General features: G+C 43.7%; 3 protein-coding genes and 1 long non-coding RNA gene across 5 annotated transcripts; 3 read left to right on the top strand and 1 right to left on the bottom strand.

The window, feature by feature from the left end:
- The first annotated feature begins 53,374 nt into the window (after positions 1–53,374).
- Positions 53,375–101,377, top strand: LOC130599557 (uncharacterized). Its single transcript, XR_008972257.1, has 4 exons — positions 53,375–53,484; positions 57,121–57,248; positions 87,952–88,015; positions 101,322–101,377. It is a non-coding gene; the product is annotated as an uncharacterized LOC130599557 (long non-coding RNA).
- A 4,834-nt stretch (positions 101,378–106,211) lies between these two features.
- Positions 106,212–107,815, top strand: KCNE2 (potassium voltage-gated channel subfamily E regulatory subunit 2). The gene has a single exon (XM_057410093.1). It carries the CDS (start codon positions 107,052–107,054, stop codon positions 107,427–107,429), a length of 378 nt encoding a protein of 125 aa, XP_057266076.1. The 5' UTR covers positions 106,212–107,051; the 3' UTR covers positions 107,430–107,815.
- Positions 107,816–114,859: 7,044 nt separating this feature from the next.
- Positions 114,860–118,707, top strand: SMIM11 (small integral membrane protein 11). 2 transcript variants are annotated; one of them, XR_008972255.1, is made up of 4 exons: positions 114,860–114,969; positions 116,607–116,786; positions 117,995–118,049; positions 118,517–118,707. XR_008972255.1 is itself a non-coding variant. In XM_057410094.1 (3 exons), exons 1-2 carry the CDS (start codon positions 114,949–114,951, stop codon positions 116,772–116,774), a joined length of 189 nt encoding a protein of 62 aa, XP_057266077.1. In that variant the 5' UTR covers positions 114,860–114,948; the 3' UTR covers positions 116,775–116,786; positions 118,517–118,707. The 2 variants fall into 2 exon arrangements, 1 of the variants encoding a protein (XP_057266077.1); XM_057410094.1 differs by lacking the exon at positions 117,995–118,049.
- Positions 118,708–126,078: 7,371 nt separating this feature from the next.
- On the bottom strand, positions 126,079–127,271 carry CUNH21orf140 (chromosome unknown C21orf140 homolog). Its single transcript, XM_057410049.1, is given in 2 exon segments — positions 126,079–126,432; positions 126,435–127,271. Coding segments are annotated over 2 exon segments (720 nt in total). The 5' UTR covers positions 126,949–127,271; the 3' UTR covers positions 126,079–126,226.
- Positions 127,272–144,179: the final 16,908 nt, after the last annotated feature.

Raw genomic sequence — 144,179 nt, 5'->3', positions numbered from 1 at the left:
ATGTAACTCCATCTGAATCTTGCTTTTCTTCTGACTGGGGTGTTTACTTACTTATTTCCACTATCCATTGTGACATTTAACAAGTATCAAAGCTGAATGCCAGCTTTCCTTGCAAATATCCATCTGCTGTTCCAACAGGTCTGCTAAAGAGAGGAATTCCCAGTCCAGATCTGTTGAGAACTACAATAGCAACTAAATACATGATGATTGTGGTGCAGGTGCAGCGGTAGTCTGAAACACATGGATGCATGGATTGCTCCAATGCCTCCTGCTGACAGCCTGCCCATTATCTCCTAAGGGTGATTGGCTAGTTAAATGGGATGCAGTTAGATACACAATCTGTTGGTATGCTGAAAAGGCTCAGTCTTCTCCATTCTTTTGACTCTGCAAGGTTTCACCTGAGTGGGAGAAGGAGGTATCTCCAGGAGTGCTGCAAAACTTGCACCTCTAAGTGTTAGGTCATCTTGTGTGTAGTGAGAGCAACACTTTATATGAAGAAAGGACAAATGTGAAATCCATGGGAGAAGAACAACGTGGAGAATCCCTCCCCTACCCAAAGTCTCTGTTTTAACCACTTGCAGTAGTCATTCCAATTATAAACCTTTCCTTATCCAGATTCCTTCATGGAAATGGAAGAGTGTAGTAGGGACGGCACAGGCTGTGATGGCTGCATATCTGGGGCTGTGGTCCATCATGTAGGTTCTGGATGTGAGTAAAAGAGGCTTTAGTTTAATTTTCACTTGTGCAAGTGTTTCACATTTGGGATGCAGATGGGTACAGCTAAGATAGCTTGTGAGAGGCCTGTTGTTCATTATAGTGCCTAGGAAATGTTTGGTATAAGGCAATGTGTTTCCCTCCCCCAGAAACTGTTACTGTCCTAGAGGAAAAATGATACATTTTGCCTGACTTTAAAGAAAGCTAACAGTGTGCTAAACCTGCCTGTATCTCCAAACAAGCCTTCCTACTGGATTTTGGGGAACTTCAGCTACTTTTAACTTGTTGGCATTGGTAGCATATCTTACCTCTGAGCGCACATCTTTGTGAGCATCCTGATGGCCAGTGGGGGTGCAACCTGGGTATGCTACAACCTCTCTTGCTCCCCAGGAGACTGTTTTGATGCCAGATAAACTAGTGAAGAACTCAAATGGTGGCAAAGCAGGATGATGCCTGTTTCCGAAAAATTATTATTCTGTTCCATGACATGCACAAGTATATGTATGCACATATATAACATAGGTTGGTCTCCTGCACTATCCAAAGTTTAGACCTACACATTTTTTACTTGGTTTTGCCAATCCTGAATCAATTTATTAGGTATTTCCTGGGTCAAGTAGCCACTTCAGATTTATGTTTTTGAGGAAGACTTGCCTAGATTAGTTCAATCATTTCCAAGAATAAGGATATTGAAAATTGTTGTTTTGTCCACATTGCATTAAAAAAAATTAAAATTCTGTCAGAGGTTTCACTGAGAAGCTTTGGTGTTTCCATGCTTGTGATTTCGCAATGGGATGCCATAGTGTCAGGGGCATGCCTTTTGCTATTTTTCCAAGATGAATTGCCTCTGTTTGGCCTGCTTAGCAACTCTTTTATTTGAAAGGCACATGTAGTCAGTAGAGAGATTTAGAAAACTTGACACTGAGGCATGCTTCAGAGCACGACTCCAGAAGCTAAGCAGAAGTTTATAGGTGTCTGCTTATAAATGCTAGGCACAGAAGCTGACAGCAGAAAGACTGTTTCATGTGCTTTTAGTGCCCCAGAAAGTGTGCCAGAAAGCAAGATGGAGGAGTTTTTCTAGATTACTACAAAAGGAGTATAAGTGGCTGAAAAGGAAGGGACAAAGATTTGATCAGTAGAAAACCCAGTAAGTAATGGAGATTTGTTTTCACAAAGTATGTACAGACTACAACTGGCTATGACTGTCAGACTCAGCATAGGAGATGGTGAGACTTAAAGATAAGGAGGCAACTTCAGTTCAATTGCTGTTGCTTTATGTAAGCATTGCTGCTACCACCTGTATTTACATGGGCTGCTTGAGCATCCAGGAGGACTCAGTCTCCTGGATGAACTGGAGTCGCTCACAGGGTGTTGGCTAAGCTTTGCTTGGAGAGTTGTTGGAATGGGAAGATGCTTTATTAGTGATGCAGAGGGTACAAAGCAGAAAAAAAGGGGGTCTGGGTCTGGGCAGATGAACATTGGCTTGGCAATATGGATTTTCTCTCCCTGCCTCCTGAAGGAAGTGGCCAAGGTTGTGAAAGTGACAGTTTTTGGCTGGAGAAAGGTAATACCAGAGGACTTCTGTGCTACCTGGGGACAAAGCCTCCTGGTGCTTATGCTTTTAGTGACACAAGCCAGCCCCTCTTTCCTGCTTCACAGTGTCATACTGGAGACCCATGCTATGCTCAGCTCTCCTCTCCAGACAAACAGCCAAAGTGTCTTGGGAGAGAAGTCTTGGCATATTGGGCAGACTTTACCAAAACACTCTCAGAGCAGAGTCTGTGGCTTAGTCATTCTACAGTTCCTCATTTGACACTCTAGGCCATGCTGGGCAAACTGGGTCTTACGGAAGCAGCAAGCAATAGGGACACCAGGTCCTATGTATGGATGAGTAAGCACAAATGTTTCTAGTGTTTGTTTCCTGCCTGTTTCCCTCTAGTATAAATGTCCATTCACTCCTGTTCACTTTCTAATGTGAACATGGATCTGGACTTTGTGAGTACATGGGAAGGTCACCCACTATTCATCCCTCAGTGACTGAATAGTGACCTGGAACCTATTCCCAAATCAGTCAAAAGCCTTCTTCCTCAATGGTGTTGACCAAATAAACCCTGTGGTTATCATCTTGAGTTTGGAGAAGACAAAAACTCATATGAATCTCTAGGGAAAGAGTAAAAAGCATCTTATTTGTTTAGACATTTATCCATATCCTAGTATCTTAGCAGTGTTTTGACTGCGAAGGTTCTGGAGCTCTCCACCTCAGAAGAGGACACAAAAAATGCTAATGCAGAGCAAATCAGTTAACTTAGAGAAGCTGACAAAATTGGTTTTATTTTCATTTTTGTAGTGGCCAAGAAGATTAAGCCTGAACAATGTTTTTGCTGTTATATCTCCGTGATAAACACTAGAAACTGCGCTTGCTGACAGAATACCTGGAAACTGCTTTGTTGTTGAAGTGCTTCAGAGCCTTCTTTTCATTATTTACAGCTTTGCAAGTGGTACGTGGGCAGCTGAGAAGCTGAGAAAGATCAGGGAGGCCTGCATGCCTCAAGGTTATTCTGATTTGTTTAGTCCCCTCTTTTATACACACTGGGACTGATAGCATTTCCCTTCCCTTTTTGGTTATTTTCTATTCCTTCATCAAACCTCAGGAGCCTCTAGCACTGTGTCCTAAGGGCAGCCTCCTGCCAAGAGCCTTTTTATTGTGCTTGTGTCATTATTTACAGGCCTAGTGTCTACTTAATGTGTCTAAGGCCTGATTTATACTTCCAACTAATGTAAATTTACACGCCAGTCTTGTTTAATCTCCTCCCGCCGGGCTTACACACTTGACTGCATAGTCACAGAACAGATTTTTTGTTATTTGACCACATTAGGCTCTCTGAATTCAGAGCTCTGCCCTATTTAACACCTCCTAATTGCAGACCCAGAGAGATGGCTGGATAGGTGGGTGCAAAACTACTCAGTACCATGATTTAGAAACTAATTTTGTTTATAATTCTGGGTTTGTGCAACAGCATGTTGTGTATAAGCTCTTATATGAAGTCTCTGCTAATCTGCAGAGGCAGCAATGTGATTTAGCGTACTTTGAGGAGCAATAGAGGTCATTATACGTGTGAAAAAAGCAATGGGCTGTGTCTTCATGGTCGATAATATAACTTGGGAGATGCATCTAAGTACTTCTTTCCTTACTATACTGTTCGGAGGCTGGCTGCTTTGCCCAACCAATACAGGCAGAGCTGCCATTACAGTATTTACATCTCATTTCTCAAGGTGAATGGGGAAGAACAGGCAATGATAATGCTTCTTTACTGTGAATTGCCTCTGCAGATCCTCACTCTTGGGAGCATGCCTGAGCACAGTCTATAGAACATCTCTGGCACATCACTAGGGATTGCTTCATGCATATTTATAAAGCACTTAGATATCTTTCAAGTTAAGGCACAAGGCATGTGTTGTGTTATTTTTAAAATATGGTGAATACACTGCTCCTAGCACTGAATATTGCCTATGCTAGGCCTTCAGAGTCCACACACTCAAAGCATCTAATAGCAGGTGGTAACAGGCAGTGTTCAAAAGGTTTGTAAACCAGTTAGGCAGAGCAGAGCAGTGACATGGGCCTCCACATGCGTGCCCATCAATAGAGTACTATGAGAGTCACTCACCTCTGCTATTTGCAGAGTTGGCACTGTGGCTATTTCTCTTCCTTCCTTTCTTCCTTCCGCTATTTGGAAAATGCTGTCTCAGTCATTGGGAAAGTACTGGTAATGAATGGCTTCCTCCGTGCACAAGCGGTGTCAGTATCTGGGGCAATGGCACCACTCATAAAGCCAGGTTGTGGAGCAGAGGTGGTTTCTCTAAGTGCTGGACTGTGGGAGATCCTATCTAAGCACTGCCTCTGCCTGGCTAATGAGCAGCTTAAAGTGGGTGCCCCACCTCTTTGCCTGTGTGATAACTCCACATGTCCTGACTGCTCTACACTCTGTTGAAATATCAAGCAGGTCTGTGGTCCTGCCTTAAAGATGAGGTCTCCCACCCACTTCTGTGCTACTGAGTCAGTGAATATGTTACACACAGTAGAACAGCTTTCAAGAGCAAGTAAGATGTTGCCCAACAGGAGTTTGAGCTGATCTCTTTCAAAGCTCCCTGTTTTTCTGGACTGCCTGACACCTTCCACCATAAGGGAGCCCTTACATACATGTGACCACTAGTGAGCTACTGAGAAAGGCTGATGTGACTGAAGAATCAATCCAGAGATGATATCACAGGCAGCTCTGAGTTCGGGCAGTTTTTGTTGTTAGTGCTGACAGAATACGTTGGGAAATTGAGACTCTGCAGGGAAAAGAGAAGGCTTTGTGCCGCCGGGATTTAGATCATATTGCTAAATGTCTTCTATTGAATTTCTAGTGGCACATGAGGCCAGGTTTTAGTTTGATAGTTCAAGTCTCATGCTCTAACTTTTCCCTCATGGAAGCTGAACATGAATGTCTAGATTGAGATAACTGATGCTTGGTACCCCCACATAGAGTAAGGTTTAAGAAAAAAAAGTGAATTCACAACCAAGCAGCCTCTGATATGACACTGAGCTGCTGCTTTTTGCAAAGAGCTCACTATGCCTTCTGTGATAGGGGTTTTTTTTAGAAATGTGGCACATAGTATAACAACATAGAAAATAAGGCTTTATATATATGTGTGTATATCAGTATATATAAATACATATGTAATATGTGTATGCATATATACTCATACATAAACTTAAAGTGGCTTGGTTATTACAGTTTTAAGTCACTTGTTAGCTAGAGTTGCCCTATATTTATAGTGATAGTGTTACATGTACTCTGAGGTTTTAGTGATGGTAGGAGACAAATTAAAGCCACAGTTGCTTAGAAAATAATTTCCAAGCATTTTGGGCACACATTGATGGCATGCTGCTCAATTTAACTTGCTTAGGCACCACAGATCTCAAGGTGTTTTCCTTGTCTTAACCTCTCTTTGCCACTGTAGAGCACTGCTGCAAAACCCAAGCTTAGCTTGGTTATTGGCAGCTGATGGGAGAGCTAAAACCTGAGCTACTCACTAGCATTTTGCCACTGACAAAGTGTTTTGGATCTGTTGGTCTCCACGTTCAGTGGTGATGCTCTCTGCTGTTTTTTTCGTTGCACTCTGTATTCTGTTCTAGGAGGTGGTTTTGCAGAATATTTATGTCCCAGGGGATGAGATTTAATTTTGAACTAAATTAGGAGTAAAAGGCTACTTCAGCACTGTCCTCAGTAAAATCTTGTTTGACTAACAGAAAGCTCTGCTTGCTCTGAGCCAAAGGGCTGAGGCAGGAGTTGCGTCAGTAGAGGACTGACAAGGCACAGCAGTAGATGAAGAGAGAAAAATTCAATCAGGCAATGCTGAGGAAGAAGGTTTTGAGCAGAATGAGGGAATGAGCACAGCCATTCATATGCATGGACATGCATTTGGCTCAGGTGACAAACTGAAAACTTTCTAGGACTTTTCTCCTCCTCCATGCAGAGTAGAAAATCCCTCTCCTTTTCAGGCTTTCCGATGGAAAGGGCTCCATGATGCAGGGCTGGCCAGCTCAGCGCAGGACCATGATGACATCTTGTCCTTTCACTACTGCATGTTAATGGAACAGATCAGCTCCAGTCACTGCTTGCCTTGCAGCATCTACACCAGACTTCCTGCCCCAGAGGAGAAATGCACTTCAAGAGGGAAATCTTTACACAGGTCCTTAGCCTTGTATAAGGCCTTTCCTGTCCCTTTGGCTGATCAGTGCCCACACATGCACAGGCACAGGGATCCTGAGCAACCTGATCTAGTTGAAGTTGTCTCTGCTCTTTGCAGGGGGGATTGGACTAGATGACCTTTAAAGATCCCTTCCAACCCAAACTATTCTATGATTCTATAGTTCCAGTGGGGCTGAGGTGCTGGCAATGCAAGGGATATGAGTGTTGGCATACAGAGCCTACCTACAAGAGGTGAAGAGGCATGTTCTGTGCTCCCATTTGGGCTTGCACTGGCAGAAGTGTGAGGCAAGGACTTTTATTTGACCATGTGCATGATGTGAAGCTGCTGTACCAAACGGGTGCTGAAGTGCCAAAGACAAAGCAACATCATACATTCCCTTCTGTGCAGGACTAAAAAGAAAGTCATGTGGGCGACCATACTTGTACTGTGAAATAGGCGTGTTAGGCCTTGATGAAGGCCAGTTGATTTGCCTTGTTAATGGGAAGCTAAGATGTTGATATCACAATTTTAGGTGTTTACCTTAGTAAAAAAAATGAACCCTGAAAACAGAGAGAACCCTATAGTTTAACCAGCAGAGCAGCAAATTCAGGCTAGAAATAAGATACTTGTTTCATCCAATGACACTAGTGCTTTAGTTTCAAGATCATTTTATACTAGCAGTAACCAGTGAATGAAACAGCCTTGACCTTTCAATGCTCACTTCAATTCCCATACTACCCCTCTCTTGGACACATTAACACAAGTGTTTTCAAGGCTAAAGAGAGAGTTGGTTTGGAAGCCAGTCCAGGTTAGTCACTCTTGCAAAAAGGAAAGGTTTGTTTTAACCCAGATCAGAATCCTGATTTGATCTTGAATGCTTAGGATAATGGGAAGGAGTGAACAGCATGGGATAAGACTGAGCAGCTAGGGGCTAAGGGCAAGATCCCTTTTTTTGAGTTCTATTTTGGCTGATGGTGATGGTGAAACAATCCCATCCCAACTCCATAATTTGTCTTGAAACCAAAATAAAATCTCTAAGAAGTATGTTCTAGCTCAACAGGTGGACCAGTTCTGTGAAAATCACTGTTTCTGTGGTAACTGATAACAAGCCTCATGCTGCTTTCAAAGTGGTGCCATTCCCAGTGGGTTCATACGTAATTCAGAAGTAGAAAATCAGCTGCTAACTGGTGATATATTTTACCTCATCCCATGGGAGAGGCCTGCAAAGGAGAGATTACTTCTCATGGTGGGTAGAGGAAGCCGCTCTTGTTCAAGACATTTAAAATGATCCAAGGTGGAGTGCTTGAGAATTTACCATCTTCTGCCAAGCAGGGTGCAACAGGACTGTAGCAGTCCATGTTTCTCCAGTAGTCTGGAGTGTTGACTTCCAATATATTAATTTGCAGATAAATGGAAATACTCATCTACTCTGGCTTTTGCCTTCTTTTTTTTTAGGTTACTTTTTTTAGGAACAGGGGTGAATGTTGCTTACAAAACAAAGTTAAGCCCTTTAAATAAAAAACCAAAAAAAGTAGTCTTCTATAAACTAAGAGTTTCTGAATAATACTTTTATGCTCAACAAAAATGAATGAGGAAGATTTTAAGAGGCTGGGAAATCAACATTTTCTATGCTTACTAGTTCTTTTAGATGAAGTCAGTTGTAAAAAAGAAGTGCTTGGGTAATGAATGGTAAGTTATTCATTACTTTTTTGAAGAAGAAATAACAATGTTCCTTCTGTGAATATTAAGTAAGAGTAACCTTAGGGGGATGGGTTGGGCAGCATGAGTCACACACAGGTTTTGAATTATTGATGTTCTACAACTGTCAGCCTTTGTGAGCTTGTACCCTTCAAGGCAGGTGGAATAAGTTTCTGCAGATCCATGTAAGTTTTCACAAAAAGGTATTATGGCAGCACAGGAGAAATCTGTATCTGGGCTGATTTTTGAACTACCTTTCTGCAGAGTGCAGCCTCTCTTGCATAACAGCACGTAGCTGTGCTTTTCCCAGGGGCTATTCAGGCACACTCTGTGTGCTCCAGTCCAGTACATTTCTATGAGCTACTTCTCATCTGCCTATTTTGAATAGTCCTTGATGGCTTCAGGATGTGTTTTCACTAGTTGTTTCTCAGAGCTGAGTTTGATGGAGGTAATAATGATGGTTAATAAGTCACTGTCCTACTGTGTGATGGTACCTTCAATCTAAGAAAAGAGAAAGTGTGAAGACTGGGACATAAAGTAATACAAGGAAGAATTAAACTGCTGATGTGTCCATCCCAACTGCTCGCATGTATGCAGTGTGATGTGGTTTCTGATTACATGCTCATGTACTCTATTTTCTGTGATATGATGGCCCCTTTAGTGTGCTGGCCAGATGGTGCTCATTGATGGTGTAGCAATTCGTTATTAGTGGTTCATTCTCAGCCTTCATGTGTGGCCCAGGCCTTATTTACTGCAAACCATCTAAATCCTGAAGAAACTCTACCATAATTGATTTCCTGAGCTCTACTTTGATTTAAATTTTACCACTATACAGTATGCAAGCACTACAGGTAAAATTCATCCTTTGACAGGGAATGGAAAAGCTTACGCTCTGTTGAAGGCTTTCCTGCAAGCTCTCTGAAGGGGGTTGAAGGGAATTACAGTGGTCAGTAACCCTTGGACTATTGGGAAGTCTCATCCTCTGTTTTATGGATAGTAGTAATGGGCAGACACTACTAGGCTTTGACTATCATTAGGACAATCAGCGGGATGACTGTACCAGAGTGACAGAGGATGTTGTGCTGAGGTCCTGGTCTGCGTTTTAGAGGAAGCTCAAGGAAACATTCCCAGGCTGGGGGATTTCCGGTCACATCAAAAGACCTCTGCATAGACGTGCTGTGCATGGTTGCATGTCTCCCTTTGCCTGTAATTACAACCACAACCAGTAAGTCATTGGCATGTGCAGAACCTGTGTCAATGGCTGTTCCTGATGGAAGGGTGTGACAGTGGTCTTAGCAGCTGTGGAAAATGGGATGTGTGTCACAACCTCAATACTGGCTGGGGTAGGACAGAAAACCTCTTGCATGTGTGCTCTCTTCTTTTAGAAGATGTACTGGATGCTTTCTTGCTGGTGCTGCTTCAGGCATGGTTGTAATAGAGGTCTCAGTGAATATTTTGGCCCCACGGTCAGTGGTGAGGGATTCCCCAGTTCCTTCCATTGCCCACTAAACCCTACAGCAGAGACAATCCTGGGCTGCAAGCCCATGTGCTGGACAGAAGCTTCAGGGCATGGAGGCAGGGAGGGGAAAAGCTGAGGGAATTGTCACCCTACTGTGCTTGTGCGCAGCAATATGTATACATGAACAGCTTTCTAATAGGTGTGGTATTATTTAGTTCTAACTCTCTTAGTAGGCCTACATTCAGGATTTAGCATGAGTTGATATAGGGAATAATGTGTAATTACTATTAGAGACGGATTACAATAAGAGTAATAATTTAGGATGGATGAATAGTTGTGACAGACAGTGTGTGTCAACATAAAATTAAGTATGTTAAACAGAGATTCAATAATCAGGAAATACTGGAGTTGCGAACAGGAGACAGATGAGCTAGATCAAAATGACAGAAGAAATTCCCTACTAGCCAGGTAGCTAGTCATGTTTTTACCTTATTTATAGTAGGACAAGATCATATGAGCATATCCAGTTAGCATACCTAGGCTGAAATATTTTATATTATTAATTACAATTATTGTTATCTGTTACTGCAAAAGATGAATCCTGTCAACTGTTGTGGCTTCCAAGGTTGTGCCTGGGAGCCAGCAGTCTGGGTAAAAGGGACTGGAAACCGCATGGATAGCAGCTCTGACCTTCCTGCTTGCCTGGGCAGGAGCCTGCTGGAACTGCACTGGGGCAGTGAGCAATCCCACCCTCTGTGCAATCCTCCTCATATGGCCCTTTTATTCCCCCTTGCAGCAAATGGTGCATCTGCCTGTGGAGCCTAGCCAGTATGGCTGGGGGCTGGCTGAGAGCAATGAAGAATGGGGCTGAGCCCTGAGAGCTGGTAACATTGCCCACTACAGTGAGCTTTGGTGTCCACTGCCAGGCTGGCTCCCTCTACTCTTTGCCCAGAAGGGCTGACAAATTTTGCCCAAAGGTCTTGGATCAGCCAGTAGGGTTACGGGGGGAAGACAGAGTCTTGGTCTGGATTGATCTCCCTGCTCCTCCATGCTCCTCCATGCTCCTTCACCATGAGCCATGGTGGTGCAGAGAGAGGCAGAGGTTCAGGGAAGGCAGTTCCATGCTCCTGTCCTGCCTCTGCACACCCCACTGAGGCTTGGCTGTGTCTGGCATGGCACCTCCGGACTTCCTCCGTGCCTGACACAAGTGGTAAATGAGATGCCAGACTGTTGTGTCTTGTGTGCAGACGTGCAGCAGGCAGAGAAGCTCTTCCCATCTCCTCTCCTCCTCACACAGGCTGCCAGCTATGGGGAAACAGAGTGAGGTCTTCCAAAGAAGGCCACTACTCAAAGCACCTTAGGAGGCAACCTAAGAGGGTACTGTGGTCAGTATTCCCTGGCTGCTAGCAAGGGTGGAGACAGCTCCTAAGAATTTGAATGCTCAAGTACATTGATAGTCTGCTTAAAATAGAGTGCCAGGGAGTTTGCGACAACCCTGCAGTCTCTTGGGAAACTCCAATGAAGCAAATGGTTCAATGCAAATAAAACCAGACAGGTCAGGAAGAAGCTTTTCAAGCACAAAATACCAGGGCCAGAAATATCAACTGAAAAATGTGCAAACTTTTTTTTTTCTTTTTTTAATGCGAAGTCTGTACCAAATGATCGTTGCTGGTTGTAACCATTGCCTCAGCCCTAAATACTAGTCTGTCTTCATTTGCTGCTACGTTTTGCTTAGACTCAGAGCTTTTATAGACTGAGATCTATCTGCTTTATGTGTCTTGGGAGTTGTTTGAACAATAACAGTAAGTAAGTAGCTGGTGATTTGGGCTGAAATGCTGCAAGATATATACTTCATAGTCCTGTAAATTGCTTGATTAAGTATATATTTGTTTTGGGAATGCAACTATGTGTGAAATCAGATGACAATGGTCCAGGTGAGCTCTCAAACTGGAAGTCAGCTGTGTTGCTAAGATGTTTCCATTCTTATTAATTCCATGCTTATTAATCCATTCTTATTAATCCTGTCTGAAGGGCCAGTCTTTCCCAGACATCTGTGGTACAAGTCTGGAGTTCTCAATAATAAAAAAGAAATAAAAGTATAGATGAAAGTGTCTGCATTTTGCTGCGATAAATGACGGTTGTTGATAAATTGGGTCAGCTGAAAAGTGTGTGGAGGTGGGATTCATGTTACTGAACCTGGAATATCTGGAGGTAGATGTCTACATTAGAGCTGCTTCCCTGAGGTCTTTTTTGCCCTAATTTAGATACCTGCTTGAGGTTGAGATGAATCATGCCTGCAAAGCACCTCATCTGGCTGACTACAAAGGAAGCCAAGCTCAGTGGTTGGTGACTGCACTGGGGGAAACCTACATTTGGGGTAGATTAATCCTGACTTGGAGGTTATTATGCACAACAAGTTGACTAATGTTGTGAAGGAAGAAAAGAAATGTTTGTTTTTACCTTTCAGAGGAAGGTGAAAGCAATTGCACCTCTGGAAAATGCAGTACCTTGTTTTTTCCTAGGATGCTTTTGCTTTTCTGGAGTCAGTGCTTCCAGAAATGACACTAGGGAGAACTGCGTGAGGAAAATTTTATTTTCCAGGCTTGTATTTGGGAGTACCAGAAAACCTGACAGAGGGTATATCGTCATGGGCAGGTAACAGCTAACTTCCATCCAGAAGTCAAATAGCTGCCTTAGCACACCCGGCCATGAAGACATCCTGGAGCATACAGAAGATGTCAGGTATGTCTGTACATGTCTACATAGGCATGACCTGAAGTAGCTGTCTGAAAAGGACAAAAAAACCCTAGTGTTGCGATTGAGAAAGGTGTGAATCCAGCCTCTTTGAGATACATATGCAGGTTATGCACGGAGGTGCTGGATAATAATAAGTGCCCTTGATGTAGCCCAAGAACCTGAATCACAGGAAATGTTTCAGAGATGGGGGAGTAAAAAATTAGTTAGGGATGGAAGGGTTGTGGAAATAGCAGAGAAGAAGTCTTGGAGGAGGTGTCATGATTCATAAAAGCTGTGGCATTACAGGATAGCAGAGTCAGAGCAGTCCAGAAGGTATAAAGCCAGCATCAAGCCCCCAGTCTCACTCTCTCTGCTGGCATTCTACCTTTCTTGGGAAAAATGAGTGGCAGCTGAGCATGAGGCACTCTGGGACACTGCTGGCAGTGTATCCGTGGCACAAAATCACTGCTGTGTGATCTAGCTAACAGCAGTGACCGTTCACAGTCTGCCCACATGACCATGCCTTCAATTGCTACGTGACCTGGCAGAGCTTTCACATGACTGAGGGATGAACTATGGCCTCAGAGGATGCAGAGTAGAATATAGCATGTGATATTGAGCTGTTTATAGCAAGGTGTTACTAGTTGCCTTGAAGCAAAATCTTTGCTTTATAGTAAGCTCATTGCACGGTGAAATGGGAATCAAAAATAGATGAAGCCTAGTCAGATGCTAAGAAATAAGGGCTGAGATACCCTCTAATTGCAACACGGAGGGTCTGCAGTTACTGGCAATCACTGTATATGAGAAAAAGCAAGTCAACATACAAAACCAGTAAAGTATGTCATTAAAAAAAAGAACTGACAGAAGGGGGAGACTTAGTAACTGTGAGCAAGAAAATGTTCTGCTATTTGTTTCTACTTTTTTCTTTTTTTCCTGGGAAACAGGACTTTGTGGGCGCGCTTTGTAAATAGGATTTCACCAAAGAATCTCTCTGATGTTGTCATTAATTTTTTCCTTCTTCCGTAAACAAACCTAATAGCAACTAGCTCTAATACTACAGCAGAATATGCTCCTCAGGAAAAACAAAACACACAAGTTACTTGAAATGAAAATATTGGAAATATGATTTGTGGCACAGTTTTTATTTAGAACCGGATGTAGGATAAGATATATCCATATTTGGCTCCAACTCTTGACATGAGACTTAGAAGAGGAAAAAAAAGGGGCCCCATCTGAACAGAGGACCTGAGAAAACTTAGGTTCCAGCCATATCCACATTAGTCTTTCCAAGATAAATTAACAGCAGATCAATTTGTAGATGTTCAGCTGGATGTAGATTTACAGACCAAGATGTGAAAGGAGGCTAAGAACACTTCACACAGCTGTGGAATTAGCCAGGGAAACCGAACCTTTGTTTGTAGCAGCTCACTGAGAAAGGAAGCAGACAAAAAGGTGGAATTCAATTGCTAGGAGCCTTATTAGTCAAGACTTGTTTCTGGTAGGCATCAAAGACAAAGAGCTGTTGTAGCCTGGTCTATGATATTTTTCAGCTCCTGGAAACATTATTAAATTTGATTTAGAAAACAAGAGGATAATGCAGAAATCCAGGGAGGCTGTTCAGCTAATTGCTAGAGTGGTGATCAAAAAAACCCAACTGGCTAGAAGAGGCTTGTTAAAACCTTAAAGTTGGCCAACAGAGAGAACCACAGTTGCCTAGTGAGAGTTCCTTGGAACCAAGTTACCGAAATGCAGCTTGCATGTCCAAAGCTGGCCTGCATGCCTTTGGTTTGGATCTGGGAGTGGTGCAAGAACAGTGGGGGTTTGTCTACCAAACGGGCAACAGAACTACAAAATGCACAGTGGCAATGGACAGCAGTTCAAATATAGCTTTTCTTGGAGCTTTTAACAGTTCAAGAGAGCTCTGTTCTTCAAGGCCTTGAGTACCTGCCTACATCTTGGACAGCAAGAGACAGCACAGTCTATGTGAAAGGAAGGGAAGGGTTTTTCAAGTTCCTAATGAAGCTTTAGGCTGGAAGAGCTTTTTATTAATCTGTTACTCACTGTGCCTTCTTTTGGTTAGCACACAGATGAAACACCTAAGATCTGAGGGATGAAGAAGTCCTGAAAGCTCTGGTTTCTCCCAGCGTATGCAGTTTATTTCTGCACGTAATTGAAAATTGGCCATGACATCCGCTCTATCTGTCAGACACTAGCACAGACACGGGCAATTAGCAAACTTTCTCATGCAGTAGCTGAACACACTGGTAGTCACCACAGCGAGATTAGAACCAGGAACCACATGCTCCAGAGAAGCAACCCCACCACTGCATGATGTATGAACCCAGGGAAAGTGTCTTTCTAACCTTGGCAATGCTCAACTCACAGAAGATGAACTTCAGCTATTTTCTCACATTCATAAATCCTGATGTAACTTGTTCTTGTAGGAAGTGGGAAGTCTAGACAAATGAAAGATTTTAGGCACTCCGATTTGGGGAGCACCCGAGGGAAAGACTGTTTGAGTAATTTGTTTGTACGTGCCTAAAATAAAGGGGCCCTGGTCCATATTGTTAAGGGAATAGAAATGCTAACAACAACAGTAGTCTTTCCCTTTTCAGAGGGGGCTCCTCACAGGATGGATGTAGAATCCAGTAGGCTGGGATTTGACCTGAGAGACTTGTAGAGCTTCTTTTAAGTTTTGAGTGGATGGACCCTTTTTGACATCTGAATATGACTCATGCTTTATCAATGTGACAAGTGAGGAGTAATGTCAGAGTTGGCTCTGGCTTTGAATATGCGCAGATAGGTTTCCATTGAAGATGGAGGGCTGGACATGTGCGCCCAAGTGTGGAATTTGAAGTACCAAAAATACATCTGTAAGTTCTGAGTACATAATGCCCACACTACAGGTCGTTGATATCCAAACCTGTTTTATACTTAGTGGTTTTCTCCATGTGACAAACAGGACCTATTCTTTTCGAAGGACTCTGGCAGCCCTGGCTTTGTGCAAATGCTACACCTTCAGAGGATGCCTGCATGCTGTGGGGCATTTACTGAGATTTGGGGGTGTTGACTTGAATAAGAGCAGAGCATTCAAGTGTTCCCAGCTCAGCCTGGCTCCCCGCTGGTGGATCTGAGGCATGCAGAGGGAGGGAATTCAGCTGTTGGGATCTTCCTTTTTGTTCAAATATAACTGCACAGAAAAGTATGCAAGTGCTTTCAGGCTGTGTCCTCTTCCTCTTCAGTAATAAAGGTGGCAGCTTGGGTGATGCAGTGTTTTCCTCCTTTAGCCTGTTAGCAGCTCAAGCTACTATGGAAGCTGCTCTATGCTGAGTGCCACTAGAAAGGCAGCTGCTTTTCACAGGATGGGGTGACCAGGAGTAGCAGCTCTCAAAGCAAACTCGACCATTGGGGTTAAAAATTGCTTTTGACGTGTCGTTCTGATCACCTCCCCTTGCATCAGAGCTACTGGGTAATGGCTGTATAAACACCTGGCCTCAGAACCCCTCTTCATCTGTTATGGTAGGTTGTCATTTTTTGGGTGGTACTATGGGCTAATGCAAAGATATGCTGTTTACCTAAGCTGCTGAAAAGGTCAGTGGTGCTTTCAGCAAAGTTGCTGTATCTCGATCCTTGCTGTTTTGTCCTGCAGTTTGTTCAGCTTTGACTCCACAGAAGACTTCTCTTGCCTTTTTTTATTTCCTTCTGATTCTTCTGTCACTGAATTGTGTAATTAATGCCTTTAATATAGCAATCATAACGTGGAGCAGTAACAGAGACACTCTGGCAACCAAAAAAAGTGAAAACCCCTGTAAGATTAATGCTCTTGTTCTTTCTCCCATGGTAAAATGTCAGTATTTTAGGAGAGAAAATATTTTCAGCTGTGCACAGAAGGGTTTTTATTTAAGTGACCACAATTTCAGAGTCTCCATTGTATTCTCATTCTCCCTCTCTCTTTCTTTATGAACAGGCTAGTATCATTTATTTAAAATTCTCCCTGTTTTCATTGGAATGTAGTTAATTGACTTGGAAGGAGTATAATCTCTTGAAGAAAAACATGCTTACCATGTAAATAGCTCCTTCTCAAAAGGTTTGCAAAAAAGCAGATTATGTACAAATTCTTAGAGTACTCCGTTGTGCCAAAGACTGTTGAATTTCCTTGCATTGGTCGAGTCCTAGCATGAAAGCATGACATTTATGCAATTATTTATGTTACTTATTAACTGATGTATAGCTGTGATAGTTTAATTACTACTGCTCTAAGTATGGCTATAGAAGCTGTTCACAGCAGTAGCACAAACCACACACAATTTGGCTGGTTTTGAGTTTAAGCAGGGAAGTAAAAATTACTGGTTTTCATGCAGAACTGTTTGGCCCATGAACCTCTCATCAAATCTGCAAGAATAACTTACTTGTTTTTGGCTCCCCCCTCCTCGTCTCCCTACACACACCACTATATTATGGAGAAGCTTAAATGAATGTTGTGTTTTTGTTATGTAACTTCAGGTCAGTGGCTGAACATCGGGCATATGATAGGTTTCCTAGTTACTGATTAAAAGCCATTGTTTTTCATTATATATAGGCATAGCAATGTATCTCTGCTGTGGCCCATCCTTCATGAAATGATGAAGTCCTTGACACCACATACTTCAGGCTGAGACCAGCTCTGCTGGGCAGCCCAGGTGGGATACAGCAACCTTAACTTCACTGTAAATGTTTGGATTCAATATTTAGTTCCACTGATAAATTGCCTCAGGAGCAGCTGAGGTCCATGTTCATCTGCCTCTCTGATGAGAAAGCAGCTAAAGGTCCTGTTTGTGAGTGTTATGGCAGTAGCACTATTTTGACCGGGTCAAAGAAAGAAGCCTCTCTCTCATACCCAACCTCACTGAAGATCATAAGCTTGATGTTCCCAGTCTGTGTTACCTGCTAGGCTCTTGCTCTGACCAAATGTGCCCAGAAAACACTCCCTGTACCAAATCAGCCATAAAAGGAAGGTGGATTGAGAGTACCTCTCTTATTTCCAGTCTCCTCCTATTCACCCCTGCTGTGGAATTTTGAAGTCCATTCCCTTTCATGCCTGACCAGATACAAATCTGTATCACAAGTGACTCAGGGGAGCACTCACTCTGCAACCCCTTTGGGGCCCTATCTGGGACGCACCATCAGCTAAATCAGTTGAACCTGCAGGAAAGGTGAGGGGACTTGTGGGTTTATATGGCTGTGAAAGCAGGTGAAAGTGTCATGTTAATTCCACACCTGAGCCCATCCTACAAGGTATTTCTATGTGTTGAATCAGAGTTGTATTGGCAGCAACGAAGTGTGCTTTGCTCTTAGATGTGCAAGGTAGGTGTAGTCCCATGCTCCATGGTGGCAAACAGCTGGAACTGACATCAATGTGCCCTTTCTTGGCTTGGGCAGAGCCAACATGCGGCTGCATGCTGTGTCTGATGGTATAGATGTACTCTGTAACTACCTAGCACAGCCCTTAAAGCAGTATGTAGAAAAGAGGAGCATGACTGCAAGTTGTGATTCTACTGTGCACTGACTAGGAAGGCCAGACACAGGCAGACTGCACAGTTACCTACAGCAGCAACCTGTGTAGGAGTGATGATAGGGCAGAACATCCCACTGTCTCTTTTGTCAGCCTTGGAAAGTCTAGGCAGCATGCTGCTGGTACCCAGGGAAGTGTCTGGGTGTCTGGGGTGGTGATGATCCTGCCAGCAAGAATCAATGCCCCTAACTGTCTTCCTTGGAAGCCAGCAGGACCAGCAAAGCCTGGATTTCCAGGCTCCATCCTCTGATTCTAGCACTACCCTTTCATTTGCCTCTTTACTCCCCATGCCCCTTAGTTTTGGAGCAACAAAGTTCAGGTTTACCTGCACTGCTGAGAAGCCTTTAGCTGGCTTTGAGACGGAGAGGACTTTTTTGAAAACTGCTGATGGCATTTGAGTCCTGGAGAGGGACAATATTGAGACATCCCCATGTTTTGGCATTTCCTTTGGCTGGCTCAGCAAACTGCACTTTGTGGCTCTTGCTTTAAGGCGTGCTGTTCTCATGCCTTATTGTGGGAACAGAGGCCCCCGTATCTTGGATGCTGTGAATTCCCCATGGCAACCCAGCATCTAAAAATTGGGCATGGCCTCATGAATTGTAGCAATGCCCTGGAAAGCCTCACTCAGTGTCAAAGCATAATGGACAAAGGCAGGTCAGGGAAAGAAATTCATGGTGTTGGAGTTGTTAGGCTTTGACAGATACATGGTTGTTCCAGGTTTTGTTCCCTGTTTCTTCAAAACAGGTTCACTCTACCATCTTTTGAACATTTCATTTCTTTTAAGCAGCAGCGTAGCCTCAGAGACATGAACGGATGGCTCGAAGGGTAACTTTGTTGAAAGAGGTGGCTGAAGGGGGGAAATGAGAGCACTTGTGCTTTGGTTCTCACAGATCAGGGATGTATTCAGCTGAATTCTGCAGTTCACTGTCCAAAATTACACAAACAGACATGTTTTATTCACACACAGAATTACTGGTTTTGTGCAGCTAGGGGAGGGAGGCAGGCAGGGAGTGGCCGGACAGAGAAGGGCTTTTTGTTCTCATTTTGCCTTTGGCAAATACTCCATCACCCAACTCCAGCAGCATATGCGGAAGAGTTGAGATTCTCTGTTGAAAGGTGCGGAGTGCTGGGGTACTGCAGCCTGTTCTGCAGGCATAAAGCTGATGTGTGTGCAGCACAGGCCTGCGTTACGGGCAGAATACCAGGGCTTTCTGCCTATAGTGATGGGTTTGAAAAAAAAAAGATGTAACTACAAAAAGACCTTTTCATTTTTTTCTTTTTCTTCCCCCCCCCTGAAGCAGCACATTTCTATACAAATCATTTTTAGCCAACCTGAGAAAAGACAAATTTATTCTACATGTACTCAGTCCATGATGCCCTCTGCCATCCCTCATTCAGGATAACTATAGATTTTCAGTCAGTGTTGGTTGACAAGTCACTCTAATTTGTTTGAAATACTTTCCAGACGTTTGGTTCTTTGTAATTGCTCAGCAGAGGGAAAAGGAGGGGCATGAGCAAGTTTTCAGATACCTGGTGGGATTTGGAGGCTTGGAAGAAATAGAAAGCTCTTGTAGATACATCAAGCAATCACACAACATGTTATTTCAGAAGCAGTCTCTCCCACCATTCAACTACCATGGGCACAAGCTGCCCTTGACCTCCTGTGCTGCAGTTATCAAGTCCTGCCAGTCTGTGGACCCTAACAGCTTCTCAGAAGAGGTGCTGACTTGCGTATTTGCAAGTATAATATGTCCTTTTGTAGGTCCCCTTAAAGGTAGGGAGGAATGCTTCTGTCCACAGACAAACCTCTCTATGGGGTATGTGAACCACAGTTTGAAAACCACTACCTGTAATAAACCTGCACCAAAAGTCATCAGAGCACAACGTGGGAATGAAGAGCATCAGGTGTGGCCATGTGGACCATCAGCATTCTTGATTTTGCAGTAGTAAGGGTTGGGTATGGTAAAAGCACCTGGATCATACTGAGAAGCCTTTGTTGGGACAGAGGAAAGTAAGAAAACCCAGATTCCTGTTTTCTGTGGAGCAAATTCCTTAGTTATCTCTTATGATTTGGAGCAGATGTGCTAGGTACCCCAGTCAGGCACCTCTGAAGTGCACTTCGCTTGTCATTGCAGTCCTGTGTGAACAGGTCACTGTGAGGATGGGCTGAAGGGACAAAGGGGAATGCTTGAGAGAGGAGGGTAAGCAGAAATGGCAGAAGAGAATTTAGGGCATAAGGCTGAGTGTTTTATTACAGAGCAGTGGGAAACAGGGCTGTGGAGAAAGACAGGGATAGCTGAGCTAGCCAGGTTGTTATGGGGACTGTAAGGTTGCTGTGGAGGGGGAGCCTGGGAGAGCTCCTGGGACCTGAATCTGAGTTCAGCAATATGCTCAAGATTATTTATTAGGAGTATTACAGGCATGCCCTGGAGCCCTAAGCTGGGACCAGGACTCCACTGTGCTAGTTGCTGTCTTTTCCTTCCAGGGCTAACAAATCATGCAGGCAGCCTTTTCTGCTGCTTACTAACTTCCCTCTAAAGCCCAGTGTCTGTGTGAATAATTTCTTATGTAGCTAATATTTTATTATTAGGTATTTGGAAGCAGACAAACTGGAAAAAACAAAAAAAAAAAAGAAACCCAATGGACAATGTCTTGATTTGTCTTTTCTTTTAATGAACTACTGAGAATGTGAATAATGTTTGCTATCCTCATGCAACAAGGCATTGGGAATCTGTGCTGACTGAATTCTTGTGTAGGTTCACAACGCTGGTTCTGGCACAAGGGAGGCTGTGCTGCTGTGGGAAGAAGAGGAGGTCAGACAGGAGGAAGAAGGGTGGTGCAGCCAGACAACCACCAGCAAGACCTGAAGTTTTAGGAGAAAAGGCATGTTCTAGCTCCATCTTTGGACTGCTACATCCTGGCTTTTTTATTAGGATCCTGTCAGTAGGCTGTGATAGAGCAGTTATGTTTTTTGTTTGCTGGGCAACTGGAGTGTGAAAGAACCTTCACAGCCATGGTTTATAGCTCATCGCATGATCTAGAGCTTTCTAACTGCTTCACCTGGTCTTGCCTCCACCCCTGGAGTCACTTTTGTACTGCTGCCCTGAGAGGGATGACCATCACCCTCTTGTGGGAAAGGGGTGAACTAAAGAAAGCGTAAAACAGGAAAGGCAGGGAGAATGCCTGATTTTCCACTGTCCAACAGTAAGGAAAGCAGGTCAGTGCTGCCAACATAACTCTCAGTTGCTTATCTTGGTCATATTCACAATCTTTTGTGTTTGCATTTTGTGGCAATCACAGGGAGACACTGATTTTTTGGCTGGCTTGTCCCTTTTTCATACTTAGATACATAGAATTGTTTGGGTTGGAAGGGACCTTCAAAAAGCTTCTAGTCCACCCTCCTGGCATAGACAGGAACATCTTTCACTAGGCCAGTTTGCTCAAAGCCCCATCCAACCTGATTCTGAGCACTTCTAATAATGGGGCATCCACGTCTTCTCTGAGCAAACTGTTCCAGTGTTTTCCTTATGTCTAATCTGTATCTACCTTCTTTCATTTTAAAACCATTGTCTCTTGTCCTGTCACTACAGACCCTGATAAAAAAGGCTCTCTCCATCTTTCTTATAAGCCCCGTTTGTTTATTGAAAGACTGCAATAAGGTCTTCCTGAAGCCTTCTCTTCTCCAGGCTGACCAACCCCAACTCTCTCAGCCTTTCTTCACAGGAGGGATGCTTCAGCCTTCCCAAATGGGAGGTCAGATTTTTTTTTGGCCCTCCTCTGAACTACTCTAACAGGTCCATGTCTGTCTTGTGCCAGAGCTGGATGCAGTACTCCAGGTGGGGTCTCACAGAATGGAGCAGAGGAGGGGAATCACATCCCTCCACTGGCTGGCCATGCTTCTTTTCATGCAGCACAAGATATGACTGGCTGGATACTTCCTGGGCTGCCGACTTATGTCCAACTTTTTGTCCACCAGTATCCACAAGTCCTTTTCCACAGGGCTGCTCTCAATCCATTCATCCCCCAGTCTATACTGATACTGGGGATTGCTGCAACCCAAGTGCAGGACCTTGCACTTTGCCTTTTTGAACTTCGTAAGGTTCACATTGGCTCACTCCTCAAGCCTCTTAGGGTAGTTGTGGATGGCAAACCTTCCCTATAAGGTAACAACTTCTTCGCTCAGCTCGCTGCCATCTGCAACCTTGCTGAGGGTGCACTCAATCCCATTATCTATGTCATCGATATTAAGTAGTATATTAAACAGTATATAAACAAGGGTATCTGTGCACAAATTATACATTGGATATTCACTCTCTGTCATTCCTTATTTACTCATCTGTATGTAAAGATGGGGGGATGAAGGCACATTTGTTTCCCTTCCTGAAATGTTCAGTCCTGCAATCAGAATAGTTAGGCCCCTGAAAATATTTTCAGTTATTAGGCGCCATGTGAACAAAGTTCCCTATGTTTGTTGGGTTGGGATGATGTGGCAAATTGGTGATAAACTGCTATGCTGCCTGTTCCTCAGTACAACTCTCCCTTGAACAGGAAGGATACTGGGCTAGCTAGTTTGCTCTGATTCATAGGACACACAGCTTTCTATGGAGTCCTAGCAAGAGGAAAGTGTCTACAGCTTAAAGCGGGAGCTCAAACCTGAGAACAGGCCGGATGGATGATATGGAGAAAAACTACCACTGCAGGACTTTTCAGCCTTGATGGGCATCAGGGTGTGATGAGAGAAATCAGTGAAATAAAAATTCACTGAGGTCCATAATAAATAAAACCCCCAAACAACCTAACCCTCTGTCTTTAGCTCAGGAGCTGTAGGCTGCTGGAGACTGGAAGAGCACATCAAGGACGTAAGATATATCTTTCTCTTGTTCTGGTAGGTATCTCTAGATGTTTGCTGTTGGACACTGTGCACTGCAGGCTGTTGGACTAGATGGTTCTCTAAGCTGGTGTGGGTTGCTCTTAGGTTCATCAATGTTCCAAATTTTCTACTGTACTTTTAAGTACAATACTACACCAAATCTTTGTTAATCATTAAAATATTATGAGTTGAAAAGCCCATGAAAGACATTTTTGTTAACAATTATCATCATCATCACAGTGGCAGAGCTCTGAGTCTTCAGTGACAGCCATTTCCTGGTTTTTATTGGTCTGTGTGCAAGCATATGGGTTGCACGTGGTTTGCAAATAAAAAGGAGAAACTCAACTGCATATTGTTGTTGGTGTGCAGCAGAGATGTCATTTGGTGCCAGCCTTCTGGCACGGGAAGTGGCTTCCCCTAAAGAGAGATAAATGCCCCTGAGGTCCAACAGGGAGAGAAAGATAAGATTGTCTTGCAAACTTGCATGGGTTCTTTGAGGACAACAAGATCACTGTCATCTCCTGATGCTTTCCTGAAGAGACTCTTGGCAGGACACTGGAGGGTGGCTTGCATCAGAGTGCACCACGCAGGGCTGCTGCAGGTGGCAATTGATGGTGAGCAGGCACTGGAGGGCTGCAGCAGTGCCAGTGCAGAGCTCCGTGCAGGTTAATTTAGTAAGCAGAGCAGGTAAACACCTGGGGTGCCCGACAGGTGGAGAAGCAGCAAAGTTTATGCAGTGAAGCAGTTTATGCCTGCGCCAGAGCCGTAGGGAGGTCAGGTAAGAGCTGGATTATGTGAAGGGGTGGTTCCTGCTGGAGGCAGAAGAGGAAGGCAGGGAGAGGACCCCTGGCAATGTCGAACCTCATCTCCTTGACAGCAGCAAGAGCTGGTGTGGGGATGCAGGATTCTCCTGTCTTTACCAGTCTGATTGATCAACCGCCATGCCCAGAGCCTAACGGCTTGTCCACCCTCTCCCATAGGAAACACACAGGTCCTTTTGACTCTCTTGAACAGGAATAAGTAAATCCCCATTCATGCTGATGCAACATTCATTTTCACCTCCCATGCTGCATTAGGGAGGCATTTAATGCCCAGCTGCTCAGCTCTGTAGTGCAGACAGACCACGAGGACAACTTGGGAAATTTGCAGGCTTTTTGTAGCAGAAATTTCCAGGCTTAGGTTAGCATGTCCCTGTTGTGAACTTCAGCACCTACCCCATGTCTGTGAGGGCTGAACAGACTTGAAGCTTATGAGGCTTGGCAGGACCTCAGCAAAACAAATCAGAGCTCCATAAAAGTTGGGAACCTGGTGCTGACACATAGAGACACATGTTCCCCCATGATGAAATCCCATTTCTGCTGCAGACTGGTGTTTGCTAGTTGGAGAGAAGATGCAGTGGTACAAGTGAGAAGTGAGTCCTTTGTGCCTGCCAGGGTCACAGGCAAGCCCGTCAAATTGAATGTGTGCTTTGCTGAACCTCTGCTTGGACTTACATATGCTGTATGCACAAGTACTTTTCTGAAGCAGAGCCCTAGATAACACAGACCTATTGGTCAGGAAGTGTCATGTTTTTCTTGCTAGGGATGTGCTTTGTCCCTCTCAGCATGAAGTTTTAAAGCTTCATAATTTCTCTAATAGGACTAATGCAGTAGGCCAGGCTCTGCACTTGAAGCATGTACATGATTCCCCTGAAAGCTAATGGAAAGTATATACAAGTTCAGTAACTGGGCTATCCTCTAAAGTCACCTTCCTCCTATCAAGCTAGGCGAGTATTTTATTCTGTCTTGCTGAGTGGTTTGCAAAATACAAGCTAACTTGGCTTCACTTGAAAAAAACTGTCCCCAAATTATGATTTATGATAATCTAGATCTATTTCATTTCATCTTTAAATTCATGTCAGATCAGGAGGGTTGTAGTAAAAAATAAACATTTTTCTGAAACAATACCAAGGACATCATTATGATAATTGCAACATAATTTGCTCCATTTACTGTGTGGGTTTTCTTCTTTTTTTCCTAAATAAAATAAAAAAATAAATAAAAATAAAGAAAAAAAGAGAGGGATAAATGGTTAGAAAACCATGCAAAACCAAAACAAACAAACAAACAAAAAACCCTCATGAATTTTTAGCCAAATGTTTGTCTGCTGTTAATTATAAGAATCTGAATTTGCTGGCTGACTTATGGCTATCTTTCCACAGAGAATAGCAAACCATATGCCCCTTAACTAGTACTAACCTGCCAAAGTTATGTTTTTTGCTGAAAGCAATCTGGAGTGGTTAGTGCACTCGCTGCATCTGTTTTGCAGATTAAGAGAGAGGAACACAAAGGAAACCATTGTACTGTTGCTTTTTTATTGGCATGTCATGTAACAGCTCAGAGGAACGTTACAATAGTTAAAAACTGAGATGAAAGTGCTGTGAACCTGGTAAGGTTGTTTTTTAAGTAATTGTGCTAATTATAAGCCTATTAAGCCAGGTACAAGTGTCTGGAAAATATGGGGCTCTTACATTTCTGATTTTGTACCTTGACAGGATTCTGACAAAATGGTATCTATACATGTACAATTAGATGTATGTTAAGTTTCAACCCTTGAATATGGAAATGCCTCCTTAAGGAGTCCTTAAAGGACAAAGGTATTTATTTTTTTCCAAGTTTTGTTACTTTACTAGTTCAACAGCTTTGAATAAGGCTATGGGATTGACTTTTCATCTGTAACAATTCTTGCCGGAAATTATACTGTCTCGCTAAGAAATATTTCTTTGTTAAATTTGTCCAAGGGGGAAATTGCAACATCTCTTAAAAAAAAATAAAAATAAATCTCTGTTAACTTCATTTTATAAAACTGCTGCCTAGCATCATCAGTTCATGACAACCCAAAGAGAATACCCCTGGAAACTAAGCCTGCAACATTATTCATGTGAATGATCCTCCCTCACATATCCATGCTCTGCTTATCTGAACTGCAAGATCTGCAGGACTGAGTGTAGGTCCCTGCTCTTACACTGGAGCAGTCTTATTTTACACAAGCAGCCTTATGAAAGCCTGCAATCTCTTCAGATAAAGGAGCTCTTCACAGAAATGAAGGGCTGTTCCTTTGTTTAGTCTAGGGATGTACCCTATATTTAGGTCACAGCAATTCTGCTTACCCAAATGTCATCCACTTGGTAACAATTTGCTAAAAACCGAATTCCATTCTTGACTAGTAGTCAGACTTGTTTTCTAGGCAACCAGCACTGTCCTGCTTTTAAGCTTTTATGAATCTATCCTCCCACTTAGGTAAGAGGGGCACTTACAGACTTGTGTACTTTAAGCACTCAGGCATGTTATACTTCAATTCCTGGTAATGTTCATGGCTGGATAAAGTTTTTAAGCTCCTGTCAGAGAAAGGAGAATGCAAGCTAAGTTTTCCCTGACGGGATTCAAACAAAAGGCCACCTCTTTGGCTGCAGGTGTTTATTTTAGTAACATCTTTCCAAAGTTTTTGTGGTCTTCCTTGTAATGATACTAAAGCACTGCATGATTTTATGTGATTGAGCACAAGGAAGCAGAAAAAGAAGAGTTTTTCCACTTCAGTACCTTCCTGTGAGGGGATTAGAGATACACTTTTGAGAAGGTCCTTTAGTTTTAGTGAAAAGCTTCCCTATTACTTTTCTCTGGATGGCAGATCCCAAGGGTGTCCTGCCTACAGCAAGTATATGAGTTTCTGTAGCAGCATCTCACAACTGCTAGTAAGTTGCAGAGGAGCACTTTTGTACACTGTTTTCTCTTGGACTGAGCAGGGTGACAAGAAATTCTTTTGATGCCTGTACATGAAGGGGCCAATGTCCTGTGAGTCCCAACTCCTGACAGCTTTCTGCTTGAAGTGGGGGAATACCTGTCCTCATCTGGTTTGCTACATCAACCTCACAGCCTTCTCCCATGGTCTCTCTTAACCACTCTCTTCTGGTCTTTCATGACATCTCACTTTTAATTCCCTTTTTCCTGTAAATACTGTGTTCTGTTTTCAAGAAGGATATATTGCAGAGCAAGGGTTATTTTTGCTGTTGCTAGCATTATTTGGTGAGCATCCTCTCTCCCAGTCTATATAAACACAGACATCTCAAGAAACACAGAATCACAAAATCATAGAATAGTTAGGGTTGGAAAGGACCTTAAGATCATTCAGTTCCAACCCCCCTTGACATGGGCACGGACACCTCATACTAAACCATGTCACCCAAGGCTCTGTCCAACCTGGCCTTGAACACCGCCAGGGATGGAATATTCACAGCTTCCCTGGGCAACCCATTCCAGTGCCTCACCACCCTAACAGGAAAGAATTTCTTCCTTAAATCCAATCTAAACTTCCCCTGCTTAAGTTTGAACCCATTACCCCTTGTCCTGTCACTACAGTCCCTAATGAAGAGTCCCTCCCCAGCATCCCTATAGGCCCCCTTCAGATACTGGAAGGCTGCTATGAGGTCTCCATGCAGCCTTCTCTTCTCCAGGCTGAACAGCCCCAACTTCCTCAGCCTATCTTCATACGGGAGGAGCTCCAGTCCCCTGATCATCCTCGTGGCCCTCCCCTGGACTTGTTCCAACAGTTCCATGCCCTTTTCATGTTGAGAACACCAGAACTGCACACAATACTCCAAGTGAGGTCTCACGAGAGCAGAGTAGAGGGGCAGGATCACCTCCTTGAACCTGCTGGTCACGCTCCTTTTGATGCAGCCCAGGACACAGTTGGCTTTTTACAGCTGGCAAGAAGCCTCTTGTCCAACAGAGTGATACCAGTGATACCAGAAACTCCAAGTGGCAACTGGTCAAAGGAGCTCAAGGTTCTGCTAAGGCAATATTAAACGATACTAAGTTTGGTGACCCTGAATCTGATGGTTGTTCTTAGCAGCCTAAATAAAGCAGAGGCACAACCCTCTCCTGTGCTCATAAGCTCACAAACTCCTATGTTAGTTTACGTGTTGTTAAGAGCTTATCACACTTACAAGCTCCCACTGGGTTAAACACCACTTGAGAAGATTCCTATTGCTACAGTAACCGTGACTTCAGCATGGCAGGCTCCTAACTCTGTCATGCCTTAAGTGAGGGCTTTTTAGGTCCAACAAAGGATGTTGGAATTAGGCCTGACTTTATTTATTTATTTATTTTAAAATTAGGATTTCATACACTAATCCATGCTGGACAATTACCCTCTCTGCCAGGGGTTTCAGCAAGCCCAAGGAAAGGAAGAGAGTGGGACTGTAAAGCAACGGGAAGGTAGTCCAGTGAGAAGAGTATCTTGTGCTATCCCAACATTTACTCAGCTCCCACAGTCTAATGGGAGTAATTTCTTTCCCTTCTCGCTCTAAGAGAAAGAATGAAAAACTTCAGTATGTTGTTGTTGGAGCACAGTAATGTACTTTTCAAAGGCAGGCACGTACAAGGACATTAGGGAATGTATCTTTGTTAAAAAGAAAAAACAAGAGAAAAGGAATTGTAGAAGACATAAACAAGTGGTTATTTGACCTACTAAACAGAGGGGGAATTGTTTTCCTTCCTCAGACATCTTTTTTTTTGTGCGGTTTCTCTGGTGTCTAATAATACCTTGTAGTAATTTGCACTAATTTAAGTGTGTCCTTCACTAGCCTGCTCATTCCTGTGAAATGCTGGGTGAATTTAGTATCTTTGAAACTTGTGTTAAGTATTGTAAACTGGTCAATGGCTTCAAAAGGCATCAGTGAGAATGGGTAGTTTGTGTGAATACATAACCCTAGTTTCCTTAGAAAACCAGGATAAAAACCTCATTAAAAAAATGAATTCACTACCTGCAGCAGAGCAATTTCAGACAAGGGGATTTACCAGTTTAGAATTGGGCCTGATACCAACACAATGGTTTATGTATTAACCACACTCCTCTGCAAGGTGTTTCTCTTCTCCTTAGTTCCTAGCATAGTTTTTCCTAGCATAAAATTGACAACTGTAATCATTTTAAGACATGTAATGATGCTTTATAACAAGGGTGACATTTACAGGAGGCTTTGTAAATTTAAGACACATCCTGAACTTCCTCCCTAAGGACAAAAAAAAGCGTAGTCCAAGAAATTTGCAAAATCATGAACTTGAATTTTGTTTGGTCTTTGCAAACTGCCTCAATTGTTTTGAGTATGAGCCAGATGACCTTAGCATCTGCTTGGAAATATTTTACATTAAAATCTTTACATTAAAAAAAATTATTACAAAGAAACATTTAAACCCGTGGGGGGGGGGGGAGGAAGAGCAGGTTTAAAACTGATTTTTTTTATTGAATCAACTGATTCAGCTTATTCTAATGAATGCTCATCACTGGTAAGAAATAACTGCTTTATTTGTCTTCTAGACTGCAAATAACCCTTCTGAAAACAGGTTCAGCAGGATGTGTACACGCATGTCTGGCTCTAAGCAGGGATAATTTTGAGAGAAGTCACTCGTGCTGAAAGGTCAGCTCATTTTTTTTTCATATGTATTTTTAAACTGGATCTTGATAATTACGGAACTGCCACAGTTAAACCATATGAAACTGATAGAACTGTGGTATTCTTCACAGCAGTCATGTTGGAAAGGGAGTTAGCCAACTAACAGGCAACTTAACCAATACACAATCTAGGCCAACCTGATCTTCATCATCTTCATTTTCTAACTGCTGTGTACAAGTTTACAAACTCTAGGATACAAGTGGGAACCGTCTTCTAAAATTGGACTTGTGCCACCACATGCCTTTCCTTGAAGGCTCTGTGTACAGCTCGTATCTTCAATTTCCCATGGGTTATTGTTTTAAATGAGGATTGTTTTTGTCTAGATTACTTTAGTTTCAGAAAAATATGCAGCAACTAATTCTCTTACAAGAACAGAAAGTTGTTAATTTTTATTTATTTTTTTGTCAGAGGTTAGGTTTTTGCAAGCTACACATTTTGCAACTTTTGTGACATCTTTATTTAAGCAATTTGCACCTTGCACCATGTATTGTCTGAATACCTACTGAATAACAGAACTGGCTGTGAACAGAAGTAAGTCTGCATGAGGGATGAGTATTAGTCTTGCCCTGTATGAACTTGCAGAAAGATTATCCTTGCTGCAGAACCTAAAGAGCTTTCAATGCTGCATTTACACTCTGGCTAGGCTACTGTTTGGAGACCAAAACCTAATTCAGCTCTTACACCATGAGTGCTTTTCATGAGCGTTATTTCTCCCAAGGCCAGTGCTACTGCATCCCAGGCTGCATCACTGGTACATTTTGTTCTTTGTCTATCCATGAGGGAGCAGATGCATTCCAGCAGCATCCTGAGCCTGTGCTGGCTGGTCACATAGGGTTGTAGCTAGCACTACTTGCTGCACACGGCTGCTCCACTCCCATTTCCCTCCAGTCAGTTTGATGTCAGGTTCACTGTCACAAGGTGCACTGGCTAAATTAACTGGAGTAACTCTCGATGCCTTATCCTACCTGAAAATTCGGTTTGTAAAACATAATATCTCTTACAGAAGGTCAGAGAAATCCTTAGAAGAAGAGAAAGATTTTTGTATGTGCCTAGGGGGAGAACTAGGAGGAAATATAAAAGGATCATTTGTTTTTACACAAAATAATGAACTCAATTTAACCTGTCACTTAGAAGTACAGTTCTAATTGTGTATTGAACTATGTAATGTGCAGTGCAAATGAAGCTTCGTAATGCCTGGCATGATAACCCCCAGAAAGGCTGTAAGCTGAGTGATTCCAGTTTCACTTTGAGAGACATGGATCCTGCAGACACCTCATTGCCTTGTATTACACAATTGTCCAGAGACAGATGCTCGAAGACAAACGTTGTGCCGCAGGGGGATAAGGAATACACTGTCACATGATATCTTCATCCGCTTAACCCTTGGGCTGTAGCTATGAGGTCAGAGCTTGCTAGCATGCTTTGCACAGACTTTCAGGCTGTACTTTTGTGGGGTTTTTTGGTTCTCACAAGTTTTATAGTAGAAACACTTTTCATAAAGAAAAAAAAAACAACAGAAAAACCTCAGAGAAACTGTAGCTAAGAGCTGTTAAAAAGACCAATAATAATCTGTTAAAATAGTGTTTCATCACCTCAAAGGTAGCTGAGTCCCCATAGAAGTAAGGCTCTAGAACACTGGTTGAAAGCGAAGTTGTATCTGCTTAGTGTGAGTTAGAGGAGACCTGATGATGGTTAAGCATCATATCATGCTCATGCATGTGTTTGTGTATGTATGTGTGCTTTTTTTAAATACAGAGGGTAAGCAATCTCCCAGCCTGCAGGAACCATAAAGGAGAGCAAAGATATCTTTCTATAATGTGAGTGGGAAGGATATAATGGTGTGAGGAGTATTACTTTACAAATAACACAGACACAAATGGACAGAATTCAAATTAAATCAAGAATAGGTTAACTTGTGTGTAATTATGTTTCTACAGCTGCAGCTTGAGAGTCATAGGAAATGTATCTTGTCCTGCTACAGAGGACAGAGGGCTTCAGTAGTTTAAGCCTAATTCCATTGCAGCATGAGTAGCCTAGTGCACACATTATTTCTGTTAGTGCAAAAGTATAGCTGCATTGTATTTATCCTACCTCTCCTGGCAACTAAAAGAGGCATCTCACACAGCAGAGAGAAAATCTGTATGAACCATATCTGAGAGAACAGAGGAAGACCACTAAAGGATGTACTGGTGCGTGGTTAACAACAGAGGAACCTCTGGTTGGCATGGTGTTAGCGGTAGGCTGCAGTTTCTCAGCAAGACTTCCAACTAGTTCAGAAAAAAAAGAAATTAGGTTCATGCAGTACAATTACAAATCCTAAGAAGATAAAAACATTGGTCTTATGATTTTTGGCTTCTTTCCCTTCCTTTTTCTGCCTCTTCTCCCAATTCTCAGATATGTTTCTGGTCATTGTCCAGCAATTCATTCTTTGCATCTGTTCATTGTTTATTTGCTTGCTTGGTGATTCTGCATTCAGTTACCTTTCCTTTTTCTCTTACACTCCTTTATCTTTTTATTTTGTTTCTCTATTTTCCCCTCAATTTGTGATTTTACTTCAGTTTGATGCCTTTCTGCTTCTGTAATTCTTCCTCCTTTTTTTCTAGGCTTTATTCTGGTTTCTCCAAGATTTCCTTGCATGTTAACTGAAGGCAGAGTTTCAGTTGGTATAAGTTGCCACAGTGGTCCTTCCTCTTACAGAATTCTCTGTTCACTCTTTCTGAGAAGTCAGCTTTTCAATTCCTTAGAAACATCAAGGAATTCTCACTTACTAAGATGTGTTCAGCCACCTTACAGGAAAATGTTACTGCTGTCACTGTTTGATCCACTGGAAACCCACCATCTCATGAGGAAAGCCTCATCATAAGATAACGAATCACTGTTTTGCAAAGAATAATTTAGGAGATTGCAATTATTTCACAAGTTGTTCTGATAAATCTGCAATTGTAGTGTGATTTCAGCTGCTTTCAAAATCCAAGGAGCAAGGCTATCTGCCCTTCTTGCCTATTTTCAGGCTATCTTCTGCTTGATCACCTGAATCCAAAAGGACATGGCTGAGAAGAAAATCGTATTTCTGCAGGGTATGTGCGTAGACATGAAAAATTCTTTACTGTTCAGTAGAGATCTCACTGTGATCTGAGAAGTAGTAGCTTCTTAACAGTATACAGCCAGCACGTACTCATTCTGCTCTGTATTTCAGAGAAAGAAAATCAAGCAGCGAGCAGTTTGCACTTTTTTCTTCTGTGTAAGATTAGCAGCATGAACTCTGATAAATTCATGGCAACATCTTACTTGCATATTTTATTTTGCCAAATTCCATAGTAGTTTCAAGTGAAAAAAAATTGCTCGGTACTTCAGGTAGTATTTACTTTGCCTCTGCATCACCATTAAAATGCTAGCTATGCAGCTTAAACTTGATGAGGAATTCTCTGGAGTCCATATGGAGAGGTAATTCTGTCCTTGGTTGTGTCCAGTTGCCTTTGGAATGGTCTCTCTTACCCTACGTATTGTACAGGCAACTTAAGTAACTCAGTCTATACCACAGAGGCTTTTTTCCCAAGCAAGGTAAGACAAGTCTCAATCTTCTCAAGTTGTCTGCAGAGCTACTTTGTTCTTGCCTGATACAGACTTGTAAGTGGAATAATTTCGATGGCGTGTGAAGTGATGCCTGTGCACAGACTGAATCAATTATACAAATGTTTGCAACAGGTTATGGTTATTATAGTAATATAAATGTAAGATTGTTCTTGAGAAATAATTTATTTCAGAACTTGGGAGCAGCTGATCTCTAGTACAATTGCGTACTAAAGAAAATTAGAGTAAAACTCTAATACAAAATAATTCAGTGTCATGTTAACCTTTAATTTGGCTTTCAGTCCTTACAGTTTCACTGTAAGTCACTTTGAATACTTTCCGGTCTCATAGTTACATTTTTCAAAATATAAGTAATAAACTTACTGCTGATATCAGATGAATTTTGGGCCCATTATTCTTCAGGATACTGGGTGCCCTTTTCTAGGCCATTTCCTTGAAGGAATTATTATGGGGCTAGGTGATACCTCTTCTGGCAGGTGAGTTTTTGGATGGTACAAAAACTATAGGAATACTTGGTCTCACAAATAGCTCCCAGAGGCATTGAATAGGTCTGAAAAACACATCAACCCAGATAAAAATTTTTCAGTGAAACCAAAGCCAACTTAGCAAGGTGTTATGTTAGAAAGTAATTGTTATGTGCAGTATGGACAATCGATTTCTTCCTATTTCTTTCACCAGAACTTGAAGTTAATGGCACATTGTACAATAGTGAAATCACATAATGGTATCACCAAGCCTCTGGCAATTAATCACACACTTCCAAACACATTTCAATATAACTGTAGGAAAAGTTTTGGAAGCTTTCTGGACATTATCTGGCAAGCCATTCTGCTGACACATACGCTAACTGCAAACCTGTCTGGGCTGGGGAGGCAGACTGGTGCCGAACCACTGAGTATCAGGGCTGTGCTGCACAGACAGCTTTAGGCATCTTCCTGGGATGATGAGGTTGTGCCACTTTCACCATACATTATCTCTTTTGGTTTTGCAAACTGGTGTTTGGCAAGCATGTAGGGCTAAATTGTATTCTGCTTTGATATTGGGGAGTTCTCTTTAAATGAGATGTGTTTAAGAAGTGTGATTTACAGTAGACCGTAATGCAATAGCCTTCATTCACTGGGTACCACATCAGTGCCCACAATCAACAACAGCAAGCAGTGCCTACTTGTTGAAGGCCTTCAAAACCTAAATCAGTTTTTCTGATCGTTCCCTCATACAAATCAAAGGACCCCAGACTCTAAGGTTAAATAGCTGGCACTCAAGTAGGTGGAACTATACTGGTATATACAAACTGACAAAGCCTTGATAGAGGAACACTGCTTGCCTGAAACATATATGCATATGTTTGGGGAAAAGCCTGGGCTTCAGTCTGTCCTCAAAAGAATTATCCAGAGGAGGGATGGTCTGGAAGAGCAGTCTGAACACAGACTTAGATTTTGTTTTCCCATCATCTGGTATGGGAGAGGATGTGCAGCCCGCAGTGCTTCTCTAGGAGGACATGTCACCTCCCTATAGGGAAGGTTTGTTGCTGTAATCCAAAACATTTTCATCTGATTCCTCACTCCATCTCCAGTGACTGCAGATTATACAGACCAGAAATGTTACCCCATGCAAACAAGCAAAAGATCATGTGCATGTCTTTACGTGCATAAGTTAAATCACCTCTGCTGTCACCAGGGAAGCAAAGTGCCCTGAATACAGATGCCATGCACATCCTCTTGCTTCAGGCTCTTTTGGCAGGGACTGGTTTATCAAGACTAAGGTTTATCATTATTTGCTTTGTGTAACAAGAGGTATTATCTGGCAATTGCAGATTTCCTTCCTTTCGATTTTATTATACTGGAAGTTAGACTTCCCATATACAGTTAATGAATATCTTCTTGTATCATTGCTGATAAAACTCCTTCCTTGGAAATGAAGATTTGTTGTTGTTGAACTCTGATTGTGTCAGTTAATGCTGTAAAGAGTTTCCATTTATTTCCCATTCAGAATGCCTAGGCTCTAAGGAAGTGTATGTAAGCTTAGTTATATTTCTAAAAGCTTTTTGATGCGTAGATCCTAGGGCTAGATTCTGCTCTTTCCTGTGCTTTATCCCTATTGTAGCATGGTTACTCTTGTGTAGCTCAGAGCAGAATTTGGCCTTGCAGATGGGTGTAACTGCTTTATAAATTAGAACATGATACAATATATAAGCATGACGAATGCTCTATTAGGAGACCAGACCAGACTTTGGTGCCAAACTGGTAAGAGTTTACCACCTGGGTAGTCACCTCAGGCTTCTTTGTGGCAAATAAAAAAAAATGGAAAACTGAGATTGTACATTTGATGCTAAGTATTGGACTGCTGTGTTTACATAGAAGTTCTTGTATGGGGCTAACTGCAAGCCGACTGACAGCTGGGGACTTGCTTTATAGACATCAAGACAACATTTTGGTGGTGCCTCTATTTCATGACAAATAAGGGAAAAGAATAGGCTGCCAGCTCAAGTTTGAACCTTTCCTTACCTGCTGACCAGTCCTTCTTCTGGGAAAGGGAGGATGCCATTAATGAAGGACACACTTCAGAAGAGAGAGGCTTGGTCATGTAACCACCAATTTCTGTTTGTTCACGCTTTGAATGATGTTCTGGAGGATCTTTCTGGGAAGCCCAGAGCATCAGTGAAAAATAGAGCTTCTGTCCATGGATAAACTTGGTAGGGAGTTATCCTGTCTACTATAAAGGTGATTTCTATAGTAGATAGAAATCTACCTTTCTATAGTAGATAGAAATCTACCTTTTTCTGCCATTGGTTTGTTCTTTACAGTCTGTTCAACTGGTCATAACAGTCCCTCTGGTATAAAGCTATGAAAATTTTGAAGTGGACTTGCATTCCCTGAAAAACTGAGAACTTTTGAGGGACATGAAAGGAATACAAAGAATTCTTCTGGCAAACAAACTATCAAAACAACCCCAGCATTGCAGATGGCCTAGCTGATGCTCTGTATGGACTCTCAGCAATACCCTGAAAGTCCAGAGGAACTGCTGATCTCCATCCCGGCCCTACGGCAGGAGCCAGGATACGTCCAAAGGTAAGAATCATTATTTTCTGTGAAAGCTTTACATGCTCTTCACATAAGAAATGAGGGTTCAGCAGTTTCAGCTCTGTGTTCCAGGTTCCAACTTCTAATATTAGCTGGAGTTAGGATAGTGTGAGCATACAGGAGAAAGGAAAAAGTGAAAGAAAGAAGTTAGAAGAGTTGTTATAAAGAATCCAGTGTAAGACTTTTCACTGGCCTTAAACAGTTCTGTGATTAAGAGAAGCCTTCTCTGGTGATGGCTGATCTGCCTAAGGAGACATTTCTTGCAATGAAACACAAAGTACCCTGGATGAAGGGTTTGTGTTTGGTGGCCTGCGGCTATGAGCAGCTGGCTGCTGCTGTGGCTCTGTGCAGGAACTGGCTGGACTTGATGTGTGCTGGAACAGGGCTTGAGTCTGGAGGGGAGTAAATCAGAAAACATATTTCAGGCTGATTCACATGCATTTGGGGGATATACAGAATTGTGTTTTCTGTCAGCCTGAATGGGCCGTTACCTCCAAACAACTACTTTTGTTTTTTGGACTTTAGGAGATCTTCCTGATGAGATCCACAGTGTAATGTCTCAGTCAGGCAGGTAACTCCCTCCAAGCATCCTCTTCAAAGTGGCAAGTAACAGTTTGTCCACAGTTAGCACTGTGCCCGAGTTGTCAATGGTAATGAGGTACTACGATTTCCTTTACATCAGCAGGGCATTACTCTGCTTTATGATGCTATACTGACCCTTGTTCTAGTTGTGCTGGGGGATTTTTATGTGTTTTCATTTAAAAAGTATTGAGACCAACTTGGCAAAATAATTTGGCTGAGCTAAGAGCTGCAATAGCTTAATCCAGATTTTATTATACTGAGACTTCATTATATGAGTGAGTCACTATGCAGTAAGAATTGAACGTCGAGGAGCTTGAGGTTTAGCAAATAACAAAGTAATTTGGGATTTGTGAGTAGTGAACCTTTTACCACTGTGGCATTCACCCATTTATTTCTGCAAGGGAGTGGTGAATTAAAAACATGGTGGCTAAAGTGAGCTTTATGTGAGAAAGAGAAAATTCTTCCCCAGAGCTATGCTGGCAGAAATGCACACCCTACACATGGCAGGTACACTGTGTTTTCAGATGAGAAGTTCTGTGTCTTGCCCCTTCATCTTTCCTTTCATGTTCAGTGTGTATTGATTTTGCAATACCTACATCTTGTTCCATTTTCATCATGTCTTTTTTTTTCCTCCCTGACTTTTTATTTTTTTCCCTCTTCCAGCAAAACATACACTTAATAACATTCAGGTTTATCACTTAATACCAGAGTGTTCACATGGGCTCCATGTGGAAGGACGGAGGAAGGACGTGATGTAGGAACCTGTTCAACAGAACAGTCAGGCATGTAGCTGCAGGAATAATCGTGTGCTAGAAAATGGGCAGATACTTAAACGTGTCCCCAGACCATGTGAATCACAGCCATGTCTAACTAGGCATATACCTAAAATACAAGCTGTTCCAACAGGTGCAGGGTTTCATCCTTTCTTCTGCAAGGGTCACACCAACACAGGGAAAACAATGCTGGTGAATTTGGGCAAGGGCCGGGGCAGAGCTAGCACCAGCATGCTGTGGGAAGGCAGGAGCTACCTTAGTCCTGGGGCTGAGAGACTCAATCTGTTGCAGGCCAAGCTTCATTTCAGGCTGTTCTCTTACATCTACTTTGGGCTCCTGGAGTCCTGGGGCTCCCTGGGATCTGCTGTGTGACTTGATTCTTCCTGAACCACCTCCTAGTTCCTGGATCCTTCTCTCTCCTTGGTGACAGGGATTGAAAGACTGGGTTATTTTCTATTGCCTATCAATCTTCCCTTCCTATGAGCTGAATAGCAGGAGGTCCTGAAGCCTGCCATCACAAGAGCTATTTGCCAACCACTGGATCATTCTCAGGCCCTCTTTTTACTTCTGTTTAGCGTTCCCACATCCTTCATGAAGTGTCATGTCAAATTCACCCAATTTCTTTAGCCAGAAACACAAACAAACCCCAAATAGGGAAAAAAAAAAGAAAAAAAGGAACATTTCGCTTTGACTGTCCTAAAGAGAAACACTCTTTATTTTTTTGAAATTTATAGCACCAAACAGTTCAGAGCGTGCCTGAATTAATGGAGTTGTTTCCTTTTTGATCAAATTAAGCATCTCATTTGGCCTACAATGTTTTCCATCCTCAGTATTTTGGTTTACTACAAATAAATGAAGGAAAACATTACTATTTCTGACTGGTTTGAAGTGATATGAGAATTTTATTATGACCTGCTAATTAACTGAAGTGTCACGAATATGTTGCCATTCATGCTTGGAGTCCCAGAGGATAAGGCACTTCATAGTCATAAGGAGCTAAGAAAAAAATCCCTTTTATTTCAGTCAACTGACAAAGCAGCCTAACATTCCTACCCATACAGACATTATCTCTTTACAGAGAATATATTTTGTATTGTATGTCACTACCACACCACCTTCCATTTTTGTTTTTCACCAGTTTACCCATCTTAGTTTAGTAACTATCCTGGCTGAGAACTGCTTACATTAGTGCCAATAGTCATATGAATTTCGCATATACAGAATAATTAAAGAAATACTTTCAAGTTTCCACATGAGGAAGAAAGCCATAGGGCACTGGTCAGTCATATGTTTTGGTACTTTCTTTATTTTTAGAGACTCCCATAAATCAACCTATTAATAAACAGAGGGAAGACAGACACAGCTTCTTTTTTATCCCCCTACCTCCTAACTTTTTGTTGCTGTGGGATTCACATACCACATTTTCCTCTCAGGGAGAGAGAATACTGAGGTTTGGTGCAGCCTTTTCTGGAAAGTTTTCTTCCTCAAGTCCACATTATGAAGGATAGCTCTGCCCTGCTCACGCCCTGTCTAGACCTTTGAGGATGCTCATTCAGGTCTGTGTGAGGATAGGCTGCTTTTTACAGTGCAATTACTAGAGTTTTCTCACCTGTTTTTAAGTGCTCCAATCAGTAGGAACTTGTGCTAATTCCTCTTGGAGGTTACTTGCAACATCCACAGCAGAATTTTCTTGCTCTTGCAGGTGATAGGCATCTTATGACCTTTTGCATCCTTGAGTAGAGGAAAGAGTTCTCAGTAGCTAATGCAACTTAATGATATAAAAAGGCCTCCAAGTGTAACTGCAGTTACTTAGGTTCAGTAACTACTGGCTGTGCCAATAGTTGAACACATGCTCAAGTATTTTGCTATGCTATGGGCTAACTCTGGATGGATTTATTGCTGGTAATGTGAGAAAGGCAATATAAGTGGGAGGTAAGGTTACCAGCTGGAGTTCTTCATTTGTGAATTTCTCCTTCCAGGTCATGATTAAAAAGTGTTAAGTATTATGCAAAATTTCAGAAGCTATTTGAATTTATAGGGTGAGAGAATAAATAGCTCCTTCATTCCCTTTCTCCCTCCCAAGCCTCAGCTCCAGACAATGATAATATCTACACAGAGCAATATATTTCTGGAAAATCTCACACGGTATTACAAGGACAGTAAATGAAATATATAAATGGCACAGAGTGAAATACACTAGAAAAAAAGCATATGGTCTACACTGACTTTTAAGGTATCACTAGCTCTGTATTTTAAATGACATAAGCTAGAATTTTTCTTTCCTACCCTTTAGTAGCTCTGACCTTCATATTGTTTATTGCGAAAAAAAAATTAGTTTTACTTTTTTTTTTTTAAATGAAAGATTTTATTTGTCTCTGGAACAAATTTTTTACTGAGTGGCTAATGTAGCTGTAATACACATACTGCTTTGAGTATACTGCAGTCATTTCTTCAAAGATATGGCTGCCATATCTTTCTGACCAGATTTATTGTGCTGATTATTGCTCAAAAATCTGTTGTTTTCCAGATGTAATTTGGAATGTATTCCAGTAATTTATTTTTCTTAGTATTTGTTCCATTGCTGTTAGATACAGTAGTCAGACTTATGAGGGGGTAATTTCTTGGATCACTGAATTTCTTATTAACTGCTACTCATTTTTGTTGTTATTATTATTAGAGCATTTAAAAGCCCCACCACGATCAGGGTCTATTGTGCAAAGCACAATGTGTACATTTAGGAGGAGACAAGATTAAACAGCCCAGTATAATAATATAAACTCCCATTTTATTGAAAATCAGTATATTGTTTTCCTCTAGCACAGTAGTTCCCCCAGTTCCTCACAATGAAGAAAGAATTTTTGGCATGACAAATTCATTGAGTAACTCCTTTGATACACTAGCATGAACACCACACAGCTAATAAAATGTATTTGTATCTCACATAATCCTTCTCACATTCTTTCACAATATTTTTTACTGATTGGTGAGCATATAAATGTTTTTTCTTAATGTTTCTAGTTAAATGCAAATGTTAGAAAGGGTATAAACACCTTTTTGGAGGGTTTATGAACACAGACCTACCCCCTCATCTGTTGGTAGGTGTATTTTCTGCAGTATGTCTTTACATTGCCTAAGTTTCAGTTTTTCTGTTTGCTAGCTTCAGTAGCATAGTGAGATGCTATTGTTTCTGACATCTCATTCAAGGCTATCTAAAAGCTTGAAATGGAGGGCACTGAATGAGAACGTAGTTGTCCTAGTTGTGAGCCACAGGATAATGGTAAATCTAAGGTCAATCTGCCAAATAAGTGGCAGTGAAACATCAAAGTTAGCTTTTGCTGAGCTTTGTTCTATCAAGCCCAAAGCATGGTCGTTTAGGGTTATTCAGGTACCACTGCACCTACTTGTGATCTGCAGGGCACATGCACCCTTTGTCTCTACCATTTCTCTTTAATTTTGCCTTTGTTTTTGCAACTTCCATAGGCTGCTTGTGTCACCAGCCTGAGGAACATCTCCAGGTGACCCCAGCTGAGACCTAAGCTGGAGTTCTGAGCTCTGAGTTGCTTCACTGTAACCTTCAATGCCTTAATTTAGTGCTAGAACCCTGGGATCCCATCCCAAGATGGAGCCCTTTGGAGTAAAGATGCTGCTGGCTCTTAAACTCATGCTTTGAAGCTATAACGAACTTCAATATGCAGAGGAAGGAGCCCTGGACTGACAATGGGAGATGCCAGTTTACCCACTCTTGGAATGAACACCAAGTGGACAACTTAGCTTTGCTGACAGCCCAGACAGCTTCACGCTCACTCCTTTTGATCGGTGCTGCTTTAGCTCTACCAGTGGTGCCCAACCTTTTCAGGTGGCAGGCCGCAATATCCTTAACCTACTCAATAAGCTGTAGTTTGCAATAACCAGAACAATTCTTAAAACTCATGGACAGCTCTTGGGTAGCTCATGCATTACTCAACCCATGATTCCAAGCAAGTCCATGAGTCTAAGCAGCACCTAGGAAAGTAAGAAGCTGTGAGCATGTGGCTGCCTGCAATAGCAGCTTTCAGTCTGTTGCTGCTGGAGCAGACCGCAGGAAGCACTTACATGACATAGCCCTGTGCTGGTTTCCTGCTTTCTCCTGAGAGCTTCCTGGGTTCAGCACCCTGGTACGTTGTAAGCCAGATAAATTTCTCTGGCAGTGCTGGTAACTCAGGATGTTTCTTAGCAGCTCTGTGCCCCTTGTCTCTAGAGGGATGTGCTGGGAATGGCTAGCAAATATCCCAGAGAGGAGCCATTTGAATGTCCCAGGAGCTGGCCGCAAATGTTCAGAACTGTTCTGGTGGGCTGTAGATCTTCATATTCCTGTACCAATACCCTTGGTTGCCATAGATTTCAAACCTGCAATGCCAACAATGTGAGCAAAAAGATCTCCTGGATAAATTTGGTATCTGCTGATTATTGCTTGGCTATGTAATTGCTAGTGGGACTATCACCAAAAGCTAATGGCTGTTTTGATCTTTCATTTCTGAGGCAATTTCCTTGGAGACAATGTAGTAAGCTCCTTCAGTAAAGTGTCTCCATCTCTGCTCATGCATTTTGACACAACATTAAACTCACTCTGGTACGGCAGCTAAAGAGTCTTTGAAAAATCTCTTGACTTGAAATCAAGCCTAATAACTGTATTAGCCATATTAAGAAACATGGCAGATGTATAGGTCTTCTCAGGGTTTTTTTTTTTGTGAAAGGAACCCAGTACTAAGAGCATCCTGTGGTCCAAAGAATGCAATTTCCACATTTGTGAGATTCACACAAGAGGTGGTGCCAACCTGTAGCAGCACAAATTTTGCTCCCCACAACTTCTCAGCAGTGGTTTTGTATCCATAGTTAAGATGCCTGCTCCTACCACATAACTTGCTGTGTTACCTGCTAGTGACCCAAGTGTTTTGTTTTTCTAACATGGAACCCAAGGATACCAGCATTATTTCTCACAAAAAAGTGCAAAACTGCATGTCAGGGCTCAGAAATATGTAGGATTTGCCTCTCAGTTAGGCCTGTATTAAAAAACTAAGGTGGGCCACTTCACTGTGTTGTTGTTAGGGCTGTCATCATCCTGGCTGAATCTTAGAGCTAAGAAAGGCTGCTGTGCTTTATTGAACCCAGGTGGGTGGTAGCCTGCTTGCATTTTTGGAGAGTCTGGATGAGATGCTCACTTTGGTGAAAGATACTTGAACAGAATCACAGTGCCCACGAGCAACAGAGTTAACACTCAGCTAGCAAAGGTCAAAACAACAGCAGGGAATATTAGAACTATAAGTAAGCAAAAGGGTGTTACTCTATTTTCTCCAGGATCTGGCAACATGGATCACAGGGGAATATCTTAACTTCAGAAAGGGGACTTTCTTTCTGCTGTTTTGCCCCCAACATGGTTTCTGAGCATTTAGGTAGCATCCCCGCTGTGCTATTGAAAGTGGGGTCTGTTCCCAGGGTTCTCTCTTGCATTTTCAAAGAGCTGTTGTTGGCTAATAGCTTTCTTTAGTAAATGGGCCTTACAGCTTGAGATCCTTTCAGGTGACCCTCTCTGGGCAGTGGGTATTTTTGCTTCTAGGAGATCTGGAAATGCGTTCAAGTGTCTGTTCCTTATTTTGTAGTACACTGCTCAGTGCCAAATGCTGCATGCTTTACTTGTCTCCAGCTGTTACATGTGCTCTCTAAGGGTTTGGACTAACATTAGTTTTTAATTCCCCCTCTTTTTTGCTTTTTCTCCTTTTTTAAAAACATGTTTTAACCTGGAAGCACAACAAAATGGCTGGAAGTACTCTAGACCTTTAAAAAATATTTACTCTGTCTCTACATGTAGTTCTTATGCAAAAGATTTTGAAATAATTGGTGATTAAGTCAAGAGCTTAGTTATACATTTACCCATCCTGGCTAGACATTGGCAGCAGCAGCCTGACAAATATTATAGAGAGGTCATCTTCCTACTAAAATAAACTCAAATTATTGTAGAATCAAATAATGCAACTGTAGCTTACTTTCTTGACATGAATCCCACACTGGCTTAGTATTCATCTACTATTTGACTGGCTTTGTGCTTTCATCAATGGTTTATAACCTTTCTTCTCCTTCCTCAGATTACCTGCCATTTTTCCAGGACTGTAAAAGACCCTGAAAACTGCAGTGATTTTTTCTGTTCTGTTGAGTTTGGTTTTGTTTTTTTGTTTGTTTGTTTGGGGGTTTTTTTGTGGGTTTTTTTTTTTTTTAATGTTTTTAGAGTTGCCTGACTGTAGCTGTAGAATCTAGAGTCCAGACTCCTTCTGTTTTCTCCAGGATGGTATAACCCTCTTTGACAAAAGTTTTTACAGGTAGCTCAACCCAAGATACAGAAACACAGAGAAGTTAATAGCTCAACGTGTGGAACAATTCCTCAAGCGCTGCCCATGTGCACTTTCTTACCCTGCGGTAAGTGGGGTTGGTTTCCCTGCCTCTCAGTAGAGATGGGGCAGCTAACCTGGGTTGGCTGTGGGAAAGGCTCAGCCTGTGTGCAAGCCCTAATCAGAGAGCAGCTGACTGGCTGGAATTGCACACTCTAGTTTACATTGTGGTAACTATTGCTGTTCATGACCCCCTAGGTATTTTTGGGACTGCTTTTCCCTGGTTCCCGCTCGTTGTCCCCATGCATTGCTCATTTGGCTGGGATTTGTTTCTTGGCCGGTTGTGGAGATCTGCTGCAGGGCTGAGCCTTCCCACCTCCTCCCCTCTTCACCAGCACCTCATCTGTGTTGACATCCTCAGACTCTTCTGTTTCTCCTGTGTCCCAGGCAGCTGACTTTCCTTGGTTTTCTTCCCACTCAGACCACTGGCTGCCTTCCTTGCCTTCCCTGCAGTGCAGTGCTGTAGTGTTTGCTCTCCCCTGCTCCTTGCCCTGGAGAGGTGGCGGTCTCTGAGGGAGCACTGTGGATGTCCTAGCACATCCTGGACCCTCTGCGGTTCCGCTCCATCTTAGTGCCTTACAGCTGTACTGCTGCAGACTCAGGAAAATCCATACATCACTCCATCTTCCTCCTTTGTTCAAGCTGTTTTCTAACAGAAAAGCAACAGCTTTCTCTGCACTGTAAACCCACTGAATTAGCAATAACCTTTATAGTTTTGCTGCTGTTGCTTTTAACGGAGAAGTGTTAAGTGTCTGTGTATTCCTACTGGGCTACTGGCCACCCTTTCAATTTCTAGTGCAATTTTTCTCTTGACGTTCAGAGCTGCTCATTATAAAAACAGACCAGGTATGTTGCAAACTTTGGGGTAGCCTTAAATCTTATTGTCACTTTTAGGATATTCCAGCCTTTGCTAATGGAGTTATTGTTTCTTTCCACTGCAGCTGATTCTTTCTAGTCTGACCCTGCCAGTTGCTAGTCAGCCCTGTGCAACTCTCAAGCAGGGATTTGTTAGGTGTCCTCTGCAAAGGACTGAGAGAGAAGCAGGAACGGGGGTGACAAGAGGGACAGGGTGAAAAGGACAGACAGGAAAACCTGAAGTAGGTGGGTGGCAAGGAAGCTGCCTCTGATGGCAGTTGTCTCGTGTGGGAGAGGAGGTATTTCCTTTGTTCATCTATGCTGCCTGCTGGCATTTCAGACATGTCAGTGGGTATCTTCTCATGGTGGCAACATGGTATGTGGGCCTACATGTGGCAGAGAGTGTGGGAAGGCAGCTGACCTTTGAAATCAAGATCAGCTACTGGAGGAAAAACAAGACCACTGTACTATCTGCTAATGTGGACATAGAACCATATTGGTCAACCCAGCCTTAGAGCTCCTTAAGACTGTCAGGTGGTTCTGGGGCCACCTGGGCCACCTTCTGCTGTCTTTGAGAGTATGGCTGGTATTATAGGATTGGAAGGTCCATAGGGAATGGCTAGAATAACCCTGTTTTGTGTAAGAAAAGCCTAGGCAGTTTAAGAACCTTTCAGCAAATGAGAAAGCCTGTTCAAAATCTTACAAGAAGGAAAGATGTTTTCAAAAGCCTTAAGGTAACTCTTGGCTGGGTGATCTATGGAGATCATGACATGCCCAGATGGCCATGATGCCCACCCCATTTAGCAACCTGTTGACCAGAGACATAGGTATAGGAAGGGTTTAACTAAAAGAGGGGCAGGTTGTGTCGGCAAAAGGGTAACTCCCTCTCCCACGTCCCAGATCAGTTTGAAGCTCTAAGGACTTCAAAAGTGGTATTGGCTGACTACCCTGCTGTAGAGCTTTCTTAAGACCATAGGTGGGATTGGGCATCTCTGGTGAGCCACCTTGCAAAATCAACAGAAGAAATGATCTACTAATGTACTGCTTATAGCACTGTCCACTTCCCACTGTCCTATCCATTGTACAGGGAGCTTGTGGCAAGCAAGTGGGCTCTGGCAGGTGCCTCATATCCCAGTGGGCTAAACCAAACTGCCCTCAAGACTGCTGTGGAGGGGCTGCTGAGATGATTCAGCTGCTCCCACTGGAAGGGTTTGGGTGATGCAGCACTATGTTTTCACTTGCCAGCTAGCTTGTGAATCATTTATAGTCAGGTTTCACTTGTGTATTAGCTGGTTGTTTGGCTGGGCTGGCAGATAAGCAAGAAATAACTGAGTAGCGACACCCTCTTATGCACAAAATACTTGTCCATCTTTCTCAGGCTGATATGGCACAGAGGATGACAAGTTCTGTCATACCTCACCTAATGCTGTTCATCCTTAGATGGCAAAGGGATATTTCTACTTATCCTGCTATGCAAAATCTCCCACAGGAGATCAATGTTGGCTCTTATTGTCAGGGTTTACTATGAAAAGCGGATATTGCTTGCAGTAAGCTAAGATTTTTATTCTTTTGCTTTAATTACTTGTACTTATTTTAGACTCATATGTGTTAAGGAGATGCATATTGAGAATTTCGGTGGTGTTGAATATGCTCAGTTGCCACTAGCTATGCATGAATGTGGGTATCTCATACTTTTAAAGTTCACGCCTTAAGGAGCATGTATGTAAACAAATGCATGCAATGATAAACAATGAAAAAGTAGGATGTGAAAAGTGGCTTAATTTCTGCTCTCAAGGTCTGTATGCAGTGGAAGTGTTGACCTATCTAAAATTATTGGTACCTGGAAATCTCATGCAAGAGACCAACTGGGTGACTTTCCTGATCTCTCCTATTCCAAGATTAGACGCATTGGACTGTTGCACTGCAGGTGGATGTAATAAATTTGTGCGTCACTCTGACTAATTCTTCAGCCAGAAGGACGAAGGGACTTAGCATTTTAAACATGAGTCACCCAGATACAGTGATGTGCAGAACCTACTTCCTACTAGAAAACAAATAGAAACCATAGATCTATAAGATGACATTTTTGCCAGTTCTAATGTCCGTACTTTTCCAGTACCAGGTGTTTTGATATTATTGCACTTATTCCAGTGGTTTTTGAATATTTGAAAAATGGTAGATTTCTAATATATTGAAACAGTTCTTGTATTACTGAAATTCAGTGAGTTGGGCTCCCAGCTTTAAAAAAAAAACGAACAACCCCCACCTTGGTTCCATCTAGTTCTTCCTAATCCAAGTTAATCTAATGGAAGTCACGCAGTGAACATGTTGTAAGATACAAATATCCCTTAATACTCCCCATGCGCCAGGACGAGGGAGGAGAAAGCATTCAACTGACCCAAGCTTTCACTGAGACTGCTCTTAAAGAACCAAGGTTGTATTCAGGTATCATGAAATCAGAGGTCAGTTTGCTTCCCATTGCAGCGTTTTAGGGCTGGACAGGAAGATTACTCCCACAGTTCCTTTCAGGGTTGTTTGGCCCATGGAGAAGACTTGTGTGATCCAAAGCCTGATGGTTGAGTTACTGGCACAGAGGAAATTTGGTTTCAAGTTCCTGCCTTGCCCAAAGCAGACTTAATGTTTTTCATTCAAACCTTTACTGTGTTTGAATCTGGGTGACTTGAATTTAGGATTCCACATGCCAAATGCAGTATCATGACCATCAGGGTATGGAGTATTTGTCTTGAAATGGAAATATTTCCATTAGAACCATAGCAAAGCAACCTACATGGATGAAATCATGTTCCTTGGCAAAAGTAATTTCTTAGATGAGATTACTTTTTTGAGAGTAGAGCCACCTGTAGAGGTGGTGCTAGCTGAAATACAAATGCACTTTGGTCATGCCCTTTGCCCTTCTGGAAGCTGAGAAAAGTCAGTAAAGACCCAGGTGTGAAGAGCTTGTGACACCTGAGATTGTCCACGGCCCAGAACAATTTCTAAAAGAAGTAGCACCAAGCAGGTGCAAGCCAAGTGATCATCTGTCCCTTGGCCCAGTGCTTTAACACAGTCCTTCCTTTGTGCAAAGGAACAGATCACCTCACCTTTTATGGTTGTGAAGACTGGCCAACGTACTATGGATGGCCGACTGACAGATCAATCTGAAGCCAAGCTATTTTGTGATGAAATTCATCAGTATGAGTTGTCTGTCCTAAGAATAAATTATCTCTGGACAGATCCTGAAGTCCTCTCAGTCTGTTTTTGTTCACCTTTTAGTGAGGCAAAAATGCTGTTGAAGCCAAGATTTTTTTTTGGTTTTCTCCCAGTGGAAAACAGCAATGATGTCAGGATTTGGCCTGGTAAAATAATAGTAATTCCCTGCATTTTATAAGCTCTGTTTATATGATGATCTCAATCTATTTAAAAGATGTTAATCAGGCTTCAGTACCTGTGTGTGAGCTGGATGGCAAGTGGATGTTTTGCAAGCTAAGGCAGAAGGAAGCTAAGGGCTGCGCCTGTGATCTTCTTGTATGCTGACAACCTTTCAGTCATTTTTGCAAATGGTCTATTGGCTTCAGTTGACTCTCCTCAATAGTGATGAGCCAAAGAAGAAAATACGAGGAGGTGTGTATATATATTACATTATATTTATGCATAAAATGGTGGCTCAGCACATCCTTGTGCAGGCGGGTTTTAGAGAAAAATGTAATGATTCAAATGGCTAATTTTAACTTTGCTAAAAGCAGCTAAATGATGCCCCTGCCCTACATTAAACTATGCTGCTATCAAAGAGGGCAAATGCCAAGTACTCGTGGTTTTACAGCTTTCAAATAAATATTGCTCAACCTCATAAAAAAGAGCATGAGAACAGTGAGTGGATTTTTCCTTTTCTTGTTTGTTTATTTCCAATATGCTTTACAGGTAAAGGGGGCATTGCTGTTGCTCCTTCTCAGGGTGTCTACAGAGCATTCAGCTGTGAATGCTGCTTGACCTCAAATCCAGTTAATTTAGTTTGGCACGCTCTATCTCAAAAGGTTTTATGGGCTGGCAGATAGAGCACCCTGGCAGATCTGCCTTGGAGCTGCAAAGTTCCATACCCAGCTGAAACCTTCTTTAATTCAACACTGTCATTTTTAAATAACAGTGCAATTGCAAAACAAATTGGCAGGTACTTGTGAACTGAACGCTGCCTGGGGCTCTGTCTTTTCATTTTGCTGACCAGTGCGCCTGGTCTTCAATTTAGAAAAGCACCCAGTAGTTAAAAAGCACTGGTGAAACCTTGTAATGCAGAGTTAACCTCACTGTTCATGCAGAGGCGGATGCTTGCTCTGACTTATTGATCCTTACAAACTACTCAGCTTCACGTTGGAGGGCAACTTTTAAAAATGAAAGTGCTCCAAACTGCCTGTTACAGCAACCACCTGGGCACGAACCTTCTTTCCAAGGTTTAAGCATTCTGCCCCATGTCCTGTGTGAAGCTTCAAGGGATTTTTGAATATTAAACTGGAAGTCCTTGTTGGGTCACCGAGTCCCAGTTCTCCGCTGTCTTGAGCAACCACCTCACGTGTTCTATTTCCTGGACAGTAGATTGCATCAGATACATGTGGGCCATCTCTTATAAATCAATATAGTTCTGCTGAAGCTGATCTGTGAAGCTCCAGCTTTTGCTGTGTGGCTTTTTAAAAGTCCTTGCTGCTACACCTATACATCTGCATTGCTGTCTCCCTGAGCATAGTAACCAGAGGCTGAACAGGTTCTTTAAAACAAGTAAAGGCATCCAGGTTATCTCACAAAGTCCTGCATTGGCATTACATGAAGCCCTTAGGTTGTCAGTCTTCTATCAGTCCGTCTAAGAATTAGTCAGTTTATCTGCCTGTAAGCCAAGGTGATTTGTAACGATATGGCCAAAAAGCCAAAAATTAAGTGCTGTGTTTGGAATGTTGCCTCACATGAGCTTTGATGACCCAATGGAAGATGGAGTTTTCACAGGCTGAAGTCTTCAGCTGGTTGTCTTGTAGGATAGAACTCAGAAATCCCAATTCTAGCATCTTTGCAGACGTTTCAGTTGCCATGGGCCAGGATGATCCAAGTGTGGATCTACAAGAAGGAGCATCTCAAAACAATGTAATTCTCCAACATGGTCATGTGTCATATAGCGTGGGCCTGAACTGTGCTGTGTTTAATGGGCATCCTGTTTCACACAATTTACTCTGCAATGCAGCTGCAGAACAGAGGGTGCCTTGCAAACTCTGCGAACATCTCCAGTCACAGGACTTTGGGAGTTACACCACCGAGGGGTGATGTTGAGCTGTGGGGACAAGGGGAGTATACCTATACATTGTGGGTTTCCACTTACCTGTGAGCTCTCCAGACCTTAGCAGTCACTGTGGCCATGATAAATCCTGTTGTGGGTGCTTGAGGATGGTGTATTTTACTGCTTAGGTGATGCCATCACTTCCTTAAGGGAGATCTGCACAGGACATTTATGAAGACCTTTACTAGCTAGTTAACTGAAGTAAAAGCTATTGTAGTCTTTGGGCTACAAGTGATCTATTTCTGAACATTGTTTGGAAATGAATCTGCCATTATTCTCAATGGAGATGGGAGCATAATGAAATCTTCCTCAGAAAGTTTCACATAAAGCACTAGGAACTCTAGCACTGGACAGAAAAGGCAAGGATAACACAAAGGACTCTCCTTGCCTCTTTTCTACCAGCTAAGGCCACCATTTGGAAAATGGCTTGAGAAGTCCCTTTTCCCAATTCGCAGCATATGTATAAGCAGCAAAGACTTCAGTCAGAATACTTCAGCTGGTTGTCTTGTAGGATAAACAGAACCCAGGAAGCCCAAAGGAGTCTCCACAGTGTTTGAAAGTCCCTAGTACTTGCTGCTGGTATCTATATTTATTCCTAGAACTATATGGGATAAGATACTTTCCCTGTTCCAAAATAACCTCACTGTGTATTCATCTTGAGTGAATGTATCTTCAAGAGTACTGATTTTTCAGAAGGCCTTTGTTCACTCTAAAGGACAATTGCATTTAAAAAATAAGAGAGAGACAGGCAGACTTGATAGTTCTTCCTCCAGAATAATGGCCTCTGTAGCTATGAGAAAAGGCACTCGGCTTGAAAGGAGACATAGAATTTCCTGACATAAAAATATATGTGAATAGGGGATATAACAAAAAAAGATTCTAGTTGTTGTCATTCAGCAGGACAGAAGTGTTTGTGAGAATATTTGTGCAAGAATTTTATGGCTAGGCATGTAGAATGTTGAGGTTTTGGTCACCTGGTGTGTACTTGTCGTTTTGCCAGCACTGAAAGAAATGTCTGGATATACTTCTTCATTAATTCAGTTAAGTTGGTCCTTGTAATCATGAAAGTTCATGCAGTGTGTTATGACTCTGAGAAAAGTTGAGGAACCCACTGCTTTTTAAGGCAAAATCTTTTGTTTCATGGCTTTCTCAGAAATGTGAATCATCTAGCATTGGGTGAGTGTTTTGGTCAGTTGTCTCTGCACATTGACCAATTCAGCTGATTTATGGCCACATGAAGTCTTCTTGAAATTTCTGGCTAAGTGCCATAAAAGTTCTAAAACAGTCTTCGAGGTTTTGAGTCCCTCTCTTTCTCCTCTAGGGAAGGGAAGCTTGTATAAATGTGGTTATTCTGGGAATGCCTATGGTTTTAATTTCTCTCTCAAGGGGGTATAGATGTCTTCCAAACCTAGTATTGAGAAAAAGAGCCATAGGAATATCTCATGAAAGAAGATACAGCCTGGGAGGCTAGTCTGCATTTTCTCTTTCTGAAGTTTTTTGAAGGAGAAGATATGAAGCTGTCTGGAAATCTGTCACCTGGACACTGTCTTTCATTTACAGGAACCTTTCTTGCAAATGAAATATTAGAAGATAGAGAATTCATTCCAGTGTACCCACACTGAGTGGGTGGAAGAGGTATGTGAAAATTAAATGTGTTGTTTGGAAGCTTCTCTGGATGCTCCTTGCTTTCCTGGGGGGAGGAAGGACCTAGAACTGTTTGGTCCTATCTTTTTTTTTTTCCCCTTAATTTGCCTCAGGAAGATCTATCGACCATTTCTGTCTAAGCAGCGTGCTAACATGTACCCAAAACCAGCTCTGTTCTGAGGGCAGGCTCGTACTTGCTGGCAGGTAGGATACAGAAACATTCCATAGCTCTCAGTTTTAGGCTCTATTCACGCTACTTCAGTATTCCCTTTTGTGCATCTTACATGTCAGGCATATCAGCACACATCAAAATGATTTATTTTTACAAGTATCTCCCTCAAAAACCTGCTACCACACACACATTGTTTTTCCCATCTGACAGGGTGAAGCTCTTCAGAAAGCCCAGCTTTGGAGCCAGGTGGTTCTCTTGCCTTGCCTTATCAGGCAGTGAAACTATTGCTTCCCTTTGCTTTGAGAAGAGCCAAAATGCCCCTGTGGTTGCTCCCCTGGTAGGCTCAAACCACCTCATACTGTGAGGAACTCTTTCCTTGTTGATGTTCTGAGTGTGACACCAACTGACATACTGAAGAAGAGTGAGACTACTTGTGCTTTTGGGAACATTTCTCCAAAGGTTAATCAGTTTGCTGTTCTGGGGCTGTGGAGACATGGGCTATCATGTAAACAAGGGATCAGATTGCTCTAATGGAATATCATTTATGAACTGGAGAGCTTGGCTGCAGATGAAGAAAGTGAGAAACATAAGAGTAACAAATACCCAGGTCTTAACAAAACGCTGTTGTTACTGAGGTTGGCATGCTTAGCTATAAATTGGGTCAGTGGTTCCCTCCTGGCCCAATCATGCAGAAGGAACTAAGGCGCTAGGTAGATGGAGGTATTAGTCTCCTGCAGTCTTAATGCTGAAAGAAAATTGTACAGCCTGTGTTCTGCAGGGTAAATGATCCTGATTTTCTCTTCCATTCTTAAAATCCAAGGCACTGACCTTCTCAAATGCATGACTCATCTATTGCCAGGAAGGTGAAAGTCCAACTATTAATGACTTGCTTCATTGTATACAGTCTTCAAAGCCAGACCTCTGCAATCAGCTCAGCTGAATGCTTTGGATGTCTTCCCATCACTTGATCCTAATCGTGGGTCTGCACCTGGTCCAGCTTTCTGTTTGGGACAATATGGTAAAAATTTATTGTTGGACTTTTTTTTTTTTTTCTTTTAATTGACTTCTTCTTCCCCTCTGAGTTAAATGAATGCTTTATAGGATGAGAACTGAACAATGTCAATGCAATGAATTGTGCAGGAGAGCCACAGGAATGGCTCATATTCAGGAGAAAGCAGGAGTATCCAGCTGTGTCCTGCTTGCTTACTTAGATGTCTTTGGCTGGAGGCGAGATGTGTGATTCAGACCACCCACTCTAGGCTCTGGCTCTGTAGGTCGTCAAAGGGGAGAAGAAATCATGAACCCAGCACATCCCACCTGTAGAGTGCCTTGCGCATCCTGCTTCACTGACTACACAGGCGATAGGCATTTGGCTGTCCTGGGCACTACCTGGTTTTATGTGTTTGTCACTTTCTTGATCTTAAACACTTAAAACACCTGAGGTATGACAGGATGAAGTTGGAGTGCACCTTGCCATGAGCACGCCCTATTGGTGTTTGCCTTGCCATTTCTCAATTTTGTCAAGGGCAAACTACCTGGCCTTGAGGGACCATTTCTGGAGGTAAATCTGCCTGAGGCAAATCCAGGCAGCACTTCAACTTCCTGCACACTTTTTTGTCTTGGTGGGTTGGTTTTTCCATGTTTTGTTTTAAACTCACCTTGTTTGGTTTTTCGTTTCTCTCTTTTCTTTTTTTTTCAATTGGGAAAGGCATCAGGAGGCATGGGGAGACTGAGAAAGCACTTTGGAAGTGATCCCCACTCTTTATTCTTTAGCCTGTGGAAGTAATGGGGACTTAGACCTCCATTGTAAGCATCTCTGTGCACTTGCAATTGAAGTGAGCAGCAGAGAAAACTGCTATAACAACTGTGGGCATGAAGGAAACCTGCAGTTAAAGGCAGCTTATCTGTTAGGGCTTGCCCAGCTGCTGGTTATCATCCATGTTGCATCTGGCTTTTCACAGTACATCTGTTTAGCATAAATAACAGGTTTTTTTTATTGGAGTCCTATGGTACATCCAAACAATGAACAGAAGAAAAAAGAGAAACTGTAAATAAATTTTACAATGTCAGTAAGAGCATTCACATTAAGAGAAACTATTTTGAGTGAATGCCAGTTCTTAATAGATTGCTATTATTCTGGTGTTTTTACAAAGACCACAAGGAAAAAAAGAAGAAAAAGCCCAGAAACGGTTGAAAAATGGAAACACTGAATGTCACTGCTCAATCACACCTTTTAATAATAAATACTTCTAGGATGTTCTCCTAGCAAATTGGTGCCAAGATTGTTTTTTATTTTTTCTTTGGGTGTCTATCTGAAAGCCAGTGGCATAAAAAATGACCATGAGTCAGCTGGCTGAGCTCCCTGTCCTGAGTGCTCCCTGGGCAACTGTGCTTCAACCCATATTACCAGAACTGGGTCTGAGCAAGCTTTCTGGCACTGTGAGGCTCACCTGCCCAGCCCAGCACTCAGCAGAGGTGCCCGCACCGACTCCAAACATACAGGCTCTGCCCTCAGAAGGAGGAGACCCCTGCTGCCATTGCTTACCTGATGTGCCACGCTAAGGACCAGCAACACTTCACAAGACAGCAGGTTTTGCTAAGGACTTTGCCCACGGTCTTAATTCCCAGTTATTGACACCTTGTTTGTTGTGATTTCTCAGAAATGAGATCTTACAGTCCAGTTTACCAAGAACTCTGCTCAACGATCCAAATCACCTTGGAGATAAAACTCACCCTTTCTCAAACATTATCTCCTGGCTACTCCTGGTTTACCTCCTTAGGGCCACATGGACTTTGCAAGGAAATTTCTAAATCTCCGTCTCAGTGCAGCTGCGTGGCAAACCGAAGCTGTGGGCAGCACACTGCACAGTGGGAGCAGTCTTTTCCCACAGAGTCCCTGTTGCTGAGCATCATGGGGATAAGAGGTTCACCTTTCAGGGGTCCCAGAAAATCTTCTTCTTTTTTACCTATTTTGAAACTTTTTTAGTGATCAGTCTATTTTATCTGTGTCTGTTTTAGAGGCCCTGTGTGTTTACCTCAGTTAATTCCTGAGTGCAGGGATTCTGGGAAGCTGCAGTCTCTGTCTGGTATCTCCACACTTAGGGGAGGCTTTCGTTGATAGAAAGCCCCCAGCACAGTAGGAGTGGGGTACGTAATGTGTGGCTGTCTTGGAAATCTTACATTAGAAATATGGATGCCCCATCTGGTGTTGGAAAATCAAGTGTTAGGCTGACCATGAGAGACACTGATCGAAGGTCATGGCCCAACAGGCAGGCACAAATAGGGGTGTATTGGAAATAATGAGAGAGGAGGGGGCTCTCAAGCCACAGCATTGCCATCATTTGCCCTTCCAAGATTTGCAAGCCTTGCTGATACAATAATCACAAGGGGTATTGCTTCCTTGTTGGGCAGGATTTCCTGGGCAACACGGCTATGCTCCTGCATGGCGGTGCAGTTGGCATTAAGGCCTGGGGAGATCTGGTAACCGCAGACGAGAAGTTGGGCTGTTTCCAGTGACATAGGAACCGGTAGCTTGGGAGGACCTTGCCGTGCCATCCTCTCTCTTTCTGACATGGCGTCTGGAGTTGCACCTGGAAAGTCTGGGGTTTGTGCAGAAAAGGCGGGTTTGCCAACAGTGAGAGGGCTCATCCCCCAGGTTCATGAGGAAGCCAGCTCTCCTGGTCATGGTCTGCTGTACCCACCGCAGTCTGCCAGTCAAGCAAGCGGGCCTGGGACCTGAACAAGCCCTTTTGCCTTTTTGCACACTCTAGAGGTGCTTTTAGAATAAAACAAGGCCAGAACCCAGTGAGCCAAAGGGAATTAGAGACCTTGCATGTGCTCATATCTTGCTTTGTGGGGCAATTCTAATGAGTAATTGATTGCTAATTATATGTGCTGCTTTGTGGTGAAACATCATGGTACTTTGATATTGACCAAGAACTGAAGGTTTCTGTTGTGCTTACTTTTGAAAAACTTTTGGCCTGCTGATCTGTATGGGGTATTTTGTGCCTGATTAATCTAATGTATTGTCTTTGGTGAGTGTTGATTTACTTGCTGAATTCAAGATTGATTTTAATGAAGCTCTTAGTGCATGCTGGTTTGGGGACACAGGGTGCCATGTTATTGGTTTGTCTAGATTGCTCACTGTTTTGTTAGACTTCAATAAGAAAACTTCTGGCATAGAGACAGCTTCCCACTTCCCTACAATTGAGTAGACAACAACAGAGCTTAAACAGACAACAAACTTTATTAAACTCACATGTACATACATAACAAGTAGAAACTTTAGAGCAAGCTAGTCTGACCTACGGGGCAATAGCAACAGAAAGTATGTTCTTCTTTAACTCCCAAACCAGGTGCAATCAGGGGAACAGCAACTACAGCTGAAGTGCCAAGCTGTACATCAAAAGGGAAAATGAAATGCAGACATCACTGAGGATATTAATATCTGCTCTGTTCTTCACCACCAGTGTTTCCCTACATCCTTTCTCTTTTCCTACATCTGGGGCAGGATGTTGCCATCATAGAAGTCTTCCTAGAAGAAGGATAGGGAAAAAGCTCAGAGTGCTGGAAAATTCCTCATGGAGCAAATTGTAACCAGGGCATAGACATAGGATGCTGCTAGACTTTCAGTGTGAAGCCAGCCATGGCTCTTCAAGGTGCTACGAGTTTGCTGTGAAGTTACTCAAATCCAGAGGGCTTGCAATGGCATCACAACCATGACTACCTGTGGCGATGCAGCTGAAGCTCTGGTGTTTGTTTTTCTTTTCCCTCTTCAGCAGGATATGGCTGTGCCCCCTGGATCAGCAGCTGCATGTTTGGAAGAACATCCTGCTTGGACAGAGCAGAAGTTAACTAGGGCTTTTGGAGCTGGTAGTGGTTATGCTGGGAGTAGACCAAGGGGAATATTTACTTTCCAGTTCCAAACAGGAAACTATAAGTGGATCCAGCTTACAGGGAGTGTGGTGTGGGAGGACATACAGAGACATATGAACAGGGAGAAACAAGAATGCTGGTGGAAGACTTTTCCGCCCTTGAAATGCATGGCCACAGTTAGCCCCCATTAGCAGTGAGGTAAATCACAGCTCCACACCTGGAGAGCACCTGTGAACTGCTCTTACATCGGGAAATGGCATTTGGCCCTTCCAGGTTAGACAAGCGGGTGGTGCTGGCAGGAACGTGAGCATCAGTTCTTTCTCATTTTTCAGAGAAGACACACACTAACTTGTCATGCTCTCTTTAATTTGATTTTGTGTGACAAACAAGCCCAACTGTTTAATGTCCCGTGGACAAGAAAGAGAAAGCAATTGCTATGTTATTTGAGGGGAAAAAGCCATTTGCTTTGCTTCTGTAAGCAAAACATGAATTGACACTTCCAGGGTTCAAAGGACCACAGAATTTTCTACAGTATCAGTTTCCAGAATGCTAATGTTTCTTTTTTAGAGAGATTTAATAGCAGGATGAGACAAAAGGATACTCAGCAGGCCTGAAAGGTCCTTCCTCTCCTGAGTAGTCCCCATCAAGTCAATGGGTAAATGTCTGCGGAAGAGGACCACACTGAAGTTCTGTTGGTAGGTGAACAGCAATGCTTACCAAACAAGGCACCCTATTCAATCTGGTTTCAATGATTTAAAACTGAGTTAGAAAATGTGAATCCAGGCAGGAACTTGGCATTTAAATTGAACACTTGAGATGACTGAGCCTTTTTTTCTTAATGCAATTTAAAAAAAATTATAATCCTGAGGGATGTGAAAGGAGTTAGATCATGGAGACAACATGAAAACAGAGTCCTTTCATATGCTGCTTGACATTTCAGTAATTCTTCAAGCAGCATTTTTGACTGTTTTAAATGCAGTTTTCTTAGCCAAGTTTGCAGCATGAGAAGACTGAAGTTTAATCTTTTCAACATACACAGTCTTGGTATAGAAATAGCTCTTTCCTATATGTTTGTGATGTCCTAGTGTACACATATGTACACCTGGCTTCAAGCCTAGATGATACTAGCATCAGAAAAGTTCCAGCTGATACAGTAACTAAGGCATTTGGCTATGTCATGGCCTCAGGTGATCTTGAATGAAAGGGATATATATATAGAGAGAGAGAGATAAAAATGAAAGTGTAATTTACATATTGGATATTTACAAGCTATAGGATATATACATAGCATAGATAAAAAGTAAGTTCATTTAGGAGTGTTTCTAATGATAACCTGCTTCATGATTAACAAGATCAGCAAAAAATTCATGAAAATTTTCTTCTTAATAGTGCTAGGAAATAATGATTAATGTAATAAATCTGTATTAATAATAGAGATCTGACATAGGCATCAGGGGATTATCCTGGGCCTCAGAAGCTCTCTCTTCATTTCCCTGCACTCTTCGACTCTTCTTGACTGACTGCTGATAGTATCAATTCAGTATTTGGTTATCTGACTCTTGTTAAAATCAATGGTGGTAATGTTTGAGTGTGCTGCCAGCAAGTGCAGGAGTGAAGAATATTCAAGTGGCTTTTCAAAACTGTGGGCTGAGACACCTAAGAAACATTTAGCCCAGAGGAGCTGATGTTCCTGATCTTCAAGCACCTAAGTCTATGCATTCAGCAGTGGTGATGAAAAAGCCATCTTGCCACCACCCTCTTTCCCAGATACCTCTCCACTACCATCTGACCACTATAGGTGCACCAAGATCCTGTACAGCTCTCCCATGCTGCAGCTGGGGTCAACTTCACTCCCCAGTCCAAGCCGAAGTTCCTCAGTAGAAGTCTTGGTTTCACCACTCTAAATGGCTGCCATACATCTGTTATTACTGTTATCATTTGTTATTCAATTTCCCCTTGGTTACACCTCTTATTTTCCCACCTAAAAATGGTGACTTGGTAGGTTCCAAGTTTTGCTGAGAGCTTCCAGCTGCCTGGTTGTCAACACTGAGAGCCAGAAGGTGCTACTTCTTTTTCACTCATGGTCATAGCATGGATAAACACAAAACCTTCTTGTGTTATGGGTTGAAATCATAGTTATCTTTTGTTTTACCTTCTGCACCAACTCCATAGAAGCTGTGTAGTGTATCTCCATCACTTCAGTGTGCAACGGATGGATCTAGTGCTTATGTTCTGTGTGTAAGCACTCCCTGCTGTCAGGCACAGAGTGGATGTTGAAGCAACTCCAGAATAATGTTGATAGCTCTAATATTGGTCAATGGCTCTGAGGTCATGTTCAAAACACAGAGCATGAAAAACATCTAGGGTGGGAGTGCAGATGTCTTACTCATACCCTGTGCAGCTTCTTGGGCCCAGGCATTCAACTCTGTTCCTCTGAGTCTCAGTTCATTTGCTTTCAAGGCCATCTCCCAGAGCCATCTAATTGTCCCCAGGCTCTCTGCAAGCAGCCTGTATGCCCAGGCTCTTGGGTCACAGCAGGAGGGAGCACACAAGCTGTCAGGGCCTCGAAGGGCTAGCTGTGACCACAAGGAGTGGCAAAATGCCAAGAGTTTTGCTACATGAGCAACATGCACGCACTGTACTGACTGTTCCTAATCACCGAGGACAAAAATTTCCCCATCCTTGGCTTTCTCCTTTCCTCCACACTGGAGTGCCCATGTATCTCGGAACCTACAGCTTCAAGTAACACTCCCGAAGATCTCCACCAGTGAGCTGGGTGGTCAAAGCTGTTTACAAGAGTCATATTGTCTGGTTCTGCTCACATGCTTTAAGTCCGAGGCTATTCTTCTTCCTCTTATCTGATCACAGTTCCCCAGCTGTGCAGTATGTGCCACATACAAATTCAGAGAATGTAATTTGTTTTGTTGAAAAGCAACCCATGATACGCTCATTGCCTCTTCCTCTTTCAATCCACACTTGCTCACAGTGCCTTCCTTGCCCCTTACTGCTCTCTGCTCCCTTGGCATGAGCATGCATCTTCATTTTTATCCCACTTTAGGGCCCACTAATAACTCTCTCACCAGTGCACCATGAACGCACTGGAGGAGAGCACAGGGGTGGTAATTCAGGGCTGTGGTGCAGCCCTGAATCCCTTTGCAGCTGCAAGGGGATGCTCAGATCATCCTGGCATGTCAGCATGCTGCTGGCAGCTGTGCACCATCTACCAAAAACAAGTAGCCCTGCTGGCATTCAGCTGTGCTGCTAGTGCTCTAACACAAAAGTATCATCAAAATGGCCATTTGCAAGCTTTAGCCGCAGGCAGGTATCAGTTGTGCTGCAGTTGTTTGCCACTTGAAGCAGGATAGTGGGCTCAGAACTGCTGGTGTCCCAGCTAATCTTGCTGTGCTGTTATCAGTATCATATGTGGCTGATGGGAGCTCTTGTGAGAAGTCACCCTTGTGCAGCATGATCTAGTAACTCATAAAATTACCATTGTATGAAGAAACGCATTTGAACTGAAGCTTCAGAAGGACTTGATAGTGAGCGGAACATCTGGCCATTAACTGTGATCAAGCCATTGAATTTACTAACTTTCTGCATCATGGAAGGATTTCTTTTGCAGTTTTTTGACATTTAGTACTAGAAAAATTACTTCCTTCTGGTGAGCTTTTTAGGTGATGAAAATAGTGGGAAGCTTTTGTGAACTTTGAATCAGGTACTTAGTAAAGACAATGGTCATAGTAGTCATCTGCCCTTAAACTCAACTTCCTAACCTACTCACCTCTCTGTAAGACATACATTCCCTCGTGCATGGAGGGCTGGATAGATATGGCTCAACTCTTCCCCTGTAGCATGACCCACACATTCCAGCTGTTGGTAATAGGACAACTCAGCTCATTCAGCCTCTTTGGTCATCTGCCTTAAATGCTACCCATGTGAGCCTGAAGTATCTGTGGGGTTTGTTTAGCTGGGGAACAAAAGCAGGGATTGACAAAAGTAAATTTTACCCCATTTGTAAATGCATATGCACTGGTGAGTGTGAAACTGGACTGGGGTGGATTAGCCCTTTTGTCTTTGTTTTTATCCACATGCCTTATCTTCCCCTGAATCCCACAAAGTCCTCTTTGTTGGCATGCCAACCATTGCTTCCTGACACACTTCTAGAAATCCCTGCTGAGTATATATTGTTGTCTTCCTAAGAAGGTACAAGTGCGGCACCGCAGTTAGAGGCAATGTGTACATATGCATGGCTACTCATTAACCAGGGCTATTTTAAAAAAACTTTTAACTTCATCTTTGATTGCATCAGCTGAAAGGTCAAAGGAAGGTGCAGAGAAAATGAAAAGCATGTAAAAGGTGGAGTGGCTTTGTGTTGTATTAAGGGATCTTCTATGCCTTTCTTGTTATGTAAAACCCATCAGAAGGACGGGGGAATAAACAAAAGAATTTTCTTCTCAGCATGTGCTGGGACCCAGCACAGCAAATAAATACATTGTTAGTTGAAATCAGTGTTTTGGTTTCTCCCTTCCTTTGTGAGATGCTGTAGAGGAAGCAGATTAAAGATTGCCAGCTTTCTGGCAAAATATACTGGTGGCATCATAATGACTTCATTATGGCCTCTAAATGAGCTAACAGACTAATAATGTGCTCAGGAAAAATCCCACATTATGAACATGCAAACAGGTGTATGGTTAACCCCTTCTGTGGCACCCCTTGTTCTGAATACAGCTACTGCAGCTTAAGCCACATTTCAGGGCACTACTAGCTGGGCAATAAAGGATTCAGTTCAACAGCTGTGTGCCAAATAATTGCAGCTGTATTTTCTTCTGAGTTCATCTACAATGCAAACAACATGGCAGCTGTTTGTTTGTTTGCTTGGCTGGGCTGGCTGAGAATGCTTCTGCAAGGTGGAAATACCAGCACAATGGTGCAGAGGCTCTGCGAGGCTCTGCAGCTCAAACCTCCTTTTACTAAAAAGGCTTTCAAAGTGGTTTATATGACATACCCTTCCTTTGGGTTTTCCTTATTGCTTTACATGTTGCATAAAACATGTTCACTGGAGGAAACAGAGACTGAACAGTAGGCCAGATTCTTCTGCCCAAACTAATCCTCTTCCTGCCTTGCTGATGTCTCCTCCACCTCACCTTTGGCATCCCTGGGCTCTTATTGTTCTCATCACAAGTTCTGTAGCCCTCCTGCCCCCTCATCTCTGCCTTCACCATTTCTGCCTCTACTCATCTCTTGCTTAAGTCTGTTCATAATTTTTAATTTCTGAATTATGTAAAGATGATCCAAAATGTCCTTGTTAGCTATATATAGCTCTTCCATGTTTTCTTTTGAGGTTTTTTGCACATAGTAATGTGGACATTATGGTTACAGAATGAGAGCATGGAAGAACAGGATACACAGGATGTTCTGCACATGCTTGGCAAAGCCAACATTTCCAAAACATGTGGGACTTTTATTATGTGTGAAGACAAGCTATGAAACGTGTTCAGGCATCACTGATATGGCTCAGAAAACTGAGCTCTATCTGCCATTAATAATCTTGTACAAGTATCTATTGCTGTACAAGTAATCTTGTACAGTAATACTAGTCAGGACCTGTTAGTGTATGGTGGGGTGTACTCATATATTTGAAGTATCTAGGGTGTAAAAAAGTCTCTTATATCTGTTGCCCAGGTCTCCCTGCATTTGTCAGAGGTCCAGAAATCCAAACAAACATAGGAAGTCCTGAAATATCCTAAAAAAGGGTGGAATTTCTAGGTGGAAGAAGAGCATGGGTTCAGAAAAACATGAGCACATGGGAACAAAGCCATCTTTAACGTAAGCCACCTTTAATATACAGGCATTTCTATCTTCTTCCATGAATATTTGAAGTTACGTATCCTGTTTTCTGACAGGTTTGTCTAACTTTGGTATGTGACAACATGCAGTATCCAATGGAAGCTCTTATGTCATTGGGATCATATATATGGCCTCTTTCTCTCCTGTATGATGTTTAATACGGAGTGCATTCATAATATGGATTCTATGGTCAAGACAAAGACTCTTCTAAGGTCTCTGTCTTTTGCCTTCTATTTTCATGAACTATGTAGGAGTTTTGTATTTTGAGATGCCTGTTCACCTGACAGATGTGGCTGAACTTAGTCAATGGATACAAAAGTTATTAAACAGGACGAAATATGGACACTAACACATGGACTGTAGGACCATATGGGAATTATTTCCTTGGGAAATGGGACCAAAATCTGTTAGTCTTTTGTTCCTGCTCTTCCACCCCATGAAGTGCCACAACACCCTTTTCCCGACCTTACTCTACCCACCACCCTACCCAACAGTTTTTTATTGAGAATGTAGTCTAAGGAATATTGTGCTCACTCTGCCAACCCTCTCTGTTCAACCAGTACACTGATTCTTATTCCCTATTATAAGCTCCTTGTCCACACTGCCCTGACGGAAAGATGCTTCTCTCCCTCAGTGAGATTCTTGTGGTATCATGTTTGGTGATAATTCACCTCTCACCTGCCTTGTTATCAGCATCTAACGTCAGTGTTAGAACTTCAATCTGAGTTCTTTCTGTTCTCATATATAGTGCTCCTCTGCTCGGGAAGCTTCCCAGGAAAACCTGCAAAGTTACCTCATTATGTGTTTTCAGATTCCCCTTCCCTGGTCTTCTGTGACAGCAGCCTGGCTGAGACAACAGTGGTACACTATGACTGCTGCTGACTGTGCCCTGCAGTATTTCCTCCTTACTTCTTGGCATCCCTAATCTACGCCCATTCATTGTCTTCAGTCACTGTCCATAACGCCTTTAGACCAGAGTTTAGCCAGAGGGTTTGCTGTTCCTAGCACAATGAGATGCTAACCTAAGGACTGAGTTTCTTAGGCAACATGGTATGACAGTAACTAATAACATCCCATGGATAACAGTAGTAACAAGTCCAGCCATTTCCCAGCAGAGGAATGGTACATCAGGATCCTTTGTGAACCAAGAACCACACCTGAAAAAGAGGGACCCATACCATGAGTTAAGCTTCTACAGCTATGCATTCAGCCCTCTTTCTGCATGTAGGGCAGTGGAAGTATCCAGGAAACTAATGGTCAACAAACTGGTTGGAAGGACCATTGCTTAAATTGGCCTGCTGCTGGGAAAGTACAAGAGAATAGGGATGACATGTCTGAATACTAACTATTCTCCAAGGCCAAGATAACCAGGAGATGTCAGAGCAGTGCCTATCAATCTGATCCACTGAATGTCACCAACTCTTTCTTTAAGAAACAGAATCTGCTGATGTATTATTGCTGATGGCTTACACTTGCAATCAATTTAAAATTAAATTAAGAGAGGACTACTCTTGCAATTTTGATCCACTTTCCCCCTATTTCATAGAATCATAGAATGGTTTTGGTTGGAAGAGACCTTAAAGATCATCTCATTCCAAGCCCCCTGCCATGGGCAAGGACACCTTCCACTAGACCATCCAACCTGGCCTTGAACACTGTCAGGGATGGGTTAACTGTGGGGAACCTGTTCCAGTGTCTCACCACCCTCATAGTAAAGAATTTTTTCCAAATATCTGATCTAAATATCCCCTTTGTCAGCTTAAAGCCATTCCCCCTTCTCCTGTTGCTACACGCCCTTGTAAAAAGTCCCTCTCCAGCTTTTTTTTAGGCCCCCTTTAGGTACTGGAAGGCTGCTACAACCTCTGCCCTGAGCCTTCTCTTCTCCAACCTGAACAACCCTGGGTATCTCAGCCTGTCTTCACAGGAGAGGGGCTCCTGTCCCTTGATCATCTTCATGGCCCTCCTCTGGACTCTCTTGAGCAGGTCCATTTTCTTGGTTCTGTGGGTGGCATATATTAAAGACTAATTAGAAGCCTCTTGCAGTCACTTTCTGAAACCTTATCACTAGTCTTTGATAAGCAGATTAAAACCACCTCCTTTGCAGAGCTAAACTGCAGAGCCCAGGTGTCTAGTTGGCATGCTTCAAAATGGACTAAACTTCTTAAATAGCAGAAGCATTGCTTCACTACTTTTATTGGTCAAAGCCATGACAACTAGCCCTCTGCAATGATAAATTCCAGGGTAGTCTGTGAGCCTGACTGATGCCGAGTTACCGTGCTCCATGCTGTCCTTGCCAAAACTGATGACTATATGCAGATGTACATGCAAGAAAAAGACATCTGGGACTCATTTATAAACAGCATATAACGAACAGTTCTTCTGTAAAACAAGCTATTGTTTATTTATAACTGTGTCATCACTTCATCTTTTTAGGGTTTCTGTAAGAAGTGGGCAGTTGCCTTCAGCAAGTACATAAGTGGCTTGGCTGTTCCATGTAAAGTGGAAAACAGAGAGAAAAGCTTTATGATTGAGGGTGAAATTTAAGGTATGAGTGGCTATTATCCATATCTTCTACTTTTCTGAGTAGACTGAGGGGTAATAAAGTGGTTGACCTAGCATGAATGATTCTTTTGATGGTGTTCTACCTAAACATTCATTCCTTTCAATCTATTTTCTTACTTTAAAACTACTTTGTAATGTATGTAGCTTAGGAGCTATTTGTCACAAGCAGAGAACTCTGGCTACACACAGGTACCATTCATAAATACCAAAGTCACCTTGGAAGAGTGTATGGATTTTCTTTGGAGACACAAAGGAACTCTGTTTATTAAAACAGGTAATGTGTATTAGAAGCAGAGAGTCATTTTCTGCTGCCACTGAAAATATTCAGGCTAGGATTTTCAGATTGATTCAGGTACTGGGCAGCCTTAAGTCACTTGGAAAATGGTGGCCTGTGTATACTGTTATTCAGGAAAATGACCTGAAGCAAGTCTGGGCTTAGGAGGCCTATGGCCAGACTCGCAGTGATCCATACTAATTCTACTGGAGCAGCCTAAATTTATAGTGGATGGAGATATGGCTATGAAGGCTGAGGCCACAGCCATTAATTTTTTTTGTTTTTCCCATTTACTGCCAGGTCTTCAAGAACCTGGTGAGCAGCTCCCGTTCTCAGTTCATGACTACAACCTGGTTGCACTGCAGACCTAATGGACCATGTCTTCCTTCTTTTCTGACATTTTTCTCTGGAACATAGAGTCAAAAATATAGCACACAATACACTGGCTTCCTGTTCCAATCCTATGAAGGCCTTACGGAGATAAGCCAGCTTTGCTCCCTGTAGTGTGTTTGCATAGGGTTTGGATGCAGTGTTCCTATATGGACAATGGATATATCACCTGGAAAAGCAGCTGTTTTGCATATGATCTCAGCTACTGAGACATTCAGTGCCAGAATTGAACAGTGTGGCACCCATAAAATCTTTCATTCATGCTAGTATAAAGCTAAGAAGCAGTTGAGTTTGTATGGTCCAACTACCTTTCTGTTTGCCTGCTCTAAAGGTAAAACTTGCCACCAGCATGGAGAACATATTCATGAGTGAAAGTTTATTGATAGGAAAACAATTGAAGGAACTGAGCACTTCCCAAAAACAATAAGTGGGCTTTAAGGAAGGTATATTTGAGGGCAAAAATTCTTGTTACTGTGCAACACCCCTTGTGAGGATACAACACCCAGCAGAAATATGCAGGAGTAAGTGGGAACAAGACTGTTCATGTAGAAGAAAACAAAATTATTCTGTAACAAGCTATACTGCAAGCCTATGTCCTTTGGAGGTGATAACAAAAACTTCCACTAATTCTGAATAAGGTTTGGATGAGGTTTGGACACTGCAGCAAGTACAAACTGAACACGACATGAAAGCCAAGTCCTAGCAGTAGGATCACCATTTTCATTCAAAAAAGTGGTTGGGAAATGATGTTCACTTTGGGGAAGGCTCTTTAGTGGAGAGCTTTCGTCGTTACTGGACTAGTGTAGAAATGAGAACCATCATCCATACCGATAAGAATAGTACAGATTCTCAAGCACAAACACATGCTTACACTGAGACGGAAAAATGAAGTAATTTGAATTAAAACCATCTGTGATGGTATGAAGGAAAATAAGGGGGCTCTCAGAGAATAACTTGAAGGGAAAGAGAAACTGAAACATTGCTTGGAGAATGTAGGGCATCCGTGACAGCTTCCTGCCTATTACACACTGTAAACATGGCAATCCACTGGCTGCTTTCTGCGCTTGATATTTAGAGGAGAATCTGCATTTCATCTCTCGGCATTCTTTCCTGCCCCCCTTGGACTGGCTTCAGTCTGTAATGCACTCACAAGACATCATTTTAAGGAAAACAAAGATTGAGGGCTTTTCGTTGGTTTTGTTGGACTATCTTTTTCTTCAGAAAGAGCCTAGCATTGACCTAAAGCTGATCCTGGTGAAGTCAGTGGTAAAGTTCCCACTGACATTTCATTAGTGAACAGTTGTAGTATCACAAAGGCTTTTTGAAAACGCTGCCCTATGCACACCAAACAAATAAAGAGTAAACAATGCAAAACAGATCCTGCAGTTGAATCTGTTTCTGTCCCAGTTTCTAGCCCAGAAGCAATAAAAAGCATGTACAACCAAGTGAAGACTCTGGAAGTGATGGGGTGGCGAGGTGTGCAGTCAGTGTATTTTACGATCTCCTTCCAGCAGAGGTGCAGAATAGTCACATACTGACTTTAAAAGAGTTGTCACACCATGTAGGCATGACCTATCCATCCTTCAGGTTTATTTATCTGTATCTTCTGATTTGGGTTAGAATCATTCAGGCCACACTAAGGTAATCTTTTTTTCACCTCCTGCTTTTTTAGTACTTTAAATATTAGATATCCATAGCTCATTAATGTATCAGGAAACTATTTTTTCCGTAGTAGTTTTGTATTTGTATTATGAGGAACAAAACCCATGAGGAGAGCCTTCAACAGGTCAGCTGATATTTTGATAAATATTATGAGGTCATTTAGAGCAGTGTTTTTCCAATGTCTCCCAATTAGTGGACCCCTACAAAATTTATAGCAGAGGTGAAGCATGTCATAAGCACAGTGACAACACTTCTACTCAGTCACAACACTTCTACTCAGTCACTTTTCCCAGATGCTTTGCAAATGGTTCACATGCTACCCATCAGCCTGCAGGCCAGAGGATGGTCATCACCAATTCAGAGGCTCTTTTAAGGCTTTTGCCCTTGGGCAGTGCAAAGAGACATCGAAAGAGACAACCGCTGTCCGAGACAAGTGGGAAGTTAAGCAGAAAAGATCTGAGTTATGAAACACAAAGAGGGAAGAGACTTTGAACTCTTTTTTTATTTTCTAATGATTGCCTGGAAATTGACATTTTTTAAAACAAGATTTGCAAAGAACAGTATCTGTAGTCTCTGTTAGTCCCTCAGACCACCTCAATCATTATTTGCCTCTAGGGAGGCCAATCTGTGGATATTAAAAATAGCCCATATTTTGTCAAAAACTTGTTTGTATACAAAGTCTTTTTTTTTTTTTTTTTCTGTATGAAAGGCATTTGTGTGCTCTGTTTCAAGTTCTTTGGTAGACAAACTCAGCTTCCTGTTCCAGAATGTTCCAAAAATTGGGTCTTGGTTTCCCTATTTGTGTAAATACCTGTCTCACATGAATGCTAGTGAGAAGTCACTAATTTATGCTGAGAGAACACTCTGAACATCTGAAACATTGTACGTGTCACATATTACTATTGCAATGGGCCAGATCCTTCAGATTTGGTACACTAGCGGGCTTTGAATAGACATGGAAATGCCATGTGCCCTGTTCTTAAGGGTCACATAGGCACAGCTAATTCATGTTTCTTTCTAAATACTCAGAGGGTGCATACATGGGAGGACTGGCCTCTTTCGTCTGTGTTTAGACATGAACCCAAGTGCTCTGCGACTATCCCCTGGTGCAGCCACAAGAACCCAGAACTTCATGTCCTAGAGTGCTTCACATTTTGTTACACATGATGAGTCAAAAGACAGGTATGTACATTTCAGACCACTGACCGGGCAAAACAATACAGACAAAAAGTCAGAGGTAATGCATTTATAGTGCCTTGCTTCTTTAAGGTCTAATTCAAGAGCTTTTATGGGTTAAGATGTAAGGCATTTGTCCTAAATCAGTATGGATTTTGTTCATCATCAAGGCATGCTTTTTTCTAGTATGCCTGCCTCCCCCCACCCCCTGTGTTTCTGGCTATTACTGTATGATTTTCTCATGGCTCAGTCCAGGAGTTTTCAAGCATGTTCATTTTCCAAATGACATATTTTCTAGCCCAAATACTTAATGACTGTGGTGACCATGACACCAACATCTTCTTCTGTTTTACTTCACATCTTTTTGTGCAGTACTGTTGGTTTATTTCCTGCTGTTGTATGGATCCTCTGTCTTTTGCTTACTCCGCAGGCTCAGCAACCTCAAAGTGCTCTGCAAACCTGTGCTGTTCTTTCACAAGCTACACTTTGGATAAGGTCGGCAGCTGCCTCCTCCTAGAAAGTCAAGGTGCTTCCTATTAGTTGAGTGACTGTAACTTCTTCCCAGGTGAGGCCAGAGGGTGTTGTTCTGGCTGAATTCTGGGCTTGCTGGAACGCAGGAGACGGAGTGCTGTGTTTTAACATGAGAACCGGTGACTTCCCATTTACAGCACCATACTGAACACAGGATTTGCCCCCGTGCCAGCTGTGCCAACCCTCCGGTGGGTTTCCCTCTGGTGTTACACCCCCCTTTCTCAGGTGTGATTATCCCCAACTGTTCTGCAAGAAGCGAGTCATTTGAGATCACCTCACAAACTTGTGCCTTATCTAGGGTCTATCAGGCCTCTGTAGCGGCTTTCCTGTGGGTGAATTCTGCGGGATCCAGATCAGGCACTTAGATAGGAAAAAAGATGTCCACCTGTTTTTGGGAGGAGGGTATTTGGTCTGAGCAAAGGGGAGCTGTTGGCTTTACATTTCCCCTTGAAGTGTTCAGGTCTGTGCTTGTGCAGGGTGAGAGGCCTGAGATGAGATCCCATCCACGGCTGTTCATTTTACAGTTCTATTAAAAAAAAATAACATGGGGGAATTTTCTAGATTCCATCCAATCCATAATAACTTTTGAAAAGTTAATTTGCTGCAGCTGCTTTATAACTTCTCCTAAGGCCACAACTCAACATGATTACACAACCGCAGTAACTTTTATGGCTGAGTGGAAACACTATCCTAGTTTTGTTGTTCTACAAAAGCCAATATTTGGTTTTAAGATTCCCTTGGATTTTTAATCCACTTTGCTAGGAAATCTCACTCACCACCAGTATTTTTAGAGCCATCACCTGCTTTTGTACCTGCTTCTTGCTACATAAATTGACAGGTCTACTGCGTACAGGCCCCCCCCCCCCCCCAGTCCTCAGTCTTTTTGGGTATGAAATACGTCATTGGTGTCTCCAGTTAGGCTTCACTTTGGAGGTCTTAATGAGAACTAAGATTAGATACCCTGCTTCTCTTCCTGATAACCCCCTCCGGTGTAAGAGCAGTGTGTTGAACACAGCAAGCAGCTGGCCAGCCTGTGGGTATGCTTCCCCAATCAACCAGCTTTGCCTGAGGAGTCTGTCAGCAAAAATAAAAAGAATATTTCTGTTAAAATACCATACAGTGTCTGCACATTGAAAATATTTTTACCATGGTAGCATACATGCCACTGCCAATAAGGGTGTATTGTTGTTATAAGTTGGCTGTTAAAATTCAGCCAGCACTAAAAATTGCCACTGAAAGTCGCAGCCTAGAAGGTATTTGTTTATTTTGACAGGTTATTTAAAACAAGGAATGAAAAATAATTGGTGGGTTCGGACTTCTACCTTGCATTTTTCTGTTTAAAAAAGTACTAGATTACATTTTCTGGTGATTGTATCCTGACAGAAGGCTTATATCTTGGGGGAGGTGGTGAGAACAAACAAGCAGGCAAATTCTGGGGTTCCTTTTTTAGGGGAAAAAAAATCTAGTTAGTTTTCAGGATGAGAACAACTTGCTACGCCTTGCTGCCTAGCAAGTGTTGAGTTTTGCCCCACTGAGAATACAAAAGGGATATTCAATGACTGTCCAAATCAAGTATAACTGCAGGGGTATAATAAACACCAGTACAAACGATCGTTTTTTGCATTTCTTGGTCTGGATTAGGGAGTAGAGCATTGCCACCTATGACATGCTGAGCCTCTGAAAGGCCTGAAGAGCTAGAAGTGTGGTCCTGGGTCCTCTTCATCTGTAGGTGAAAGTTCTTGGCTTAGACAGATGAAGCCCAACACGATCAGCCTTGTAAACGAAAGACAGGCACCTAAATTCAGATGTAGATAACTGGCCTGACATGAGCACCCCCCCAGATTTGACAGGGGGTTTGGCTGGCTGTATAACATGGCCATATAGGTGCTGAATCTGAGACGCATGGGCTAAAGATTTTAAAAAAGTGGATGCCAAAAATAAGGGTCCTAAATCTATACTTACCCAAACAAACAAACACCTGATTTTCAAGCTGCTGAGCACCCAGTGGCTTGGCCCCAGGTTTGAATACTTTGGCTTACGTGACTTGTCCAAAGCCACACAGGAAATCTGCTGCAATTCCAGGAATAGAGCAAAGATCCTGTGCTTTAACCGCAAGCTGGCTATGTTTTATTTGTAAGCAGTCATTCCCACAAGGAAGCTAAACCAGGGATCTCACTGCATCTGAAGTCAGCAGGATTACCTACTGCTAATGAAGTTGAAAGACGTTCCTTGTTCTCTGAGGAAGTAAATTATGCATGAGACCCCAGAGCAGCAGCAGCTGGGTGCTTTGAAGAGCCAGTCTCCTTAAGACACACAAAATTAGATATCAGAGCTAAGGACAGTACACTCATTTCTGCGTTGACTACATTTCAGGCTGCTGCACAGGCTGAAACTGTGCAGACTGGAAGAGCTGTTGTAGGCACAGAGAGGAGAGGTGGAGCATCTGCTTCATTTTCTTTAGGGAGCTGCTTCTGGGGTACCCAGCAAGACAAAAGCTCCTCTTCCCACAGCTGATCTATTTCTCATTGATAGCTGTTAACATGCTGCTTTTCAGCCATGTGAGGTGGGCAGTCTAAGAGTACTTATGCCAGTCCTGGCCTTGGAGACATCACTCCTGGTCCCTACCTGCCATTGCCAATAAGGCTGCGGAGCCAGCATCAGCCTCTGTGTCACACTCTGGCTCTGAACCTGCTCTGAAGTCTAGGCTTGCCCCCACCACCATCCTGCCCTATTTGCATGCATTGTCAGAGGATTGGTGGCCAGGAGGGCTTCTGACTCTCTAAAGCAGAGGAATTTGGAGTTCAGTGGCCAGAGCCCTGGCTCCAACTTCTTAGGCAGAAGCTCTTCCCTGCAAGGGTGCTGAGTTGCTGGCACAGGGTGCCAAGAGAAGCTGTGGCTGCCCCATCCCTGGCAGTGTTCAAGGCCAGGTTGAACACAGGGGCTTGGAGCAAGCTGCTCTACTGGAAGGTGTCCCTGCCCGTATGACAGGGCTGGGAGGTGGAGCTGGATGAGCTTTAAGGTCCCTTCCAACCCAAACCAGTCTGGGATTCTGTGATTCTGTGATTTTGTTCAATACCTTTAATACTGGAGCTAATTCTTAAATGATGTGCAAAATGAACCACAAATGGGCTGTGTTCAGGAAGTATGAATGAGCCAATGGGCAGCAAAAGTGGGGTTCCTCCCAAGGAGGGCATGGATGTGTAGGTCATGTTGTATGGATGAGAAGTGTGCTTGAATCCAGCTTGCATGTCCACCTTACTTTGCAGTGTAGGGATGATCTTAGGCTGCTTTTAGAAGATCTCCACATAGACACAACTGTTCTTATGCTAGCAGGCTGTGTGTGGTGGATGATACCAAGCATTTTCTGACCAGCTGAGTCTGAAGTTGTGGCCTAAACTGATATAAGTAACTCTTCATTAACGATATATTGCGTTATGCTAACATGGAATTGAACTTTTATGAAAGACCTGGTTGCTGCCTCTCTAATTGCACTTAACAGCATTTCCTATGAATACCAGAATGGATTAAAAAATTTATGACTTAAAAATCTGTTATTCCACATTGAGGTTTATGCCCATGTTGTGGTTTAAGCCCAGCCAGTAACCCAGATCTTTAACTGTTTTATGCAGAACTGTTGTACAGGTGAGGAGGTGCTGCAGGAAAAAAGGGTTGAGCCACAGGTTTTGTAAAGAAAATGCTGAGAATCTCTTCAGGGTACATGCATTTGACATCATATATGCCAGACAGTGGTTTCTAAATGGCATTTTACGTAACTCCTGAGTCAAATAAGATAACAAAAAGTTCTGTGTTGCAGTCAACCAACCATAACTAGAAACTCTCTGAACATTATACTTATATACTTATTGCTAAACCAGTAAGAACAATTACAAATTACAATGTAGAAAATGTTTGAGCATTCATTACCATATTTCTTCTATCAAGGCAAACCACACATTCCTCTTAGACACATGTCAAATGTGCGGCTTTAAAGAAAACGTTCTGTGAGTTATCTGAGTATAAGGAGCATCTGAGTAAATTTCTTAATTGCTCGGATTCTCAGTGCTAATCTGAATATATTTTCTTCTCTCTTAACAGAAAATACATTGAATATTGAATCCTGGACTAAGACCAAACATGGAAAATTTCAGGCTATGCAGTAATATGAAGGAGGGGGAGGAATTGTAAGTGACAAGCGGGTTATATTGGAAGTCCCATCTTGGTTTCAACAATAGGGCTGGTATCTTGATACTTGTGTTTAAGAAATGTGGATTTCCACATACTAACCATCTTTCATGAATTACTGCAGATCTGACAAATTTGAGTTATTGTGCTCCTCCTGGGAGATTTTTAAAGCCAATTGTAACAACAGATTATATGAAACAGCTGGTCAAACAGAATGAGGAACCAGTTCATTGGCATTTGATGAATTAATAAAACCACGCACAATGCAAATTTCAGCAATAGCTAGCAATTCTCCAGGAGAATAGGAACCAAAAAGAAAGGAGCAGAAATCATACTACAGCAGCTGTTTGGCCAACAGGTAGGAGGTGATTATTTCTACATGGCTAAGGCTTGGAAAACTCTTGCAAGATTCCCTGGAAAAAAAAGCCCTCTCCTTGCAACTTGTGCAAATGATAACAGAAGAACAGTGCTTAAATGAATTTCTGGCTATTCTTTTGAGAAAAAGCCAGTGAGAGAGAAAAAGGTTACACATCAGATTGTCTGCTAATGCAGGGACAGAGAAGAACAGGCTTGGGTGTCATGTGGGGAATGAGTAGCTGTAGGGACAGCAATCCTTTTGCTGTTTGCCTTTACAGTTCCAGTGGCAAGTGGAGACCTTTGAGAATCAATGACATAACTGATTCACCCAAAGTTAAAGCATTAACATACCACCATAGCAATCGTTTTGTTTTTTGGGATATTGTCTTCTTGAATTTTATACAACTCAGAGGATACAGCTGCTGTTCTTCCCGGAATAGGAAAATTCAGAACAATGCTAGAAATAGCTTCCTGAATCTTTGCAAATAAGGGTTTCCAATCTTCCTGAGGATCGTAATAGTCCCTAAGGTTGGCAGGAGGAGTTGTTTGAGAAGATTTAATTGCCTAGCAGTGATGGACATCTGATTCAAGGCAACAGTAGTTCCCAAAAAAACCCTTTATTAACTCTAAATAATGATCCCCCAAAGCACGTGAATGTGTCTTGAATCATTCTTAAGAAAAGGAGTCAAGACAACTTCAGCATGTTCAATTAATTGTTCTATTTCAGGAAAGAAGTCATCAGGAAGTTTTTCAATACTATACAAGGATTGAATAATTACAGGATCCATATATAAATGAGAAATAATATTGATTTCAACATTATCACAAGGTACAACATAAAGCAACAGCAAATACAGTAGTAAATATACCCTGGTTCTGAGCTCCCACAGAGGTGTGAGTAATCTCCATGACTATCTGAAAAAATGGGTAGAAGTTTTTGGCAACAGCTATAGCAGTAAACTTTAGTGTGCTAGCATTTTTCTATAATGGATCATACAGAAGTTCCCATGTAGGAGAATATCTTTACCAGGGAAAACCTGAGGAACTGTAGGAAGGTGAATCATCAGAAGGAGTTGAACAACCAAATGATGAAATTAATAATAACGAATTATCAGGACTATATGGCTTAGACACTAGAGTACAAAGGGAAAGCAAGTGGGTACAGTTGAACTGATGCTTACACTGCGTTCTCTGTCACCTGCATCAACTACTACCCTTCATGGAATAAAGAACCATGTGGATAACAGTGATTTTTGAAAAGCTTTTGATGAGGCCAGTCAGCATAGGCAGTTAAATAAATGAGCCATTGGATAAAATGGAAAGAGAAAAATGGGGGAACTCATCAGTGGGATCCCACAGGGATGTCAGCTGGAACCAGTGCTGCCCATCATGCTTAGCAATGACCACTAGTGAAATTCCAGAACCGCTCCTACTCAAACAGTACAAAAGTCATGTATGGCTTTACACACTCTAAAATGAACTACAAAGAGGTTCAGAAGGCACCGACAATACTGCATGACCAAGTGATAAAATAGCATATGAAGTCCAATATTCATACATGCATGATATTGCATAAAGGGGAAATAAACCACCCTAGCTATGAATGGAGTGAGGATCTGCTGAGCTGCTGCTGTTCAGAAAATAGGTCTGGGAGTGCACAATTCCCTGGAAAGCCAACTCAGTGTTCAGTGGTGGTCAAAATGAGAGAAAGACAGGTAGCAATGACTAGAAAAGAATTAAAACAAAACACAGAATAGATGATGCCTCTGTTCAGGTCCGTTATGGTTACCACAGCTAGAAAAAGAAAGAAGGGAGGGAAATAAAGCTGCTGAGAAATATTGAATGATTTCTGTAGGAGAAGAGACTACTAGATTGGAAAAGAGATGAATGGTAATGTAGGTTCATAAAATTATAAAGAATGAGGAACAGGGAAGGATTACTCATTGTTCCTTGTAATAAAAGGAATAAGGAGAAACTAATAAAAGTATCAGACAGAGGTTTTGAAACAGACCAAATGAAGGACTTTTTAATTCAATGTGTAATGAAGTTGTGAAACTCTTAATCACAACATATTGTGGAGGCCAAAGTTTTAAATCAGTTGGAAGACAGATGAGACAAATTCATGTAGGATAGGTTTGTTTGTAGCTGATAAACACTGGCTACAGCCTCCGTCCTAAATGGTAAATCAGTGACTGAGAGAAACAGAAGGTGTGTCGGAGAAGAACTGTATTATATGCCCTGTTTCTTGCACTCTTTCGACAGAAAAAACCTCTCACGTCTTTGGAGGTAGCAAGTTGCTCAGTTACAGCAAAACATATCTCTTCTGTTTGGATTCAACGTGGTGTAAAGAAGTGGTTGGTGTGAGAGTTTTAGGAGGTGGTATTTTGCTTCTGTAGCTCTTGCAGACATCTATTTGACCTTCCGTATATATCAGTTTAAAGATATGTACAACTGAAACAGGAAATTAATGACTGTTTCAGTAGCTGCAGGTAGTCTGAATCTCTACCTTCCCGTCATGGCCAGTTCCATGCAACGGAGAGACCTTCTGGGGGGCAAACTCTGAATAGTGTCTGTGTCACAAAAAGTAGCTGCAAGTCACGAGCAAACATGTTCAGGTTCTCTGGGAGGGACACTTTCCCAAGACTGTCCTCAGGCTGTGGATATCTAGTGAGGAGATAGATCTTGAGCCCTGCTCTCGGCAAACAGTGACATGGCAGCTTTGTAAGAGGAAGCAGGCTCTACATTTGAAAAGTAGGTGTTTGAAAGGAAGGGTCAGGTGAATCCCTGAAGGAAACCTTCCATTCTTGAGGCCTCCACTACTGTTTGAGTGGTTGTGTGTTTGAGTATATGTGTCTGCAGGTATCTTGGATTGCTTTTTCTATCAATTCAGAACAGGTGAACCTATATCCATAACCTGTGTCCTAGTCTGTGTAGCCGGGAAGCTCGCTTTCATCTGTGGTTTGCATGAAATTAGCATGGAGCAAATTTGAAGCAATAAACACAATCCTTTCCCAGTTTTGATACTGGACAAGTTGATCATTAACTAAAGGTTTATCTACTTTACAGGAAATACATTTGGAGATCTTGCAAATGGAGAAGGGGTTGTATTGAACCCCTCAGGGCAAACACAGCTTGTCATTGCTACTGTGGAGGTAGCCTTCATGACAATAAGACTGGCATTAAGACTTCCTCAGGTATTAACTGCAGTGTGTATCTTTATTACATACAAGATTTTCTGACAAGACTTACTCATGCTGTCATTTTTCTTTGCATCAAAGGAACAGCTGTGTCCATAGGAGCTCTACCTCAGCAGACTATTAGCTGCCAGATGCTAAAGAATCCTTAAGGAATCACAATAATAAGGTTGAATGATGACAGGAGGGTTTGTGTTTGTTTCTGTGTGTTTCTGTCTTCTACAGCACTAGGGAGATCTTACCCCAACTATGGACATATCCTTGTTCTCTGACAATAGCTTGTTGCCATTATACTGCATGCAGTTACTTAACGGCTTAAAAGCATAAAGACTACAGAGAAACACCTTGGAATTTCTGGTAACTTGTTAAAGTGCATTTAAAGGCAAGAAGATGTGTTTGACTGATAATATTGGAGACTTTCTTCAAACTGGCATGTTTTTTCAATCAGAACACAAGCTCCACCACAGCACTTCGGGTTCTTTAGCTCTGGCCAGAACAATCCAGAGTACTGCATTGTGCATGACATTTTGAGGCATAAGACTGTACTAGGAGAAATCATTAAAGACTCAACTCATTCTCCTGCAATAGGTTACATTATTGTTATTACCCAGATGGTAACAGTATGTGAAGGAGAACAGAGAGCCATATAGGACTTAAGGCAATTAAACTTCAAACTATTGGATCCTTTAGCTCTTTTAGTCTGTAGTAATTTTCAGGAGTGACCTGGAATAGTTTTTATGCGGTATCTCAGTGGAATAGCACTCCACCTCCCACCAGCAAACACTCTGAATAATTTAGATGTTCCGCACCCACGCAATAAGGATTTTCAAGCCAAGTTTTCAATGGATATTGCACATATTACTTTTTTGGGGAAAATGAGCTTTATATTTTTCACTAGATGTAATAGAGTTTCATTTTTTTAACTCAAGACTTCCTTAGACAAATCTTTCCTCACCAAATCTAAATGATCTATTGGGATCTATTTGATGGACTCGGTTGTGACATTGTCCAATTCTCAATGTGAATTTATCTAGGATAGAAAACAGTAGTTAGTCTTGAGTCTGAACTCAGTTAACAATAAACACTCCATTGAAACATCCACAAGATTTTTTTTCATCATGAATAAGCCCAATAAATTCTCAGCTGTTCAAAATACGTAAGAATGTGTAAGAAAACGCTGCAAAAGCTATAGGTTGAGAACCTAAGTATTCAGTTATCATGCAGAAAGTCAATCAAGGATTTTCCCCAGGAGACTCTGCTAAGCTGTTTGGCTGGTTTACGGAATAGTAGTCAAATGTTTCAGGCCTTGAGCCTTTTCTAAAGTTATTTTAATAGATTAAATTGGAATAAGGGAAGCTATTAATTTTTCAGTCATATGATCTTATATTTACTCTTGTAATCAAATCACATTCTTGCCCCCTCACTTTTACTGAAGAAATGTGAATCTCATACTCTGCCTACAGTTAAAAAAAAAATAAATTAGAGTGAGTTTACTTTATATGGAATAGATTAATCAAAATGCAGAATTCCACTAATGATATTTAAATATATTCACTGTAAGCCAAACATTGACCTTAGGTTAAAAGATTTTTATGGATTACTTAATGGAGACCCATTTATAGAGCACTATAGAGAATTCTAAATCATGTAGATGCAGGGCAAAATGAGATGATTAGAAATGCAGCAATGAACTGCCACAACCATTGTCATGCCTTGGAAATGGTATTATTTTAAATTGTGCCAGCTGTAGAGCCTCTGTAAGCATAATAAAAATGGTGGTAAAAAGTAGGAAAATTACGACTTTTGGCTTCCAGACAGTAGAGATTTCCAGAAGGTAAACACAAAGTGTATTCCATACGCACCTCAGACCTTTATACATCCAGCATGCTCTTCTGGCCTTAAACTCAAGGTAGATGTGTGAAGGTAAAGATGCATGTGCGAAAGTGTCTGCCTGTCTTCATCTTCCTAATTTTCCTTCTTGTGGTAGTAGCAGTGTCAGTGATGTTTCTCAAAGGCACAAACAGATGGTTAGCTGTATAGCTAACAAAAAAATTACAGGGAATTAAATGTTTCCATGACAAGCCATGGCACTGAAAGTCTCCCCAGAAAGTGATAGTATATCATGGCTACCATGATTTTATCTACCTTTGCTTACAGTAGGTGTAGCATTGATGTAATTTTAAGTCTGTGGCAGGTAGAACAAGAGTGGTTATTGGTATTCACAATGTAAAGTTGTAGTAAAGTATTCAGGTGAGAGGATGATCAGTGTGTACAGCGTCAGTGGACACAACTGAAAGTGAGCAAACTTGAAGCAGGTGGATCTGGCACTCTCACATGGTGGGTTTCTTAACATGGCCTTATTTTCATTGCTGTTCCCTGTAATTGCCTGTGCAAGTATTTCTCTGGACTTCAGTGACATGCAATTGGCATCAGGAGTTACTGTGACAAGCAGAACCTGCATTTTTGTTTTTCTTATCTACCAGATGTACACCCATTAAACTCTTAAAGCTCATACATTATCACATGTAGTTTTTATAATAGACACAAAGATCAAGCTTTCTTTGCCTTCTAGTCGATTTGCAACAGCAAACTCCTTTCCCTGCCTTGCTCTATTTTCGTCTTACTCTCAATTTAATGCTGAGTCTTGTTTAGCTAACATTTCTAAGAACTGGAGGCAGAGGTGGGTTGGCATTTTCCTGAGCTCAGAAACGGCTGAGCTAACCAGTGAGTGAATGTGGGCCAGATAGCTTCAGAATAACTGCAGTGTTGACGGGCCAAAGTTGATGTGCTGCATCCCAACAGTCCCTTGCAGCTGGGCTCACAGGAAACTAGCCTTTAAATTATTATCTGGGTTCAGTCAAGTCATTATAAGCCATGTTGGCTCTTCACTGTTTTATCTTTCAGTGCAGGAGCCAACTCTTCCAGGTTCAGACATGCTCCTTGGGGAAGCTCATGTTGCAGCACTGAAACTGAATTGAAACCCTCTATCTGTCTGTCTTTCCAGACCTAACCAAGATATTTATGTCCCACACCTCACTGAAACAGTGCTGTGCTGAATTCATGGATCCCACAAACTTGTATGGATGTGAGTAAGCAGAACTTGCCCTTGACCAACAAACTGTGAAGCTGAGTCAGCCCTTTCTCCTTCCAGTCTGTCACAACTTGGTCCATGGGATGACTTCTACTGTTCTCCACCTCACCCAGCCAGCACAGCTTTCCCGAGGTCTTGGGATGTTATCTGCTCATGGGAACAAGGGGGCAAGTTCCTTAAGGGGCATAGGGGAATGCAGATGTGCAGTTGGCAACTAGTCAGGACACCAGTGCTTGGGTCCAGGACAGGGAAAAGGAGCAAGACAAGCTATATGCAGTATCTGATTCTCGTTTATCTTTTCTACAGCCAGTCCATTGACCTGAAAGACCTTACAGCCATACTCGTCTGTGAGACAAGATCTCCTTGGCCTTTGCAGGGGAAAAGACACACATCTTAAACCCAGGTGAAGACTAGAGAAGAAAATGTCAGCTGCTCCCGGCCATTATTACCCCCTTTGCTGTGCACTGGGAACCAGGAGAAAAGGTGTTTCCACCATTGAAATGACAGCACTCCATTTGAAGGGAGCAGTGGCAACCTTGAAACAAAATACAGTGACTATAGATGGCAAAAAGATCATCCTGAACTAAACTAAACTCTGGTAAGTAGATCAGCCTGTGCAGAGGAGTATGATTAGCCCAGAAAATGTCAGGCTTTGCGCATATAGAATAAGTATGACAAAAGGGGAGCAGCCTTGGAGACAGTTACATGTTCCCAGGGAATCGAAGGAAGAAGGAGTGGAAATGGGCAACTGTAAATGCAAGTGACCCTTTTGCTGTGCCCCGTGTCCCACCCTTCTGCTACAATGGGACCCAGGCCAGCAGTGACTTGTGCCATTGTTGCACAGTGGAGTCCTTCCTGTGCAGGTGACTCAAGAAAATCAGATGTGCCAAGAAAAGACAGGGTAATTAGTGAGATGACAAGAGAAAGACACCTTCCAAACTTCCCACAGACTTTCAAACATCTCCTGGTTTCCCCAGACCTCATTGCTGCCATCCTTGAGGTCATGACATGCAGTTTGAACAGCTGCACTGATGTACACCCACCTCAAGGGGCTGTAGTGTGGATCTGAAAGTTTGAGAGTGCATAAATATGTGAGACCTCTGTGTTAGATGATCTCTCATCATAGAGACATATGTCCTGTTCCCTTCCTCAGCTGCTCTTTTGTTCTGCCTTTGGTTTCCACATGTCTCTGTGAAGCTGAAGAACAGAGAGAAACAAGACTTGGTGAATGCACAGCCTGATGCCCAGAGCTGTGAGTGTGCAAGAAAACTACCTGCCAGAGTGAGAAAGGAAGTCTTCCATTCTGTCAGGGAAGGTTTGGAAAGTTAAGCATTGTACAGGATCATGGTGTAGGGATCTTTCAAATCTAACGGACTTGGGGACCCATGAAGTAAAGAGGAAAATTGCAAAAGCAGATAAAATATTGCACATTTCATCTATTCTAAATCAATTGCCTACTTTTGGTCATATGAGTCACACCCTAAAAACACTTGTTTCGTTCTTGCCTAGTTAGTGTGAGCAGTTTAATGCAGGTTTCCATACTGTATATAGTAAAGCTAACAGGATCCATCTCCCCTGGTAATTGTCTTAAGTACAAGCCCAGAATGGCTGGCTCCAAGTAGCTCTTCTCTCATAAGGCAGCTCCTACTGTGAAGTAAAAAATACTGCAAAGTGGAAAACACAAGAGTCCTCAGCCCAAAGGAGAAAAAAAGCCGTGCACCTCAAAGGGACTTGAGATCTGGAATATCATTTTGGCCATTGCTCATGGATCTCTGCAGTCCTTCTTCATCCTATCCCTCTCCTTCAGTGAAGAAGTGTACAGGGAAGGGCAAACTAACAAATTGCAGAGAGCATGGTTTGGAGAAAAAAGCCATCAAGCAGACAGTGACCAAGAAGGAAGAGACTCTGTTAGAAAGGTAGAATGGGGAGCACATACTTCTCAGCTAACAACTTTAGAAGTTCCATCTCCATAAGACTCATCAGGGACCTTGTCTCAGAGGTGAAGGAGCCTTTTAAACTTTTCAGTTCTGCCTCAGATAGTAGGGTAATTTTGTCTTAACATTGGCACACTACAGAGTTCCCTATGGAATATCTTGAAGCTACACAAACACAAATCCTAGAGAAACAATATTTAGTTTTCTAAGACAATTGAAATATTTTTAAGACCAACCACTGTTTTGGCCCAGGGTATGTACTTTCTGCATGGCAATCTCCAATTTGTACCAGATGCAAAGGTATTTACTACACATACCCCAAACTGCACAAGTTCCTTTGTCTTTGTGTTCTGTTAACCTCAACTTCCATTCCACATAACTTACTTCACCTCAACTATGTTTCTTGGAATAACATTGAATTTTGGTCAGTTCGTTGTTGGCTCTGTTTGTCTTTGGTGCACTGCGCCTTACAGGGTTGGCTTGAAACGTGAAACACTGTGGAGAAGGAATCCAATATGGTAATACAATAGTTTGCCTACTACTGCAGGAATAGTTTCCATTATAGCCCCTATTTTTCACACTCTCCTAACTTTCCAAAACACTCACCTTTAGAGATGGAGTTTTCCATGCTTGGAGTTTGCCTGAAGGTTAAATCTGCCTGTGTGAGTAAAAGCTTTAGCAAAGACATCTAGTCACTTCTATGTTATGGGAGAGTGGAAAAAAACCCTAAATTTTTTCCAGCTTGGGAAGAAAAATATCTAACCACAATTCTAAGAAGGGCAAGAGCAAATCTGCTGAGGGTTGAAATTTGACAGGCACAATCAGTGGAGAGCCCAGTCATATGTTACAGACCTTGCTCTTTGAACTCATCTCTATGTTTCCCAGTGTCTATAGGGAGCTATTTGTGTTCAACAGCCTGCAGGATAAGAGCACAACCAACCAGTCCCCACAACTGCCAGCAACTAATTCCTGTTCCTTTTTTCCCATGTAAGCACAAAATCAGGATCTCTATTAACATCTCTGTTCCCAAGGGTCTAGAAATGCTAAAGTTAAACTTCTAATTGTGTTAACTCAGTCTTTTGAAACGTGTATAAGATTGCGAGTAAAGGAGTTGTTTGTCCAGTTAAACAAGAAGGACTGACTGGTATTAAAAGAGTTGGCATCTTTCTTCTGCCATCACTTTTAATTTTCCTGCTTAAAACGTCTACCTGATCTCTGTGAAGGGCTTGGAGCTGTAGTAGCTTCTGGATCCTACATGAAATATGGCTATAGAGGTAACTATCTTGTGACTACAGCTGGTTGTTGGATTATTACCTGCATGAAGAAGTTGTCTTAGTTTAACACCAAGCCATTAAAAAAAAAAGGAAAGAAATCGATGTTTCCATGAGAGCAACTTCTTAGCTAACACATTAGGAAATCTAAGAAATAACACCTGAACTAGAAGCTGTGAAGAGGCTATGTGTGCACAATGTGCAAGTCAAAAAAGCCAGAAAGATCACCATCGTTGTTGAAAGTGCAAGCTGCATTCACAGAGATCTCACTGGCAGAGAGACTACGTGGGAGGCCAAGGAAGCTAGGTTTGCTCAGGATCAAGAGCAATTGCAAGCTGTAGGTGAGATAAAGGTGCAGGTTTTGACATCATTTTGGGAAGTCAGACATGCATGGAGAAGGTTTGAAGCTTTAAAATTAAACATCATGCTTCTACATCTAGGAAGACACTTTTAGGTCACCTACATCAATGAACAGTCATAAGCAGTTGGTCAGAAATTAGTAGCTTATTTCATCAGTGGAAGTGCTAAAAAGTCGCAGCTAGGAGGTCTGGCAAGAGCCTTGACACTAGGCATGTGCATGGTGAGACTGGAGAGAGGAATGTCCCTGCAGCCATGAAGACAAATGCTTTCAGTAAGTGTCCTGATTTCAGCCGTAACAGCTAATTTTCTTCCTAGTAGCTGGTGCAGTGCTGTGTTTTGGCTTTAGTCTGAGAACAGTGCTGATAACACTGCACCCTAGGAATTACTGCAGTAATTCCAGAGCAACAGCAGTGAGTGAACAAATCTTCATTCTTGGCTGTTATCATTGCCCCTGGCTGTATCTGCATTGCTCTTTAGATGCTCCAGTAAAGAAACTAGAGCACCCTATCTGTCTCTTTGTATGACTTCCGTAGTGTATGGCATTTCTCCCATAAATCTCTGCAGCATTTCAGTCAAGCCGCCCTTAACACCCTTAATACCCAGTCAAGCCCCTCTCAGTCTCAACTTACCTGCCTCATGCATATCCTTTTAGCTAACCATGCTTGTGTGCGAGGCTAGACTAGATGACCTCCTGAAGTCATCTCTGACCTGAATTATCCTGTGATCCCATGACCACATTGCAGAGCAGGCCTGCTGTCTGATATGTGTGTGGCACAGCAGATTACTGCAGTGTGGCCAGTATCACCGTGGAGGTCAACACGGCCATACGCTGGGTGTATTACTCTTCTGTTCCTGCTGTATAGGACATAGCAGAGCATCTTCCCCCTTTTTGAGCTCATAGGCAGGATGTGTGATGTCTTACAGTGTCCCCTGAATATGCAGTCACAAAAGGTTTGATTGTACCTGTGCCTCTCTTGGTCACTCTATGTGGCCCTTGAGCACTCCAATCAGAAGCTTTGACTGTGCATGTTGTTCTAGTGCTTCCTGGAAGTTCCCTGCCCACCACCCACACTCTCAACTGTTGACACAAGATACCAGTCTCCACGATGTCATGATCTTCACCTTCATCTTTATCAGTGCTGTGTGACCCTCTGCAGCCTCCACCCAAATGACCATGGGGAGTTCAGCCACATCCTTAGCTCCTGCCAAGTGTATCTTTGGGTGCCTGAAAGCTGCCTGGGAGATAAGCTGGGTGCAAGACCTGGGACACCTTCCACACCAGCCTGTCCTAGAGGTGAGCAGTTGGTGCTGCTCAACCTTAGACAGGGATGGGACATGGTGGGGAGGGTGCTCTGTCTGTGAGGTAAAACACCAAGGGCCAGGGAAGGACCATCCTACAGGTCAATTTGTCCAGAGGAAGGCATGCGTTGTAAAAATCCTTTCTGGTTGACAAGTGTGAAGCCTTTTCCTGTGGTCAAGGGACAGCAATCTGCATCAGCCTCACACAGAGAAGCTTCTGGCAATAAATTCCTGAAAGCCAGCTCCCATTATATTGTATGTCTGGGACCACTGGCTCCATGAAGGGAGCGCAGCCCCAGGAAAGATATGCAAGCTGGTCAGCCCTCTCTTCCCTATGCCGCCCCTTACTCTGGGGACCAACTCACTTGGTCCCACTTCTCCCACTGTGAGAAACTCCAGCTGCAAGTACTACTTGCAGGCTTGGTACATGGAGGCAGAAGGTGCAGAGAGGACCAATAGCAGCAATGGGTTTGCCATAGAGATCCCCCTGCCCTGCATGCACCCTGCAGGCCTTGCTTAATCGGAAGGGAAGGAATGAAAGCAGCTCACATGAGGTACCACGCAGAGAAGAAAGCTTCTCATTGATCACTGGGGCAATGTGCAATCCTGGAGTCATTCATATTCACTGTACCCAGAAGAGATGGGTCACGATACTGGGAGGAAGGCTGGGAGCATTATCACAAGCCACATGCTGGCCTGGTTTTCTTCTTAAACAAACTATAAGTAAGTCAGACCTCAGATCTCTCTGCCAGCTATTCATGGCAGCAACTCTGGGCTAAGAGCTATTTGCTCTTCTGCTTGCTAAAGTCTGTGGTATCACAGCCTGTAAAAGAAGGTGCATGAGGCATCTCTCCCTAAAGACAATAAAAACCAAGCGGACTGAGGAAAAACAGAGCTGAAAAAGAGCCCCAGGGCTCTCAGTTACCCCGCTGGCCCCACTTCAAGGAACTCTCTGACCCTGTTGGCCTGATTGCCTCTAGTTTATGGGCTCAGCCTTGATGTTGAGGACATAGGGTTGAGCTTCCTACCACTTTGCCTGACTGACTTCCTGCAGCCGCAGACAGGGGCCCTCAAGGAGGACATTGTTGGACTGATCTGATCAAAGCAGATCTGATCTGATCTGTAGGCGAACGGGTGACCTGAATGAAACAATCCCATTGGATTTTGTAGAGGCCTTCTACCAGGAGAACTCTCAGTGCAACTAAGCAATTTCTGGCAGGCATTTTCTGTGATAGTTGTCCTCCAGCTCTGCAAGGTCACTGTTCCTGCATGAGGTACCACTTGCCCTCAGGTCCGCTTGCTCCCCCTAATTTACTCCGTGGCCTCCAATGGACTTTCTGGCAGTCAAGCTTTCACCTGTTGTTCTGCTGGGAAGGGTAGGATGCAGGGTTTCTCCACAGTTCAGGCCTGGATCCACATGTACTGCCCACAGCAATTAGACTGTGCCGTCAGTAACGAAACTGTGTGGGGCAACTTGCCTGCACTGGGTGAGGGAGGTTAGGGCAGCTATGATTTTCCTGAATATGACAATCTTTTTCACTAGGATGGCAGATGCAGGGCAGAAGTCCATGTATTGCTGTGTCTTTAAGCCTATGTGGTAAAGGAGGGAGTGAACATTTGGTTTTCAGATCTGATCCCTAGTGCTTTTCCTCTGGCTTTTCACTTGCTCTAATTGTGCAGCTAGGGCCACAAGGCTGTGTCCCAAAGCTCTCGCTTGTGTTCCTCCACCATGAATCACCAACATGAAGTTATATTGCTCAAAACCAGACTCACTGGTTCCCTTCTTTTGCTGCTCATGGTGGTATTTTTGCGGGTCATCCTGAGGAATAGGAGAATTCTCAGCAAGTTAATATGGAGCAACAAAAATGGTAGCATCATTTGGTGACTCCTTAGCAGAAGGGTCCTTGATGCTAAATGGACTGACTGATGGTGGCTGGTGGTGTGACCCTGATAGATGGAGGCATGACATGGGTACCTAGATGAGGTAGGGCTGGTGGTCTAGCCCTAGGGGCAGACAGCTTGCTGCCAGTAAGCAATGACCCTAGCCAAAGAGTGACTATTGCTGCCAGGCTGGTGATGCATCCGTAGCAAGACAAGGCCCACTGTCACATGTCACTGCCATCCTCTCTGATGACAGCTTTCCTTCGAATCTGCTGCAACCTACTGGTGGGTGAGGAGTTATCTTTCTCTTATCAGCTTTCCTGTCTGTTGGCTTCCTGAAAATTTTCATACGCAAAGAAGTATCTTTCTCCATCTCAAGATGGTTGCTCCTGCTCTTGGTCTTGAAAGCATCCTGTAACTTTTTCCCCTCTGCCTGGCACTGCCCTCCAACTTGCATTTCCCTCAGTGACCAGTCTGGCCAGAGATCCCTTTGTATCCCATGGCTACTGCAACTCTGCTCTATGGAATCATAGCCCTACATTGTATTTCTTTGCCCCATACCTCTCCTCCCCATTTAAGTGAGGGCTACATGGGCCTTATAGGGCCCCAGGGCCCCATCCTCAGGTGTCAGGTGATGCAGAGATGTAATTGAAAGGACCCTGTGTCCTACCTGCAGTGCCTAGCTTTTGAAGAGACAAGCTGTGTTTGAACGGATAAAGAAGGGAGGTAAAGTATCATGGCCCACATTGCTCTGCACTTCTGGATACATGTTGGTGTTCCAGCAGTGTTGCTGCCATGCGCAGCATATCTGTTGCAGTCACACAGATATGGAAGTGTCGTAAACGTTGCTGAAGTGGGCTGGGTGCTTCTGAAACACCAGCTTCTGTATGTGCTGGGTGGTCTCAGGTCTGCATGCCCAAGGGAGGTCAGGGCGGTTGCTTGCTCCCACCCTGCAGGGGCAGCTGAACCAGCTTGATGGCAAGGTGGGAACCGCTTTACCTCCATCCCTTGGACAGGGAGATATTAAGGGCAGAGGGAAACAAAACCCCACATTATCACTTATTGCATGGGTTTGGGAGTGTGGTCCGGTAGGGTGAGCCTCAATAGACATGAGCTTAATCAGGTTCAGGTGTGCTATGTACCTTTGTGAGGACCTGTCAATTGGCTTGCTTGTCCATTTGTGAAATGGTGCTAACACGGCTTACCTTTGTTTTCAGTATGTTTCAGGTCTCAGCATGAAACGTATTATGCAAAAGAGGGAGGTTTCTGGTGTTATTTCTTAGCAATGAGCAGCAGACCTTGAATTTTGACCTTTACATGTTGTTGGAGGGGTTTTTTTGTTGGATTTTGTTGGGGTTTTTTTATGACTCTGTACTCGCCTCACCAGGCCTGAACTGAGTGGACCGGTCGCAACTGAAGGTCAGAATCATTTTCCTGCCAACTCTAACCATGTAAGTACGGGTTTGAGCGGCGCTGGAGGGGGGTATATTTATGGGCATGCAGACGAGCTACCATTTGGACGCGTTTCTGCTGGTAGGTGGAGAGCTGGAAGTACAGCGCTGTGGGGACACTGTGTGGTCGCTGCAGAAAACGGCACCCGGTATGGGTGAGCTGAGCCTAGGGCTTGCTCCCTCCTTAGCTGCGTGTGGGCAGAGCGCAAGAGCAAAGACGCAACGTGCGTGTCACCGTCGGCGAGGAAACATGAAGTGCCAAGTCGTACGGTTATCTGGCCCTCGGCGCCAGCCTTTTGGGTGGCCAAGCTCAAATGCTGACCAGCTTGCAAAGAGTTAAAATATTGATTCCGTTTTCTGCGCTGTGAGTCCTGGCTGCCCTCAATGTGCTCAGCTGGATTCAGAGGAAAGGGTAAGTGCGTCTCAGCCAGTGTAAATCACGCCTCCTTCTGCCTGGCTCCATCTGTAAATGATACCAGCCTAGGCTCGGCTGCCTCCAGAGTAACCCCACGTGTACAAGCATCTCTCTGTGAGCATTAACATAACCAGCAGAGTTATTCCTATGCTGTCCTCTATACACTGCAGTACTCCCAGCAAGCTTGTACAGCTGCAGCTGCCCTTCCACAGGAGTTTCTCCAGTGCATTGCAGTCTCCTAAATTCAAGCCCCATTTTAATGAATACCTCATACATAGACTATGTATGCACCAAACCTGAAGTTCAGTGACTGATTCCCTACAGCTTATCATCTAGCTGGAGGGATGCTCATGTGTTACCGTGTCAGCAAGTTATTATTCATTAACTCAAGTGACCCAGGCCCACATGTGTGTTTATCTGCTGCAGGTGCTGCTATCCTGATTTCTGAATTAGAGCAAGCCCTGAGGAGGGACACTGTTTTGATGTCCATGGGCTAACCTCTGGGTTAGTCTGTCTCTGAACTTTTCCATATGTGTACTCAGGAGCTCCTGTCAAACCTCTTGCAGCAGCCAGTGGTAGGGGCAGAGGGAGAGTGCTGTCCAGAATACAAGAGTATTTCATTAGCGCCCTGTCTGTAAACAGAATCTGTCACCGTGACAGCTAGCTAAAGAAACAGCAGCATAACAAGGAGTTCACCAGCTTGTCAAAAGTTCTAGGTTTGGATGAGGTTTTGACAGACCCATCTCACAACTCCTCAGTAGCCCAGGCACTGTGCAGACTGTCCCTGGGCTCCTTCCTCCCTCTTCCCAGCCACCTGCCTGAGAGTCTATTCCCTTTGCAAGAGTAAGAGGAAATGTTTTAGTCCAGGGTGTAAGGCAACTAGATTTCATAATGGAATTACTGTTTTCTGCCTAGGTCTTACTGTGATGCTGTGCAGGCTCTGAATTTTGATCCCGGTTCTGCGCACACATTTCATTTATTTCCCTGATAAGAGTTGAAGGTGCTCTAAAATTTACCAGGAACATTGTTTTGGGGTTCCAGTTAACCCAGGAAGAGCTCAGATAGAGTGATATGAATCAGAACAATATTCTGTTGCAAAGATGACTATAAGCTCCTGAATTCTTCCAGTTACATGGGGTAGTTGGTTTCAATCCATTATTAATGATTCCTGAGACAGCATTTGATCTCCAGTTCCACAAAGTCCAAGACTGTTCAGATGAGCCTTTGGTCCTCACTCATCTCATTATGTGAGCTTCAGCCACTTGTGATATGATATTAATGACCACTTAAAAATTCTGCTCATCTGTGAATTAATGATAGGGGTCCTTGCTTAAAAGAGCAGGTGCAGTTCTAGGACACTGTCAGATTTGTGAGGACTCCAAAGCAGACTTTCATCGTGCACATAGCATGAATGTTCGGTGTAAGCTAGGGTTTTGTATAAGAATTAGTGTTTTGATGCGTGTTCTGTGGCGGATGGCATTCATACATCAGTTTCTACGTCAAAAGGTATTAGCAGTCAGTGGCTCAACAGAGACAGCCACAGCCGGGGAGACGTAGTTTCAGCTTCTTGTCCCATCAGAGAGTCATTCAGTGACCAAACCACTCAGCTTCTCATAGCTATTTTGGTTCCTAGCTCCCACTGATTTTGAAAGGTATTACACACCTCAGTATGCTTGAACATCTACTCTTTCAGTTGCTTTCCCGAAAAAAAGTCAGCAAATCAATGTTTTCATTCAAACTGCTCAAGTCCATAGTGTTCCTGTTACCAGAACACAGCCCACAGATACTAGGATAGAGCACTGCATGCAGTCCTGCAAATGCAGACCTCCTGGGATGGCATATCTAGAGGCGGCTCTGTGCCAGCAGCCAGGCTATATCTCTGGGTAGTGTGCGTCCATGAGTCTGGGTCTTCAGAAACCATGTTCTTACAATTCCTTAGACTTGTATCAGCTGTGAGATGCTGCAGGGTACCGCTCATGCTGTTCCTGCCTGGTGAGATAAGACTCCCATCAAAGTTCCAACTTGTTACAGAAAATCTCACACCACATGCAGTACGTCAAGAAGCTTCCAGATTGTTTAGAGTTACAAGAGCAAAACTGTATCTGTATTTTCAGCAAATATCTTCTGATGTTTGCTGAAATGATATGTGAGCTTTAAAATAGAGGTTCTCAAAAGATGCCAGCAAAAAGAGCGGTCACTGTTAAGACCAAGCTGGTGTTGTGGTTAAAGCATCTTTGAGACTTCCAGACACAAATCTATCAGTGCAAGCCAAATAAGCAAAATGCCTGTAACTTTTCCAGTTAAAGCACCACCTCTTCCTATTTGGCCTGCCTGTTTGTTTCATAGTTTTCAGCTGCATACATAAAACCTAGGAAGAACCTATTCTGGGTCACCATAAGATGCTGACCTGGACTTTGCTACTGGACTGATATCTGAAGATAAAATTTCACTTCTTTAATAAGACTTCCGTTGGACTTTCAAAGAGGAAATGATCTTTAGAACAACAATGCCAGTTAGAGTTGGTGGAACCTGCATCCTCTGTGGTGTCCCATGAGCTCCAAGAGAAAAAGTAAGGAACATCCCATTGTCCTGATTTACAGAAAAATATGTCTCTGGAAGAGATCAAATCTGTTTTTGCTGGCAAAAGTGACCCAGATATTTTTATATCTAATCATGTTCCTTTTTATTTATCATGGTGTTTAGCCAGAGCTGTAGGTCAAACAAACGGCTTTGTGCTGTGCGCCAAATGTAGACTGATATGGAGCCTTTGAAGTAAGAAATGTGAGCTGTCTTCTCCCCACAGATTTTGGTCCTCCTGATAAGTGGATGCACAACTGACACACCACTCTTTGACCCATTTGTGAGCACTTCACTGCTGTATTAGCTTTACGGTAATTCTCAGAAATTAGGGGAATACTTATCAAAAGTATAGAAAACTTTGAATAGAGAAAGCAGAATAAAACAAGTTTTACAGATCAGTTTTAAGAGAAAGCCTGTCCTTGGTGAGAGGTTTGGGACTTCACTTCTGAGAAGACAAAATTCCTCTAGGTGAGCCCTGAGCTATAGAAATTGTGTTTTTATTTTACTTACACAGAATATAGTTCTGAGTGTGGGCTGGCAAAATCAAACCCCAGAGATGGGGTCCCCTCCAGTACATGGCTTTTTTAGTTCAACCAACCCATCCACATTATTACATCTGGATTTTGAATGTTTGGTGTCCTTCTGGGGGAGGTTCAATTTTCTGTAAGGAATCTCTGTTTTTCACTGCAGGCTAGGATCAGAGGTGAGCTCATGACACGGAACTGAGATCTCAGGTCAAAAGTGAATATATTGACATGGAGGAACATGCACAGTTGAAGTTCAGCTTCTTACACAGATATATGGATGTATGAATGGTCTGCAGCATTTGAATCCAGGTTTGGATATAATATTTTGAACCCTGTCTGAGTTGAGGGAATTGCAGTCAGAAAGGTCAGCTGTGTATCCTTGTCAAGCAAGGCTCCTGAATTTGCACTGGAGAGATGCATGATGCTTTTTTTACTTGGGATATCCTTTAGGCTAACTTCAGTGGAGACACATACGTGCAAAACCTGGCAAGCAGTCTAGCCCTTATAGTCTACTGATTCCTTGCTCCACAAGGACAACAAGCTGAAGTTTGTCAGCTCTGAAAGCATCTGGAGCAGGCAAGGAGGAGAAAAACAGACAAATAGAAACCCACTTGAATCCAGACTATTCCCTTTAATATTTGTGGGATAAACTGCTAGCTTTTAGCTCAAATCTGGTTGTGTCTATTATAACCAATTTGCATTAGGAACCTTTTACTCCGTTTTCTGCCATTACAATAGCAATAAGTATTTTAAGATCCTGGATCACCCTCACTGAGTTAGATAACTCACAGTCATGCTGCACACGAATGTCTTAAGACTCCTGTCCTCCATCATATGGATACCTTGATTGATATACATATGGATGTATGGTTGATACATCCAGTCCCTTAGTTCACTCCACTATGTGGGCCTTGCACGTTGTTGAATGTACCCGTCCAAGCTCAAGTACAGTGCTGTTTTGGGGCTGGAGGGTTGCACTTAATGAGGCTCATAGCTAACTCTGGTGATGGAGATGAGTGATGGTAACAGTAAATCTCTGCATTGCAAGCACATGAGGTATGGTAATCCCTGCAAAAGAGCACAAAACTGGAGTTTGATTCAACACATTAGACTGGAATATGAAGCTACCACTTGTCCTAGAGAGTTCATGGTACTGAGCCCAGATCTGCCGCCTGCAACCTGCGCACTGCTGTACTCTGGTGCCTTCCATGCTGTTCTGGGCAGCTTCATCCCCATCCAGGAGATACCAGCATCGGGACTGTGGTAACCCCACTGAGATGATGAGACTTCTGAATGATCTAGGTCAATGCACAAGCAGGGTAAGCTACTGCCAAGAGACAGAAATTTTCTGAACACATTCTTACATGAACCACAACAATTGCATACACACAAAAAGGTGTGTGTACTCCAGTTGTGCAGGTCTGCAGATGTTTTGCAACACTGTGAAAAATCTGATTTATTTTAAAAGTGACTGAATTTCTGTGAAAATGGTAATTTCCCCTCTTTCTTCCATCTCAGAAATGGCCAATGAGAGGCAACAGCAGAAATGCTGAACTCATCCTTCTCAAGAAGGTGCTTTGAGGATCCACACATTATATAATCCTGAAACTAAGAGAAAGCAGGACCAAAATATACTTCCATTACTTTGGTGGGATAAATGTACATGCCATGCCACAATGCTTACAGCATATATTCCTGGCCACCAAATTCACAGTATTTTTGAAATCTAAGGTGAATCAGCACTTTAGCTTCTACTGGAGCCTTCAATGGAGATGCCAGAATATGGCTTATAAACTGCCGGATGTTAGGAGATCCAGGAGGGTTCATTAATCAGATGGAATCCAATTAAAAGATTACTTTCCTTTTCTCCAGATAGCGTGCTATATAGATGCACAAAATTATCTGTTAAAATCCCTCAGGCAGCTTACCTGGAATAACCTTCTTCTGGATCCACTCCAGCTCCCAGTGGAGGCTCTAGCTCAGGAAATCATCCTTATTCAGAACAGCACTTAAGCTCTTGCTTAAAGTTAGGCATGTACGCAAGAGCCACTTCCCACAAGGCTGTATTTAATTGCACCCTAGCTGCCTTCCTAAATTGAGATTAATGTCAATGGGAAGGTTCCTGCTGATTTCAGAAAGCTGGGAAGAGGCTGTTGCCATCTCCATGGAGTCACTGAACATCCTGACCATGTAAATACCCACAGAGTTATGTAGTGCATGGTATCTCTAAAATCACACATTCTTTCAGGCCTGGGAACCATCCGGGGGTGGTTGAAGATGTGTGGCCCAATGGATCAGGGTTCCCAGGAGGGTTGAAGATGTGTGGCCCGACAGATCAGGGCTCCCAATGGCTTCCTGGTGGAGCTGGTTCCAGATGGGGAATGGCAGGGAGCCAGCCCCACTCAGAGTGGGGTCAACACCAGATCCAGAGCAGGCAGGTGCCAAGGCTGGGTATCAAGGAAGGTGTGGGAAAGATGTTGGCATGGAGAAGGTGTGCATGCATGAATGGCATCTGTCTGCTGCTCAGGAGTTGAGGGGGTTTTCTGCTTGAAGCGGGAGCTGAACGTGGGCCAATTGCAAGGCCAGTCTGTGCAACTGGATTGCAGCCATATAAGCAAATGGCCCAAGATCAAGGAAGGCTGAGGAAACAAGAAATGTGCCTACACTCACACAACATATACCAGGTTAAACGAACAATTACTTCCTAGCTCATGTGCTGGTACACTTTTTTCCCTTCCTTGTCAGTGGGCTTGAAATGATCAGCTGCCACTTCTTTTTAGACCTTTCAGCATTATGTGGGGCCTTGGGATATGTTTTGGCCTCAATGACCTCTATGGACTGTTGTGTGTAAACCAGATTTTTTCTGCCAAAATAAATATCAGCATAATGTAATTTTCTCTGACAGTGGAGCTGGGCTCAGAACATGCCACTGCATGAGGTTCTGTAAGGTGACTGCTGTGGTTTTCTATTTCACTAGAATGTCCTGAGCTGCCCTTTGCTTCCCCTTTTACTATCACTGTGTAAGAAGTATCAACTGGTTCCACAATCACAGGACTCTACTGAAGTCCAGAGTATTAGCAATGAGTATTTCTATTAGGCTGTATCCAGGTCTACGGGTTGGGAAAAATAAACAATGATGATGTGCATTAAATCCAAAATACATAGCAGCTCTAGACCTAACTTGAGATTTCTGCAAAACACTGAGCCACAGTGACCATTTGATCATATCAACTAACAAACACCAGCATGACCTGTGCTGGGTGCTCTCCTCATCTTCCTCATCCTCCTGTACTGCACACAGGTTGCTGGTGCCCCAGATGCACAGTAACAAAGCTGCTCAGTACCACAAGATTAATAGCTTCCAGCATTCTTTCCTTCCCAACATGGGAGGCAGAACCATATGGACTTCTGTGGCTGAGGGGCACCTGCTAAGCTCAAGCAATGCGCTTGCTCCTTAGCACCAAGGTTTTGAACATGGGGCCCTACCAGGCAGCACACCACAGGCTAGCAGCCTTTCTCCAGTCTGAGATCCAGGGCCAGCAGCAGCTCCCTCAGACCAGCAGCATTTGCCCACCAGGTACCTGGGTGGAAAGAGGCTTTGGTGTACTCCTAGAAGAAGGGCAGTGAATACTGAGCTTGCACTGAGGGCTGCATCTTTACAAAGGCTTAAAATATAACAAGGGCTTAAAATGTAGAAATGTGTATGTCTGTATGTAGGCATGCATTGGCATGTAGGTATACAGACAATGGTGAAGTTTTAAACACAAGGCTGTTTAACGTGAGACTGTGCTGCTTGCAGGCACTTTAATTTGGCTCCTGTGCAAGAGGGACTGGTTTGCACTAGGCTCTGAGTACAGGGAGACAGGCATGCTATTTGGCAAGCACTTTAATTCCTGAGGGTACCTGCTGGGAAGGCATGCTGCTCTGACAGTGCTTCCTCTCATGGCCTCTGAGAAATGGGCAGCTACCTGCCAGACTTTCAAAGGAGGCAGAATCATCTCATGGCCATGCAGGTCTTGATCACAGGCGAAATGCATCTGGTAGGGGAAAGATCAAGTGTGAGGTAAGGCAGAGTCTTTCACATGTGGCTGCAAGCTGGTTTAAAGCACAGAGTGTTGTTCTGGAGCATACGAAATTGTCTGTGTAGATCTATCCACTGGACAAGTAGCAGGTCTTCTGTCAGGATCTGCAGTGTTCAGTAATACCAGGAAATGCTTCCAACAGAATTTGAAAGGCCCAGAAGTGTCCTGTAATTTTTCAGACACCCAGGGGCTAAAATTTAATCCCCAACTTCAGCCTTCTGTCTTCTAAACAGTATTGATTTAAAACATGTCTTGGAACACATCCTTACTAAGGAGTTGCAGCAGTCGTTCTGGAGAAATGGTTGAACTCTCTTGCCTGTGTGAATCAGACCACTTGTTTTGCTGAGGAATTATGAAAACAGATGATTCACTCATATGCCACTTTTCAGCAATGAGCCCATAAGTCTGCAGACATGTGAGTGAACAACATCAAGCCCTGTGAAAGTGGGTATTTGCAGTAACTGGAGCTCCAGTTCAGGCTCTCCTTGCTTTGTTCCATTCAAATTCCCCACTGGCTTCTGCGAACATCAGCTGAGCCAGGAGTGCAGAACTAGCTTGCTTATAATCTGGGCCATCCCCTTTTTATTTACCTCATCCCATCTGAAGCTCCATCAAGTCATGGCACCCTTGCCAGCAGAGGGAAACATCTGATGGGCTCATCCTTCTGACCTTACATCCTTGCGACCTTTACATCCCTGTGACCTTTACATCCCTGTGATTTTTACAGCCTTCCCTTTGTTTTCTCTGATGCCTAGTGGACAGGTTGATCCCTACACACCTTTTCTCACTGACCTCTTTCCTGCCTCTCCCTCCGCTTTAGGAGATAGGGTGGGGAGGCTTTGTTAAGTGAAGGAATCAGTCATAGGAATGGGCAAACCTGGAAGCCTAAGGAAAAACATAAGCATGGGGAAAACATGTAGTCATGCTTCCCCCCAAAAATCTTCAGCAGTCTGCTGTGACATGGCATGATGTCATTTTGCTCAAACACCTTTGATAGGTTTTTCTTCTCTAAATCAAACTCTTTTACATGCTTGGCAGCTACTCGTATGTACAGTGTCCTGTGGCAAGAAGGTCCACAGCTTATAAGTGCACTGTGCAAAGAAGGGGACCAGGTGCTTTTGTAAAGACTCAGAGACTCAGGATTTGGATCCTTCTTCTAAGCCACCCTCTGTGGTTAGAATATGAAAGGAGAAGGAACGAGACTTGAAGCACCAGTGTTAACTGTGCATTCAGTAACACCCCATCAGAAGCTGTGAGCTGCCCCTGCCCGGAGGAGCTGTTGCAATCAGTGACCTCTGTCAGTGCGTGATCTCCTGCCAAACCCGTAGCTTGTTGCTGTAACCCTTACTCTCCCTTCCGTCTGCTTTATGAGGACAGGACTGCAACAAAACGTGGTTTCAGCAAGAGTGCCTCTCCCAGTTTCCATTCCCCAGAAGCTCCTCAACACTATAAGCACACTCTCAAGGAGACCTGAGGCCTCAGTGAGTTTGTTTGTAAGAAACAGCTTTTTGCTAGAGAGTAGCTGTGGCATGATGCGTGCTACCATTGCACATCTGTGCTGCAGTGTCTGTGAACTGCTGCCCAGTGCAATCCCAAACAAAACCTCAGGTCAGCTTGAGGCCAAAGCACATACTTTTTGCCCTCTCACACCTCCTAGGGTCTGGCTTGCCTGTCTCTGGATGCCTTGCGGGAAAGTGGAGAGAACATATAAAGTACTGTTTCATTTCCCTAGCACCTAAAGAGCCAACACACATGGAAGCAAGAAACATTCATCTGTCATCATGTTCAGCTGTGGACGTCACTGGAAGTCAAATTGAGGCACTGGTACAGATGACATCTAAGTGTTAGAAAGGGGTGGGTCTCTGCACAGGGCAAGTGTTTCTTCATGAGAACAGCAGTCACTACCCTTAATATTTCAGAAGGTCTTATTCTGCCTGTTACTTGAAGGGCACAGCGCACACTTCTTTAGTTAGTCTTTAGCTACACATACAGTGCTTATCAGAGCAAATGCCAGGACAAAATGACCTCAAAACAACATTTGAGGCTGATGGATCATGATGCAAATTTATTTCCAGGACTAGGAATGTAGCTATCAAGCACATAAGCATCAGAGCAGGGGGCCCAGACCTCAGTGTAGGTGGGGACATGAGAGAAACCATTGGTACTAGTTCAAACCACTGATGGCAAATGACCTGTGGTTGTCAGAGATACTTCACAGAAGCAGAGAGCAGGTGGGCATAGCTGCTACCTTGCTGTGTCCACTGCCCTGGGTGACATTTATACACCCGACACTTTACTACCATCTCTCCAACTCTTTAACTGCTCTGCCTGAGCTATTAACTGTATTCTTCCATAAGGGTCTGGGGGTGTGGGTGAGAAGCAGAAGGCAGCAATGTTGGGTAGTACAAAGAGTGCTTGGCCGTGTGGAAGGCAGGGGTTGTGTATCTGTGGAAAGTTTCTTTCCTTCTCGAGGGACACACATACATGTATTCAAGGTGTGACATCTTACTTTCCCAGCCAGAAGGGCACTGTCCTCAGACTGTGGTGGTGTAAGAGGTGAGGCTGGGAGCTGACAGCCTGATCAGCTGCCTGGGCTGCAGTGAGGATGGGGTTTCCATGGGAGAGGTGATCAGGTGTATGGCTGTAACAGGTAGCCCTTGTTCTGGTGTTAGCAGACAGGAGGGGTGCAGTGCTGGCAGCTGATGTGCAGTTTCTCAGTAGTGCATGCAGGCATCGTCCCTGTTACCCATGCTGGGAATAGAGGTCACTCAGCAGCTCATGTTCTCCAGGGCTGATGTGAGGGGGCCCCTTACCTGCAGCGTGTTGGACAACGCTTCCCTCAGAATTATCTGTCCCAAGTAAAAGCTGTCCCTGTGGAAAAAAAAGCCATAATTGTTTGGAAAAGTGTTTAATTTCCCTCTTACTTTCAGAAGGGTGATCTCAAACAGGCTGAGGAGACAATTTCCCTAAGTCACTTTAAGCTAAGCATCAGACATGGTGAAATAATAGCATTTCCTTTTTTCATTTAAATGCTATGTGCAGGCAACACCCTTACTTATCCTCTACAGCTTTTGCAACAGCAACACATAAAACCATAGCAACAAAGCTGCATGACTGCAGTCTCCACCTTGCCATGATTTCTCCAACCTTGCAGTTTGGGCTGAGGGGAGCAGTGCATTTCTTGGCAGGGTGGCAGGTACTGGTATCTCACTTGCAGTGCAGACCTGGCACCAGAAGCAGACAAGAGTTTGGGACCCGACTTGTTCTGCTTTTCTCCAAGCATTCAGTGTTGGGAAACTGCTTAGGCTGCAGTCTCTCACTGTCAAATGCATCCTGATGAGATACATTCTTTTCTCATAGACACAAAGGGTTTTCCTTCACAATTTTGCTTACACTTGTGCTGCATAACAGAATATGGTTAAAATTCACTTTTCTCCTGAATGCTTTTCCTCTCACTTCTGTGGTGACTGGAAAATGTTGCTCTGTCAAACATGATGAGATCCCACCTGCAGTACTGCATTCAGCTCTGGGGCCCCAAACACAAGGATGTTGACCTGTTGGAGTGAGTCCAGGAAGTGCCATGAAGATGATCAGTGGGCTGGAAGACCTCTCCTATGGACACAGGTTGAGAGAGTTGGGGTTGTTCTGCCTGGAGAAGAGAAGGCTCCAGGGAGACGTTAGAGCAGCTTCCAGTACCTAAACGGGGCCTACAGGAAAACTGGAGAGGGACTTTTTACCAGAGGATGTAGTGGCAGGAAAAGGGAGAATGGCTTTAAGCTGACAGAGGTGAGATTTAGATTAGATGTAAGGAAAAAAATCTTCTCTGTGAGGGTGGTGAGGCACTGGCACAGGTTGTCCAGAGAAACTGTGGCTGCCCCATCCCTGACAGTGTTCAAGGCCAGTCTGGACAGGGCTTTGAGCAACCTGGTCTAGTGGAAGGTGTCTGTGCCCATGGGCAGGGGGGTTGGAACCAGATGATCTTTAAGGTCTCTTCCAACCCAAACCATTCTGTGATTCTGTATTTTTATTTAGCCACAAAGGACTATTCCAGATGTCCCTCTCCACCATCTGCACTTTTCATTGTTTCTATATACAAGGTATTAAAGACAGTGAATCTTGATGTGGGTTTCTGAGGTGACAAAGGAGCAGTCTTCAGACAAGAAGTTATTCTAATATTTAGAGATAGGTTTTACCAGCTATGAACCTTTTGGGGACAGCCTGTCAAGATCCCTCTGAGTAGCAGCCAACCTTCCAGCAAATCAGCTGTTCCTCTTGGCTGTCACCCATGCCAGTTGTTATGTGAAAGGCTGGGGGTTAATACCTTTGCAAACTTACCCAAAGTGTTACAATAGGTGTTCAAATTGCATAATACACAATGAAGTTTCAGGATCTCTAAGAAAAACAGAATACTACAACTGTTGATCCAGAAAATGTATTTACCAGCCAACAAACACCAAAAAAAATAGGCTAAGGATGAAACCTCTAAACACTGCTCCCTGGAAGATGGAAGAGCAGTTATATAAGAAATAAACACTAGCAAAAGGATTTCCTAATTTAAAAAGAAAACTCAACCTGTACAGGGCAAGACATCAAAACTCCCAGCTGTGCTGAATACCATACCCTTGGGAAGGAACAGTGTACAAATCCTAACTCTCTTACCCTGGGAAATAAAATAACATCCATCATGCATGGGGTGGATGCAGAAAGAAGATCAAATGAATAAGGATTTGCTTAGAGGAATGACAAAGAGAGGTAAAGTTAAATGTTAAAGAGGTAGAAGTTAAAGCTTCTGGAGATGTGATAGCTTACACCTCCTGATCCATTGCACAGGCTCTGTCCAAGAGTGTAAGAAACAGGTAAGAGACCTAGCAGTACAGCTGCAAAACTAAAAATTAAGAGGTGACATCTTCAATTACCAGCACTGCTATGAGAGACCAGAAGGAGCTGGAAAATGTACCAAGATGTAGTGAAAACTAGATTATAAGGAAAAAACAACGTAAAGAAACAGTTCAGAGTTAATTAATAGTTGTAATCGTGAGTAATCATAACAGGAAACATTTCAGCAGTAACAGTTAAAGTAAAACTATAAAACCTAGTGGTCTTGGTAGGTCTTTTTGTTTTACAGGGTGATCGCCTGACAGTCAACTTGAAAAGCAGCAGACAGATCCAGGGACAGAACTGCTGATTTCACTAATAAGCGAATGTGTAAGTACCAGAAGGAATCTAGGAGAGCTATCAAGAAGGTAAAAATCTTAAAGCAGTGGGGAAACTAATTAAATGCTATCAGCACTCTATGTATCAGTAGTTAGCAGTACAACATATCAGTAGTTAAAGGCTAAGAAGATTGTGTGCTAAGTTTGTGCATACAAAAGCATGAGGTCTGAAAGGCAGTGAATAGTACAACATTATGATTTAACCAGAACAGAAGAAATACTGAAGGAAAATTACATAGGTACATATGAGAGGATGTTCATACCTCTCCAATAACCATACTTAACAGCTATATCCTTTTCTTTCTAAGAATTGACCCTATAACCAACACTTCTATAAAGAAGATGGCAAAGGTTGTGTAAAATATATCAGCTGATGATTTAAAATAAAGTTTGTCTGCTTATAGTAAAGAATATGGGGAAACAACTAATGGAGGATTGGAAAAAAAGTGGCCAAGTATACTTGTAAAAAGTCCTCCAGATTTCTTGTAGGCCCCATTTAGGTATTGGAAGACCACTGTACGGTCACCCCTGCGGCTTCTCTTCTCTTCTCTTCTCTTCTCTTCTCTTCTCTTCTCTTCTCTTCTCTTCTCTTCTCTTCTCTTCTCTTCTCTTCTCTTCTCTTCTCTCTTCTCTTCTCTTCTCTTTTCTTCTCTTCTCTTCTTTTCTCTTCTCTTCCCTTCTCTTCCCTTCTCTCTTCTCTCTTCTCTCTCTTCTCTCTTCTTCTCTTCTCTTCTTTTCTCTTCTCTTCCCTTCTCTTCCCTTCTCTCTCTCTCTCTCTCTCTCTCTCTCTCTCTCTCTCTCTCTCTCTCTCCTCTCCTCCCCTCTCCTCTCTTCTCTTTTCTCTTCTCTTCTCCAGACTGAACAACCCCAAGTCTCTCAGCCTGTCTCCATAGAGGAGGAGCTCCACCTCTCTGACCATCTTTGTGGCCCTCCTCTGTATAAAAGGTATGACTTTAAAAATTCCCCTAGAGTCAGTGAAATATTCACATCTAATGTCTCGGCATTTCTCAGCAGGTGAGGGTTGTGTCTTAGGAGTGGGGGACTTGAGCCCAAGTTCCATCTCTTGGCAATGGTCCTGATGGTCCTCTGATTACTGCAAACTTGAGAGTCAGCGAACTCTGAGGGACATCCCACTCAGAGGGAGATGCTGGTTGCCACCCACTGCAATACAGGAGAGCTCAAAGGGCCTCACTTTGAACCATTATTCACAGGGTTGCAAAATGATTGGCTTTAGTCATTAGTAAATTTCCATACTGGGCACAATCCAAGTTGGTAATTACTAGGAATTTTTCAAAACTCCAGTAACAATGGCACTGTTCCACTCAGGCTACGATAAAGGGAAGGAGTGTTCTAAGGCTGTCAAGGAATGACTGACTATCCCTACTCTTGCTTCCCACCTTAGCCAGGGAACAGAAGTCCCTACTACAATCAGTGCCTTCCTCCTTAGCCATGCAAGAGCTCCTGGTACGGGCAAGGGACACTTCATCACTCAATTCATTATACAAAGTCTAAGGTCTGGCAGAAATTCCAGAATCATAGAGCAGCCCAGAGGATGAGGTGGGGAAGTAAGATGCACCATCGCCAAAATACAGAAAATTGAGCACCCCATTCCAGTCCTCTAGATAATGATCTATGTACGCTACATGTATGCATGCTTATTTATGAGTATCCCTTTACGAGCTTACAATAGGTATTGCAAAATCTTGGGAGAGATGAATCGCTAATGAACTCAAACCCTCCTATGAGATCTGGGCCTAATCACAACATCTTCAGTATGTCTGCTACCTTCTTCACCATCTCACCAGTAAGACTAACAAAGGATTTGTAAAATAGTCAACAAATAAATACATCACTGCACAGTCACAGAAGGATTATCAATAATTAAAGTTACAAACAATTATCACTCAGTTCTGAGCCTATTGTACATTGAAAAAGGAAATGTCTTCCTTCAAGACCACAGGGCTGCTACATGTGAAAATAAATCCGATTGTAATGTTGTTTATACTGTTAAATACTGTACATATTTACATGTGGTGTATCTCCTGCTGATGACAATACCCTGTCATGGGATGGACCCATCTGCTCCACAACACCTAGGAGGCAAAAGCAGATGTTGCCACAGCACTGCCTCATCCATGAATTGTCAATTGCTGCAATGGAGCTGGCAGATGGGTGTAAAAGCTCTAATCTCCTTGGTTCTCACATACCACCCAGCATCCAGATCTGCTATGGGTTGTCACTTTCTCTATCTTGCCCATGACAGCAGCCCAGCTAGTTCTAGAGTCCAGACATCTAGTCCAAAGCTCTCTAATATGGCTACAAGGATATTATGAAAGACCATGCTGAAACCTTGCCAAAGCAAATATAAACCACCACTACCACTCTGCCTTCATCCACTGAAACAGTCCTCCCATTATCTCACAATAGAAAGCAGTCAGCTTGATCAGGCACAGTTTGCACTTTATAAGTCTATGCTGCTGTTTCCAATCACCTTTTGTTCTTCACATGCCTGATAACAGCTTCCAGAAGGATTTGTCCCTTAATTGTCACATGGTTTGGGGTGTGGCTGATCATCCTTCACCTCCCTGGACCTTCACTGCCCTCCTCAAGGATGAGCATGACATTTGCCTTTTAACATTCACCAAGGGTTCTTCCCCATTACTATGACCCAGCCACTCTTGTGTACAGATAGGAGGCTCAACCAGGTTCCTACCTCTCTCCACTGAGATCAGGAGCATTTTACTTAATGTTAGTCTCCATTTAGGAGACTAATATTAAGGCAGTCACCTTTCCTGCTCAAGATATTTGGCTGCCCCTCCTTCTTTTTAACCAGTTCCACGCTATCTGCCCTTGATCATCTCATTGCTATAAAGACTAAGCAAACCCGGAGCAAATGTGACCTTCAAGGGGACATGCAGCACGATGGGATTATTCAAGGACTCTTATAATTTCATTGAGAACAGAGTTGGCAGTTAAATTTCATGTCTGTTTGACAACCTATCCATCTCTTATATACGTAGGTATGACTGTGTGCGTGCATGAGTGTACGCCTGCAAGTATTGGCTAAACAGGACTGGCCAGGAACAGATGGTAGAAGAGGTTGGTTGAAGGAAGGATAAATCCTTCCACCCAGTTGGAAGTCCATGGCAGCAGTTCCCAAGCTACTCTGCTTGGGAACCTCCAGTGCTATGGCTGCTCTCTTACTGTCACACCGAGGCTCACATCCCTGCATTTGGGAGTTCCTCTAAGAGCATACTGGTGGTCCTAGGTGGCTTTATTGAGCCAGGACCAACCAGTGCATGTCTCTGGCTACATGATGCAGAAGTCTGGGCTTGCCGTGGTCACTCTGACTTATGGATTTCATCAAAGCAAACAGAAGCAGCTTGCCAGCTACTTCGACTTTGAGGGCCAAGCCGAGGGCACATGGGAAATTGCCAGAGAGAAGAAGGGGATCAGAGAAGAAATATTGCCAGCAGCTCACTCCCGTGCTGGGAGATGCTCATGCACAGAAAATTATCCAGAAGCAATGATAGCAGTAACCATGACAATGTCAGAAGCACAGCACTAGCAGGGTTCCCTCAGGGATTAACACTTTTCCACGCCATGAGCATATCTCCCTTTTTCTGACTTGTGCTGTTGTTCCAGTGGTAGTTCATGTTTGCTTTATCTTCCTGAAAGCAGAGCTACCTGAGAAATTGCTTTCTCTGTGAACTGCAACCAAAGTTGCCTCATTTCACTGAACACACTGCTATTTTCTAAGATGTGACTCAGAGCCTTTCAGTTAGGTGTCAGCATGTGCTACTTGACAGAAATGAAATCAGCATTAATTCCACTTTGTTTTTTAGTAAGTTTTTGTCTTTTCCTGCTCCAGATCATGAGTGAGGTACACAGGGAGCAGAGCTCAGAGAGACTGATCCTGGCTGTGTATGAGGACCTGCTTCTCACAGCAAAGGCTTCATGCATGGGTGGGTCACTAACAAGCATGATCTTGGTGGAAGAGAAGGAAAGGCAAACTGTGGGCACTAAGTAGCCTGACAGCTTGGCAGACCTTTCTCACTGACTGCTCAGTTCTCACCCTTTCGTGCCCACACCAGCCAAGGGAATCATTATTATTATTACTATTATTATCATCACCATCTTCTTCTACTTCTTCACCATCATCATCATCATCATTATTCTGCATAGCTCATTTTTACTCTTCTTCTGTATGTGTCAACAAAGATCAAGCTTCACCAGTGCTTACCACTGGGCTAGGAAAGCCCAGCAGTGCTCTTTTGTAGTACAAGAAATTGCAGTAATAAGCATAAAGAGTAATACTCAGCATCTGACAGGACGACTGATGTAAGCTGTCAGCCAATATTTGACTTTCCAGGTGAGATTAGATTTAGCATTTAATTTAATATAAACACAAAGCATGCAGTACAAGGCACTTATTTAACAGACAGTTGCTTACACCCTTATGCAGGCTGGAGACTAAAACTTTAAGCTCTCTCTGCTCCTTACAAGACTGTCATCATATTATCCAGTGGAGTTTTAAAATCCTGAGTGTTAATCCTGAATCTCATTAGAGAAGGTCACAGGAAAGGTAAGTTTCTGTTGGTAACTCTTTATTATTGAAACAGCACAGTGATTTTTGTTCTGAATTCAAGGAAAATGCAGATTTTAAAAAGTTTCAAGACAGTCTCCATTTGGTTTTGCCCATAGCTTGTTTACTTTAAATAGATTACCTTTATCCCCTATGTTTGAGTGTGAGTATATAATTGCAGAGATCTACATGCATGTGTACCTGCGCCTTTCCGTGTGTGTGTGCACGCTGATGTTGCAAAGCTAGTTCAACAAGTAAAAGGTAGGTAGACTGCTGAACTCCAGTTCAAAAGACACTGCAATTTCTTATTAGTGATGAAAACTCACTGTCTCTTACCATAGTCTGCAGTAAGCTCATCGCTGCTTGAAGACTGCACTGAGATCAAGTGACTTTTCTTGGAAGCTTTTGCCCTTTGTGTAGGGTTTGGTTGGCCTGAAGCATTAAAGGACAGATATTATAGAGGAGCACCAGACTGAAATGCTGTAACATACCCTTCACTTTCTGCAGGCTAGGAAGCCGCAATCCAGTGAAACCCTCCTGTTTATGTAGGAAAGGCAGAGGACAGTGGTACTTCTCAGAGCTTCTTGAGAACTCCTTCACTGGAGTCAGTATGTGCCAGTTTCTGCCCCAGATCTAGCTCAGTTCAAGCAGGACCAGATGGATCAGGGAGAGTGACTGGATCAGGGGACAATTTGGACTGACAAGCAATCAACTGCTGAGTAGGTATCTCTCTTTCATCTCTCCCCATTGCTCTGTTCAAGGGTTAACAGCCTGGGACCCTCAGTAGGACCCTTTGCCCCTCTGCTAGCAATACTAGCAACACTGAAATCAGGCCTTTGAGAATGTCTCCTGTGGGATGGAGACCTGATTCATGCTTTTCTGAAGAACAGCTGGGTCTGACTGTGGCAAGGTCTGGGATAGCTGGAAGAGGGGCAGGACAGATGTGGCTCTGCAGCACTACTCAGCATCCCTGCCCCTTTGGGATGGCTGACCCTAATGACCCAAGAAGCCATTTCAGGTATGAGGGCTCTGCTTCCTTGTCCCTTCTCTGTCTATCAGGCTACCATTTAGGAGTTAGCTGTCTGGCTATTATGCTCCCACAGACTCATCTAAGATTGTATGGGTACACCAGCCTTCACACCAGATGTAATGTTTGACACCAAACAAGAAAGGGGAGTCACATCCCTCCCTGAGAGATCCTAGGAAGCTGCCTGTAGTGGCAATGTGCCAGCCTTAACACAGGACCCAGTATGTGCTTTGTCTTCTGGGCAAAATGCTTCTTCACTCAGTGTTTTGCCTCAGTAGGGAAGGCAGGGTGCCTCAACCCCTGTAACGTGGGTCATGGGGGCCCATGCTAACTGGTCTTCACCAAGGTGTATCTGGCTTCCCACAGGCTAAAAGTGACCCAAGTGAGAGGAGGTATAAGACCTCCTTGGGTCTCTGAACATACTGAACCTCTCAGAGATGAATATTCTCAGCTTATCTAAAATTAGTACTGCACTTTCAAGTGGCAGGTGGAAAGTGCTATTAGCCAATTGTCATAATGCAGACAAAAGAAAGCAATGTAACTGTTTCAGTATAGATATTTACTTAAAATAAATACCATGTTGTCTTTAGAGCCATAACTTGCAAGGATGAATGAGATACAAAACTTCACTTGGGCAGTAGAAGATATTTTCAAGGAAACTTTTCTCACTTACATGAATGGCTGGAGGAGAAACATGACGGAAGCAGCAGACAAATTGCAAGCCAAGGTTGATGCTGAAAACTTTGACTATGTTATTCTTTATTTAATGGTGATGATTGGGATGTTCTCCTTCATTATTGTGGCAATCTTGGTGAGTACTGTGAAGTCAAAGAGGCGAGAGCACTCCAATGATCCCTATCATCAGTACATCGTTGAGGACTGGGGCGAGAAGTATAAAAGCCAGGTTCTGAATCGAGAAGACCTCAAGTGTGTGATCCACGAAAACCCAGGTGCAAGGGACAAAACAAGCCCTGGATCACCTTGACTTTTTGACAACATCTGCAATGAGGAAATCATAAAGCCACGTGCAGGGAACTCACTGGAATTACAAACAGATGTGAAACTGTTTGTTAAATTAACAAACAGGACAATGCGAAACAGAGTGCTGAGGAAATCAACATTACTGCTTCCCATGAGGACTCTGGCATGGCTGCTCAGGGAACACCCAAGAAAAATGCGTGATTGTGCTTTGCTTTCATACTCTGTTCTTCAGGAAAATAAAACCAAGAGAATGAGCGAATGAATTACTTGACTTTTTTAAGAATTTTTTAAATCCAGAAGCAGATCTGGATGTTCCCAGAACAGAATAACTGTGAATTAGTGGCCAAAAGTGTTGATTTAGATCCAAACTGTATGACTTAAGCCCAACTTAAAAATGTACAGTAAAATACCAAAATCTCCATTTATTGACTGAACAATGTGTTACAGTATGAATCAATCATAGGAGGTAACCTTTACCTACACACATTTGTTCAAAACTGTTTTCTTAATGATCTGTCTTTTTTTTATTTCACTATTCCTTGGCAGCAAAGGTTAAGCCACGGCCTTTTGACAAGGTCTGGTTTATAGCAGTAGAGCTGCTAAGCTCATGTCCTAGTTGTGTAGGGCAGCTTCCAGAGGTTCATTATCTGTCCTCAAGTCCATAACTGGCCAACCTGTCTCTTCTGCTGCTCCTTGGTTCTCCAGAGTAATGTCTATCTGGGGTGCAAGCCATGTGATGGAGGTGTTGGTTACATCCCATCAGCCAGGGCTCAGTCTAAACCACTGAGATCCTGCCTTCTGGCTTTCAGAGGAGGAATTTCTAGACCCAGTTACCAAAGCTGTCCCACTGCCATGCTTCCTAAGGGATTTCCATGGTAGGTACTTGTTTCCAATGGCTAGGAAATGGGTTTTCAAGATGGTTTGTCTTCTCATGTGCTGCTGAAGTATCACAAAGCCTGCTCTTGGGGAATAACAAGAAGCAGAACTGGTGACACTTCTGGTATTAAAACATGCTTCGTTTTGTAGGTTTAGCTCCTATTCACGTTGCCAGACTTAAATTGCTGAAGCTAAAAGTTCCCATGCCGTCTGTCTATCGTGTGGGCTTGTTGTTTGTTTTTAGACAGTTTTGGCTGAAACACTTCAGCCATGTCTGGCACCACGGTTCTAACAATTTTGTTTTGCTCATCTTAAAAAGAAATGAAAAGGGCTTCTTCTCTTGGGAAGCTTTGGCTTGTTTTGGAGACTGGTCTCGAGATTGGGCACAGTAGCTGCTGTCATGCTCCTGATGTGACTTTTGCTGGCATAGGAATAAGCCTGTGACATCTCAGCCTGCAAGGGCTGGGGAAGACTTGTCAGGTCCCAGAGCACAGCCTTGTGGGGAGCCTCTCTTCTCCAGCATGTGCCCTTTTCCCCACCTCCCCGGGTGGTCTGTGAATGTCTGCCAGCTCCCCTGCTCCCACCATGGGTGTGCTCCACAACCAGGCTGCGAGGCTTCCCTTCCTCTCAGTGCCCACCGGCTACAAAAACAGATATTGGGTTGCTGCACAGAGCGGGCAGCGGGGCCACGCTGCACTCATGGAGAGACCCTTTTGGCAAGGTACAGCCGGGGGACCATGCTTGGGGCACTTGTACGGCTGCACCAGCATCCCCAGAAGCTGCCTCGGACCCGCTCGGGTCCTACTTGCTCTGGTAAAAACAGGCAGCAGCTGAGGCTGTTGCCAGGCTGGATGGGTCTTTGAGCAACCTGGTCTAGGGGAAGGTGTCCCTGCCTATGGAAGGGGGTTGGTTCTGGATGATCTTTAAGGTCCCTTCCAACCCAAACCACTCTGATTCTACGGGGACCTGGGCGGCTTTGCCCTTGCACCTACACCCCCGGGGCATGTGGGAACTGTTTTACCTCACAGTTATTATTTCCGGGGTAAGAAACACGGGGCTCTTTCTGCTCCGGCCTCAGGCGGCGGCCGGGACACGGTGCGGTTGGGGGACAGGCGCAAGGGCGCGGCAAGGGTACGAGATCGCTCCGGTCCCTGCCCCGCCGGTGCCTGCCGCGGCCGCTCCTGGGAGATGTAGTTTGTGGCGCCCTGCCGCCCGGAGCCATGGCCGCGCTGTGAGGTAGGAGACGCGTCTGCTGGGCCTCCACTCACACCCCTCCTCCGCGCGGCCGGCCGCGGCGCCCTGCGGGTTGGAACCGGGCTGCGGGGCGGCCGGGAGAGATCGGGCAGGAGCGGAGCGGCCCCCGTTTCCCCCCGACCCGGCCCGCGCTGCTGCCTCCGGCCTGCTCGCCTGCCCGCCAGCCCCAGAACCCTCACTCCCCTCGGCCTTCCCCTGCCTCCTGCCTGTTCTGCTGCCCCAGGCTGGAGCGTACCTTCCTTTGCCCTGCCTCCTGCCCCCCTTTCTTACTTTCCTGCGGTCCTACCCCCACCTCCGTTTGCCTGCCCGCCCTGCCCATCGCCCTGCCTGCCTGACCCCGGCGTCGTCCTGGTTCCTGCTCCGGCCCCTGGGGCCTGAGGGTGTGCGAGGCGGCAACAGAAGCTCCCTCGTAATAACCTGCGACCTCCCGGCTGCCTCTCAAACGAGGGACTGTGTGGTTTAAAAGCTGCTGGAGGCATGTTCGCTGGCCATAAACCACGGGCAGGCATGATACAGCGGTCTCACTGCAGGGTACAGGGCAGGGCCACCTGGAATTGTGCTTTACCCTGTATGGATCTGCCGAGTTTTTGTGTTCTAAGAAAAAAAATGAAGTGAATAAGTACGAAAGAGGGATCTGAAAATATCAATTGTTGATAAAGTTTGGTATGGGTTGCTGGCTGTCCTGGGCATTGGTGCTGCAGGGACCAGCACAGGTGCCAGGGCAGAGGTGGGGTAGGGATGGAGGTGGGGGGCTGCCAGCCTGGCAGACCCTCTTAGGGCAAGGTGGTAGCTGCAAGCAAGGGCCTGCAGCTTGCCCCTGGTATGTGGTTGAAAGGATGCCCTGGGGAGCCACGGTGGAACAGTCAGATGTGCCGCTGACATTTTTAGTTTTCGTTTGGTTTGATACGATTTTAATCCAGGTGCCATGATCAGTATATCCCATCTGCTCTGTTCTTATTTTACAGAGTTTGGAGCATGTGAGGAGCTGCCAGAGGAAATCTCTTATTTTAATTTCTGCTTCTTCAGGTATGAATATCTTATATGGCTTTAGGTTTTTGATGTTCCTTGAGTTGGTGTTACAGAATCATAGAATCGTTAGGGTTGGAAAGGACCTTAAGATCATCTAGTTCCAAGTTTACAGACTTCTTACTGTTGTGACAGGACAAGGGGTAATGGGTTAAAACTTAACCAGGGGGAGTTTAGATTGGATATAAGGAGGACATTCTTTCCTGTTAGGGTGGTGAGGCACTGGAATGGGTTGCCCAGGGAAGTTGTGAATGCTCCATCCCTGGCAGTGTTCGGGGCCAGGTTGGACAAAGCCTTGGGTGGCATGGTTTAGTGTGAGGTGTTCCTGCCCATGGCAGGGGGGTTGGAACTAGATGATCTTAATGTCCTTTCCAACCCTAACTATTCTATGATTCTATGATTCTTCATCACTGACACTACTGTAAACTGAATGATTGCACAGGTCTTTTTATGGAGTGATGTCTTTACCCACCTGCACATAGAGGCAGTAAATGTGCGCAAGTCTTAGTGCTTCTGACTTAGTATGACTACTGCATCTTGTGGCAGTGGTCTATGAAAGATTCGTAGCACAGCAGCTCTGGCTCTTGGTTGCTTCCACTGTGTTTCTTTGCAGCCTGGGCTGCAGCAATTTTGCTTTTCCATATTGCTGTGTTTTCCCATGACCCAGTATTTTTTTTTTGTTGTTTAAGGAAGCTTGATCTTGTCTTGCAGATGCGGAGCCTGAAGCATAACACAGCATGTCACATATAGTGGTGGGTCCTCCAGTGACTGTCCATGTGGGAAACACTGGTTTTGCTTCCTGAAATGTGTGCATTAAAGAAAGCAGTAATGAAACAGGTGGAGTGAAACCACTTTTCTAGCTCAGGACATACTCAACCATCGCACCATTTTAAATGCAGTCACATAGCCCTAGTAGCTCACTGCTTTCTGAGGCCTTGGGGCTGGTGACTGTTACAGCTTTTTACAAAGTGGATAAAATGGAGTTGCTCAGAAATCCCTAGTAGACAAAATAATATCTTGAGTCCCATTTTGTTGGGTAGATGGAGTTATTGGCAGGCTGAGTGAGGCATTCAGCCAAGACAACTCAAGTGGGTTTGTGAGTACCCAGATGCCTGTGTAGATGTTTTCTGGTGCATTCAGGCCAGTTGATACTCTGCTGCTGCATAAGCAAACAATGGCATGAGTGGCTGGGCTGTGATGTGGTTGCTGTGGTGGATTGGAGCTGTAATTCAGTGGCTGAGAGACCTGGATTCAATTCTTTGCTCTACCACAGACTTCCCATCTGACTGGGGCCCAGCTCCTCAGTCTGCCTGGGGTGGTCTGGCTTGCACAACACAGCGTTGTGCAGAGATCCTGGGGCTGGTATCAGCCAAAATCTAGCTCTGGGACTTGGTGCAGCCCTCCCTGGGAGCTCTTTAACCCTGCTGAGGATACGAGCCTCTAGGGCTGTGTTGGTGACCCGCTTTGCCTGCTCTGGACCAAGAAGACCTCACAGCATTTGAAGCTAATGGAGGATTGCTAGTACAGCACTGAGGTGTGTGATACAGGCAGACCTCCCTTTCCCATCTGCAGTAGTTTCTGCTTCACAAAGGAGGTAAATATGCTAGTGATTGTGAGATGCAATCATGGTGAAGAAGGTCATGAATACATGTTAGTGTGATACTGTTTTATCCCTACTCTGCAAAGGAGTCTAAATATGTGATGGCTAGCTTGTGGAGTCTCAGGCAGGGCTTCAGGCAGAGGCTAGTGCTCCTGTTTCTTTCTCACGTGGCTCAATACGAGACCTCCTTGCTTGTGAGTGAAGGTAATAGTGACCTTCTGTGGGGCCCAGTTTCTGTTTCCAGTAGTGCTGTTTGTTAAGGGAGCTTACATTTTCCTGGAGAACAAACAATGCCTGACTGTAGATGTGTTCTGAACTCCTATCTGTGCCTTATCTGTCTCTGAAAAGGCAAACATGAAACTTCAGCTGTTTATTTGCCTGCATGCTTTTAAGATACCACAACCTTGAAAGTACAGTGTCTGAGCTTTTGCTTTGGAATTGATGACGACCTCAGTGCTAACAAATGTTTCTCAAATGTGAAGTGAATCCTGCCATTTTTCTCTCCTCTTCCTACTTTCTTCTTCCTATCCCATGCCCCAGCTCCACCGTTTTTTTTCTGTCCTGGTGTTTCAGCTGTATTTAATAAGGTCTGGATCAAGATGGAGACCAGAAGAGTCAAGAGACAAAATGGGAAGAAGTGCTTGACCACAGGGGGCTGATGGCACAGGATGTGGGAATGCAGTGAGGAGAGAGTGGTAGCTTTTCTGCTCAGTTCCAACTGCAGAAGACACTGTGAGGACAAGCCATCAAAAGTGTCAGCTCTTACAGGAAACATTTTGGATCAAAACACCACTCTTCAGAATAAAAGGAGAATTCCTTTCCTTCCCGTCCTTTGTGACTTCAGTGCAGCTACTACTGGTGGATACAGAATTCAGGCAGATTCAGGCTCATGTCTCAGCACAGCGGAAATATTACAAAAGTGTTGCGCTGAATGCTTAAATAATTGGCTCACAAGCAAGAGCATTCACAGGAGTGCACACTGTGATACACATTATACACTGCTTCTTGCTGGTGGGACAGTACCCTGCAATCAGACCCCACAGATGGGCTCACATAATGTTTGCTGAGTCAAAAACTTTTTCTGTACATAAAAAAATCACTAAAACCCCATTTTCAGCAGCGTATGCCAGATGCTGGCATGTGTTTGAATGGCTGAATTCTTGCCTTTTTACAACATGTTGCAAAATTGATTCTGACTGAAGCACAGAATTTACAGCAATTTAGGAGAAGAGTGAAGGCTGTTGCTGATGAGGCTCCCATCTATGTCAGCATTTTGAGATGAGGACACCCTAGTTGGGCAGTGCAGTCCCTTCAGATCAGGCCAGGCTTGTGTAACTTGAGTTTCATTGAGAAGCATGTAGCTGTCTGAACCATGCACTGAGAACGTGATTCTGCTCTAATGCAGGATTTTTGCTGTGCCCATCTAGCAGGGGACTTTAGCTCTTACGAGTCACTGAAATTCTGAAGAAAAGATCAGAAGTTAAAATGCTTTATTTTTGGAGGTGTAATGCTACTGACTTGTTAGTTCACAGTTGCCCTGACATTTTATCAACAAAAGGGAGCTGCACAACTTGGGATCGACACAATAAAAACTGAATGACAAATGAGTTGGCCACACCACTGCTTTAGTTCGATCTCAGTAACAGAGATCTCATGGTGTCTCTCAATGGGGATGTTTTCAGGGTGGTCTCTGCAGGGTGAGGATTTTGCAGCTGAGGGAAGAGGAGAGAGGAGGACAGCCTAGCTGGAGAAATAAGGGCATCTATGAAGAAGCTGGCTTAGCATCGCAGGAGCTGCAGGAACATTTACTTGATTCCTTGTTTCTGAAGAAAGGTCAGCAGCAGCTATTGTGGTGTGGTGGTGATTTATTCAGCCCAGCTGCTGGTGAAGGTCTGGACTGAGCTGGAAGGCTTCTTCCTGCTTTTTGACAGTGAATCTGTTGTTGCACATACAGGAAACACCGAGAGGGGGTTAGGCAGGGAAATATGCTTAATTTGAAATCTGGTAGCTGGCATGGTGTCAGTGCTGGTGGAGCAGCAAGCAGAGACTGGAGGGCAGTGCTGTGACTGCAGCCTTCAGCATCCCCTCTAGCATTTCTCACCTCCAAAGTTCAGCTCTGAAGTACATGTTGACCACTCAAGGGATCCAGTGAGTGGTTGGTTTGCCTTTGTGTTATAGGCTGCATGGAAAATGCAATCTATTAGTAAGTCAGAGAACTGATAAATGATACTAGATACTAGGATTCATTAGGCATTCAGGCTCCAAACAGGGCAGGTGAGCTTAAAAACCACAAGGCAGCTCTTCTGGCACTTCTGACTGCTAGATCTCAAACCTCAGTGAGGCAGTGTGATGTGCGCATGTGTCAAGCTGTTGGAAACAGCCAACACTGTTTTCAGTTGGGCAGCTGCCGGGATGTGCTGTACTTGGTGGAAGCCCAGCCTGCGCTGTCCTCAAGCGTGGCACCTGCCCGGGGCCTGTCAGACCCCTGTCCTTCAGCAGTGTGGATGTTGCTCCTGTCACTCAGCACCAAAAGGCAGATGTAGGTCATTTCTGGACTGCATGGCTCTGAGACGCTGCCAGGCGCTTCACAGCAGTGAGTTTGTCAGGTGCAGGGTTGACGTGCTGAGCAGAAACAGATTGGCTAATTCGTTTTCAGTTTCCTTTTCTTGAAGATGCTCCTGCCCTGTTCTGTGCCTGTACAAGTGTGACGCTCATCGGTGCAGGGTGCACCTTGCTGCGGGACAGGCAATACCATCACGAAGCCAAGATGGTGGCATTTAACTGGAAGGTGAGGATGTTTTGCATTCATAAAAGGGGACTCAGAGGTGGCTGGATGTTTATGCATGTAAGATGTGGTTGGTTTGTCCTGTGTTTAAAGGTGGCTTCCTTGCCTAGGTAAAGGCTGTTTAACCACCACACTCTCTGCACCTCAGGGACAGAGGACTCCTTATGCTGTCCTTTCTTGCCATACATGCTTGCACCTTGTGTGTTGGCCCCAGTACTTGCTGTTGGGGCCTCACACTTGTGCTCATAGGCAAGCTCTGCTCTGCTTGCCTCTGCTCCTCACGTATTCCCCTTTCCAGGCATTTCTCTGGCTCTTCTTCCCTAAGCTCCTTTCATTATTGGAGAGTGTTTCTCTGCTGTGTCTTTCAGTGCACGGGGGACATAAACACTCTGCAAGATATGTGCATTTGAGCAAGTATGTCATGCATTAACAATTTAACATGTTAAAACCATTTATCAAGAAAGCCAAGTCTTGGCTTTATCTTTCTGGTGTTGCAGAACTGTGCTCAAAAGAGATTGCCACTTACAGAATGTGGGGAGATTGACAGAGGATGATGGGTTTTTGTAGAATTAGAGGGGAGTGTCCTGATATCAAAGGTAATGTGCAACTTGTAGAGATCGGTGTTATGAAAGACCCCACCTGATTTGTGGCCTTTAAGGGGGCACACTAATGGTGTATAGATACAAGGGTTTTTCTAAATTCAGTAATTTGACAATGGCCCAACAGCTTTATGAGGTGCTGGGAAGCCTGCTAAGGGTACAGAGGCGTACTGGGAGGCTTGCTATGAGGGAGCTGGCACTGTGAACCTGCTGTGCACCACTGAAAGGCACGACTGATCCTGATGGTCAAGTGGTTGCTTGAAACAGTGGCCTGGGAAGTTCATGTGCCTTCAATATCCTACTGGAACTGACATCTTTCACTGAGTGGCTGTGCCACTCGTTATATTTGTATTTTGAGTTCAGTGTTATTCTGTTCCATTGGTATTGTTCCATTTGCATTTTACTTTCCACTCCATGTGCACTTACAGTAGCGTGCTTTTATAACATTGAAATATGTTGTGCAATTTTGGTGATTCCAGGCATTAAAAGCTCCTGAAACTGAATGATAGGAGGCTGTGGGTTTTTTACTTTTCTTCTAGTTTAAAGGCATTTATCTATACCTTCCAGATCTGGTCAAGTTAATTGCAAAACTACCATGGATTAAAATCTCTGGGAGCACAGAAGTGTGTTTGGTGATCACATCTGATAGCTCATATGGATCTGTGCATATGTGTACTTATGTGAGAACCGTTCAGAAGTGTTTCCACTTCTACAATTATCCTAAGATACTCAATTATTCCCCCTTTTTAGCTCCAAATGGTGCCAATATTCTGTTTGCTGTAAAGCAAGCAAAAGCAGCAAAGACCAGTTCAGAGGGGCTTTGTATATAAACTTGAGTGAACTTGTTTTCGCCTTTTGCCCTAGACATTGATCTGCCTAGTTTAAAAGTTTCCTGCAGGAAAAAAAGCATGAACAGAGGAGCATTACCATTGCTTTGAATAATGCTGTTCCTGTAGGAAGCTGTGTAGCATCCCAATAGATTCATTTTTAATTGTCCAAGTGTTCCTGTAACTGCCTTAAATACGTTATTTTGCATTTCAGGCTTTGGAAAATTTCCCATTGCTGATGTACATTTTGGCAGCTAAAACATTGATTCTTTGCTTGGCATTTGCTGGAGTAAAAATGTACCAGAGCAAAAAACTTGAAGAAAAACTGAAGAGGCAACATGAAGAGAAATTGAAAGCAGAAGCAGAGAAGAAGGATGACTGAAGAGTCTTTCAGGTATAGAATTTGTTTGATACCTTGGTGTTCGATAATGGCATTGACACGTTAATCCCATTACGTTTTGACTTGAATGCATTTGGATCATGCGATTAGAACTATCACCGTCATCTGAGTTCTTATAAAGTTTGTCTCCTGTGATGTTTCAGTGTATTTGCACACCTGTATCGTGCCCATTCTTTGTAGGGATTGCAGTTCCCACCAGAATTCTTGGCAGTCATGGTTCATGATTTAAGAGATCTTAGCACAGTATTCCTTCTCTGCTCTTTATCTCCACCCAACCAATTGCACAGGAAGTCCTGATGTTTAGAGATGGTTAAATTGGGCAAAAAATGCATGCGAAGCATGCCAGATGGAATGATACAGTAAGACCTCTTGGCTTAAGACACATACTTAAGATAGAAAAGAATCTGCCACTCCATATTAGTTAAATACATGATAGTTTATAGAGAGTTCAGCTGAAAGGGCCAAGTCTTATGCCATGGAACTTCCCAAGGTATCAGAAATGCTACAGAGTATGCTGTGTAACATCCACCATATATAATTCACTGAGAAAAGTGGACACCTTTCTGCATAAAAAAGCGAAGTGATTATTATAAGATTTCCTAGTTTGGGGTTTTCATTTTACATGTGCTAAAGTCCTTCCCTCTGTTTTCAACGTTTAAGCAATCATTGCCCTACTGCATCAAGTCCATTAGCAAAATGAGTGCTGCCTAGTGCTAAGATGATATTCTCTGACTTGTTTGGTATGTGATTTTTTTGTATCGGTTTGTTTCACATCTTTCTGTTCTGCAGCAAAATGAGAATTCTATTCTTGCCTGCCCTTTGGAAGCTCAGTGGGAGTTTGATGTAGTGTTACTCTTTATTAAACTAAAAAATTTACTTTCCCCTGTTGAGGTCATCACCTCACATCTGAAGAGAATTTCAGTTTTAGAAATGTTTACTAATTTGTTTTGAAACCTCTCACTTTTATTTTTTTACAACATTGGAAATTTTGACTAGAAATGGGGCCCTGGGAATGACAATAGGAACAAAGTGGTTCGTACATGTAGGAATAAGCAACAAAACTAAAGGTATTTTTCAGTTTCCTGTTTACATCAGGTTGAGGACTTTTCTCTGGGCAGACTTCTACCATTTTTAACTTTTATTTTATATCAGTTTCGCTAGCCACTGGACAATGCTGTGAGAACACTGCTTTCTGATTTTGCAGTCAGTTATATGGAGTTTTGTTGCTAAACAAATGAGAGAGGGGCTGCCCTGCAAGTGAGCAAGCCTGCCACCTGTAACGAGGAGACCATACCGTGCTGTGCATGCAGCATTGGGTCCCTGGGAGTTCTCTTTGGCAGAGTCCACAGCCCAAGGGATTGCACGAGGGTAACGAGCTTATCCCACAAGACCTCTGTGTCCAGCATGTGACATTGGCCTTGAATGACTGGCTTTAAAGAATCCCTGATACTGCAGTAAATGCCCTACTTGCCCAGTCACCCCATGTTGCGCAGCAATGGTCCAGTCTTTCCTAAATTCTACCATCTCTTGGGCTGTCTGCCATGTCTTTCTATAATGGGCTTGCAAGAAGGGGTGAATTCTCCTACCCTAAAAATGTCCACCGGTGTCAGCACCTCAGGCCTGTGATTAGCTCTCATTGCAGCGTGACACGTGAGCAGGAGGATTTAGCCCATGTGCTGCCAGTATATCATGCCTGTTCTCACTGCTGATTCTCCACCCTGTAGATTTTCTGACACTTGGCAGCTTGCACTGGATTCCTTTCCTGGAAGAACGAAGCCTTCCTGTAGATGAAGGATGTGTCAAAGGAATAAAACCCTCAAGAGTAACATTCACTTAAACTGTGTATCAAGTTTTATATGTACAGTGAAATAGCTAAGCCTCTATTTATGCAATAAAAAATCCTTTGTTAAAAAAAGTAATGGCTTGGTTGCTGCTTACTCAAATGATACAGCAGCAGGGCAGGCAGTTTTTAAAGATTAGCTGCAAGCAGGTGGCTGGTTTTAAAGAGAAAACCACTCTGAATTCATCATGGGTGTGTACGCGGTTCATGGACAGACAGAAGGGAATGGGGAGGGCTCTGTGTAGCTTCTTTAGAGCAACTGCTTCCTGCAAGAGTGTAAATCTGAGACTTGTGGACCCTTTGTTGAACCCAGATGAACAAACCCAGGAGAGCGGCTTTTCCATTCAGGTCTTTCTCAAACTACTTTCTGCACCTAGGAGTTCCTCAGGTTAACACAAATCGGTATCACTTTTGGCAACATTTCATGCTAGGAGGTTTATTACACTGTTTTGCTGTGCATAGTATTTGGAAGCTTGTATGGCTCTCTGCTACTTGGCCTATGAAGCAGAAAGGATTTTCATTAATATTGCTAGCTATTCCTGCATGTCCTGTCCCATGTTAGCATGGAGGACAAACTAACTTCATCTTTGTAGGTTAATCAACAGAGCAGGTTTTTTTTGCAGAAGTAAAGGCTTAGGCATGTGTGTCAGTGCCAACAGGTGCATCTCCCTTCGTGTTCCCCTTCATGTTTCCATTATAAAGCAGTTCCTAGATCCTTGTGTCTCCTGGAAGTTAAGCTGAAATCTGACAGTGGAGCAGGGAGAGGAGGGAAGAGGAGAGGTGGGGGGCCCTTGGTGAAGCCTTGGGGACCACCAGGATATCGTAAGCCTCTGGGATGGCTCGCTGCTGCCCAATCTCTGTGACTGCAGGATGAGGTGCCTACTGTGGTCACACCAGCACAGGCTGCTGCGATGTCCATCTCTCAAGTACTACCTGACTAGGTTTGTGTGCAGCTGATACGGCTGATGCTCAGAGAGCTCTTGCTGTGGTGGAGTTACTCACTGGGAGCTGCAGTGATTTTTTAAATCTTGCTGTTCATGCAGTCACCTTGGTGACTGGGGAGTATAAGTATTGCAGAAACCCATTCCAGGGATACAGCAATATCCTTCCTGCAGAAGCGTCAGGACTGCCAGGGTAGGGAGTTCTTAGTGCCATTGTAAACCAGCAGTTCCCCTCTACCATCTCAGCAGTCATCTATCTATGCAAGGGTGAAATTGGATGGTAATTTGACTAAATGGCTCTTCCATGTTCAGTGAGAACTGACTCTGCTAACCACCTCCATTAAACAGCTGTTGAGCGAAATGCACCAAGGTACTTAGCTAAGCCACAAGCCCAAACTAACAGGAAATTATCAGTCCTGTGTAGTCTCCACCAGCTTCAGAAGCAAGCAGTGCCTTGGCTCCGGGCAGTGTCTCGTTGCCTTTGCATATTGGCCCCAGTCGATTTTTATAGACTCTCAACCAAGAGCAGATTTTTCTAGACCAAAATAATAGTGCTTTTTTATTTATTTATTTTTTTTTTAACTGAAAGCAGGGGTATTTTCTGCTTCAATACAGTTGCTCTTTAAGCAGTATCAGTGATACAAAAGCTCCACTTAAAGCAAGTCATTTAGCACCAGAGCAATTGGGCACCATTTAGCACCCAAAGCAATCAAGACTGGCATTAAAATGAGGTGGCCCTACCTTGCCTTGTGTGTATAAGGCTTTAAATCTGGTCCAGCCTGGCTGCTTTTGTCCTTAACTTTGGAGTAGGGAGAAGGCATAGATAACCCCCAGAGCCGGCTGATTATCCTAGAGTTTTCCTGACCTCAACCAATATCTTACATACCAGGGTAGAGTTGTGATCTACGCTATCATTGGGTAGGTTATAGCAGGAGCATCCTGTGTGCCACAGTTGCGGCTTTGAACAAGAAAATATGCTGACACTGGGGGGAGACAGCAGCTCACATTTGTTTCAGTTTCTCGTTCAGAAACCAGCTGGGGACCTTGAAGTCTGGTTTCTTACTGAAAGCAGGGTTATGTGATTAGTCCGAGGAAGTTTAGAAGAGGAACAGAGAAATAGATTCTTCTTTTAAACTTCCAGAAGCTTTCAGAGTGCTTCTACAAGTGAGAGCAAGGCAGCAAAGATAAAGAGCCTTGAAGTGCTCACTCTGAATGGGTGTGCAGCTTGTTAGATTGCAGGGGATATACACAGGATCCTCGAGTAGATGTTCCCATCCCACAGGGCAAGCCAGACAACACTCTTTTGGTGCCTACAGAACTTCAGAGTCCCTCCTTCTTCCCTGTTGCATAAAAATACTCTTCAAAAGGAGCATCCATGTTGTATAGATGGGCAGCTTAACCTTGCACAGTGCCTCACTTGCATAGGTCTTTCACTACCAGAAGCTGTCATTGTCATCAGTGCCAACTGCTGAAGACAGAAAATAAAAGGATTACTGGCTCTTAAACTTCTGGTCTTCAAACCTTTAGGCTTTCTTTTGGTGAGATGAGGGCCATGTGTTTTTAAACAAAGGCCAGAATCCTTGTTTAGTAATAAAGAAATAAGCTGTTGGGTGTTTAAGGGGGAAAAAAACCCCCTCTCTTAGGTGCTGTGGTTACTTAAGTGGCTGCTGGAATAGGTCTTTTCCATCCTGAAGTAGCTCAGTGGCTGAGAGGTATCTGTGGTCCTTAAAGTGAAAAACAAGTATAGAAGCATTTGACAGGAGTGTTTTTGCATACTCCATTTTAGACTTTGACTAAAATGAACTCAGCTTGATTTACTACCACTGAACACTTTTAGTCTGAAGGCCATGAGACTTTTACCAGAAACACAACAGCACTGATGCTGGAGGAAAGCAGAGCTCTCTGAGCAGTGCCCCAGGGCAGGAGAGATTGCTCTCAAGCCACTGTGCTGCAAGTAAGGGAGCTAAATACTTTTAAGCTTTTCAGGATCATAACATGCAAACAACTGTTTCCAACATTTCCTTCCTCATTTTTTCTCTTGGGTTCAGCAATTCCAACTGTTTTTCTTACTCTTCTCAGTAAAGGCCCAGATGGCTAATGTTCTATCTCAGGTAAAGTCCTTCAATGTTCTCTTTGATCCCAGCTCTAACCTGTGACTCTCAATCAGTATCTCTTTCTACCTGCTGACTGTCAACCCCCTTGGCCTCGATTCTGGCCAAACAGAAGCACTGCAGCCCCCTTTCCAGCTCTGTCAGGGGGGAAATCAATAGACTAAGCTGAAACAAACCTCATTTGTTTCAGCCTTCACCAGTTCTTCACAGTCTTTGCGAAATTGCTTCCAAAGATGCATCAACTTGTTGCACCATCTCCCTATTTATTAACGGTGTACTAACCTCAGCCTTCAAGTCAAATTTAATGAGAAGCTGATAGACCTCACAGGAAGGAGTTGACTACCCTGTGACAGTCTTGTGTCTGACACACTCCTGATAAAGTGGAAAGCAGAGAAATGCACAACCTACATGAGCGTGTGGAGACAGGTCAGGCAGAATTTCTAAAACCCGAGTTTAAGTTTCCCTCCTTGGACATGTGCCAAAAGCCATTTTGACTACGCTGGCTGTACGTGACTGTGGGGACTTGGAGGTAGCTGGATATTTATGCACAGTCCATGTCAGTCCACGGTTTGGCTTTGCCTTTTGAAGCTGATTGGTTTGGCTACTGGAGCAAGCCCAGCATATAATCTAGACTCAGATGGGCCTTGATTGGCATATGTGTGTACCAATCTTGGGAGTAATCAGAGCACCAGCTGGCCCTTCTCCAGCGCAATACAGAAATACCTGGTAGTTGCCAGAACAGTTACCCCGTAGCAACAGGCTCCTCATATGTTCCTGTAGAGAAAAAGTTTGTTTGGGCACAAATAAGTGATTAGGCATGTATTCATGTGTATCTCCATATGGCACGGATTTTTCCTTCTGTGAATCTGATGCGGGAGTTATTGAAAATGTCTGTGTGTACCAGCATCAAAGGCTGCCTGCCTGCAAGACTGTTTCCAGTCTATCCAAAGGCTCTTGAGATGGCTGTCACAGAGCAGAGAATGTAAATAGTTTCTTCTGATTTAAGGGTATCTTGGAAAACAAAGATACACAGCACGAGTGATTATCCTTCTTTATTAATCTCTTCTTTTTTCCTGGGCTTCATCATATTTGTTGGTTTTGCTCTCCAATGCCTCAGCTTCTAACAATGGCACTTTCCTAGTCCTGTGGCTCTTTGGACTTACTGTGACTCATAGTCCTCTGGCTTAAACTCAGGCTAATTTCCTGGCTTAGTGTTTCTTATTGATTTGAGGAGGCTTAGAGCTAGCCAACAGGAAATGTCAGACACTGACACTTAAGTGCTGTTTAAGTCATATAAATGAATATAGCCCTAACATGTATTTGTTTTCAGAAACAGTTTTCTTAGTTTGCATTTCCTACATAGAACATCATTCCCTTTTGTCTTCTTTCCTCGTGCATGTCTCTCCATATCTCTTCTGCATAGTCACTGCAGAAGGAAACATCAAGGAACAAGTTCACAGAGGCTGGGTTTTGAGCAGTCTTGGTTGCCTTTCCACTACCTACCCACCCAGCCTTCTCCCACCACTCAGGCATGGCACAAAATAGGCCCCACTCTGCCTGCTCAGTCAACAGAAGCTCAAACCTTGTGTCCTATCATTGTATCCCTGGCTTAGGCCTCTGTGACCCAAGTGCATTTGTCCTGTCTACACCCTGGACTGCAGCATGCTATTAGGACAGAGGGCTTGAAAATAGGGACAAAAATGTGTTGAGCCAATCAGTGCAGGCTTCCTTCATGAGCTGGAGGAAAAGAAATGCTTTTTTCCCATGAAGATGAGGCTTGGTAAAGCATTTAGAAGTAATTAGTCAATGAGACATCATGAAAATTCAGGTGATTTGCATTCCAGCTAGCTCGGAGCAGAGGGACATCTGTTATAGCTTCTTCATCAACATATGCATTTGCATCTTCCTCTCCTTTTTATGCAAAAATACTTTAATCATTTTATTCTAGTGGTGTATTTCAGGCACACAGGGAGAGTCCTTTGTTCCCCAGTAGGAACAAAGAGATTTGCTTTGACATCCTGCAGTGGTCAAGTGTACAAGAGCAAACCTGATAAAATAATAAGTACTTAAAACCCTATCAAGAAGATATTAGACTCATGCATGTTATTTCAAGTGCTCTTGAATAAGGTGCATGCTATTTGGTAACATCCTCCTATTAGCTTGTTTAGTCATATGTTAAAGGAATTGCTTGTCATCCTAAATTACCAGTTGAGTCAGAACCGTATGAGCCACAATATTTTTCTTCGGTGCAAAGGATTACAGCGTTTTATAGAAAACATGGGTTGTAATTACGCTTTGCAGCAGCAAAGGGGGAGGGAGGAAGAAAGAAGAGGACTCATCTCAGAGGATTTTTTATAAAATACCAAAGTTCATTTGATTTCAGATGAACTTGGTTCCTTATAGTGCCTAGGGGTTTCCAAACACATTAACTAGAGCTGGGTAGAAAAGTTTCACCAGCCCCCAACCTCCCACTTGGAGGCTGGGAAGAGTGAAGGTGTTTAGTGAGGCTTTCCCATACCGTTGCAGGAAAAGGATGCTTTCCCCTTGGTCTCTAGGAGGTGTGGCACCAAACACTTCCTCTTTCCTCATGCTTGTTTCCATGAAACCTTCATGGAGGCTTCATCCTTGTTTTACCCAAGAATACAATCCAGAAAAGAATGATAAATCCCTGTGACACAAACAATTTCCTTTTGATACTTCCTTATTGCTAAGATGGATGAAAAGCAGGTGATTCTGTACCTGGTCCCATGGACTCCACTGTGAATTAGGGTTGGCAGAAGACAGCCTACCAATGAAGAAGTGTTGCAATGCAGCTATGAATCTGCAGCTGTGTAAGCCATGACAGCAGAGACTGGTAAGGCTGACTTGCAGTGAGGCCTTACTGGGACTGGGACTATGCTCCCTTGAGCTTTGGTCTCATTCTTCTTCATGTGAATCCAGAACACAGCAATGAAGCCATCAGGTTTGTGCTGATTTTGACTATAGCACGCTGTTACTTCAATTAGTACACTGACAATTAGCATAGTGCAGTGTCGTGGGGTGAAGGTAAACAGTCATTGGGAAAATGGGGTGTGCATCATTTATTTCTTAAGAAAACCAAGCTACAGTGCAATTACTGCCTACCTGGTGGTAAAGAGGCACCGGGCCTGTTTCTTTCCTCATGCTGATTTCATACCACTTCATATTCATTGATATTTAGTCAACCAATTGCTGCTTCAAGCCAATGTGAAATTCTCTTCAGGCTCATGGTGTCAGAACAATAAAAACAAAGTCTCCCCCCTTTCCTCTTTCTTCTTTCCCCCGTGCATTTGAAGCAACTAATTTTCCATTCTCTGCTGCATCCAGAGTTGTGAAAAATGAGCAGATGTCTTTGCTGATGAATATGAAGTGAATATGATTATTTTTCTCTGCATATTTACATCTCAGCTCTAGAGAGTTACATGTGTGGATTTTTCTGAAGGTAGACGAGACTCCCTATTTTAGATATCTCTCTACCACTCCTCATCACAATGCTTGTTCTGTTGGTTTCCACACACAGGAATAAAAACTGCACAGATTTGCCTCACTGTATTGAAATGTTTTAGTGAAACTGTGAATCATAACTTTTTATGATCTTAGTTCTCTTAGAAGTACACAATAAACCCATACCCAGTAATGAGCAACACAGAGATTGCAAACTGGGATCCACTTTTGAAAGACCAAATTGTTCAATGAACTTGAAAAAACTGCTGTTAAGAAATACTTCTTTTCATTGCTCATAACTAAAGTTTTGAACTCAGATCCGTGAGAAATCATTGCATCTCAGTAAACACTGTCATGGATAAAAAAAATCTCCAATGATGAGTGCCATATTTTATCCTGTGAGACTGAGCTCTTCAAGCTTTAAAGCCTGAACCAACTACTAACTGTTAGGCTTCAAAAGGAACTCCCCTTTTAGGAAAATATATTTTACCTGTCACTGAAATGTTTCTTGCAGGCCATTGTTGCAAGCAAGGTACTCAGTGTAATGAAATACTGAGCTGATATCAGATGTTAATGCATATACGATAGGAAAGTCATATTAAATTCTTCAGACTTCTTTAGGCTGTGAATTCTGGTGCCAGTCATGGTCCAGCATATTCCCTGCTCAGGAGCAGATCTCCCATTGGCATCAAAGACAGGCTTGACCTACAGAATTGACTTTGCAGCCCAGGCTTTCTCAAAATTGAGGGCATTTGCATCTGAGGTATGGTCTTATGACTCCCATAAAAGAGAAATTTGTGCAGAAGGCTGGCTAAACTAGATCTGAGGCATGCTTTGGCCCATTTTTTTGATAAGGGAAATTAACTGTCCCTTCACAGCCCAAACATAGCACATATCAACCTAGTCATGGAATACTCCTAAAATGAAACATCTGCATTTAAATCTTTTATTAGTGCTATTGACATGTGGTCTGTTAGGTTTTTACACTCTTTGAAGGAAAGAGGTTGGCAGGGCTGGAGCAGGATAGCTCATTCAACGCTAATCAAAACACATCTGAAGCCTGACTGCAGGAAGAACCATTTAAGAAAGTGTACCAAGGCAGTAGTTCTCCCATCTCTTCACTCTGTTAAACGCCGCGTTCCATTTGTCTGGGGTCATGTTCTCTAGTCCTTTAACAATCAAATCACTCAGGAGGATACACCTATAGGAGGGGGTCCTCTCAATAGACCTCAGAGAAAAGTTATTCCTGTTGTTCATAATAAACCACTTCAAAGAAGACCAGGCACAAGAAGCTCATGGCCATTGGCTCTAGCAGCTTCAGGGCGACACTTAATGCTGACTATGTGGATTGCTGGTAGGGCTGGTGGCAGAGTTTCCATCTCCGTCTCCTTGCCATCTTTTGCCCCCACACGCCTCAGCTGTGTTTTATCCCTCGTCACAATTACACACTTTCCATGGGATGTAGTCAGAGACTCACACAACTCCTGAAAAGCCCCATTCTGCTGATGGGTGGGCAGATCACCTCTTAATAGAAGTTTGTACTGCCAGAGCACCCACCCTTGGCAGCTGCCAGTGTGAACAAGTGTCCATATCGGCCAACGCAGGTCGGCTTCCTCAGATGATTTTTCTCCTGTTATAAGACTCTCTGGAATACCTGTTTCCCCTAGAAAACCAGTGTTGAAGCCATTGAACTGCAGTGTCCTCAGAGATCTTAAATACTTCAGGCACTGCTGCTTTTGAGCAGCATCAGAACAGCTCCTGGGAAGTACATGCCGGAGGAGCGGATTTGCGAAGCGCTGCATGCCTCTATGCTGGTGTCTCAAGGCTAATGCAGGATGCTTGCAGAGGTCACAATGTGCCCGTTGTCCCGGTGCTATTCCACAGTGTAACAGCTAACCTGCAGCAGCATCACAGGGGCTTTCAGGTGGCTGATTTAAAGGTATCTTGGAAAACAAAGCCTAAGCTTTGAGACCAGTGGTAGAAATCATTTGCTCCTCCCTGGTAAGTGTGTGCCCTCGTGGAGGATGTGGCCTTGAAATCCCCCAGGCAGAGGTGGGGGATGAATCCCGGGTATCTTATTATTGGGGAAGGAGGACTTCTGGACCCCCATACGCACCTCTCTGATGGGCAGGCCTAATCTCAGCAGCATTGTGAGGTGCTGCATGGTGCCTGGCACCTGCCAGCACAGCAACCTGTGCGAGGTCCACCCTGCTCAGCCTACCCAGCTCTAGGCCTTGGAGAGAGAAGAAATAAGTGATACCTCAGACGTTGCTTCAGGGTGCTTTAGGAGTAATTTGTTTCTGGAGTCCTCTTAGGTTCCCACTTTGTTCTCCCAGTTCTCCATTTTGTGCTGGCCCTAGCTATGAACCTCTGAAGGACCTGCGTTGTGTCTGACACCATCACCATGTCTAAGGGTGAGCAGCACCTTCAGAGAAATGGAGGAGATTATGAGGGTAAAAGAGAACTGGTCGTGTGGCATTGTGTGAACACACAGGCTGAAGTGAAGGTCAGAGCAGAGGGTGGACAGGTACCACCCTGCTGCCATGGCAAGTTGCACAGGGATACAGAAACATGTGGCACAGTCAGGGCTGCAGCCAGCCTGTGGAGATGGAACAGCCAGGGGAAGATGCTTACATGTGTGTGTGCAGGCACACTGAGAGCAGCAAGTGTCCATCTGGGGAAGGTTATGAAGCAGGAGAAAGTGAAGACTATTTTGACCCATCTGATTTCTTACCTGTCCCTCCTTCTGCGTGCAGATGCATATACAGAATTTTACTGCAGGACCAATCCTGTCAGTACAAGACTTGAATTGCTTACACTTAGCTGTACCTATGAGGCTGGGAGTGAAAGCTGGTAGCATTGTCAGTCTTCTAGATGGGGCTGAGCAACACAAATGTGTCAGTCTCTGTTGATGGCACGCATTTCCTTGCCCACCTCTGAAACTGAGATACCCGACAGCCCACATCATTGCCTCTGGAACAGGCTTCCTTCTTTCCAATGCAGTGTGAAACTGTGAATCAAAAAATGTCTGAAAATGAACATGGCCAGTGGGGTCTAGCTCAGCTGTCTGGATGCTCTCTCTCCTTGCTGAGGCAGATGAGTGATGGGGCACATTATGTTAGCAGCATCACATGGAGAACAGAAGTCTAAAATTTAATATAAGAAGAAGTGTTTATCCCCAGAAAGAAGCCTATGTGGTTTGTTAGCCAGATGCATAACGATGGCAGATTTGGACTGCACACATATGAGGAAAAATATGTAGTACATATTCACATGAGAATACAACATAAAATAATATTGACTCATCTGTATTGGGTGATACACTTTTCTCTTTTACTGTTAGTTTTTGTCCTTAATAGATGTATACCAGGAGAATAATCTGACATGAGTAGTCCTACTGGAGTTATTGGGTTATTAGTTCTGAAAAGCACATGTTTAGAGGCCTAATTAGGGCCTGAGGTCCCCCAGAATGTGGATTTACGGACCTCACTTTTCAAGAATTGGATGTAAAGTGTCAAAAGAACTACCTGTAAAGAACTCTTATTCCCTAATTCTTCTTGGTGCCTGTGACACCCACTGGAACCACAAATCATATTCCCTGTTACCTAAATTGAAGGTGTCATTTCCTTGTCTCCTCCCAAAGAGGATTTACTTAATTATGCATGAGTTGGAGCATGCCATCCTTGAGACAGACACAAAAAGGACACCTTGCTTTTGTTACTCTTGCTTTTTAGCTACCTTCTGAATGTGAATGGACACCAGTAAGAAGCAAGTCAGGGGAGCAACTGTGGTAGCATCCTTCTGAATGTGAATAGATATATGAATGTGAATAGACATCTGAATGTGAATAGACATCAACAGGAAGCAAGTCAAGGAAGCAACTGTGGTAGCATCCAAGCAGTGTGCCCAGATATGAAAGTGGAGTAAGGCTTCCCCATCCTCTCCTCCCTCTTGTCCCTGAGACCTCCTGGCCATGGCTGGCTAAGGACAGCTCTAACACTGTCTGTCCTGTTTCTCTGAGATCTAACCCTGTCACCAGCACCAGGCAACAGCTTTGTGCTGCTGTCAATGCAGGCTGATAGCCAGATCCTAGTGCCCAGTTTATCTGTGTGCTCTGAGACTACTTCATGAGGCAATCTGAAACACACCAGAAGTGGTCAAAAGCACAGTCCTCTTCTGAACTGGACCACACATGCAGGTACCACCGGGGCTGCTCAAGAAGATTAGGCTTGATGTTCCTCAGTTTGGACTCCCTATAGCAAACCATTGCTCTGTCACTCCAGGCTTTTGTGGTTTTGCAGCATCAGGGCAAATGCTGAGTGACAAAGCCTGCTGTGTAGGCTGAGTGCTTGTCTGTAATTTCATGTGCCAATGAAGGGACTTGGCAAGGGAGGTGCAAACCAGCTTTTCTACCTGTGAGGCCTTAGGCATGGGCAAGGTTTGTGTCACTGTGTTGTGGTTCTATCCCGGAAGGACGTGGTGATGCTCTTTTGTCAGGTGGCATCGCTGTGCCTGTGTCTTTGGCTGGCCCTGGCTTCTTCAGCCCCCATGAATTGGTTTAAGCCTAACTGGTTATGGAAATACCGATGATAATGCAGCTGATATTAGTGACATGGGAGGGATGGACTACTTTCATGTCTTTTTTGAAGTAACTATTTAAGAAGTGGGTTCTCATTTGTCTCATTCATATACTTATATGACATAAACCCACCTGTTAACCTGCTTTGAAAACCATTTTTCATGGTCCCAGCATCTCACCATCATTTAAAGAACTTGGCAGCAGACATAAAGCACTAGACCAAGACCCCAGAATACATATTTTATATCCTGTGCTACCTTTAGTCTGCTGAGGTACTTTTTGCCTGTTTTCCCTTCCACTCTGGGTCTACATGTCTACTCAGTGAGCACCTGGGGTGAGGGACTTTTCCTTCTTTTGCAGTTTTAAACTTCTGCCATTCCCTAGCAAGGCCAAACAGTGCAAAATCATTGGCACAGCCAGAGTGTATTTGGGATTTGGGAAAGGGCACTTGTGATTGCTCTTATCCTTCAGACACTGCACTGGAGTCTCCTGCTCTCGCCCTGCTGCCCTGCCATCAAGACCTGCCTCTGGCAGTAAGGCAGTGCCCTGAATGTTGGGAGTCTGGGCATCAGCACTCAGCAGGGTCAGCAGCCTCCTGCTCCCCCTGGGAAGGAGGTGGGAAGCCTGGCCCTTGCCTTATCCTCCATCACTGCCTGGGTACAAAAGTTGGGGCTGAACAGTGACACACACACACCTCTCCTCCCTCCAATGCACTTTTTTGATGCTTCACCAAATTCTATTGTGCCACTGAGCTAAATAACAGATTTACCAATTACCCACGAACAAAGTCCCTATTAATGTAGCAATTAGGCTACAAATTATCAGTTACATACCAATTACCCATTTCAGTAGTAATTATGTGATTAGGTTACGAGTCACCACATTCTATACACAAGCTAAAAATCAGCACAAACCCTTTATTTTAAAATGCCAAATAAAAAGATAATGAAATACAGAACATAATGAAATACACATAAACAGCAGGCATGATGTTAGGCAAACAGTGGAGGATTTTACTGCTGTATTATCTTGCATGCAGCAACTAAAATCAAGTTGCTAACTTTGAAATTCAACATTTTATTTTTACCCAAATAAAATGTTTTGTAAGTTAGGTTTTTTTCTTTTTTTTTTTTTTTGCCAAACCCAACCCTTTATTCTACAGGGAATTTGGTTCTCTTCTAGTCTTATATGGAGTGAAAAAAATCAGGATTCTTCTTCTAACAAATACCATATCCAATTTAAATAATCCGTTTTCCCTCCTATTTGTCTGATGAAGTCCTGAACACTACCTAAAGTCAGTCCCATGTCAGGGTAGCATTACTGGTGTCAAATAATGAGGCTTTCAAAAAGTGTGTAATTTTAGCTCTTAGTCCCTTGTGGGGAACCAATAAGAGAAGCAGGTGCCAAAAATCAAAGGTGGCCTCAGGATGGAAACAGAAAAAAGATGAAAACTTCAGAAAATAAATGAAGCCCCTACCTAAAGTGAGAGCCCTAAACTCCTCAGAACAGAGCTAGAACAACTGCTGGTGGTTTCCCACAAGGACCAGCACGACACCTCGTGAGGAATGGTGAAATTTGTATTCCAGCATTAGGGACTATGCCAAGGTTGACCTTATCAGCCTTCCCGTTGATGGCATCACAGCCATAGGTTTCTTGGCACTTTTGCATGGTTGGAAAAGTTGATAAACTGGAGGACTGATAGACAGGAGAAACTGTCACTACTGCTAGAAGCCATGATGAAGTCTCCTCTCGGTGCTGGCACCAGGCAGAAATAGATCCTTCTCCAAAATGGACAGGGATACTTGCTACCTTCTCAGAACACTTCCACATAGGTAGAAGGAACAAACCTAGAGCTGCAAATGTGTTTTTTGTGCTTTCAAAGCACCTCTCATTTTTCAGGTCTGAATAGCTGAGCTGCTGTAATTGGAGCATGGCTACTGAGTGCAGTCAAAAGCAGTGAGCATAAATAGCAGATCCTGGCTCAAACCGAGCAGTTGTTAAACCAGACGTGGTAATGAAGCCAAAGGCAATGGGGTCCAAAACTAACTCAACTGCTTAACTGGCTTCTGCTGGAGACAGTGTCGGCGCAATATGCACCTGTCCAAAAAAGGAGATGTCTGTGTTGGAAAGCCGAATCTCTGGAATTCAAAGAAGTGTGGAAAGCCAAGAGAGCGGTGTGGATTTCATCTTGGCTATCAGCTGGAATTATCAGCCTTGGAACATGTCTTACAAGATCAGGCTCTGGAAACTCCCTATGAGGAAATGGCCCACATGTAGTAAATCATTTCCAGGCAGTTGGCTTGGCCCAAACAGTGGCAAAACCCCATAATAATAACACTATATCGTGGCAGATGAAGACAGACACATTAAAAAGAAAAAAAGAGAGCGAAATCACAGTAGCAAAATGTGAAGCTACAGAGAGAGTAAAAACCTGCTTAAGAAATGTTAGGAAATAATGTTTCCTAGGGTACAAAATAGTTAAGATTTCTTTTCCTGTCAGTAGCAAAAAGCAAACACACAAAGCTACATCAAGGAGGCTGAGTGGAACCAGCAACACCCACCCCACGGACACACAATTTTATGGGATTTTTGCTTCTGTAACGAAATGCCCTAAAGTTCTTGGAGTACCTGCACCACCAGTCTCCAGTCATTTTGATTTGCAGACTCCAGACCTTTTTCCAATGAATGTGTGGACCAAAAGTCAGAAGCTGAAGGTTGCTGCCAACATTTGCCTCTCCACAGCTGCCTGCCCTGGACCCCTGTATGTCAGGGCTCCACAGGACATGGACTGAACACCTCCAAGTGTGTGATGTGGTGGACAAACTCCCCCTTTCTTATGTCTTGCTGGCCTAAAGAAGACATCCTAAAACCATCATGGCACTCCTCTGCTTACTGTCTACCCCCTGAGGATGAAGCAAGGGCTGCAGACTCAGGGGAATCTCAGTATGAGTGGCTTAGCACTAAACACTGAAGGAATTTCTTGGGGGCTACTTGAGACAATGGTAGCACAACCCTGAGGGCTACAGCTGTGGTTTGTCAGCCCCAGTGCTGTCCATGTGGGCTTGGGGAGGGACTCTGGAGAAACATCAGGACGTCTTGGTCCTCCTCAGTGTCTTAGGGTTTATTTAGTATAGGGCTGGCATGCAAGGAGAGAGCTGCTGAGAAATGCATGACCACTTTCAAAAACCCTTTGCAGACAGAGCCTGCCAAGCAAGTAAACAAGTTCAAGTCTGACACATGCTTCCAAACCCTTGGAATAACCCTCCTTCCATAAAGATCAGACATGGGCCAGCTTGCCTCCACCTCCAGGTGCTTGCTGTGGTGGTGAGGGTGCACCCCATGGCCAAACTGGCTGCTCTGACCCACCAGATAAATAAGTGAATGAGTAATAACAGCAAACAGACACACCAACAGTGCCCCAGCTGGAAATGTACTGGCCCTGCTCGAAGCAACAGCATGCAAAGGAAGGCCTTCCACTGTCCTGAGAGACAAGCCATAAAAACAGATGATAGAAACAGCCACGAAAGAGCTGGGCCATCAAGGACTTGATTTCCAGCTTCTTCTCCAACAGCCTGGGGCTCTAATAACACAGGTTGTACTTGGGTACCTTCGCAGCTGCACGTGGGAAGCTTGCGCAAGACCGGTTGGTGTTTGTCCTGGCACAGCTCCTCATTTTCTTGATTTCATGAACAAAAATATCCATGTTTAGGCTCTGTACACACAACGGAAAGTTAATAAAAAGACATTTTCATACATTTTTCAGGGCTGCATCTGTGCTTGGAAGCTCAGACCCAGGGTTGTTCTTGCCATCCTGCCTTTGCAGCTCCAGTAAGGCAGCACTGTTGATAATAATGAAAGTGTCTTTGCTGTCCTTTCCTGGAAGCTTCACCTGGCTTTTCTGAGGGTTAAACTTCCCAGAATAGAGATAATCCATGTAGTTTTCAGGCTTGCTGGAAACAATATTGCTGAGCATCATGACAAAGAGAAGAAAGCCGAAAAACCCAATGATTATGAGGATATAGAATGAGGCCATTAACTCCTCTTGCATCTCCAAGGCTGGGTTGCTGAAATTATTGAACCGAAGAGTCTTCTTTTGTTCTACAAACATGTGGAGTAAATTTGGCATGACCGAACTGCTGTTCGTGTGGTTGCTGAAAGCCATCTTAAGCTTTCACTCTGGCTGCAAGAGCTAAGCAAAACAAAAGAACCAACTTAGCAGGTTAATGCACACCTGTACCTTCTACTCAGGTCCCGCACACCGTTTCCTCTCCTCTGCTGTGTAGCTATCTGCACTTGGCTATATCCTTTAGCTGCTTGTCTTGCATGCAGAGAGCCATGGTGAAAGTCAGTGGCAAGTTAGCACAAGAATTCAAAGAAACAGCTTTCTGCATGAAAGATGTATGTACATGCACAGGCACATACTACTCCCTGAGACTGTTTTGCTGGTGATGTACTGTCAAAATCAGGACATGGTAATAACACTGCCAATTCCAATGACTATCTCAGTGGAAATAAGATGAGTCGTTCTAAGGTACCGGTATAATTCAAACAGTAACACCACAAAGGTGAGAGAGAACAGTACTGCTGTTATAGCTCTGGCTCCTGAATGGAGCTAAATCATCCACAGTAAAACCTGCTGACTTGAAAAAGAGCTGTGGAAAGGAACTAAACGAATCCAAACCGATGCAAGTTTGTTATCTTGTTGAGAAGGAAACTTGAGAAATTATTTTCTGCCAAATTATGTTTCTTGAGGTTGTCTTTTTTTTTTAATGAGTTTTTTTTAAGTCATTTTTAGCACAAGAAGAGCTTCAATCATTGCCTCTAAGTAAACCATGAAATCTTTCCATTCTGAAAAATCCCAAGATAAAAATTTTTTGACTCCATCTCCCAATCCCACATCCAAAAAATAAACTTTTGGCAACAGCGATTTTCCAATTTTGATATAAATCTATGTATAACTTTTGGCTCTCTGAAACCCCTTTCTTTGGGAAGCATCTGATAATCTTAGAAAACCTTTGTGTAAATCTGGTCCTGCCCAGTTGTAAAAAGCAGCCAAGAGTTTCATTCCAAATCTGCAACTTCTGCTAATTTAAAGTCATTCACTTTCCTTGTTGCAGTTTTCCTTGCTTTTCAGCCAGCACTGATAAACCTGTGTAGCTCTGATGTTGCAAAGAGTCTGTATGAATTTGAGTCTGCACCCCATGTATTGCAGCAAGAGCCCTGGTGGTTTACAGGACCTGCAGATTTGACCACTCCCTTAAATCTCATAGAAGAGACCATTTAAAGAGCTAAATAAGAGTAACAGAATAAAAAGCTCTGAAAAATTTCTGATGGGGACTAGGGAAAGCTCCCTCAGGGCAGCTCTGCATGACAGTCACTCCAAAGATGTTCGGCAGGCAGCCTCCTTCCCTTTCTCATCCTGCTTGCAAGCACTGATGGCAAGAGATGTTATGTCTTCTCTCCTTGTGCCTCACACTGGGATGTTCACTACTCCTGACTCAGGGAAGTCAGGCATTTCCTCTCTGGTCCAGCTCAAATAAGCCCATCACCAGACCACTGAAGTGCTGATTGGGTGTCTGAAATTGCCTGAACATCCTGGATGATTAAGGTTGTCTATTCCTGGTTAGGTTTCCTCCTTCTTGCAACGATTACCTTTTAATGAATGTGTTTACTCTGCTGGCTGGGTTGTGACTGGTCTGCCTGGAATCTATTAATGGCCAAATAACCACGATGGGAGCTGTGTGAGTTAAGCGCAGAGCTTACATGGGACCCATTCACAGAGGTGTGCAGAGATTTACAACTGCAGGATGGGAGCTGGAGCTGTACCTGGGGGAATATAATGAATTGCAGCAACAGTGGGTGTGTGGGACCACACAGTTCAGGTAGAGTATGGCCTTTAGCTAACCAGGATGTTTTGGTCGATACAGAAAAATGGAAAAGCGAGATTCCTTCCAGATTCTAAGCCAGATAGAAGTAAACTTGCGCTTACATCTTCTCTACTCTGCCCAAGGTCAATCTGACTACATCTACTTTGGCTGCAGGAGAAATCCATAATCACAGCACTTTGTAGAAGTGAAATTTGTCTTGGCGTTCCCATTTTCAGAGGGCACAATGTGAAAAAAAGTGATTTATACCTTGGCTGAAAACTAGGTGATAGTTTTATCCTGAGAAATATTAACTGAAAGTGAATTGACTTTCTGATAACAAGATTTTCTCTGTTGCTTCCCAAACCCACATTTCCCTTCTCTGCCTTCTCCAGCCTGTTCTGCTGAACTGGCTGCCCTGGGTTTTTTGGCTAATGCCATGATAAGCTACCCACATTGCAGAGGACCAAAGTTCAGAAATATACCAGAACTCTTCTTGATAGATGAATTTCCTAACTTTCTGCAATCCCGCTGCAAAAAACCCCAAACAACCCACCCTCTATACTTCCCTAAACTACCTTGTACTCGTTTGCTATCCTGTAAAAGTGAGACTAAGCTTCAATCGCTCTTATCCGTGTATATTACTCCCAGTGCCTACCACTGCCTGCGTTTTGTTGAGGGACTTCTTCTACACTCATTATATTGCTTTATGGGTCACCTCAAGCTCTTCTGCAGAGCCCTGGAGACAGGACAGTGGCTAGATGGGCTGTCCCTCTAATGTTCAGGAAGATGATATCCAGTAGGGAGCTGCAGCTCCACGTTGCCATTTGGAATCTCTTGGCATGGGTTGCCCAACTCCTGCTGCCACTGGAGTGGGACTGGTCCTTTAGCTATGTGAACAAGTTGTTAAATTGAATACAAAAGTACAGTGTTTTGACATGCAGTTCCTCAGACACTGTGTTCTAAGGAATACAGGATTTTCTGCTCTGAAAGAGTGAAACTGGTTATATGTTGAGCTGGCATTCAAAATATCTGCCAGTGTGGGTATCTCTGAGCCATGTGCCACTTCACTGCATGAGCATCCTGTCCAGACAGAAAACATTTTTTTTTGGGGGGGAATATGCATTTATGCTTTTCTAACAGTTTTTCCCTCCCACACAAAATACAGCAGAAAACAAGCTCGGCAGGGGCCAATCTCCAGAAAACAATAATGAGAGGCTTGAGGCAAATGGCATAATGAGCCGAAAGGCCAGGGTATTGCCCATTAACTTAAACAGACGCCTAATTTTCCTTAGGCCAGGCACACAGGACATTGGGCATTTTTAACAGGCAGGTTGTGCAACACTATGGGAAGGCAGAACCTGAGTATGAACCTCAAAATGAGAAAGAAGTCTAGAGTAGCATTTGCCTTTAGCTGTAACTAGGGGAAGGATTAGCAACTGCAGTTGTACCACACCAGGCCCCTCTGAGAAAGAAAACAGGCTTCAGATGGTTTTGTACAAATAAGTCTGTATGTCATCTGTCTGTGTATATGTGCATATTCACACCCCGACACTCACCCAGGCACAGACAGTGCTGGAAAGATACTGGGATGCCACATCAGTACTCCACCAGGCTTCAATGCATCTGTATTGCTTTTTCCCCATCATCATATTGGATACACAGGTTAGAAATCAGCCTCTTTTTCCATGATGGGACTCATCCCCTTTCTACCAGCTCCTCTTTCCAGTGCTTTTCCACAACCTAAGGACTGTTTTTCCATTTTGACCATTTTCTCTGTATGTTCAAGAGCGTGTCTCACACAAATCAATTAGAGATAGGCATCACCATCATCTGTCTCGTGAGTAGTCATAAACCCATGCACACAGATTTGTGTGCATAGACTTCTCCCCTCCCAACGCACACAAATACACACTAAAACAGAAAAAAACCCACAGAGCTAAATGTATAATGCCATATCTAGCTATTTATTTTTTTAAAGAAAGGACTAGTATCTTAAGTGTTAAACAGAGCTGATTTTCAGAGAACAGCAATTCAGGAAAAAAAGATCCACTAAATATATCCAAAATAAAGGAAAAAATGAAATGAAAATTTAAACCAGTACCTACTTATCACTATGATCAAGAAGTCGCAGACAACCCAGGCACCATAACAACAGCTATGAAAGGTTGTACCTATCAAACAGCTTACTTACATTCAGATCTGGCTCTGTCCTGGGAGCAGCACCTCTTTTAGCTGTCAGGCTTGCTCCCAGCTGACCAATGCATTTAACTATTTAAGGAGCATAGGAGAGGAGTGGCCTCTGCTTCTCGCCTCTAGCAAGTAATCACAGGCACATTATGCATGAGGGAGTGTCAACAAAGCAATGTGGTAACAGGATACTATGGGTCTGTGAGGCTCCTACTACATGGGGGATCCAGGCAAATGGTCATCTATATTCCCTTACCATTCAGGGGATGAGGACTCAGTTGCCTCAATACTGGGCAAAACAAACCATAAAGGCTGCTCTGTGAGTGTACTTGCTGCTGGACAGAGCCCATGTAAGAGCAGATTGTGGGCCTGGGGTGATGTTTGGTTATTCACCACAGATCTGACATTCTGAAGTCAGTGACTCTCAGAAGTGGGAAAGAAAATAGCTGTATCCGTAGTGTCCTCCAGGTGTGTTTGGCTGATGCCACCTCATCCCACCAGAAGAAAGAGGCAGCGCAGTTGTGCTGCCTTGTTCAGTGCACACCTACATCCCTGCTTGTCCTGCTTTACCCTTCTGGTGAAAGCATGGGGAAAGAAAGTAGCCAGGAATAGGAAAGAGGATGCTGGATGAAGCAACCTTGCTATCGTTCATCTTGCATCCTCCTGCCTCAGCCTTATATCCTGTTCTGCCAGCTGGGCATGGGTGTTTTATTCCATTAATACACCCTCTCTCTGGCAAAATAGCATGAGTTACAGCCAAGTCCCCTTTCAAGATCAACACATAACACCATCCATGGCTTGCAACATCTCCAATTTAACTCAGACTTCGCCACTGGAGCCAAAGATGACTGCTGGCATGGTCTTACTTTGTGTAACCAGAACAAGTGAAGGCAGCTGAGTGATAAGGAGAGCTCAAGCTAAAGATAAACCAGCTGGTTTTCCTTCTGTGGAAAGCAGGAGGGAGGAAGACAGCTAAAAGTGAGGGTAAGTAGGGCCCCATGACAGCAGGGTATGTCTGCATCAGCTACTGCTATTAAACTGCAGTCAGACAGATTCATAAATCTTGCCGTGGGTCTCAGTTCAAACCACTCATTTTTTCATGTCTAATCTTTGCTGGATAACACACAGTGCTTTGAAAGCATCAGCAGATCATTGGGTGAGCTGCACCTTTGGCTAACAAATGCTGACGCAGAAAGACAATCAGAACCGGGGAGCTACTGGTTTGGAGGAAAGGAGACCTGGGGGCTCCCAGACAGCAAGGGTAGTAGGGCATAACCCTCAGTGTGGCCAACCTGCCAATCTGTTTTACAGCCAACCCCACCTCTTGGAGCAAAATATGGTGTGAACAGTATTACTGCTTTGAAGCCACCATCCCTCTGAGAGCCAAAACCCAGCAGAGAGCACAAAACACCAGCAGGCTGCTCTGTCTGGTCTGGCACTGGGCAGAGCCGGAGACCCAAGCTGGATGTGGATGGGCCCTCAGGACACAACAGAGCTGGGTGGAGATGCTGGCTAGGGCCCTTGAGCATCATAGCTTGGTTAGTGTGGCCCTACACTATGGCTCATTAGCCAGCTTCTCTGCAGGGCTTGTCAGATTAAACCCAGCGCTACACTGAGGTTCCTGTTTTATTTCCAGGAAGGTGGAAGAATCTTGGTCAGGGCGAGGGGAAGGTGAGAGGCACACCTTGTCTTCTTGCCCCATCAAGCATGGCTCCTTTGCAGCTCCTGTCCCACACCTCTACCTAGCTGGAGCATGGAGATGGAAAACCCACCTGTTTCCATACCTCTTCCAAAGTTTGATGGTCTTTTTTCTTAAAATCAAAATCAAATGCGAATGTAAAAGCGTAAACACTGTTAACAAGCTCTGTGGTGAAGATGACTACCTGATCACCTGCACAACATGAGGCTCTGTGTATGAGTGACACAGGCTCAAGCATACACCAAAGGTGGGATTTGTTTCACTGCCTGGGATTCTACTGAGAGCTTCCCTACTCAATGAGAAGAGTCAGATAGGCTGGAAGAGTGATGAATCCATCTCTCAGCACAACGTGCCCTCAAGAAGAGCTTGCTTTCTAATGACTGTGATTAGTGTCAGCCTCTAACCTGACGACAGTAAAAGTACTGTGAGATAGACTCCCCCCTCAGCCATACCAAGGCAAAGGATGCAAGATTCTTACTTGTCCTTCCTAAGCCAGGACAGCAAGATTCCCACATCACTCAGAGGAAGCATCCAGACACCATTCCCAATATCAAGAACAAAGGAGCTGGGGTAATGTAAGATGTCCAGGTGAGGGGAAGGGCAGAAATTAGGAGAGTGTGTCACAAGGCTGGACCCCACTGCAGTGTGGATGGAGAGAGGCATGCAGCCGCAACCATGTCGCTTGACCAGGAACAAGCACTCAGCACCTGCCTGATGGTGATAGTCTCCTTCCTCCACCCACAGCCCTGGAAGTCTGTGCTGGTGCCAGGGGTCACCTTTCCTTAAAAAGGAAGGAGGGAAGGAAGGAAGAGGTTTGGAGCATGAGTGTAACAGCTGGGCTGGAAGTAATTCTGACAATCTTTCAGTGAAGGCATATAGGCCCCAGAATAAGCTGGGAATTTTCCATCAGCTTTACAGGAGGTAAGCCAGGGCACATGAGCTGAGGATCTGATTCTCTTGTGATTGAAGTTTCTTTGATATAAAAGATAACGTAATGAAAAAATACACACCAGCAAGGCTATTTTGTACAAATGTTAGATGTTAGAGTATTGCCTACTCTATAGTGAGAATCACACACCCACCCCCCCCACCCCCCACCCCCCCAAGAAGAGGTTTAGGAGCTGGTGGAAATTGAGCTAATCTCCATGCTTCCCCTCTTCTAGGACCAAGGACACCTGGAAGCACATGCAGGATATGACCAAGATGGGCAGACATGTCTTTAAAATCTAGTGGGTTGAAATGAGCCAGGAACAGAAGATTCATCATGCTATTGAAGCACCTGGACAAGCCCAGATGAGCTTCAGACTAGAAGCATTTCCCCCGCACACTTTCCTCTGCAGTGTGCTAGCTTGTTTTCCATGCTCTCACCCCCATGGGATACAAAGTGGATCATGTCTTCAAGTGATATTTCCTGTTGAGCCAGGACAACCTGCCTGCCTCAGAGGAAGTGGGATGAAGGAATGTCTGGATCTAAAATGAGTGATGGAGCATTCCTCACATGGCCAAGTTCTTCAAACAGACCACGCTGGTCACTGAGGACAGTGGGTTACTGAGGACCTCAGCCCCATGTGGCTGTGACTTCCTCAAAATCAATCTAGGTCATGCCCTGACAGGCATTAACTCTAGGAATAAACCATCCTCAAGGCAGAAATGCTGAGGGGTGCCCCTCCCCCAGCAATTCTCCCAGGGTTGCTGTTGGCTAGAGGACCCCAAGGTGTCCCAGAGGCAAGCCTGGCTTGCCACGAGGCAAGGGCACAATGCCCATGGCATGGTGCTGCAGTGCTGATAGGAGACCTGTTCCATGGGGAATGGGGGAGCTAGCACTGGAGGAGAAATATGTTGAGTTTGCAGAGAGCTGGCAAGAGCTGGGGAGCATTTGTTAGAGTACTGAGGTACTATATGTAGAAAACCCCCTCCTAGGACCCTGGTAGGGCAGGGTGATGATCTGCCATGTCCTTCTCCCAGCTTCCTCTCATTGATGGCTGAGTCATCCTGGCTTTCTAGAAGAGGCTGGGAAGGGGCACTCACTCGTGGTGGCTGCAGGTGAGCGCTGCAGGTGATGGCCGCAGTGCAAGGCAGTGCACATTTCCTCTCTCGCAGGTCAGACTGTGTGTGTCATGAGTCGCGTTGCCCAAGTTTCTGTGTCTGAGGACGAGCCAGAGCTTTCATTTTGCTGTTGCAATAACAGGCCTTGGGCTAGTCCTGGTTGTCTGGTGACCTCTTCCTCTCCCTCCATGCTTAAGTGTAGGTGTGAGAAAAAGCTCATCTGAATCCCTGAGTATTTATGCAAAGCACCATTGCAGCCCTGATCTTACACTGGGGCTAAGGGGAAGCAGCATGGTCCTGGCATATCAGCGCATTTGCTCAGGAGTCTTTGCTATGTGCCCATGCAGTGCACCTCAGTCATGGGGCTCACTTCTTCTTAGCCTTTTTTTCCTACAGGACCTTTAGATATTCCCAATAATCCTCCTCAGCAATAGGGGTGAGCCCTGAATAACTACTTGGACACTGAATACATCAGATGAAAGAAGACAGCTTCTGCCTTCTGCAAGACATGCAGTGTGAGTGTGTGAATCAGCAAAAATGACGTTATTAGGTATTTTGTTATGAAGGATTCTGATGATAAAAGCATCAGGCAGTTAAGTTTAGGCTCTTTGTTTCTTTCTTCCTTTTTTCTAGCTTTATCAACATTTGTTGGCTGATCCTTACAGATGCCTTTAGCTTTCTCTGTATTCCAGTGTATCAGACCTCTACAGCTTTTGCTGCTTTCCCACCGTTCTCAGACTCTCCCTCTGCAGAAGTGCTGCTGTGACCCCACATCACCAGGAGGCAGCTGTAGCAGCCAGCGCTGCCGGGACCTGTCCTCTTGCAGCAGAGTGTGCACTTCAAAGGCATTGTCAAGCACTGCGAACTCCTCCGTGCTTCATCACTCAATTCATTTCACGTGCAGGCTCTACGTGTATGTAACTGCTTCAGGAGTTGATTGTCTCAGAGTTTTGCTGCTTGTGACTCACCTACAGACAGTAAAACTCTGGATATTGCCCTTAAATTGTACCCATGAAGCAAAAAAGACCCACATTTGCTGTGGTCCAGTGTTCACATTTTTGGCTCCTATCCAAACACATGGTAATACGATTTGAGTAGTATCACCCCCAGGACAGCAATAGGAGGGATTGCCACTCCCATCCTGTGCTTCATATCCTGTTTCCACACCAGGCTACACATTAAGGAGCTGTTGCAGAGGACAACATCACGCTGGGACAACCTGAGCCATCCCGCGGCTGTGGCCTCTGGCTGCTGGTGACACCAGAGGGCAAGCTGTGCCTTCCCCACAGGAGGAGGTGAGCTGAAGCCGGAAAACCAAGTGCAGCGAACACTGAGTAGTGGCATAATCTGTGATGAATGCTGAAACTATCCACAGAACTTCACAAGGGCCTTTTTTCCTCCCATGTTTCACTCCTGATTGCAGTCAGCCATCACAGTAGGTGGAAGAGGGTACAGAGAGGGCTAAAAGCATTGGAAGAGAAGTCATGTTTGCTGCCCTGTGATTTAGCCGCTGGCAGAGATGCAGCTGTAGCTGGGTGGTTACCCCCCAGGGCATTATTTCTGGACAATCACTGCGATGAGCTTCTCAGATCCACCTTTAGCTTCTAAGACCATAGGCTGGGCAGCTGGGAACAGCTGTCTGGGATATGCCCATAAGGCCCCCAGAATGGAAGAAGGAGGTGTCACAGAGGAGGAGTATTTGTGTAGGGCCATGATCTAGGATACGGCCGCACATGATGGCAGGGAGGCAGGCAGTTTGACTGGTTGCCCCATGTTGTCCATTGTAATTGCCTGCTTCCTCTCCCCCCTCCCCTGAAGATTTCCAGATAAAATGTGTCAGCCTGAACCACCTGCGATGGGATTTAACCTCGTAGGTGCCGGCTTGACCCGCTCCTTGAATGGAAACTAATGTGGAATAAAGCCACAAGCACATCTGATAAACAAATCAACATCCCTTTTCTGCTTTTCTAAAATTTCACAGACTGCTTAATCCTCTTTGACTCCCCAAAAGGGCCAATGGCTCCTGTGGGTAAATAAAGAGGAGAACCTGGATGCAGGGTAGTGCACCACCTGTTTGTTTCCCACTGAAGGAAGCTTGGGAGGGAAAAGGAAAGTTACCTGGAGCTGGAGGAAGGAAGGAGAAGCTGGTGCCACCAGTGCGGCTGTCCTGGGTGTCTTAGTGGGAGAGCTGGGAAGCAGGTCTGGAGTTTTGACATGGCTCCTGGCCCCGTGGAGCAGCTTCTGGATGGATTCATTGCCATTTATCTTGCCCAACAGTTATCTCTGCTGTTATTGCAGTTATGCCTTGGCCTCCACATGCTGTTGCCACAGAATATCAAACACACACCATGGCAATGTGGTTTTGTTTGGCCAGGGTTTTTTGGAGTTTTGTTTTTTTTTTTTACACTACCACAGAACCAGAGAATGGTTTGTGTTGGGAGGGACCTTAAGATTCATCCAGTTCCAACCCCCTGCCATGGGCAAGGACACCTTCCACTAGACCAGGTTGCTCCAAGCCCCAGCCAACCTGGCCTTGAACACTGCCAGGGATGAAGCATTCACATCTTACCTGGGCAACCTGTGCTGGTGTCTCCCCACCCTCAGTGAAAATTTTTTTCCTAATGCCTAACTGAAATCTGCCCTCTACCAACTTAA

This window comes from Pezoporus wallicus, unplaced genomic scaffold (genome assembly GCF_028554395.1).
Source record: "Pezoporus wallicus isolate ANWC-B61680 ecotype Strahan unplaced genomic scaffold, APGP_CSIRO_Pwel_v1 contig_7011, whole genome shotgun sequence".
Classification (NCBI taxonomy): Eukaryota; Metazoa; Chordata; class Aves; order Psittaciformes; family Psittacidae; genus Pezoporus; species Pezoporus wallicus.
This window is presented reverse-complemented; position numbering and strand designations above follow the sequence as displayed.

Bases quoted from the DNA above. Each gene is read 5' to 3' on its own strand.
- KCNE2 (XM_057410093.1), top strand. From the start codon at position 107,052: ATGAATGAGATACAAAACTTCACTTGGGCAGTAGAAGATATTTTCAAG.
- SMIM11 (XM_057410094.1), top strand. From the start codon at position 114,949: ATGGTGGCATTTAACTGGAAG. The intron at 114,970-116,606 runs GTGAGGATGTTT...TTTGCATTTCAG, and splicing joins TGGTGGCATTTAACTGGAAG to GCTTTGGAAAATTTCCCATT.